This window comes from Coregonus lavaretus (genome assembly GCF_964263955.1).
Source record: "Coregonus lavaretus genome assembly, chromosome: 3".
Taxonomy (NCBI): domain Eukaryota; kingdom Metazoa; phylum Chordata; class Actinopteri; order Salmoniformes; family Salmonidae; genus Coregonus; species Coregonus lavaretus.
In genome coordinates this window covers 58,095,580-58,239,758 of record NC_139990.1, presented here as the reverse complement: position 1 = coordinate 58,239,758, position 144,179 = coordinate 58,095,580, and the positions used below count along the sequence as shown (strand labels likewise).

Here is a 144,179-nt window from a genome sequence, read left to right as displayed (position 1 = left end):
TGACCCTCCCCAGCCGCAGCTATGAAAGCTGTGATCGGAGAGAGGTAGACCGTCCGGGATGAAACGTTTTCCAGATGGTGGGAATGTTCCAGAATGCTCCAACCTTGTGATGAACGAAGCAGAGAGAAGGAGAGGTTGTGTTATGTGGTGGTGGGATAGCAGGACCAGCTCACTGAGGGGGCAGTGGAGCTACAGGGAAAGGTCATGGACAGAATGTCAGCTATGATTAAAATGTTCTCACCAAGCCCCCCTCTCTTCCATTCTATCTCTCTCTCTCTCTCTCTCTCTCTCTCTCTCTCTCTCTCTCTCTCTCTCTCTCTCTCTCTCTCTCTCTCTCTCTCTCTCTCTCTCACACTCTCACGCACAAAAGCACACCCACACCCAAACGCACGCGCACACCACCACCACCACTAACACCAGCCTTACCCCCCTCCCCAAAAAAACACCAGCCTGTCCTCTCTCCTTTAGTCGTGTCTTCAGTTGCCATGTATCTCCCCCACCACTGCGCTCCAACGGTCAATAAATAGCTGTGCTAATGCTGCCATTGTAATTACACAGACGTGGCTGTGGCTGGCATGTCGCTGCGTCACGTGGTTCAGTGATGAGAATAAAACTGGAGATTCCTGGGGCTGATCCCCAGCCTGTGTCCCCAGAGGAGGAAGGTGATCCTGGGGATTAGGGGGGTGTTGGTTCAGGCCGGCCCGACGGAGACAGGCTGGGGCTGTCACCGTGCCAGCGCTCAGAGTCACCCAGAGGTGAGGGCTGCGGCCAGGGGCCGGGAGCTGCCAGAGTTCCAGTACAGAGACAGACAGGATGGTAGGGAAACAGGCTCACCATGCTGAGAGAGAGGGGGGGAAGAGAGAAAGAGAGAGAGAGAGAAGGGAGAGAAAGAGAGAGAGAGGAGACAGAGGGGGGAGAGAGGAGAAGTGAGAGAGAGAAGAAGAGACAGAGAGAGAGAGAGAGAGAGAGAGAGAGAGATGGCTTTGTGCAAGTTACCAGGTGTCACAGAGGTAATGTATTGTGTTGAACCATAATGTGGGCAAACAGTGCAGTACTACATGGATCAGTAACAGTGCAGTACTACATGGATCAGTAACAGTACAGTACTGCATAGATCAGTAACAGTGCAGTACTACATGGATCAGTAACAGTGCAGTACTACATGGATCAGTAACAATGCAGTACTACATGGATCAATAACAATGCAGTACTACATGGATCAGTAACAATGCAGTACTGCATAGATCAGTAACAGTGAGCTAATGGGAACCTAATAGAATACTAAATACTACAATAATGCAGTAATCCAGTATCATAAATCGATAATTGTATTCCTTGTCTCTGAAGAAACGTGACTGATCACTTTATGTCTCTGGTTGAAAGTCAGAGCGTTATACAATAGAGATTGATAAAGCACTGACCAAAAACAGCTTTAAAGTAGCCTACACAACAGACAAGAAACGACTACAAACTCTCACCATACCTCTAAGGCAGACAGAGATGAAGAAGAATAGACATTGATGAGGGAATTAGGACAACTATGAACCGTTCTCATATGACAGTCATCCTGTGATTCCACATGATATTATTCATGAGGTTAAATATGAACAGAGATTCATATCAGATAATATGGGATCTCTCCCAGGTGCAGGTAGAGGCTATTCTGTTTCAGACAGGAACCATTGTCAACCCTGTGGGGGGATGAACAGGCCTTGTCAGCACCTCGCTGACCTGACAATGTGCTGCTTCTGTCCACCTAAATGGTGTGTGTGAGAGAGTGTGTGTGTGTGTGCGTGCATATGTGCGTGTATGTGGACGGAGAGGGGGATGTTACCTCATGCAGAGTCATTTATCTTTCTTTCCTCTGTGCTGTGACCTTGTCCTGACCCCTAGCCGTATCTAGTTCACCTGTCCACAGTCAGAGGGGAGGAGGGAGGGAGGATGGAGGGGTGGATGATGGGATGAAGGGGTGGGGAGCCAACAACCCAGGCTCGCCACCTCTATTTCTACTGCAACTCAAGCCTGAACTATAGGATTGGCCATATACAGAGCTGTCGGTGAGAGAGGGAGTTGTTGACCCTCTGACTCCCTCATGTGGCCAGATCAGTCAGGTATGACTGACCTAGTAATGGCACATTGGCCACAACTGCTGAATTTTCCCATTAAGTCAGTTTGCTTATAGTATATGTTGAAGAGGCCACCAAACCCCATTGTTTACTTGCACTTTGCCTTGGATTGTTGAGAGTGAGTGAGACTAAGAATACAAGCCTGTCAATGTTGAAATGAGGGCCACATTTCTTCAGAGCTTGGAAGGGTGCCTTGGTCTTGAGACAGAGTGTGGGAAGAGAGTTGTGCAGAGTAGGGTTCAGTGTTACTCCACACAGAGTAGGGTTCAGTGTTACTCCACACAGAGTAGGGTTCAGTGTTACTCCACACAGAGTAGGATTCAGTGTTACTCCACACAGAGTAGGGTTCAGTGTTACTCCACATAGAGTAGGGTTCAGTAGTACTTCACACAGAGATTGACTGACCAGACCACAGTATGACATCCATCCAATGATAAACAGCAGACAGTGAAACAGGAGCAGCATGGAGCGCACACTAACAAAAGACCACTGGAGTGGTTTGACTACACACTCATCAAAACAAAGCCAGTGAGATATGTGTGTGTGTGCTCTGTCCTTGTGTGTGTCTCTGAAATGATGGAGATGTCCTGGGTCTACTTGGCCCTGTCCCATCTTCAAAGAGCCCAGGTGAGAGCGGCATTGTGGTTCCTGGGTTCTGGGTTCTCACTTTACCCTTTCAACTCCCACAGGGCGCTGGATGGTGGACATCAAAGGGTGGAGGCTTATAGAGCCTGTCACTACTACTGCTAACCTCCACATACCTGTAGACCTCAGACCGCAGGGCTCAGCATCTATCCACTGCTGCCGTTTTCATTCAACCAGGCTGGAGGCTTTAACTGTATTATCAGACAGAACAATAGCAGCTCTTCCAAAGGACAAGGCTGCTTGCTGACTGACGGATGGAGGTGTTTAGACATCGCTGCTGAGCGATGAGTGTGGATCGGGATGGAACACAACAGTGATGACTGACCGGTGACTATGGACGTTCACATTAATGAGTATTAAACATTTATATATTTTTGACCGACCGGGAATCAAACACAGGTATCCTGCATGTCACATGATTGTGTAAGACAACTTGTGGCAGCTAACGCAAGTCATCAGGTTTCAGGTGTCATGATTAGTCATCACGCAAGCTAAGTTCCTCTGTTACTCTTAGATAAAAATGCTATTTTCAAGTTCCTCCCTTAAAGCGGCATTCAGCAGTTGAAACAATAACAAAGTGATTTCCCTGCCCATGTTACGGTAAAAAGCTGAGGGATGGGGCTAGAGAAATGTAACCACTCTCAAATTCATATACAGAGCTATGGATGCAAGGACTGACCATCCATGAAATCAAAATGATATTTTAAACCATGTCTATAAAGTATTTGTTTACATTTATTTTGTTTACATACATTGGAGTAAAACAAGCTTATAATTTGGGTTCTGATGGGGTACGACAGTTGAACAAAGCTTATGAGGCATTTATAAATTATATTCTTCAAGAATCAATGGGTACATATCATACATTTTTAAGTCCAACGATGGATGTAGCAACTGAAGATTGCCCCTTTGAAGGGGCATTGCCATTGACTATAAATATAAGTTACTATATGGTCATTCTGAGTTCAAAGATGCTATGACGTTCCTATAGTTAATATGTCTCTCAGCATGGGGATTCCTTGCCCTGAGGGGAAAATGTTAATTCATAATTTGTAGTGTTTGATATAGATTAGAATAGTCACGGATATAATATAGAAATGAATGTATGAAAATGAATGTTTTAACCTCCACAATTCCAATAGCGTGAACTTCACTTTTTCTACTACTGATGATTTCAGGTCTACACACCAACAAATCCTACTTAAAATACTGCTGGCATACAGGTTTCATTCTCTTCATTCATTGAGGTGAAAGGTTAAACCTGGCAGGACTTTCATGGAATGGAGTGATGGGTTGGAGGAATTAATAACACATATTAAGTGCCATTTGAAGACACTGAAAAAATGGCAGGCACATGTGGTACATACCGGTACCACAGACTTAGGCCTGCAGAGTTCTCATTGATGGTCACAGTAAGTGTACTGAACACAGGAGGTTGCTGGCGCCTTCATTGGGGAGGACGGGCTAGTGGGAATGGCTGGAGCGGAATTAGTGGAATGGTATCAAATACATCAAACATGGTTTCCATGTGTTTGATGCCGTTCCATTGACTGCGTTCCAGCCATTATTGTGAGCCGTCCTCCCCTCAGCAGCCTCCTGTGGTACTGAAGTATGACGGGCTATTATTTTGTATTTCAGTCACATCTCTGTAAGTTCAACATCAATCTTGCGTTGACATGGGAGTGGATGGTACTTGTCACATTTTCACATGCATCGCAACCTCTACCATATTGGTCAAATTCTAGCTAGGCAGGTAACGTCATGCTTAAGCTGAAGCACTGCAAGCCAGACACTTGGCATTCAACCATAACACCACTCAAAGATCATAGCTCATATGTCAGGGCAAGAATAGAAAAAGCACTAATAACCTGCCAACTCATCATCATCTTAAGGCACATCTAAGAGCCTGTTCCCCAGCTGGAGGAGGATGAAGCAGTGCTGTCAGCCCTGTTAGCAGACCAGGGAGGTGGGCTGGGCTGGCTAGTTCATCCAGGTGCTACTAGGAGTCAGCAGGCTGGATCCCTCCCCACAACGACCCACAGACAACCACTAGGGCTGCTTCCCAAATAGCACCCCATTCCCTTTATAATGCACTAGTTTTGATCAGGTCCCATAGGGCTCTGGTCAAAAGCAGTGCACTATATAATGAATAGGGGGCCATTTGGGATGCATACTCGCTAACTAGCTACAGCATTACAGAATGTGAAACATGAAGTTAGAAGAAGCTACAAAAAAGATTTACAAGATGTATAAAAGCTAGTGATAACTTTATAATTTGTTACAGATTTTTTTTAAATGAAAGAATGACTCCCTTGAATGTTCTGGTCAACGGCCGCTTGGCTCTGTCCATATACTGTAGGTATTTGTTAAAAAGACGGTTAATCGTGGTATTGCATCCTGTGGTTGTGAGGGTACGTGGTGGGTTTTGTGCCTTGCTTTGCATGGGCTAGCTAGTTCGTACTGAGGTCAAACAGGACGAACAACACTGTAAATCTGCAGCATGTAGTGAGGGAAAGGATGAGCTGTATAAAACATAATGAACACTATGTTACAGGAGGAGAACAGAGAGACCTAACCTCTGACCTATGATTAATTCCAGTCTGAACAACAATACCACAGTCCAGATATGGTGAGACAAAACAGGGCATATTAAAAAGCTATGGTTCCAGCTATGGTGGGGGAAAAACAGCATATCAAAAAGCTATGGTTCCAGCTATGGTGGGGGAAAAACAGCATATCAAAAGGCTATGGTTCCAGCTATGGTGGGGGAAAAACAGCATATCAAAAAGCTATGGTTCCAGCTATGGTGGGGGAAAATGGCATATCAAAAAGCTATGGTTCCAGCTATGGTGGGGGAAAAACAGGGCATATTAAAAAGCTATTGTTCCAGCTATGGTGGGGGAAAAACAGGGCATATTAAAAAGCTATTGTTCCAGCTATGGTGGGGGAAAAACAGGGCATATTAAAAAGCTATTGTTCCAGCTATGGTGGGGGAAAAACAGGGCATATTAAAAAGCTATGGTTCCAGCTATGGTGGGGGAAAAACAGGTCATATTAAAAAGCTATGGTTCCAGCTATGGTGGGGGAAAAACAGGGCATTATGAAAAGCTATGGTTCCAGCTATGGTTGGGGAAAAACAGGGCATATTAAAAAGCTATGGTTCCAGCTATGGTGGGGGAAAAACAGGGCATTTTGAAAAGCTAGGGTTCCAGCTATGGTGGGGGAAAAACGGCATATCAAAAAGCTATGGTTCCAGCTATGGTGGGGGAAAAACAGCATATCAAAAAGCTATGGTTCCAGCTATAGTGGGGGAAAAACAGCATATCAAAAAGCTATGGTTCCAGCTATAGTGGGGGAAAAACAGCATATCAAAAAGCTATGGTTCCAGCTATGGTGGGGGGAAAACAGGGCATATTAAAAAGCTATGGTTACAGCTATGGTGGGGGAAAAACAGGGCATATTAAAAAGCTATGGTTACAGCTATGGTGGGGGAAAACAGGGCATATTAAAAAGCTATGGTTCCAGCTATGGTGGGGGAAAAACAGGGCATATTAAAAAGCTATGGTTCCAGCTATGGTTAGGGAAAAACAGAGCATGTTGCAAGGCTATGGTCCCTATTGTCTATCGGTTACTTCTACATGGTTATACATGATTAATAAATCCTTTATTACATAATAGAGATGCATGTTGATGTTAATGTTAGCAGCCTTTCATGGCTCTGACTGGTAATGAGCTTACAGATAAATGATGAAGCCATCCAGTCCAGATTCTTCCCTGAACTCTTTCAGTGATCTGCAACATATCTATAATATCGTCAATGCAAAAAAATGCATAAAGGCATCGATATGAACGGATTCCAAAATGTTTGATTTATCACTGGGATGGAAATTTCTATTAAACTATAAAACTGGGAGCTATTTAATGTCAAGCATTATTGATGTCCCTCTCTGTTGGGACGGGATGAGTTAAAACACCACAAACAACAGCCTACTTACGGTGCTTATAAAATATCCAGTCTGCATCCCAAATGGTAACCTATTCCCTATTTAGTGCACTACTTTTTACCAGGGCCCATAGGACCCATAGAGAATAGGGTGCTGTTTTGGACACAACCCCAACCTGATTGGAGCAATTAAAGCTGTGTAGATCATGTTAATGTGGCATGTGCGGAGGGGCGGGAGGAGTAAACTGCATAGTTGACTGAGCAGATAAACTGAGCGATATCTTTAATGAGAAAGTGATTGTGTGATTCATCATGTGGGTTTACTGAGCCCCGTTATTGTATTCTCGTAAATCACTGACCACCGGGCCAGCGTTTAAAGATGCAATATGTTATAATACCCTCTCCCCTCTGATATTAAATATAATTTTAGATGTGAACCAAAGCCATATTAGATTTAGGGCCGGTTTCCCTGACACAGATTAAGCCTAGTCCTAGACAAAATGTTAGATTTTTAGTCCAAGACTAGGCTTAATCTGTGCCCAGGAAACCATCCTTAGTGATCATTATCATCTGTGTTGAGTGTGTGGTCATCGTAAAGTCATTGTGGTTGGTTGTTCTGTTGGTTGGTCTGCTAGTTGGTTGGTTGTGTGACCAGTAAACACTAATGATCAGCTCTCTTCTCTGTCTTGCCTGTCAGTAGCATCTCGTTGGCAATTAAGGGCGGGGCTTTGTGCTCATTCACAGATTTATCTTGCTGTGTAAAGGTTGGCGTGCCCTGGGGAAACGGAAGTGGATACAATGTTTTTCCAAATCGAATGGTCTCAATTAGGGTTGCAAATCTACCGGTAATTTTCAAAAGTTACCAGAATCTTCAGTATGTTTGGTAATTAGCAGAAAATCTATGGCAATCAATCGTAACTTTGGTAATTTATACTTGAACAACTTTTAAACATTGTATTCATATATAGTATTAATTTATTATATCTGTGTCCATATTGTCCATGAGTTTCTAGTAGATAGACTACATGGTTCAAGAGAAAATATCCTAATTAATGAGAAAAAGCATCTAATCAACAATGGCATTATTTTCAATTATCTCTGCAACTCTTCCAACTATTGACTGTGTTCACAACTGCCACCAGTTTGACACCAAAACAATGACAACAAATACATATTGGTATAGTCAAATAAATAAGTGTGTAAAAAATATATATTTTCATGGTGAAAGCTTCATATTGGATAGAGTGAGAGAGAGTGAGAGAGAGAGAGAGAGAGAGAGAGAGAGAGAGAGAGAGAGAGAGAGAGAGAGAGAGAGAGAGAGAGAGAGAGAGAGAGAGAGAGAGAGAGTGAGAGAGTGAGAGAAAGAGAGAGAAAGAGAGAGCGAGAGCTGGCATATCTCATACAATGCATGCACACACACACACCACCCATCATATCAAATCATCCATGTGGAACATTAGAGAAATAATAAGCACATTGAGATGACATCACTCGTTTGGTTTAGGAGAAGAAAATACTTCTGTTCTGTGGGTGTTAAAATAAGGATGGAAAAGAAAGAAATCTATGCAAACTCACATCCCTCCGCGCAGTAACACAACATACTGTAGAAACACCATCAATACCACTGACCTAGAAAAGGCAGTTTTGGATCTGGGGCGACAGTACTGTACGTCTAGGTCTCAGAAAGGCAGTAACGATGCATTTACATTTCTGAAGGAGCAGTAATACAAGTTTGTCTCTAGCTTACAGAAGTTCATATTTTTCCATTTCATACATGTCCCGGTTTGATATTGTCCATTCGGTTGACCAGCCAGTCCATAACTCTGAGGTTCATATCTTTGACATTGTAATGTTAACAGAGACCGGGAATCTGTTTTCTGTTGAGTGAGGGCTCACTGCATCTTATCTCTCACATATTTTACGAGTTGAAAAATGTTGGATGTGTCTTTTTGAGATGGATAATCATTTACAGTAGATGAATCACTACCCCCTTTTCAGGTTGAATCCTCCTAAAGTTTGACGCAAAGAGGTTTACCTTGGCTTGGTTCAGCAGGTGTCCCTAGTTCGACACTAGGGTTGCAAAGGGAGGGTATATTACTGGAAACCTTGTGCATTTACCAGTAAACTACCAGAATTTTGGTATCTTTCAAGAATTGTATGTAATCTATCACAAGACATCTAGTGGCCCTTTTGGGTAGTTCAGATTATCACAGGTGTCTGTAATCATCTCTGGACCACTGTGTGGCCTTATCACATGTAAAATATATGGAATAATGAAATAAGATGATTAAAAAATATATATATAGAATGACAAAGCTGTAAAATATTATTCTAAATATAAACCATCAACTTAGTGAATGCCATTGGTGTTTAATTTTAATTTTAATTTTTTATTTTACCTTTATTTAACTAGGCAAGTCAGTTAAGAACAAATTCTTATTTACAATGACGGCCTACACCGGCCAAACCCGGTGATGGGTGGTGTGTGTGTGTGCATGCATTGTATGAGATATGCCAGCTCTCGCTCTCTCTTTCTCTCTCTTTCTCTCACTGTCTCTCTCGCGCTCTCTCTCACTCTATCCCTCTCTTACGCTCTCCCTTGCTCTCTCTCTCTCTCTCTCTCTCTCACTCTATCCATCTCTTGCTCTCTTTCTCTTTCTCTTGCTCTCTCTCTCTCTCTCTCTCTCTAACTCTATCCATCTCTTGCTCTCTCTTGCTCTCTCTCTCTCACTCTCCCAATATCTCTATCTCTCTTGCTTTCTCTCTCTTGCTCTCTCTCTCTCTTGCTCTCTCTATATATACACTACCAGTCAAAAGTTTGGACACACCTACTCATTCAAGGGTTTTTCTTTATTTTTACTATTTTTTACATTGTAGAATAATAGTGAAGACATCAAAACTATGAAATAACACTCTTGGCATTCTCTCAACCAGCTTCACCTGGAATGCTTATGTTTCTTGGCCCAAGCAGGTCTCTTCTTCTTATTGGTGTCCTTTAGTAGTGGTTTCTTTGCAGCAATTCGACCATGAAGGCCTGATTCACACAATCCCCTCTGAACAGTTGATGTTGAGATGTGTCTGTGACTTGAACTCTGTGAAGTATTTATTTGGGCTGCAATTTCTGTGGCGGTCCTCATGAGAGCCAGTTTCATCATAGCGTTTAATGGTTTTTGCGACTGCACTTGAAGAAACTTTAAAAGTTCTTGAAATGATCGGTATTGACTGACCTTCATGTCTTAAAGTAATGATGGACTGTCATTTCTCTTTGCTTATTGAAGCTGTTCTTGCCATAATATGGACTTGGTCTTTAACCAAATAGGGCTATCTTCTGTATACCCCCCCTACCTTGTCACAACACAACTGATTGGCTCAAACGCATTAAGAAGGAAATAAATTCCACAAATTAACTTTTAAGAAGGCACACCAGTTAATTGAAATGCATTCCAGGTGACTACCTCACGAAGCTGGTTGAGAGAATGCCAAGAGTGTGCAAAGCTGTCATCAAGGCAATGGGTGGCTATTTGAAGAATCTCAAATATAAAATATATTTTGATTTGTTTAACACTTTTTTGGTTACTACATGATTCCATATGTGTTATTTCATAGTTTTGATGTCTTCACTAATATTCTACAATGTAGAAAATAGTAAAAAGAAAGAAAACCCCTTGAATAAGTGGTGTCCAAACTTTTGACTGGTACTGTATATATATATATATATATATATATATATATATATATATATATATATATATATATATATATATATACCATAATTGCCCACCCCCTCGTTGTTTAACTACTTAACTCTCTTGCATGACTGTGGAAAGAGGCTACAGTATCTAACCGCAGTAGTTTCACTTGATAATTTACCTCTTTTACTATGAGTGAGGTCCCACAGCGGGCAGGGAGAGACCACCTTGTTGCCCTAGACTGTATAAAGGGTACTGTCTGAGCCCCCTGCCGGGTGCTGACACAGTGCCTGCTCTCCCCCCGGAGAGGGAAAGGGCAAAACTCATCCAGTCTAAAACCTTTAGAACAGCAGGGCCTTGGCCTTGCTTATGTGTGTGTGTGTGTGTGTGTGTGTATTTGTCATGTCTATGAGTCAGCTCATAAAGTCCAACAAGGAGAATTTAAAGTGGCAATCAGCAGTTACTACATCAATTTTTTTAGTTATAAATTAATGATACTGTATGTACACATTGATTCTTCAAGAATATAACTTATAAATGGATCATGAGCTTAGTTCAACTGGCGTACCCCATCAGAACCCAAAACATAAGCTTGTTTTACTCCAATTTTTGTAAACAAAGTAAATGTAAACAAACACTGTCATTTTGATATCATGGATGGTCAGTCCTTGCATCCATAGCTCTGTCTTTGAATTTGAGAGTGGTTACATTTACATTTTACCAAAACAGTGGTGGGGAGAACTCTTTGGTATTGTTTTAAAGTGGAACAGACAGCATTTTAGCAACATAAAATCTTATTAAAATCTGTTCATATACACCCCCAGGAAGAATATGACACTTTTTAAAACATGTTCTGACAAGCGAGCACTTAGATATGGTCATTTTCACGTTTTCATAAATTCTTAGAATGTTTGGCAATTACGTATACTAAGGCATTTGTGAAAATTCTATAGCAATATAGAGAGGGAAAGCGGCCCTGCGTTTGGACAATTAATAGACACTGCAGTAAATAAAACTTTATAAAAACATCTGCTTCGTCCAGGACCGGAGTCTACGCAGACCGGTGCACTATAGCCAATTAGAGCTACAGTAGACCTTTATGCAAACAAAGCATTTTCCACACAGGCCTGCCATCATTCACTTTGAACTGGACTGTGTGTTTACAGGCAGTCGCAACAGCGCAACTTTAGATCACTAGAACGCATTCGCCAAAAGGCCAAAAATACACCTGAATCAATTTCTGCAAATACGTCAACATCAACAACTAATGCTAGCCAGAGCAAGATGAGCTAAAATCTAATTAAGTAACATTAGATAAACCCTCTCCAACTTTTTCAGCTAGTTGGCTATCAAAATTGCACTGATAAACAATGGGAGTTGTAGCCATCTGCAGCTTGCCTGCCAATGTTGCGTGCTTGTCCCAACCAAGCACCCACGCTAACTGGCTAAAGTTGGCTAGCTTGCTAGCTACTTCCAGGCACCAATGGGAGAACACTTCACTCTGACCATTTTACTTGCCCTAGCAGAGCTGGTTAGCTGGGCTGTTTACATGTTATCTAGAGCGTTTTTGACTAACTATTAATTTTTTTGCCTATGTTTACTGACACCGGTCATATTCAGCGGGTGTTGTGCGTTCATAAATTCATCCGTTATTCTGCGCTCTGACACACTCATACAGTATGAGAGACTGACTTGTGATCATTGCCCTTGCTAGTTTGATTGTATTGACATTCCCAGCCTTAGTTACATTCGTCCATTTTTGTCCAAAATATTGAGTAATTGAAACGGAAACAGTGCATCCCGAATGGAGGCAGCAAACAATGTACATGGCCAGCTGTGATTTAAAACCTGAGAGCAATATTTTTTGGACTACCAAGAAATGTATTGGTGAATTATATTAATCATGCATTGAACTGCATCCATCTATTCTGCCAACAATGCCTTAGTGTACGTCATAGAATGTTGAGTCATATTTAACCTATTTTTAAAACCTTATGAAGTTGGTTTTGTAGCATAAACTGGGAATTTTATATTTTTGACTGATATTATGATTATCTGTTTGTTTCATATCTGAAAAGTAGTTAAAGCGCTGCCCGTTCCACTTTAACTCATACTTGAGTAAAAGTAAAGATACCTTAATAAAAAATGACTCAAGTAAAAGTGAGTCACCCAGTAAAATATTACTTGAGTAAAAGTCTAAAAGAATTTGGTTTTAATTATACTTAAGTATCAAAAGTAAATGTAATTGCTAAAATATACTTAAGTATCAAAAGTAAAAGTAAAAGTACAAATCATTTAAAATTCATTATATTAAGCGAACCAGATGCTGCCATTTTCTTGTTTTTTTAATTTACGGAAAGCCAGGGGCTATCTCAAACACTCAGACATAATTTACAAACGAAGCATTTGTTAGTGAGTCCGCCAGATTAGAGGCAGTATGGATGACCAGGGATTTTCTCTTGATAAGTGTGTGAATAGGACCCTTTTCCTGTTCTGCTAAGCATTCAAAATGTAACGAGTACTTTTGGGTGTCAGGGAAAATGTATGGAGTAAAAAGTAAATTATTTTCTTTAGGATTGTAAAAGTAAAAGTAAAAGTTGTTAAAAATATAAATAGTAAAGTACAGATACCCCCAAAAACTACTTAAGTAGTACTTTAAAGTATTTTTACCTAAGTACTTTACACCACTGTCTGCTACCGATAGACTTCCAGTCATTGCGTTAACTCTAGTTAGCAATTGCGTTAGCGCTAGTTAGCAACTTCCTTCAAACTGCACGCAGAGACATGAAATGGTATCCACAAGTTCATCTGACTCTGGGAAAGTAGATAAAGGGCCTCATTGCCAAAATCCCGAAGTGTCCCTTTAATACTTCACACATATTCTTCAATAGTTTCTCACTTTTTACTTCGATTACTTTGACATTTAAAAGGAACATTTCCAAACATTTGAATTTATAGTTTTTCTTTTTCCCCCAGCCAATGAGGCAAGCCTAGCCAGGGCTCTGAAGTTTAGACTCAGAGTGGAGCTTGGAGGAGGACGCAGCTATCAAGCGTTACATCAACTCATGCACATACAGAGAAAAGAGGCTGCCAGAGAGAGATGAGAAAATGAGGAGAGGGTGAACTTGCAACTGTAAAATGTATAATGCTCAATAAATAACAGGACCGATTAATTCCGTTCCATTAGTGTCATTTAGCTGGATGGTAAATCAGACAGACTTCAGGGACCCATATGTGTCAGAGCAGTTTTTCTGCTACAAAGGTGTTGAGAAAAAGACCAGGTTCCTTGGCGTACACATCACTGACAAACTGAAATGGTCCACCCACGCAGACAGTGTGGTGAAAAAGGCGCAACAGAGCCTCTTCAACCTCAGGAGGCTGAAGAAATTTGGCTTGGCACCTAAAACCCTCACAAACATTTACAGATGCACAATTGAGAGCATCCTGTCGGGCTGTATCACCGCCTGGTACGGCAACTGCACCGCCCGCTACCGCAGGGCTCTCCAGAGGGTGGTGCGGTCTGCCGAACGCATTACCGGGGGCAAACTACCCGCCCTCCAGGACACCTACAGCACCCGATGTCACAGGAAGGCCAAAAAGGTCATCAAGGACATCAACCACCCGAGCCACTGCCTGTTCACCCCGCTATCATCCAGAAGGCGAGGTCAGTACAGGTGCATCAAAGCTGGGACCGAGAGAATGAAAACAGCTTCTATCTCAAGGCCATCAGACTGTTAAATAGCCATCAGTAGCACATTGGAGGCTGCTGCTGCCTATTGAAATCACTGGCCACTTTAAGAAATGGAACACTAGTCACTTTAATAATGTTTACATATCTTGCATTACTCATCTCATATGTATATACTGTATTCTATAATATTCTACTGTATCTTAGTCCATGCTGCTCTGTCATTGCTTGTACATAATATATATATATTCTTAAATTCCATTCCTTACTTAGATATGTGTGTATTGGGTATATGTTGTGAAATTGTTAGATATTACTTGTTAGATATTACTGCACTGTCGGAGCTAGCAGCACAAGCATTTCGCTACACCCGCAATAACATCTGCTAAACAAGTGTATGTGACAAATACAATTTGAGTTTATGGCTAATATGGTTCAATGGTTGTTTTAATATCCATATTTTATTGTTAATTTAATTAAGGTGGAGCTGGTATACAGAAGGTCAGTGTGGGGCAGCAGTCAGGGTGAAAAATGGGTCATATCTAGATATCTACAGTGGGGGAAAAAAGTATTTAGTCAGCCACCAATTGTGCAAGTTCTCCCACTTAAAAAGATGAGAGAGGCCTGTAATTTTCATCATAGGTACACGTCAACTATGACAGACAAATTGAGATTTTTTTTCTCCAGAAAATCACATTGTAGGATTTTTTATGAATTTATTTGCAAATTATGGTGGAAAATAAGTATTTGGTCACCTACAAACAAGCAAGATTTCTGGCTCTCACAGACCTGTAACTTCTTCATTAAGAGGCTCCTCTGTCCTCCACTCGTTACCTGTATTAATGGCACCTGTTTGAACTTGTTATCAGTATAAAAGACACCTGTCCACAACCTCAAACAGTCACACTCCAAACTCCACTATGGCCAAGACCAAAGAGCTGTCAAAGGACACCAGAAACAAAATTGTAGACCTGCACCAGGCTGGGAAGACTGAATCTGCAATAGGTAAGCAGCTTGGTTTGAAGAAATCAACTGTGGGAGCTATTATTAGGAAATGGAAGACATACAAGACCACTGATAATCTCCCTCGATCTGGGGCTCCACGCAAGATCTCACACCGTGGGGTCAAAATGATCACAAGAACGGTGAGCAAAAATCCCAGAACCACACAGGGGGACCTAGTGAATGACCTGCAGAGAGCTGGGACCAAAGTAACAAAGCCTACCATCAGTAACACACTACGCCGCCAGGGACTCAAATCCTGCAGTGCCAGACGTGTCCCCCTGCTTAAGCCAGTACATGTCCAGGCCCGTCTGAAGTTTGCTAGAGTGCATTTGGATGATCCAGAAGAGGATTGGGAGAATGTCATATGGTCAGATGAAACCAAAATAGAACTTTTTGGTAAAAACTCAACTCGTCATGTTTGGAGGACAAAGAATGCTGAGTTGCATCCAAAGAACACCATACCTACTGTGAAGCATGGGGGTGGAAACATCATGCTTTGGGGCTGTTTTTCTGCAAAGGGACCAGGACGACTGATCCGTGTAATGGAAAGAATGAATGGGGCCATGTATCGTGAGATTTTGAGTGAAAACCTCCTTCCATCAGCAAGGGCATTGAAGATGAAACGTGGCTGGGTCTTTCAGCATGACAATGATCCCAAACACACCGCCCAGGCAACGAAGGAGTGGCTTCGTAAGAAGCATTTCAAGGTCCTGGAGTGGCCTAGCCAGTCTCCAGATCTCAACCCCATAGAAAATCTTTGGAGGGAGTTGAAAGTCCGTGTTGCCCAGCGACAGACCCAAAACATCACTGCTCTAGAGGAGATCTGCATGGAGGAATGGACCAAAATACCAGCAACAGTGTGTGAAAACCTTGTGAAGACTTACAGAAAACGTTTGACCTGTGTCATTGCCAACAAAGGGTATATAACAAAGTATTGAATAGCTTTTGTTATTGACCAAATACTTATTTTCCACCATAATTTGCAAATAAATTCATTAAAAATCCTGGGGGAGTTTCAGCTGTTTCAAACTGATGGGGAGTGGGCTGTTGGGGTGGTGTCATTGGTTTTGATAGGGCCCGAAACAATTAGAAGCATCTAACTGCCTTACTGCATCCAAGCCTTAATTAATTCCTTATAATGTAAAGTTTCCCCACCAACCAGCTCCCCCACCTCAGGGGAACCCTGGCAGCAAATGAAACAGCCTCTCCACCTCCTCATGCTGCTTGGTATGTCTGTTTCTTATTACAGGTTGAACTTTTTTTTGTTGCTACGTTTACTTTTTTCAACTTTCATTACACAAACCGTTCTTTTTTGGAAATACGTTATTTGTGATAAATGAGTGTTGGAAGCACACACTGTATTTCACCACGGGGGGGACGGTGGGGGGGGGGGGGGGGGACTGACCGACAAGGACATTAAATAATTTTCTACACAGCTGCAGTAAAACACACACACACACACACACACACACACTAGCATACCCACACCAGTACACCAGTAGACCAGTACAGTAGACCAGCACAGTACAGTAGACCCACCCCAAGGATGAATCTGCCTTATGAACACCTAGGTGAGGATGACTGCATGGCTGCTGCCTGTGGTCCTGTGTCAGGATGGTAGCTATGCCACCAGCAGAAACACCCACCAGCTGTGGCTGGAGCAGCTCCAAACCCCATGTTTTAACTACCCCCGTCTGAAGGTCGCCTGATGAGGTGCTAAGTGTCTAATAAAGGCAGATCAACACTCCTTAAATCAGGACATTTCTCCTTTAATACCTCCAAATGGGAATGAAGTACTGAAAATCTACCTCCAACTGATGTGAAATGGATCAGGCCTTCTATAACATCATCTGAAGTGTGGATAAAAGGCCCTTTTTCAAAGCACCCTTAACTTTTTAACAAGATCTGTTTTCTTTGAGAAATTCTTGAATAAATATTAGTGTTTCAGATTTGTTTTCCATAGATCGTTCATCTACCCGTTGTAGTTTATGGCCTCGATACTCATTATGCCTACAATATTGCTACTGCACATGAGATCAGTTGAATATGGGCACTATCATAAAAACTGAGCAGCAGTGGTAGCAGTAGAGGTATCCCCACCCTACCAACTATAAATCTATAGCTATGCTCTTCTGAACCTAGCCACCAAGGTTTCAGACAAGGAAGTACGGGTATGACAATGTGAATCTATCATCTATCCTTTTCCTTATCTCCACTTAACTGTATACTTATCTGATCTGATCCTGGATAACCTTTGTCTCTCTTGAGCTCCTGGCACTGGTTCTATAGCTCTGGCTCAAGCCTGTGATCCATGACAAATCGTGTGATGTGTGGAGAGCATGGAGCCGCAGGGGAGCACTTCACACAGCAGAGCTGTAAACACCAGACTGTATGGGGAGGGAGAGAGAGATAAACACACTTGTAGGTTTGGGAAGCCTGGGTGGATAAATATGCTAGGCCTTGGGACTATAAGGTTCTATCTGACATTTTGGTAAAACATGATATATTCACTAAGGCCCCGATTCAGACCCGAGTTAAGCGCGTGTAAATGGAACATAATTCAGTTTTTCTGCATTTTTCTCTCTATGCTTATTCTGACCTTGAACTTAAGCATGAGAATATCGTGCTATTGACCTGCTATTCGTTTTGGGTGGAGCTCGAATAAATTAAGGTGTGGTGGAGGTGTGTCTACAGAAATGCCGTATTATGACCTTGACTTAATTCCCTAATAATTCCACCACCTTTATGCGTGAGGAAACCTAATAAGGTCTAGCAAACCTACCGGTTCCAAGGGGAAAAACATCTAGGCCTATTTTATTTTTCAGATAGAAATAACACCATTCTCCAGGCACTGTAATTTACAAATTGATAAGAGCTAATGATAAGAGCTAGATAAATGTGTAATATGTTTGGATAAGGGAATTGTAGCCTAAATATAAACAACACTTGTTTGAGATATATTTTCCCTTATAATCGCTGGAGACAAATGTGAAACCAGTCACTTTTTTCCACAGTAAAGTTAATGAAATGCTGTGTCATTATGCAGAATTTAAATTGTACGGCCTTTTAACTTGCAAGGATGGGCACTCTAGAAAGTATTAATTATAGGCTACCCGGACATTCTCTATTTCCTATTTCTATCATATTAAGTATTAGCCAATATCAGTATTGACCGTCATTAGGCCTAATAACCACACATATTCAAATAAAATAAAATAAAATAAAAATGTATTTGCCACATGCGCCGAATACAACAGGTGTAGACATTACAGTGAAATGCTTACTTACAAGCCCTTAACCAAAACTGCATAAAAAATAAAAAACATAAAAAGTGTTAAGTAAAAAAAATAAAAGCAAATAACTAAAGAGCAGCAGTAAAATAAAATAACTATATACAGGGGGTACCGGTGCAGAGTCAATGTGCGGGGGCACCGGCTAGTCGAGGTAATTGAGGTAATATGTACATGTGGGTAGAGTTAAAGTGACTATGCATAAATAATAAACAGAGTAGCCCAGCGTAAAAGAGGGGGGTGGGGATGGGGGGGGCAGTGCACATAGTCCGGGTAGCAATGATTAGCTGTTCAGGAGTCTTATGGCTTGGGGGTAGAAGCTGTTGAGAAGCCTTTTGGACCTAGACTTGGCGCTCCGGTACCGCTTGCCGTGCGGTAGCAGAGAGAACAGTCTATGACTAGGGTGGCTGGAGTCTTTGACAATTTTGAGGGCCTTCCTCTGACACCGCCTGGTATAGAGGTCCTGGATGGCAGGAAGCTTGGACCCAGTGATGTACTGGGCCGTACACACTACCCTCTGTAGTGCCCTACGGTCGGAGGCCGAGCAGTTGCCATACCAGCTGGTGATGCAACCAGTCAGGATGCTCTCGATGGTGCAGCTGTATAACTTTTTGAGGATCTGAGGACCCAAGCCAAATCTTTTCAGTGTCCTGAGGGGGAATAGGCTTTGTCATGCCCTCTTCACGACTGTCTTGGTGTGTTTGGTCCATGATAGTTCGTTGGTGATGTGCACACCAAGGAACTTGAAGCTCTCAACCTGTTCCACTACAGCCCCGTCGATGAGAATGGGGGTGTGCTCAGTCCTCTTTTTTTTCCTGTAGTCCACATATCATCTCCTTTGTCTTGATCACGTTGAGGGAGATGTTGTTATCCTGGCACCACACAGCCAGGTCTCGGACCTCCTCCCTATAGGCTGTCTCATCGTTGTCGGTGATCAGGCCTACCACTGTTGTGTCGTCAGCAAACTGATGGTGTTAGAGTCGTGCCTGGCCATGCAGTCATGAGTGAACAGGGAGTACAGGAGGGGACTGAGCACGCACCCCTGAGGGGCCCCCATGTTGAGGATCAGCGTGGCAGATGTGTTGTTACCTACCCTTACCACCTGGGGGCGGCCCGTCAGGAAGTCCAGAATCCAGTTGCAGAGGGAGGTGTTTAGTCCCAGGATCCTTAGCTTAGTGATGAGCTTTGAGGGCACTATGGTGTTGAACACTGAGCTGTAGTCAATGAACAGCATTCTCACGTAGGTGTTCCTCTTGTCCAGGTGGGAAAGGGCAGTGTGGAGTGCAATAGAGATTGCATCATCTGTGGATCTGTTGGGGCGGTATGCAAATTGGAGTGGGTCTAGGGTTTCTAGGATAATGGTGTTGATGTGAGCCATGACCAGCCTTTCAAAGAACTTCATGGCTACAGACGTGTGCTACGGGTCGGTAGTCATTTAGGCAGGTTATTTTAGTGTCCTTGGGCACAGGGACTATAGTGGTCTGCTTGAAATGGTATTACAGACTCAGTCAGGGACATGTTGAAAATGTCAGTGAAGACACTTGCCAGTTGGTCAGCACATGCTCGGAGTACACGTCCTGGTAATCCGTCTGGCCCTGCGGCCTTGTGAATGTGGACCTGCTTAAAATTCTTACTCACATTAGTTACGGAGAGCGTGATCACATAGTCATCCAGAACAGCTGGTGCTCTCATGCATGCTTCAGTGTTGCTTGCCTCGAAGCGAGCATAGAAGTGATTTAGCTCATCTGGTAGGCTTGTGTCACTGGGCAGCTCGCGGCTGTGCTTCCTTTTGGAGTCTGTAATAGTTTGCAGGCCCTGCCACATCCGACGAGCATCGGAGCCAGTGTAGTACGATTCAATCGGAGTCCTGTATTGACGCTTTGCCTGTTTGATGGTTCGTCGGTGGGCATAGCGGGATTTCTTATAAGCGTCCGGGTTAGTCCCTCTACTTGAAAGCGGCAGCTCTACCCTTTAGCTCAGTGCGGATGTTGCCTATAATCCATGGCTTCTGGTTGGGGTATGTACGTACGGTCACTGTGGGGACGACATCATCGATGCACTTATTGATGAAGCCAGTGACTGATGTGGTGTACTCCTCAATGCTATCTGAAGAATCCCGGAACATATTCCAGTCTGTGCTAGCAAAACAGTCCTGTAGCTTAGCATCTGCATCATCTGACCACTTTTTTATTAACCGAGTCATTGGTGCTTCCTTCTTAAGTTTTTGCTTATAAGCAGGAATCAGGAGGATAGAGTTATGGTCAGATTTGCCAAATGGAGGGCGAGGGAGAGCTTTGTACGCGTCTCTGTGTGTGGAGTAAAGGTGGTCTAGAGTTTTTTTTCCTCTGGTTGCATATTTAACATGCTGGTAGAAATGAGGTAGAACGGATTTAAGTTTCCCTGCATTAAAGTCCCCGGCCACTAGGAGCGCTGCCTCTGGATGAGCGTTTTCCTGTTTACTTATGGCCTTATACAGCTCATTGAGTGCAATCTTAATGCCAGCATCGGTTTGTGGTGGTAGATAGACAGCTACAAAAAATATAGATGAAAAGCCTCTTGGTAAATAGTGTGGTCTACAGCTTATCATGAGATACTCTACCTCAGGCGAGCAAAACCTAGAGACTTCCTTAGTATTAGATTTTGTGCACCAGCTGTTGTTTACAAATATACACAGACCGCCACCCCTTGTCTTACCGGATTCAGCCGTTCTATCCTGCCGATGTAGCGTATATCCCGTCAGCTGTATGTTGTCCATGTCATCGTTCAGCCATGACTCGGTGAAACATAAGATATTACCGTTTTTAATGTCGCGTTGGTAGGATAACCATAATCTTAGGTCGTCCAATTTGTTCTCAAATGATTGAACATTGGCTAATAGGATTGATGGAAGAGGCAGTTTACTCTTTCGCCGTCGGATCCTTACAAGGCACCCGACCTACGTCCACGATATCTCCGTCTCTTTCTCATGCGAATGATGGGGATTTGGGCCTTGTCGGGTGTCTGTAGGATATCCTTCGCGTCCGACTCATTGAAGAAAAAGTATTCGTCCAATACGAGGTGAGTAATCGCTGTCCTGATATCCAGAAGCTCTTTTTGGTCATAAGAGACAGTGGCAGAAACATTATGTACAGAATAAATTACAAATAACGCGAAGAAACACACATAATAGTACAATTGGTTAGAGGGCTGTAAAACGGCAGCCATCTTCTCTGGCGCCACTTCTGCCAATTTACTGTTAGTTCCCTTCAGTTGGTATAGCCTACATTATCTTTCCATTTAATTACATCGTTTTGTTTACTTTCATTTGCTTCCTCTGTAAACGCCATCACGGCTTGTTGCTGAGGATCATTAGTAACAGCTGATCATATTTAAAAAATACATTAACATTAAATCGTTATGGAGCGGAGCGCACACCAAGCCATAACAGTTTGAACCTGACACATGGCGCAATACTTGGCTGTATCATCACACAGTTTCATAGTTAGTGCAGGCAATAGACAAGGGTATAGCCTACTATTGTACACTATTTTACCTATTATAATTCTATGTACACTAATCTTCCAACATTACCATGGGTTAATTAACTGAATGTCGCAATTTTCTGAATGCATCAAACCACCGTTTTCTTTCTTTCATACGTAAATGCTCTCGTAAATTTGGAATCGCCTTTGAACTTGGTTCTATCTGCAATCCAATCACACAATACTGGGTTGTCAATCAAAAATAATTGTATGTAAGGTTATATACTTATTCAGTCATGAAAGAGGAAGACATCAGAAAGCAGTTCTGAGATCTTGAAAAATACTAATTATCTCAGAACTATACATTTTGCAGTTAGAACCTTATAATCCCAAATCCTTGATTATTCATATCATAGGTTCTGGTCCACTTTTTCAATTACTTAGGTTTTCTTCACCACTTTTTCAGAAGAATGGCCATAACGTAAGCTCTTTATGGTAAAAACAAATAAATACAGGTGCCTTAGAGCATGTTTTAGGCCCTCAGGAGAGGCATTGTTCTATTTCAATAAGGAAACCTCCACGGAAGGAGGTATTTCACAAACATTACAAACTTCCCACATTTTATTGATTAATAGCAAGTATTTTACTGACTTTGGGTGTCAGAGACCAGAAATATATATCAGTTTACTCATCCAGAGCTAAGCTTTAGCAATGTTGCTAGTTATCCATAGGATATACAGTGCATTCGGAAAGTATTCAGACCCCTTGACCTTTTCCACATTTTGTTACATTACAGCCTTATTCTAAAATGGATGAAATCATTTTTTTTCCTCATCAATCTACACACAATATCCCATCATGTAAAAAAGCAAAAACAGGTGTTTAAAAATGTTTGCACCTCAATCAATCAATCAATTTTATTTTATATAGCCCTTCTTACATCAGCTAATATCTCGAAGTGCTGTACAGAAACCCAGCCTAAAACCCCAAACAGCTAGTAATGCAAGTGTAGAAGCACGGTGGCTAGGAAAAACTCCCTAGAAAGGCGAAAACCTAGGAAGAAACCTAGAGAGGAACCAGGCTATGAGGGGTGGCCAGTCCTCTTCTGGCTGTGCCGGGTGAAGATTATAACAGAACCATGCCAAGATGTTCAAAAATGTTCATAAGTGACAAGCATGGTCAAATAATAATCAGGAATAAATCTCAGTTGGCTTTTCATAGCCGATCATTAAGAGTTGAAAACAGCAGGTCTGGGACAGGTAGGGGTTCCATAACCGCAGGCAGAACAGTTGAAACTTGGAATAGCAGCAAGGCCAGGCGGACTGGGGACAGCAAGGAGTCACCACGGCCGGTAGTCCCGACGTATGGTCCTAGGGCTCAGGTCTCTCAGTTGGCTTTTCATAGCCGATCATTAAGAGTTGAAAACAGCAGGTCTGGGACAGGTAGGGGTTTCGTAACCGCAGGCAGAACAGTTGAAACTGGAATAGCAGCAAGGCCAGGCGGACTGGGGACAGCAAGGTGTCATCATGCCCGGTAGTCCCGACGTATGGTCCTAGGGCTCAGGTTCTCAGAGAGAAAGAGAGAACGAGAGAATTAGAGAGAGCATACTTAAATTCACACAGGACACTGGATAAGACAGGAGAAGTACTCCAGGTATAACCAACTAACCCCAGCCCCCCGACACATAAACTACTGCAGCATAAATACTGGAGGCTGAGACAGGAGCGGTCCGGAGACACTGTGGCCCCATCCGAAGAAACCCCCGGACAGGGCCAAACAGGAAGGATATAACCCCACCCACTCTGCCAAAGCACAGCCCCCGCACCACTAGAGGGATATCCTCAACCACCAACTTACAATCCTGAGACAAGGCTGAGTATAGCCCACAGAGGTCTCCACCACAGCACAAACCAAGGGGGGGCGCCAACCCAGACAGGAAGATCACGTCAGTAACTCAACCCACTCAAGTGACGCACCCCTCCCAGGGACGGCATGAAAGAGCACCAGCAAGCCAGTGACTCAGCCCCTGCAACAGGGTTAGAGGCAGAGAACCCCAGTGGAGAGGGGAACCGGCCTGGCAGAGACAGCAAGGGCTGTTCGTTGCTCCAGAGCCTTTCCGTTCACCTTCACACTCCTGGGCCAGACTACACTCAATCATATGACCTACTGAAGAGATAAGTCTTCAGTAAAGACTTAAAGGTTGAGACCGAGTCTGCGTCTCTCACATGGGTAGGCAGACTGTTCCATAAAAATGGAGATCTATAGGAGAAAGCCCTGCCTCCCGCTGTTTGCTTAGAAATTCTAGGGACAATTAGGAGGCCTGCGTCTTGTGACCGTAGCGTACGTATTGGTATGTACGGCAGGACCAACTCGGAAAGATAGGTAGGAGCAAGCCCATGTAACGCTTTATAGGTTAACAGTAAAACCTTGAAGTCAGCCCTTGCCTTAACAGGAAGCCAGTGTAGGGAAGCTAGCACTGGAGTAATATGATCAAATTTCTTGGTTCTAGTCAGGATTCTAGCAGCCGTATTTAGCACTAAGTGAAGTTTATTTAGTGCTTTATCCGGGTAGCCGGAAAATAGAGCATTGCAGTAGTCTAACCTAGAAGTAACAAATGCATGGATTAATTTTTCTGCATCATTTTTGGACAGAAAATTTCTGATTTTTGCAATGTTACGTAGATGGAAAAAAGCTGTCCTTGAAACAGTCTTGATATGTTCGTCAAAAGAGAGATCAGGGTCAAGAGTAACGCCGAGGTCCTTCACAGTTTTATTTGAGACGACTTTACAACCATCAAGATGAATTGTCAGATTTAACAGAAGATCTCTTTGTTTCTTGGGACCTAGAACAAGCATCTCTGTTTTGTCCGAGTTTAAAAGTAAAAAGTTTTCAGCCATCCACTTCCTTATGTCTGAAACACAGGCTTCTAGCGAGGGCAATTTTGGGGCTTCACCATGTTTCATTGAAATGTACAGCTGTGTGTCATCCGCATAGCAGTGAAAGTTAACATTATGTTTTCGAATAACATCCCCAAGAGGTAAAATATATAGTGAAAACAATAGTGGTCCTAAAACGGAACCTTGAGGAACACCGAAATGTACAGTTGATTTGTCGGAGGACAGACCATTCACAGAGACAAACTGATCTTTCCGACAGGTAAGATCTAAACCAGGCCAGAACTTGTCCGTGTAGACCAATTTGGGTTTCCAGTCTCTCCAAAAGAATGTGGTGATCGATGGTGTCAAAGGCAGCACTAAGGTCTAGTAGCACGAGGACAGATGCAGAGCCTCGGTCTGACGCCATTAAAAGGTCATTTACCACCTTCACAAGTGCAGTCTCAGTGCTATGATGGGGTCTAAAACCAGACTGAAGCATTTCGTATACATTGTTTGTCTTCAGAAAGGCAGTGAGTTGCTGCGCAACAGCTTTTTCTAAAATTTTTGAGAGGAATGGAAGATTCGATATAGGCCGATAGTTTTTTATATTTTCCGGGTCAAGGTTTGGCTTTTTCAAGAGAGGCTTTATCACTGCCACTTTTAGTGAGTTTGGTACACATCTGGTGGATAGAGAGCTGTTTATTATGTTCAACATAGGAGGGCCAAGCACAGGAAGCAGCTCCTTCAGCAGTTTAGTAGGAATAGGATCCAGTATGCAGCTTGAAGGTTTAGAGGCCATGATTATTTTCATCATTGTGTCAAGAGATATAGTACTAAAACACTTAAGTGTCTCTCCCGATCCCAGGCCCTCGCAGAGCTGTGCAGATCCAGGACAGCTAAGCCCTGGAGGAATACGCAGATTCAAAGAGGAGTCCGTAATTTGCTTTCTAATGGTCATGATCTTTTCCTCAAAGAAGTTCATGAATTTATTACTGCTGAAGTGAAAGCCATCCTCTCTTGGGGAATGCTGCTTTTTAGTTAGCTTTGCAACAGTATCAAAAATAAATTTTGGATTATTCTTATTTTCCTCGATTAAGTTGGAAAAGTAGGATGATCGAGCAGCAGTGAGGGCTCTTCGGTACTGCACGGTACTGTCTTTCCAAGCTAGTCGGAAGACTTCCAGTTTGGTGTGGCGCCATTTCCGTTCCAATTTCCTGGAAGCTTGCTTCAAAGCTCGGGTATTTTCTGTATACCAGGGAGCTAGTTTCTTATGACAAATGTTTTTCGTTTTTAGGGGTGCAACTGCATCTAGGGTATTGCGCAAGGTTAAATTGAGTTCCTCAGTTAAGTGGTTAACTGATTTTTGTCCTCTGACGTCCTTGGGTAGGCAGACGGAGTCTGGAAGGGCATCAAGGAATTTTTGTGTTGTCTGAGAATTTATAGCACGACTTTTGATGCTCCTTGGTTGGGGTCTGAGCAGATTATTTGTTGCGATTGCAAACGTAATAAAATGGTGGTCCGATAGTCCAGGATTTTGTGGAAAAACATTAAGATCTACAACATTTATTCCATGGGACAAAACTAGGTCCAGAGTATGACTGTGGCAGTGAGTAGGTCCAGAGATATGTTGGACAAAACCCACTGAGTCGATGATGGCTCCGAAATACTTTTGGAGTGGGTCTGTGGACTTCTCCATGTGAATATTAAAATCACCAAAAATTAGAATATGATCTGCTATGACTACAAGGTCTGATAGGAATTCAGGAAACTCAGAGAGGAACGCTGTATATGGCCCAGGAGGCCTGTAAACAGTAGCTATAAAAAGTGATTGAGTAGGCTGCATAGATTTCATGACTAGAAGCTCAAAAGATGAAAACGCCATTTTTTTTTTTGTAAATTGAAATTTGCTATCGTAAATGTTAGCAACACCTCCGCCTTTGCGGGATGCACGAGGAATATGGTCACTAGTGTAACCAGGAGGTGAGGCCTCATTTAACACAGCAAATTCATCAGGCTTAAGCCATGTTTCAGTCAGGCCAATCACATCAAGATTATGATCAGTGATTAGTTCATTGACTATGACTGCCTTTGAAGTGAGGGATCTAACATTAAGTAACCCTATTTTGAGATGTGAGGTATCACGATCTCTTTCAATAATGGCAGGAATGGAGGAGGTCTTTATCCTAATAAGATTGCTAGGGTGAACACCGCCATGTTTAGTTTTGCCCAACCTAGGTCGAGGCACAGACACAGTCTCAATGGGTATGGCTGAGCTGACTACACTGACTATGCTATTGGCAGACTCCACTAAGCTGGCAGGTTGGCTAACAGCCTGCTGCCTGGCCTGCACCCTATTTCACTGTGGGGCTAGAGGAGTTAGAGCCCTATCTATGTTGGTAGATAAGAGGAGAGCACCCCTCCAGCTAGGATGGAGTCCGTCACTCCTCAGCAGGTCAGGCTTGGTCCTGTTTGTGGGTGAGTCCCAGAAAGAGGGCCAATTATCCACAAATGTTATCTTTTGGGAGGGGCAGAAAACAGTTTTCAACCAGCGATTGAGTGCTGAGACTCTGCTGTAGAGCTCGTCACTTCCCCTAACTGGGAGGGGGCCAGAGACAATTACTCGATGCCGACACATCTTTCTAGCTGATTTACACGCTGAAGCTATGTTGCACTTGGTGACCTCTGACTGTTTCATCCTAACATCGTTGGTGCCGACGTGGATAACAATATCTCTATACTCTCTACACTCGCCAGTTTTAGCTTTAGCCAGCACCATCTTTAGATTAGCCTTAACGTCGGTAGCCCTGCCCCCTGGTAAACAGTGTATGATCGCTGGGTGATTCGTTTTAAGTCTAATACTGCGGGTAATGGAGTCGCCAATGACTAGGGTTTTCAATTTGTCAGAGCTAATGGTGGGAGCCTTCGGCGTCTCAGACCCCGTAACGGGAGGAGTAGAGACAAGAGAAGACTCAGACTCAGACTCCGACTCGCTACATAATGGGGAAAACCGGTTGAAGGTTTCTGTCGGCTGAATGAGCGACACCGGTTGAGCATTCCAACAGTATTTCCCTCCAGAAGCCATGAGAAAGTTGTCCGGCTGCGGGGACTGTGCGGGGGGATTTATACTAACGTTACTGTCTGTACTTACTGGTGGCACAGACGCTGTTTCTTCCTTTCCTACACTGAAATTACCCTTGCCTAACGATTGCGTCTGAAGCTGGGCTTGTAGCACAGCTATTCTCGCCGTAAGGCGATCGTTCTCCTGTATATTATGAGTACAGCGACTGCAATTAGAAGACATCATGTTAATGTTACTACTTAGCTTCGGCTGTTGAAGATGTTGACGAACCATGTCCAGATAAAGCGTCCGGAGTGAAAAAGTTGAATAAGGGAAAAAAGTTGCGATGGAAAATAAAGTAAAGTTGGCAGCTAAAACGCACAGGAAAATGACTCTTCTGTCTCGGGATAAAACGTCCGGGGTGAAAAAGTTTAACGAAAAAAGATGAGTGAGGACAAAACTAAAAAGTTGGTAAATTTGTTGAACACAGAGATTGATTAAACGTTTATTAAAAGTAAAACGTGAATAGTTTGGCAGGTAGCCAAGTAGCAACAAACAGCACAGCAGCACGGAGACAATGCTTTACTCAGTACTTTGTTGAAGCACCTTTGGCAGTGATTACAGCCTCGAGTCTTCTTGGATATGACGCTACAAGCTTGGCACACCTGTATTTGGGGAGTTTCTCCCATTCTTCTCTGCAGATCCTCTCAAGCTCTGTCAGGTTGGATGGGGAGCTATGCTGCACAGCTATTTTCAGGTCTCTCCAGAGATGTTTGATCAGGTTCAAGTCCGGACTCTGGCTGGGCCACTCAAGGACATTCAGAGACTTGTCCCGAAGCCACTCCTGCGTTGTCTTGGCTGTATGCTTAGGGTCGTTGTCCTGCTGGAAGGTGAACCTTCACCCCATTCTGAGGTCCTGAGCGCTCTGAAGCAGGTTTTCATCAAGGATATCTCTGTACTTTGCTCCGTTCATCTTTCCCTCTATCCTGACTAGTCTCCCAGTCCCTGCCACTGAAAAACATCCCCACAGCATGATGCTACCACCATCATGCTTCACCGTAGAAATGGTGCCAGGTTTCCTTCAGATGTGACGTTTGGCATTCAGGCCAAAGAGTTCAATCTAGGTTTCATCAGACCAGAGAATCTTGTTTCTCATGGTCTGAGAGTCCTTTAGGTGCCTTTTGGCAAACTCCAAGCGGGCTGTCATGAGCCTTTCACTGAGGAGTGGCTTCCGTCTGGCCACTCTACCATAAAGGCCTGATTGGTGGAGTGCTGCAGAGATGGTTGTCATTCTGGAAGGTTCTCCCATCTCCACAGAGGAACTCTGGAGCTCTGTCAGAGTGACCATCGGGTTCTTGGTCACCTCCCTGACCAAGGCCCTTCTCCCCCGATTGCTCAGTTTGGCCGGGCGGCCAGCTCTAGGAAAAGTCTTGGTGGTTCCAAACTTCTTCCATTTAAGAATGATGGAGGCCAATGTGTTCTAGGGGACCTTCAATGCTGCAGGCATTTTTTGGCACCTTCCCCAGATCTGTGCCTCGACACAATCCTGTCTCGGAGCTCTACGGACAATTCCTTCGACCTCATGGCTTGGTTTTTGCTCTGACATGCACTGTCAACTATGGGACCTTATATAGACAGGTGTGTGCCTTTCCAAATCCTGTCCAATCAATTGAATTTACCACAGGTGGACGCCAATCAAGTTGTAGAAACATCTCAAGGATAATCAATGGAAACAGGGTGCACCTGAGCTCAATTTTGAGTCTCATAGCAAAGGGTCTGAATACTTATGTAAATAAGGTTTTTCAGTTTTTTAGTTTTAATACATTTGCAAACATTTCTAAAAAGCAGTTTTTGCTTTGTCATTATGGGATATTGTGTGTAGATTGATGAGCATATATATATTTTTAATCAATTTTAGAATAAGGCTGTAAAGTAACAAAATGTGGGAAAAGTCAAGGGGTCTGAATACTTTATGAATGCACTGTAGTGTATTTGTCATTTTAGGGAACTATCGCTTTAACAAATGTGTGATGAACATGAATTAATATATTTGATGATGTGATTAGAAAGAAGGAAGGGTATTCTCTTTATTTCATTATTAAATAATTGTAACATTCTGTGCTATATGACCTTATGGCTGAACCCAGATTGGCATTTCTATCTGCGATTGTACCCCCCTAAAAAACTGGTTTACAAATGTCTTAGGATTTTGATACTCTGCACTTTAGGTACCTTTAAGGTGTGGACCTTATTGGGTTATGAAAGAATAATTCACTACAAAACAGTTCTGAGATCACAACCGGGAATGTGAAAACTTTGATGCTCAATATCTCAGAACTATGCTTTGTGCAGACAGAACCTTATAGTCCCAAGGTCTCGTATTGTAACTCGGGAGTGTCGAATATGTGTCTGAGGGCCACATTTGGGGTTTGAAGTCTCAGACAGGGCTACGTCTTCATGAGAGCGTGTTTCCAAATCACCTCCACCACACTATGTACTGTATTGTAGGTTTGGTTTTTGGAAGCTTGGGTTCACGTGGTCTCAGGTTTAAATGAAATAACTAATTCAAGGTAGGCCAGTACTACTGAAGTCTGCAGAGTAGTTACGTTGTAGTTACTGTAAATGTTTATTCTGATCCAACACCTTTTTATGTGATTTCTCCTGAATGGACGATCCAACCAACAGAAAATCCCAGAGAACAAAGGTACCACATGTTATAGATATTTTTCAAATAAAACCTTGGTTGAACTACAGTGGGGTTTGCTGTATCACTGTCGGTGCTGATTCATTATATTACCTTCAGAGGTGAAACTAAATAATTATCAAGAGAGAAAAGAGAAGCAGATTTCAGTGTGGGCAAGAAAAAAGTAGCAAGCACAGGTTTTGGAAAACCCCACTTTGACACATAACCGCAAAGATATGTTAACCTCTCTCAACAGTGGCGGCTCCTGAAAAAATTCTCAGGGGGGGCAATTTTTCTGATGATTTAGGTGACCTACACACATTTTAAAAAAGATATGTCCAGCAACAACATGAAGACAGGGGCAGCATATAAGTCAATACCAGAAGCATTTATTGACTGATCTCAAAAGTGTTGGCTTACCAGGGTTGGTGGAGCCCTCAGTTTCATCTTTGCCTCGCAAAGCTAACTCAAACACTCCGCAAAACTTCACACACTGGATTAGCCGGCTGAGGATGTGGCGGTTCTTGCTAATGTCGTAGTAAATATATTTGTTATAGTGAATATGGAATATGATATGTTGAGTAAAATGTTGTGCTAAGATCTATTTAGGTCAGGAGCTGGTTATAAGTTCTGTTCCTATCCAATAACAATGGACAAAAGGGTCCTATCTTGTCAGCCTTGTCAGCAGGTGGCCAAGGACAACACCCACGCCATAGGCCTCTCAGTTCTTCCAACTCACGAGTTCTTGGTCTGAGGACACACACACACACACACACAAACACACACACACACACATCATCACTGTTAAACACACACACACACACACACACACACACACACACACACATCATCACTGTTAAACACACACACACACACACACACACAAAAATCCCCTCTCTTAGGCTGAACATTTGAAGACAGAGAACCCGACTCAGAGCCAATGCAACAGTGACAGTAGCCTGGAGGGGACCTCGCCCAACTCATCAGGACCAATCAGAAGATCAGAACTACTAGATTCAACCTACTTCATTTATTGCATAAAATGTCTGCACACAATGTTTCGGGGCTCTCTTCAGATAATAATAATAATAATAATAATAATAATAATATGCCATTTAGCAGACGCTTTTATCCAAAGCGACTTACAGTCATGCGTGCATAGATTTTTGTGTATGGGTGGTCCCGGGGATCGAACCCACTACCTTGGCGTTACAAGCGCCGTGCTCTACCAGCTGAGCTACAGAAAGTGGATACTCATGGATGCGCATCGCAATTGTAAAATGTCAACACAATTGGAGACACCACGTCATTTTTGGAGACATGTTATTGACAGTAAACTATTGTAGATGCGACTGCTAACTAAATAAAACATTTTAGCTGGCTAGCTAATCATCTTAGCTAAATGTGGGGCAAACAATTCAGTTATTTACCGTTAATTTGAGGGATTGGGGTGAAAGAAATCGAGTTACATAGTGATACTTTACGATATACTGTATTGACAATATCGCAATATTTTAGCGCTAGTTGGCTGTACCTGCACCAAAACACCATTATTGTTCCTTCATAGCTTGTTCTCAATCTTTTCACATTGGGAGCCAATTTGTTTTCAGCACTTTTATTTCCATGACTGATCAAAACTCGTTCTCATGGCTTTCTGATCCCTCTGCAACAGACATATGGTGCGCAATAAAATCACAGTATCGAATCGCAATACGTATAGAATCATGAGACTCGCAATGCATATATCTTATCGTGAGGTTCCTGGCAATTCCCAGCCCAAGTTCATTTGCCACAACAAATCTCTTCGCTAGCAAACGCGATGTCTTCTCCAAAACGGCAATGTGTCTCCAGCAATGTTTACTTTTTTGACGTTCTTCTATGGCATCTCCACTTTCCAAGCATATATGACCACATGTAATATTTTGGTAAGTGATGCAAATAGTGAACTATGTAGGGCCAGGATGTAAAATATATGTAGCTGCAGCAATTTCTCTTATCTGATATGGTAAGTAATGGGGCTTAATGTATAGCTCCCTAAGAGTTTGACGAACGGGTCCGTGCACGCGATTCCAGATATCTTTACCTCTGAATAAACTGCCTTTATTATACCATATCCACCCTGTCCAAAGTCTCTACTTGGTCTCAGTTCTCCAGTAAACTTGTGATTATCAACACTAACCTCATCGTTGTGGCGGCGGACAGCTAGCCTGTATCCCTCATCCAGTTGAGTGGCAATGTTCTTTTTTCGTTAGTACCAATTTTTGGAAAATCCTCGGGTGTAGGACTTTCCGCCTTTAGTAGAAACCTGTTGAATTATTAAATTTGGTCTGGGAGGTCCTAATTGTTTCGTTGCCAATTTATCTTGATTTGTTCGCAGACAAAAAGGAACTTCTTTCAAAGACACAATCGAGTTGCACTGAAGGCTAGCCATTTTTACAGTAGTAGTGAATTGATTGAGGCTGCTACCCGGTCTTTTCTTAGTTACGTTCATGGTTACGTTACGTATGACGAAAGCGCGTAAGTGCAAGCCCTCAGACACCCATAGAGATTGTATTGAAAGCTCTGAAATTTGAAAAAAAATGATTTTACATGGGAGTCTATGACAGACTTCGGGGCGATTTTCAACCTGACTGAAATCGCCCCAAAAGGGGGAGTGGCCATTTGAAGCACGACTTTAGCCTGATTGGACATTTAGTGGCAGATCAGACCAGACACGTCTAGATTACAACACTGATAACTACTGTTGCCGTGATATAATTGATTAGAAAAAAAATCCCTTCCTTTTCCCGTTTGGCAGTGCGTCGCCCATATCGCCCTATTGAACACACCGCCCCTGTCTCTCAATCTCATAAAACACAAACACACAAACACATGCACGCACGCACAAACACACACATACATACACAAACTGATGTACACATGCACGCAAGCACAAAAACACACGGCAACAAAATATTTGCCTCAAACAATCCACACACATCCACAAATGTAACCCAATCAACCCCCATACACATAACCAATATTCACACAGCCCACATGCAGATGAAAGCTGTCTTTAAGCATGTGCGTTTGTACCAGGAGCGTAGCTACTGTACACATCTAGTGTACAACCCATTCCCAACCACTCAGACCCAGACCTGACAACCTCCAGCAGCACTGCAGGCTAGGCCTCGCTGCTTCTTTGTGGTTTGTTTATAATTTTATAGCAAAAAGGGGTAGCATGGCAACATTGTTTAATAACAGTAAAACTGAAAAGAGCAAAAAATAAACAGAATTTCTGGCAGTTGCTTGAAATCAGTTATAAAAATAAACTTGTTAACCTGCCCATAACACTTGATTTTACACAAGCCATTTACAGTCCCTGAAGTAGCTACTTTTCCTTCTGTTTCTAGAGAGGAAAATACAGTGCTGTGGTTTTCCCTAAGCCCCATCCAAATATGTTTATTACAGAGAAAGAGACAGATGGAATTACAGATAAAGTAAATGAATAGATGGAGAGAGGGAGAGGGGCTGGAAGAGAGAAAGATTCCCTCCTTTTCCAAAGGCTGTCTGATAGACTAGCTACATTGCCACATCTCACCTTTTCTCCACAGAGAAGCTCCTGTGGTTCAGAACCACTCATATTCCACACATTCAGCAATCTAACTCACAACAACTTCAGTTACAAGCTACAGTACAGTAAACCTTAGAGCACATAGCAGTAACTTTGATTTATTTTCTGGCTCATACAGCTACATGATGTTTGATACTGAAAGCACATGGTACTTTATCATCATGCTCACAATCACCATCATGACCAGGCAATGTGCATACAGTGGGGGAAAAAAGTATTTAGTCAGCCACCAATTGTGCAAGTTCTCCCACTTAAAAAGATGAGAGAGGGCTGTAATTCTCATCATAGGTACACGTCAACTTGTGACACTCTGGCTCTGGGACTTTTGTATTTGAGCCAGGGTGTATTTTGTTTTGTTGGGTTTTGGTTTGGTTATGTTGGGCATTTGGGTTATTTCTAGGTTTGCATTTCTGGTGGTTGTATTTCTAGGTTGGTCGATGACTCCCAATCGGAGGTAACGAGTGTCAGCTGTCGGCTCGTTATCTCTGATTGGGAGCCATATTTATTCTGTATGTTTTCCTGTGGGTATTGTGGGTTTTTGTTCCTTGTTAGTCATTGTTACGTTGGACTTCACGATTCGTCTTTTGTTTTGGTACTTTATGTGAATAAAGTCAAGCATGTTCGCTCAACGCGCTGCGTATTGGTCCGCTTCCTCAGACGATCGTGACAGAAAAACCCACCGTAACAGGACCAAGCAGCGTGTCAAGCGGCAACAGGATTCATGGACGCCTATCAAGGATTCATGGACTTGGGAGGAGATTCTGGATGGAAAGGGTCCTTGGGCACAACCGGGAGAGTATCGCCGCCCTCGTGAAGAGCTGGAGGAAGCTAAAGCCGAGAGGAGGCGGTATGAGGAGGCAGCACGGAGTCAAGGCTGGAAGCCCGTGGGTACTACCCAAAAATTTCTTGGGGGGGGGCTAAAAGGGAGTGTGGCGAAGTCAGGTAGGAGACCTGCGCCTACTCCCTGGACTTACCGTGGAGAGCGAGAGTACGGGCAGACACCGTGTTACGCAGTAGAGCGCATGGTGTCTCCTGTACGCAGGCATAGCCCGGTTCGACACATTCCAGCTCCACGTATCGGCCGGGCTAGATTGAGCATTGAGCCGGATGTCATGAGGCCGGCCCAACGCATCAGGCCACCAGTGCGTCTTCTCGGTCCGGCGTACATGGCACCAGCCTTACGCATGGTGTTCCCGGTTCGCCCTCATAGGCCGGTGCGGGTTATTCCACCTCCCCGTACTGGTCGGGCGACGGGGAGCACCAACCCGGGTAAGGTTGGGCAGGCTCAGTGCTCAAGGGGGCCAGTAAGCCTGCACGGTCCGGTATTTCCGGCGCCACCTCCCCGCTCCAGCCCAGTACCACCAGTGCCTACACCACGCACTAGGCTTCCTGTAAGTCTGCAGAGCCCTGTGTCTCCTCCACGCACTAGCTGTATGGTGCGTGTCTCCAGCCTTTTCCCACCAGTGCCTACACCACGCACCAAGTCTCCTGTGTGTCCCCCGAGTCCTGTGCGTCCTGTTGCTGCTCTCCGCACTAGGCGTTATGAGAGTCCCCAGGGTCCAGCATGCCCTGTTCCGGCTCTCCGCACTAGCCCTTATGTGCGTCCCCAGGGTCCAGCATACCCTGTTGCTTCTCCCCGCACTAGCCCTGAGATGCGTGTCCTCAGCCCGGTACCTCCAGTTCCGGCACCACGCACCAGGCCTACGGTGCGCCTCAGACGGCCAGAGTCTGCCGTCTGCCCAACGGGGCCTGAACTGCCCGTCTGCCCAAAGGCGCTTAAGCCGCCCGTCTGCCATGAGCCGGAGCCGTCCGCCAGACCGGAGCCGCTAGAGCCTTCCTCCAGACAGGATCAGCCAGAGCCTTCCGCCAGACAGGATCAGCCAGAGCCTTCCTCCAGACAGGATCGGTCAGAGCCTTCCGCCAGCCATGAGCAGCCAGATCCGTCAGCCGGCCATGAGCAGCCAGATCCGTCAGCCAGCCATGAGCAGCCAGATCCGTCGGCCAGCCATGAGCAGCCAGATCCGTCGGCCAGCCATGAGCAGCCAGATCCGTCAGCCAGCCATGAGCAGCCAGATCCGTCGGCCAGCCATGAGCAGCCAGATCCGTCGGCCAGCCATGAGCAGCCAGATCCGTCAGCCAGCCATGGGCAGCCAGATCCGTCAGCCAGCCATGAGCAGCCAGATCCTTCAGCCAGCCATGAGCCGTCCAGCCAGGATCCGCCAGAGCCGTCCAGCCAGGACCCGCCAGAGCCAGCCAGCCAGGATCCGCCAGTGAGTCCGGTGCTGTCCCTTAGCCCGGTGCTGCCCCTTATCCTGGTGCTGCCCCTTAGTCCGGTGCTGCCCCTTAGTCCGGTGCTGCCCGTTAGTCCGGTGCCGCCCCTTAATCCAGTGGGGTTTAGTTGGGGGGTGGTCATGTGGAGGAGGCTACGGAGGCGGATAGTGACTAAGGTGGGGTGGGGACCACGACCAGGGCCAGAACCGCCACCGTGGACAGACGCCCACCCAGACCCTCCCCTAGACTGTATGCTGGTGCGCCCGGAGTGCGCACCTTTAGGGGGGGGTACTGTGACACTCTGGCTCTGGGACTTTTGTATTTGAGCCAGGGTGTATTTTGTTTTGTTGGGTTTTGGTTTGGTTATGTTGGGCATTTGGGTTATTTCTAGGTTTGCATTTCTGGTGGTTGTATTTCTAGGTTGGTCGATGACTCCCAATCGGAGGTAACGAGTGTCAGCTGTCGGCTCGTTATCTCTGATTGGGAGCCATATTTATTCTGTATGTTTTCCTGTGGGTATTGTGGGTTTTTGTTCCTTGTTAGTCATTGTTACGTTGGACTTCACGATTCGTCTTTTGTTTTGGTACTTTATGTGAATAAAGTCAAGCATGTTCGCTCAACGCGCTGCGTATTGGTCCGCTTCCTCAGACGATCGTGACACAACTATGACAGACAAATTGAGATTTTTTTTCTCCAGAAAATCACATTGTAGGATTTTTTATGAATTTATTTATAAATTATGGTGGAAAATAAGTATTTGGTCACCTACAAACAAGCAAGATTTCTGGCTCTCACAGACCTGTAACTTCTTCTTTAAGAGGCTCCTCTGTCCTCCACTCGTTACCTGTATTAATGGCACCTGTTTGAACTTGTTATCCGTATAAAAGACACCTGTCCACAACCTCAAACAGTCACACTCCAAACTCCACTATGGCTAAGACCAAAGAGCTGTCAAAGGACACCAGAAACAAAATTGTAGACCTGCACCAGGCTGGGAAGACTGAATCTGCAATAGGTAAGCAGCTTGGTTTTAAGAAATCAACTGTGGGAGCAATTATTAGGAAATGGAAGACATACAAGACCACTGATAATCTCCCTCGATCTAGGGCCCCACGCAAGATCTCAGCCCGTGGGGTCAAAATGATCACAAGAACGGTGAGCAAAAATTCCAGAACCACACGGGGGGACCTAGTGAATGACCTGCAGAGAGCTGGGACCAAAGTAACAAAGCCTACCATCAGTAACACACTACGCCGCCAGGGACTCAAATCCTGCAGTGGGAGAACTTGGTGGTACAATTGGTGGCTGACTAAATACTTTTTTTCCCCACTGTATATACAGTGCAGTACAGTACATAGCCCCTCACCAGTTCAATGGAGGTTTGATCTAACATACACCATGGATTACAACAGTAAATGACAACTGTCTTTGCTGGGTTCATTGGGCATGAGCTGAGCTCCATCCAGTTGTTGGCAGCCTGTGTTACAGTTGAACCAGCCTGGGCTAAGGCTGTACCTGAGTCGGGGATCAGGCATAGCATGCAGGTGAGCGGGCTGAGGGAGGGGGGCATCCAGCAGGCTCACCTGTACACCAGCAGACAGGTGTGCCTGCAGCCAAGGCCAGCTCTACCTGTACCTATAGCTCCTCAACACCCATCAGCCGACACAGATTCCTCTATCCACCCCAATAGGGGTGACTGTCTCCAAGGGCCCAGGCAGGCAGAGAAAACAACATTTCAGCACCATGCGTATTTCCTGGCCCCTGCTAACGTAGACCCCCATGGATAACACATTCCAGTGATCAAGGCAGCCGTGAGAGCACCCCCCCCCCTCCCCCCTCCACACACACACCCCCACACCCCAATCACAACCTCCCCACGCGCACTCAGGCGCATCGCCGAAATTCAAACCCAACGACCCTCACAGGCAACACTCCAGTTCCTGGAGAGACTAGAGGCAGAACATCTCATCCTGAAAGATGTAATTTGTCCTCAGAGTGAGATGAGTGTGAGGGCTGCAAGCACCGTGTAGACAGGGATGGAGGTACATATGGTACAGACAGGAGTTGAAGTTAGGAGCAAGTCCAGTACTGTTACCTGAACTGTAATAGATTCTATTGATTCTATCGAATTAATTGATTCCACTTTATTCTAATAGATTCTATTGATTCTATTCTATTCTAATAGATTATATTGACTATTGTTTCAAGCAGAGAGGATCCTTCCACTGTGGGCCTCATTTTCACAAAACAAAGAGAGGCCTTAGGGTTGACGACTATAATACTCCCAATATCTGTTATGAAATTTCAAAACCCTTTGATCGATTCAGAATTGCAACTGTTGCATACCAAACTCACATGCCAGCTATTTGAACAAACATATGATATGAAGCATAAGGACTGATGAGGCTTAATGATTTGAAGAAAATATCTACTTATTCCACACACAAGAAACCCTGACTGAAATAAGACCCTGGCTATAGTATACATTCCAATTTGCTTTGTTAAAAAGCATTAGCACTTCTCCTCTTGAGTCCCCTGACGGACTGGAAAAGGAAATGTGTTGTGGATGGTGTAACCGCCACCCTGGTTGCCCACTTGGCACCTCAGAGTCATTATACAAGGGCTGGGTCATTATGAACCCGGCCGGAGGTTCGTCTTGTTAACGAACCCAGAGCTGAGAAGCATGGACCAAACTGAAAGTTTACCCACTTTTTCCTCTCTCTGAATCCCTCTCTCTCTTCATTGCTCTCTCTCCCATCTCTTTCTCTCTCAATATCTCTCACTTTCTCTCTTAATCTCTCTCTCCATTTCTCTCCTAATCTCTCTTTCCACATCACTCTGTCCCTTCTCTCCCCCATTCTTATCTCTCTCCATTTCTCTCCTTATCTCGCTCTTTCTACATCACTCCCTTCCATCTCTCCCCCTATCCTTATCTCTCTCTTTCTACATCACTCCCTTCCATCTCTCCCCCTATCCTTATCTCACTCTTTCTACATCACTCCCTTCCATCTCTCCCCCTATCCTTATCTCTCTCTTTCTACATCACTCCCTTCCTTCTCTCCCCACTATCCTTATCTCTCTCTTTCTACATCACTCTCTCCCCATTTTCTCTTTCTCTCTCCAACCCCATCCCTAGCTGAGCTCACCCTCCACTTCACTCTGGTTCTGCTCTCAGTTGCTCTGTTCATGACAATTTCTTTGTAGAAACCTGTCAAATAAAGTGACTACCCAATTAACACATTGCATGCAAATTACCAGACAGGAATGAATGCAGTCTTTAATAGGGTGAGCATAGGGGCCATTGAATGATCTTTCCACTGTCTCATCTTCCATATGCAGGGGCTACAGTTGTATAATGGCAGTGATTAGCTTTTTAATAGTTGTGTAATTACATATTGTTGAGGTTGAACCAGGTTAACAAACTGATTTTTCCCTATAGTAGACCCTATTTCCTTATGGGCCCTGTTTACAGCATACTATAACGGATATAGGGTGCCAGTTGGGATGCACCCTAGGCCTTGATAAGAATAAAAGGCACTGAGGGAAGGGGGGTGTGGGGCATGAGTTTGGTGACAGGGCGGTCAGTGCCCTCTTCTACTTCCAGGTCACTGACCCGCTCCACGTCCAGGCGTGTATATTTAACAGCATGGCGTGTGTTCAACTGACTTTTCTCAGAAGCAACTCATCTAGGCTATCCACGATACAACAGGATATGTGGGTTAGTGTATCCTTTACTCAAGGCTGTCACCTAGTGGTTTCTTTTTTAAAAGAATAGACAGTTCTCATTTACTCATTTACTAGTAGGTTAGACAGATAGTTTGAGAGCTGTAGCCTGTCCTTGATGTTGAGGCAGTAGCCTCCAGTGGTTTTAGTTTCACACAGCTGTATAAAGACAAGCCATGGTCTCCTGCAGTGATTTATGGCTCCACAAATCTTTTTTTTGTGGCTCCACAGCTGACTGCCAGAGGAGGGTAGAGGAAGGGGGGGCCAGGTCGAGGTGGGGTGGAGGGGGCATTGGGGTGACCTGGGGGCAGAAGGTAGAGGTGTGTGTGCTGCTAACTCCTCTGGCTTGGGACAGGTGCACTACACCTGCACCACATATGCTCAATCAAACCCATTCCAACATGCGCAATGAAAATACATTCACTGGCCAAAAATATAGTGTCATTGTATGTGTGTTTGTGAGTGTTCGATGCCTTGTGTTACAGCCAACCCAACACCTCTCTCTCTCCCCCAACACATGTCATCAGTCAACAACAAACAGATGTGGGACAATCTATCTGACCAGGCTAGAGACATCACCATGATGAATGTCTTCTTCTCCCTGGACCTGGACCCTAAATCTCTGGGGGGGGGGGGGGGGGGGGGGGGGGGTGATGACACTCCTCCTCCTACTTCTCTACCTCCTCCTACTTCTCTCGCCTGCTGGCTAATGATGCTAATCACGGTCTGGTTACCTAGCCTGACTCAGCAGTTTGGAGGGCACTTTCACACGCTGGAGAAAGTAATCAGGAGTAAGCAGTGTTCTGGAACAGCGGGCCTGGTAGGGCGGCTAGCTCCCATCCCCTCCCCAGGCTAGCAGTCAGATCTCCAGGAACTAGGGATGCAGAGGAGATGCCATGACTGATTTGATGGCATGGAAGCTAGACATTCTGGTCTCACAGGGTAGCAGCTTATGTGACTTTTAATGGTAGTACCTTTGACCTTTAAGTGTTGTCTGCCACTCCAACAATATCTCCATAAGGTTAGATAGACAATCCCTCAGTATCCTGCAAATTATCACATTTTAAAGGACTCAGTGGCAGACAGTACAGATATTGAATCACCACAACCAACACAATCATCTATTAACAAAAACAATGTGCACAACAATTATATGACTGTATGCAAGAAGAGTGAAGACACAAAATTCCCTTCTGGTCTAAATCCACTGTAGGGTCGTTCCATGTCATTTCAGCAAGACATGACACGCACAATAGTTTCTGTAGTTAGAAACACAAGTTAAGCATTCCAGAAACATTATTTTGTTGAAATATAATTTGATCTCTGAGAAATTAAGCTAATTGATTGCACCCAAATTGGCAATTTTTATTTATAGGATTCATATAATATTCAATAATTACAAGTATTATGGAGCTGCAGGTCAGAGTATTGCATTTTGGTTTTCTTAACCTGTTAGCAGTCTATGGATCAGGTATGACAGAAACTTTGTTTTTGTTTACCTGGCCACTGTTTCAAATGCAATCTTATTAGCATTTGTGGCACAAATTCAATGCAAGTCAATGGTACCTATATTAGCATCTTCGTGCTCTTTAAAACATAATCACCTAATAGCAGAAACAGCACCATCTAGTGGTCAAAACCTGGCAATATCAGGATGTAGAATGGAACATAAACCCAACAATGTCAATTACTAATCTCTCTGAACAGGGGAAAAAAAATCACCAAATTCCCTGAAAATGGGGATCTTTAATATATACAAATACAAAAATACATTACATAGGATGAAGAAACAATACTCCGTGTTGCAGCGCCAAACTACTTGTCAAACAAAGAGAACTGATAGTACAGTTGAAGTCGGAAGTTTACATACACTTAGGTTGGAGTCATTAAAACTAGTTTTTCAACCACTCCACAAGTTTCTTGTTAACAAACTATAGTTTTGGCAAGTCGGTTAGGACATCTACTTTGTGCATGACACAAGTAATTTTTCCAACAATTGTTTACAGACAGATTATTTCACTTATAATTCACTGTATCACAATTCCAGTGGGTCAGATGTTTACATACATTAAGTTGACTGTGCCTTTAAACAGCTTGGAAAATTCCTGAAAATTATGTCATGGCTTTAGAAGCTTCTGATAGGCTAATTGACATCATTTGAGTCAATTGGAGGTGTACCTGTGGATGTATTTCAAGGCCTACCTTCAAACGCAGTGCCTCTTTGCTTGACATCATGGGAAAATCTAAATAAATCAGCCAAGACCTCAGAAAAAAATGGTAGACCTCCACAAGTCTGGTTCATCCTTGGGAGCAATTTCCAAATGCCTTGAGGTACCACATTCATCTGTACAAACAATAGTTCCAAGTATAAACACCATGGGACCACGCAGCCGTCATACAACTCAGGAAGGAGACGCGTTCTGTCTCCTAGAGATGTACGTACTTTGGTGCTAAAAGTGCAAATGAATCCCAGAACAACAGCAAAGTACCTTGTGAAGATGCTGGAGGAAACAGGTACAAAAGTATATCCACAGTAAAACGAGTCCTATATCGACATAACCTGAAAGGCCGCTCAGCAAGGAAGAAGCCACTGCTCCAAAACTGCCATAAAAAAGCCAGACTACGGTTTGCAACTGCACATGGGGACAAAGATCGTACTTTTTGGAGAAATGTCCTCTGGTCTGATGAAACAAAAATAGAACTGTTTGGCCATAATGTCCATCGTTATGTTTGGAGGAAAAAGGGGGTTGCTTGGAACACCATCCCTACCGTGAAGCAAGGGGGTAGCAGCCTCATGCTGTGGGGGTACTTTGCTGCAGGAGGTACTGGTGCACTTCACAAAATAGATGGCATCATGAGGAAGGAAAATTATGTGGATATATTGAAGCAACATCTCAAGACATCAGTCAGGAAGTTAAAGCTTGGTCGCAAATGGTCTTCCAAATGGACAATGACCCCAAGCATACTTCCAAAGTTGTGGCAAAATGGCTTAAGGACAACAAAGTCAAGGTATTGGAGTGGCCATCACAAAGCCCTGACCTCAATCCTATAGAAAATGTGTGGGCAGAACTGAAAAAGCATGTGCGAGCAAGGAGGCCTACAAACCTGACTCAGTTAAACCAGCTCTGTCAGGAGGAATGGGCCAAAATTCACCCAACTTATTGTGGGAACAATTTAAAGGCAATGCTACCAAATACTAATTGAGTGTATGTAAACTTCTGACCCACTGGGAATGTGATGAAAGAAATAAAAGCTGAAATAAATCATTCTCTCTACTATTATTCTAACATATCACAATCTTAAAATAAAGTGGTGATCCTAACTGACCTAAGACAGGGAATTTGTACTAGGATTAAATGTTAGGAATTGTGAAAAACTGAGCTTAAATGTATTTGGTTAAGGTGTATGTAAACTTCCGACTTCAACTGTATATACAGTGGGGAGAACAAGTATTTGATACACTGCCGATTTTGCAGGTTTTCCTACTTACAAAGCATGTAGAGGTCTGTAATTTTTACCATAGGTACACTTCAACTGTGAGAGACGGAATCTAAAACAACAATCCAGAAAATCACATTGTATGATTTTTAAGTAATTAATTTGCATTTTATTGCATGACATAAGTATTTGATACATCAGAAAAGCAGAACTTAATATTTGGTACAGAAACCTTTGTTTGCAATTATAGAGATCATACGTTTCCTGTAGGTCTTGACCAGGTTTGCACACACTGCAGCAGGGATTTTGGCCCACTCCTCCATACAGACCTACTCCAGATCCTTCAGGTTTCGGGGCTGTCGCTGGGCAATACGGACTTTCAGCTCCCTCCAAAGATTTTCTATTGGGTTCAGGTCTGGAGACTGGCTAGGCCACTCCAGGTCCTTGAGATGCTTCTTACGGAGCCACTCCGTAGTTGCCCTGGCTGTGTGTTTCGGGTCGTTGTCATGCTAGAAAACCCAGCCACGACCCATCTTCAATGCTCTTACTGAGGGTAGGAGGTTGTTGGCCAAGATCTCGCGATACATGGCCCCATCCATCCTCCCCTCAATACGGTGCAGTCGTCCTGTCCCCTTTGCAGAAAAGCATCCCCAAAGAATGATGTTTCCACCTCCATGCTTCACGGTTGGGATGGTGTTCTTGGGGTTGTACTCATCCTTCTTCTTCCTCCAAACACGGCGAGGGGAGTTTAGACGAAAAAGCTCTATTTTTGTCTCATCAGACCACATGACCTTCTCCCATTCCTCCTCTGGATCATCCAGATGGTCATTGGCAAACTTCAGACGGGCCTGGACATGCGCTGGCTTGAGCAGGGGGACCTTGCGTGCGCTGCAGGATTTTAATCCATGACGGCATAGTGTGTTACTAATGGTTTTCTTTGAGACTGTGGTCCCAGCTCTCTTCAGGTCATTGACCAGGTCCTGCATTTTATTGCATGACATAAGTATTTGATCACCTACCAACCAGTAAGAATTCCGGCTCTCACAGACCTGTTAGTTTTTGTTTAAGAAGCCCTCCTGTTCTCCACTCATTACCTGTATTAACTGCACCTGTTTGAACTCGTTACCTGTATAAAAGACACCTGTCCACACACTCAATCAAACAGACTCCAACCTCTCCACAATGGCCAAGACCAGAGAGCTGTGTAAGGACATCAGTGATAAAATTGTAGACCTGCACAAGGCTGGGATGGGCGGATGGGCTACAGGACAATAGGCAAGCAGCTTGGTGAGAAGGCAACAACTGTTGGCGCAATTATTAGAAAATGGAAGAAGTTCAAGATGACGGTCAATCACCCTCGGTCTGGGGCTCCATGCAAGATCTCACCTCGTGGGGCATCAATGATCATGAGGAAGGTGAGGGATCAGCCCAGAACTACACGCCAGGACCTGGTGTCGTGTTTGGAGGAAGAAGAAGGATGAGTACAACCCCAAGAACACCATCCCAACCGTGAAGCATGGAGGTGGAAACATCATTCTTTGGGGATGCTTTTCTGCAAAGGGGACAGGACGACTGCACCGTATTGAGGGGAGGATGGATGGGGCCATGTATCGCGAGATCTTGGCCAACAACCTCCTACCCTCAGTAAGAGCATTGAAGATGGGTCGTGACTGGGTCTTCCAGCATGACAACGACCCGAAACACACAGCCAGGGCAACTAAGGAGTGGCTCCGTAAGAAGCATCTCAAGGACCTGGAGTGGCCTAGCCAGTCTCCAGACCTGAACCCAATAGAAAATCTTTGGAGGGAGCTGAAAGTCCGTATTGCCCAGCGACAGCCCCGAAACCTGAAGGATCTGGAGAAGGTCTGTATGGAGGAGTGGGCCAAAATCCCTGCTGCAGTGTGTGCAAACCTGGTCAAGACCTACAGGAAACGTATGATCTCTATAATTGCAAACAAAGGTTTCTGTACCAAATATTAAGTTCTGCTTTTCTGATGTATCAAATACTTATGTCATGCAATAAAATGCAAATTAATTACTTAAAAATCATACAATGTGATTTTCTGGATTGTTGTTTTAGATTCCGTCTCTCACAGTTGAAGTGTACCTATGATAAAAATTACAGACCTCTACATGCTTTGTAAGTAGGAAAACCTGCAAAATCGGCAGTGTATCAAATACTTGTTCTCCCCACTGTACCCGTTGTTGGGGTGGGATGGCGTGGGTTGTGGGGGGTCCGTGGGTGGCATTTGACCATTTCTTTGGATTCCTCATGTCTAACTCATTGTTAGAAAAAAGTCTGGTCCAAATCGGATGTTAGGTACTATATTTATTGAAAATTATATGAACCATACAAATAAAAATGGCCAATTTGGGTGCAATCAGTTAGCTTAATTTCAAATTATATTTCAACAAAATAATGTTGAAGGAACGATAATCTTATCCATTTCTAACAACAGAAACGATTCTGATATGGTGTGTGTTGAAATCCTATTTTCTGTGCTTTTTGAGGTGGAACAACCCTGTATCTACTTGTGTCTGGACAGCATTAGAGAGAGAGAGTGAGAGTGAGAGCGAGAGTGTGTGTGTACACTACACGTCTGAAGGAAGAAGGAACCCCCTCCTAATTATAGTCTCCAGCCACACACTGGAAGTTTCTGAGTAAACTTTTTCTCACTACATGGTGGCAACACTCCATGGAGAGACCAGTAAAAATAACAAGCCAGAAGAGCTCTTCTGTTTCTTCATAGGAATTGTTTGTTTACACGTGATGAAGGGGTGAGGAGGAGGTTGGTGGGATAGAGGGAAGATGGAAGGTCTGTGTGTCGTGTGGTAGGGTAGAGTTTCCCCTGATGGGCCAAGGCATGTTGGGAAATCTAAATGATATGCACCACAAACGATGCAAACAACGATCGTGTGATCATGTTTTTGCCCTTTTTCCTCTGGGGAAATTGGGGGGAATTATACATTTTATGGGCACAGCTGAACCCCGCTGATAAACAGGTTGAGGAGTAAAGTATATAAATGGTCTCTAAGCAGGCTTTGGAGATAAAAAATGACCCAGCCACATGTAAACACAGAAAGCTGCTGACTAACTGCAGTGGGGTAGAAAGGTGGGGGCGCCCTGTTATTTGGTCTGGGCCTGGGCTGACTGAGAGTGCCTCACTCATCTAAACATGTCCTCTTTTGTCTGGGTATACCAACCAACCATCCCACCAACCAGGGCTGTATTTTTTGCCACCATCTCTATCACATAAACAAGTGCTCATCACCTTCCTCCTTCCATCCAAAATAGCCCTGCTGTGAAATGGAGACGTGTTGCTGTTATTGTTTTTGCTCTTTACTAGTTTAAAGGGCTGTTCGTGGGCACCCTATTTAAACAACACACCTCATTTAAAAACACAGGGAAGGAGTTCACTGACTGATTATTACATACTTTCATTTCCGAGTATAAAGAAACACTTCAATCTGAGGAGTTTTCCTAAGTCTTCAAGTGTCTCATTAAAACTTCAACTGACTTCAATACAGTCTCATTGGGTTCATAGCTCTAGTAAATGTGTATTTTACTGGGTTGACAGGCATCATACTCATAACCAATGAAATGTCTCGTTCCCTGGAGTGAACTTCCTGTTGCACTTCCGCTGTGTAAACACTAAAATGTAATGATGTATCAGGTGAATGTTTTACAACTGGGCCTTTTATATGGATTCTACCACCATTAGAGGTACTCGGGCACATAGCATGACAACAGTGCTATAGTACAAATCAACACATCATTGAAAAACATAAAATAAACAAGCATGACCCTCTGTCACCTTGGAAACAGATTAACAACAGGTTTCCTACTGGACTAGAGGTTGGTCAGTGGACTGATGCTGCCCTCAAAATGCCACTCTCAGGGCTCCAGATTAATGTTATTTCAGCCCAACACACTGACAGGCCCTGTCCAGAAACAACCCCTAGTCCCTAGACACTTGGCCTCCACCTTACCACCAGCACTGAGAGAGCACAGCCTCTCAGGTCATGGGTTTATTCATCTCTCTCAGTTCAAAGGTCACAGTTCACCAACAGACAGGGTAATAGTATTATATCTTTATTACAGGAAGGTGCCAACCAAGCCCCTGCACAAAATAAGATCCCTGATTGATTTATGGTATAGTAATAACAGGGTTCATACCCAGGAGGTTGGTGGCACCTTAATTGGGGAGGATGGGCTCATGGTAATGGCTGGAGCGGAATAGGTGGAATGGTATCAAAAACATCAAACACATGGTTTACATGTGTTTGATGCCGTTCCATTTGCGCCGTTCAGGTCACTATTATGAGCTGTCCTCCCCTCAGCAGCCTCCTGTGGTTCATACTCATTTTGACAGGAATTTCATGACTTTTCCATGACTTTTAACCAAACTTGTCTCGAACGGTGTCTCTATGTACATATTGTATAAAAAAGTAAGCGTAATGTGGTATTGACACTGGGAGGCTGCTCTCTGATCCCATTTACCATCTCCTGTAGTTGTGCAAGGCACTTAACCCCCACAAAGTAAAATACCTGTTAGGCAACTGCATAAAACACATGTGGTCAACCCTCAGTCTGGAGTGTGCAGGCATTTGATCAAGCCCTGTTCAAACACATCAGAGCCAGTTTATCAAGATCCGGTTGAGCAGCTAATTTCTAAAACGTGGTTTGTTAGAGGGGGACTGGAATAAAAGCCTTTTGAAATAATTCACTAATTTAATATATCAAAGAGCAAATGGCTATGATAGGCTACAAATATTTTTATTCAGCTGATGCAAGTCCACAAATTTTCTTCAGGAAAGTACCTTTTCTAGTTTAGTCATATTTATATTACTACCTTAGAAGTGTTTACTTTGTAGGCTGACTAGCAGGGGCCGACATTTGCCCGAAATGCCAGATGGGCTGGTCCATTTTTAGCTTACTGGGCCTGCCTAACTTTTGTTTTTTTCTCCAAAAAATTGTCATTATCTGACTAATAATGGGGGCCTCAAGGGGGAAAAAAATGGGCCAGTGTGGGGGCCTCATGGAAAAAAATTGCCCGATGTGTTACCAATGCAAGGGACGATTTCTGGTCCCAGTCTGCCCCTGCTGACTAGCATCTATTGAGTTGCAATGTCCCATACACTGAATGCCCAAATCAACTGGAAGTATCTACAAAACAAGTTTTGAAGCCACATAATCCAAAAGAAAGGCTACATCTAATATATTTTTCTAAAATTACTGTTCGCGATTCACAAATAATAATTTGGATTTACATTTGGTTGCATTGAACATGCAGGTGATACGCGCAAATACAGACGCGCTAAAGTGTCATTACGATCCTGGCTGATATTTATTTTTTATTGATAAAATATCTAAAAACTGTGCCTAAATAAATTACATTAACAGAAATTATGAAATACATTTCCATGACTTTTCAAAAACTTTTCCAGGCCTGGAAAACACCATTTAAAAATTCCATGACTTTTCATTACCATGTTTTGATGGTTGCTTAACCCTTTGAAAGAGGTCAATCAGATTTGACAAATTAGCCTGGTGGAACCAGCCTGATCGCTGAGGCTAGGTAAAATTAACCTAATCTAAAGCTATTCCTCCCTTTTTCAGCTGTGACGGAGTCTAGATTTCTGACAGAAACTACAGACAGTTAGGTTGCTTCTCACTCTATCCATATTGGCGAAGGTAGACTGGTATGACACAGGCTGCGTCCCAAATGGCATCCTATTTCCTATATAGACGCCCATAGGGCTCTGGTCAAAAGTAGAGCACTATACAGTATAGGACGTACCCACAGTCCTCAAAAGCACGCCCCCCCCACCCCACCACCACCCCCTCCACTAAAGTTATTTCCTTCAGTCACACAAACATCACTTCACACAACACCCCTGAGGTTTGGACCATGCAGGGTGGCCAAGATGATGGCATCACTTCTCAGAGCTAGATAAACAACACCTTCACCAAAAGAACACAGTTGAGCAGGTCCCAGATTCTGCCAGTGATGGCAAAACAACAAACGAACCATGGCTAGCACTTCAGAAACTGTTATTCTGAGTGTCTTCACAATAAGGAACCGTTAGTTTCTTATAATGTCTGGATATAAAAGCTTGAGAAATGACTTGTGTGAAACAAGTTCGTCCCTTGTCTCATCTGGAATCTTGCAGGGATACTGCCAAACGTATCTAAATGCACTCTGGTACATGGATACAGCTGCCAGTTTTCTCTGGACACTTAGGGCCCTCTTGGATAAAATCTGATAATGTGGTTGCTGGGATAAGACTAAAAATAACACAGAAAGATGTAGAACATTGAGAGCCCTTCGATCTCCTGCATCCAATAAATAAATAAAACATCTTTGAATATGGTGTTTATTCGTTCACAATTCACACTCATTACACAAAGGGCAATAAACATCAAACAATAAAAAAAACATATTTGAATAGAAAATGAGACATTTAAAACAAGGAGCCCTATGTCCCCATGGAGTCCATTGTAAACCATAGGCAGGTATCGGCCCAATCCCAAATGTACCCCTAGAACCTTCACCTAATGCACTTGTGCAGATCTGTGAGGATTTGATTTGCATATGCAATATGGTGAAACTTCCACCTAGCCTATCAAACAAGGTGGAGTTACTACCATATTGATTGCACCTGTCAAATCCTCTCCACAATTGCATACTGGCTTAGGGGTCCATTTGGGATTGGGCCTTCCTGTGATCCTTACATCACTCCCCACCGTTGGCGGCCATCTTGTTGGTCTCCTCCTTTCCTGTCAATGTCCTCTTGCTGATGCCGCTGAAGTACTTTTCCCTGAAGGCGTTGTGGCCTTGGTACGGGCTAAAGTGAGGGTCTGACAGGTGGGCCAGCGCATCGGTCTCCTACAGAGAGAGAAAAGACAATTCAGCTCCATATACCAACGACAGAAAGTTTTCTTAGCACAATTATACCTCTTAAATTTGCGAGAAAATAGTGTGAGGGTTTGCCTTCACAAAGTGGAACCAATTCACCTGCAACATCGGTTAAGTAAACGTAATAAAAATGCCTTTGAACACAGGCGAAGGAAGAAAGAAACCAGATGATATCAGACCTCTGCCAGGTATCCCATTAAACTAACCAAACAACCACAGGATAAAATTATCACCTTGTATACCTCCTTGCCATCACAAGCTCAGTGTAACAATAATAAACGTTAACAGAGTGTTAAGTTCATCATATTTTCCTGGGTTGGGGCTTTGGCCAGCTAGTTAGGCAGTGTTTGGCAGGCCAGCAGGCAAGAAAGTGTCGGGGCGGACGGACAGTTGGATGGAGCGGGAGGGATGGAGAGAGGGATGAGGAGTAACGAGGTGTCGGGATGCAGAGAGCTAGAAGGGATGACTCCACCGCCGGCCTGCCATTCGTCAACACCACCTCTCTCTGTCGGCCCTGGTTACCGCTGCCAGGCAACCTGTCCTGGACCTAGAGATGGTTTCCTTCAGTCTCCACCACATCCAAGAGCTTTAGAGCATCCCCAGATATGAAGCTCCTAATACTTCCTTAGGTACCATAGAGCAGGGCTATTCAATAACCACAGAGGGTCAAAGTTTTCCAGGTTATCTTTTCTACCTGGTAGGCATTGATAGGCCGAGAGCTCACACACCTGTCTCAAGTCTGAACATTTCCCAACACTACCATACACCAAACCATTCAACACAGAATAGGAAAGCACATCAACTAACTTAATAACTTCAAAGTGCTCTGTGGTATGAGTTAAAAATAACCATCACGTTTGAATGGAAGCAGTTAAATTCACACAAACTGACACAGCAAACTCTCACACACACCCAACGCTGCTGTCCCATGTCATAGACATTGAACACTTCCCATTTCACACTGAGTATTTAAAATACTGTATTCCTGACATAGCTCATTCTAATAATTATACTACTGTACTTTGTATTTAGTTACTCTGTTTATACACACAGCATATTTATTAAAATCCTGGATTATTGACATAGCTCACTAATATATCTACTGTTGTACATATCATTCTTAGTACATCTTGTGTAAATTGTTCCGGTGTATATACATATAGATTACATTTGGATCACTGTTACAGTGCTATTTGGGTTGCTCTGGCAGGCTATTCCAGAGGCTGGGGGCATAGTCTTGGTCCTAAGCTTTGGGACAGTTAAAAGGCCAGCGCCAGAGGACCTGAGGGACCTACTGGGTACATAACTAAAAAGCATGTCTGACATGAATTGGGGTGCACAATCATGAATTGATTTAAGAACCAATAGAATAATCTTAGTATTTATTCTAAAACTCACAGGCAGCCAGTACAGAGAATTTAAAACCGGTGTAATGTGTGCTCTTCGTCTGGTCAGAGGAGCATTACAGTAGTCAAACCTGCTTGTAATAAAAGCATGGATGAGTCTCTCTGTATCAGCCTGAGAGAGAAACAGCATGTACATTTTAATTATTTGTGTACTTGTTTGACATTGTACTGAATTGTTAGGCGCTAGTAACATAAGCATTTCGATGCACCCGCTATAACATCTGCTAAACTGTGTATGCGACCAATAAACATTGATTTGATCTCAATATTAATGGTAGCTTACATTCTCTAGCTTTCTAGCTACTCCGAATCCTTACCTCTGATTGCATAAATAGCCATTTCAGTTTTAGACTGAAATTTGAGCCAAGATCAAATCACAACATATGGAGGACGGGGAGATCTTGATTTGATTCTTACCACTTCAGCCTCTGAAGCAGAAGCCTTTGAAAAGACTGGGTTGAGCAGCACTGCTGGATACAGCCTGCCAGGAGGAGACTATGGAAATGTGATAAACAGTGGGGTCCGAAATTGACACCCTTGATAAAAAATAATGACTGTATAAAATAAATAATTCAAATACTCTACAAACTTGTTAGATGCATTTGCAGTTAGTTTTGGTTTTTTCAGATTATTTTGTGCACAATAGAAATGAATAGTAAATAATATATTGTGTCTTTTTAGAGTCACTTATTGTAAATAAGAATAGAATATGTTTCTAAACACTTCTACAACAATGTGGATGCTACCATGATTACGGATAATCCTGAATGAATTGTGAATAATGATGAGTGAGAAAGTTAGAGGGTCAAAGACCATACCCCCAAGACATGCTAACCTCTCACCATTACTAATATAATGGGAGGTTAGCATGTATTTGGGGTATGATCTTTGATCCTCTAACTTGTTAAACAAAATCTATTTCTCTCAGCAATTGCATGCACTAGTATAAAATAATATAATTTCCTTTATTTAATTTTTTTGCATACAATATAGCTCAGTATTTGAATAATTTATTTTATACAGTCATTATTGCTCATCTTTATCAAGGGTGTTAATAATTTCAGACCCCACTGTATACAGCACCTTCAGAAAGTATTCATACCCCTTGACTTATTCCACATTTTGTTGTGTTACAGCCGGATTTATTTTTCTGACCCATCATACACACAATACCCCATAATGACAAAGTGAAAACATGTTTTTAGAAAATGTTGCTAATTTATTGAAAATGAAATACAGAAATATCTCATTTACATAATCATTCACACCCCTGAGTCAATACTTTGTAGAAGCACCTTTGGCGGCGATTGCAGCTTTGAGTCGTCTTGGGTATGTCTGCATCAGCTTTACACATTTGGATTTGGGGATTTTCTTTGTTGAAGATTTTCTCAAGCTCTGTTAAGTTAGATGTGTCTTTCCACAGATTTTCAATGGGATTCAAGTCTGGGATTTGGCTGGGCCACTCAAGGACTTGTTCTGAAGCATTGCTTTAGCTGTATGCTTGGGGTCACTGTCCTGTTGGAACGTACATCTTCGCCCCAGTTTAAGGTCGTTTGCACATTTGCACGTTTTCATCAAGGATTTGCCTGTATTTGGCACCATTCATTGTTCCCTCTATCCTTACCTGTCTCACAGTCCCTGCCGCTGAAAAGCATCCCCATAGCATGGTAGGGGTGGTGTTAGACGGGTGATGAGCTGTGCCTGGTTTTCTCCAGACATAGCGCTTTGCATTCAGGCCAAAGAGTTCAATTCTTGTCTCATCAGACCACTGAATCTTTTGCCTTATGCGCTCAGTATTTCACGTGCCTTTTTGCAAACTCCAGGCGTGCGGTCATGTGCCATTTTCTCAGAAGTGGCTTCCATCTGGCCACTCTCCCATAAAGACCAGCTTGTTAAAGTGCTGTAGAGACTGTTGTCCTTCTGGCATGTTCTGCCATCTTAGCCAAGGAACTCTGTAGTTCGGTCAGAGTAGTCATTGGGTTCTTGGTCACCTCCCTGACCAAGGTATTTCTTGCCCGGTTGCTCAGTTTGGTCAGACGGCCAGCTCTAGGCAGAGTCTGGGTAGTTCCATATTTTTTCAATTTCCCAATGATGGAGACCACTGTGCTCTTGGAAACTTTCAACACTCTAGAAATAGTTTTATACCCTTCCCCAGGTATATGCCTCATCTCGGAGATCTACGGACAGTTCCTTGGACTATATGGTATAGTTTCTGCTCTAACATGCACCGTCAACTGTGGGACCTTATATAAACAGGTGTGTTTCTTTCTAAATCATGTCCAAACAATTTAATTGGCCACAGGTTGTAGTGACATTTCAAGGATGATCAAAGGAAATTGGATGCACCTGAGCTCAATTTGGAGTGTCATTGCAAACAGGTGTGAATACTTATGTAAATTAGATATTTATGTAGATGGTTGAGAAGAAAAATCTATTTAATCCATTTTGAATTCAGGCTGTAATAAGTCAAGTGGTATGAATACTTTCTGAAGGAACTGTTTATCTATATATAGTAGCATGCTATGAGATATATGTTCCAGGTTTGGGGCACTGGGAGTCAGAGACAGATGCCAGTGTGTGTGTGTGTGTGTGTGGGTGTACACGCAGTGATTGGCGCAGGGCTTGCCTTTATGGGAACAATTTGGGGTTTGGAAGTGAAGAGGTTGTCAAATCCAAAGATGGGTTATTTTCCATAAAATGTGTGATTAAGTCATTTAAGTGCAGTATATAAAACAAGCCAATCATAGCCAGATGCTGAGGTTTACTGCAGACCTCGAGGGAAGCACCATCGACATCCCCTTTAACTGTAACTGTGTCATATTGCGCGTGTGTACGTTTAAAGAACACACACAGACAACACTCATAGTACACATATGTGCATGCTCGTACATACAAACACGGCACAAACATATTCAGTGGCACACACGGGTACTTTACTCTGTACATACATGTATGTAATTAATAGTAAGCACACCAGAGCAACAATTATATGGTGTTGCAATCATATTCACAAAGGGATCCATCTACCTTTTCAAAATTGGTGACATTCCACTCAAATGCATACACATGCTCATAACAGCACAGACACACAGACCAGATGCACACACACAGACCAGATGCACACACACAGACCAGATTCACACACACAGACCAGATGCACACACACAGGGTAGACAAGTACAAAAGGAAAAGCATACACACACACACAGATGGAAGGACAGACAGACACCCACCTCTGGTTCCTTGATCTTCTCCATGGTGATGAGACGTCTGGAGGTGTGGCTGGAAAGGGTCTGTTCACAGTTACTGACCAGTCTGAGACAGGGGTTCAGGGGCACCATCTCGTCACAGTACCTACAAACACACACATACACGAGTCACGACACACAAACACACTACTGGTGAATCATCATGGTTGAGGACATTTTCAAACAGCTAGTCTTGTACTGTACAGCATGAACCAATAAGTCTAAAGGGTTGATGGGTCCAAATCATCCTCCAAACCACAATATCTGCATCTCATCATACACTCACCTGCAGAGTAGACCAGGCTTAGCCTCCATGTAATCCCCTCAAAACTACACTACATCCAGGCCAGGTCAGCTCTCTCTCTGTTAAACAACCCAGATCAGCTCTCTCCTTCCCTCTCACTCACTCACTCTATCCTCTTTCCCGCTCTCAACTCTAAGCGTGCTCTCTCTCAGCTCCAGGCCTTTACTGACCATGTCATGATCTGACTGAAGTGGATAAAAGCCACTGTGAAAAAGGTGAACTAGATTAAAGATATCGGGAAAATGTAGTCTTGTCAGGAGAGCTCTGTGTGTGTGTGTGTGTGTGTGCGCGCGTGCACATGTCGGCCAAGCATCTCAGCTAAAGCTGTCCAGGGCAAGGTACTGTATTTATTAGGATCCCCATTAGCTAGAACAAAGGCTGTAGCTACTCTTCCTGGGGTCACATGACATTAATATACACAACACATGACATTAATAGAGCGTTACAGCTGAAGGACAGAACGACATCAAATGACATAATACATAACATTAATCGACAGGTACAGAACTACATCAATTAAGAATACACACTTTCATATTCTTATGCCTTAGCAATCCATACAACATGTACTCATATGGCTACACTGCAGTCATCCATTTTGTTACGGTTGCTTACTGTTACAACTGCAGGTCCTGATCGTAATCTCTCAGAACCAGTTGTTCTGTAAACACTAGCGAGAATCTCACAACATTAGAAACCATCCGTGTCCTTGGTTCTCCCGTTTGACGTCAATACTATTCATAATAATAATGTGATTAATACATGCTACTGAACGCAAGTGCCTAGTGTGTGTGTGTGTGTGTGTGTGTGTGCACTGTGATCAAAGCGAGGCGTTCATTCTAGCCCCAATCACTTCTGATTACTGGGTAGCTGGACCTGCCACATGGGCCGTTTCATTTAAAGACGGGTAGGGGTGGGGCTGGGCCTTTCACGTTCAATACAGCTTTTCCCATCTTCTCAGACAAATATAGAGTTGAAACCTCTGTGCAGATGTTACATAGGCAGGCAGATTGGGGGTCAGGTTAGACACCATTTAAGCCCTATAAACTGAGGTGCAGTAGATTAGCCCACCTACCTTTATTGCATGGTATACTGTAGGCCAGATAGACATTGTCATGGTCAAGGCATATTGATTCAATTGTTGTCAAGATGGGGAGAGGCCTGTCTGTGATAAGGAGATGCTCAGCATTCTTAACACCACAACTGACCAAACAAGTCCTACAGGCTCTAGTTTTATCCTATCTTGACTACTGCCCGGTAATGTGGTCAGGTGCTAAAGATAAAAGACATTGTATAGCTACAGCTGCCCTGCAATGTTCCAAGAGAGCTAATGTCAACAAAATGTATGTTGACTTTTCCTGGCTCAATGTAGAGGAGACCCTGCAAACTACAATGAGTCCTTAGGACATTCTCGGGAATGTCTGGAGGTTGTGTCATGGTCCCCTGGACATCCTTAGGATGCCCCGTTTGCTGGGGAGATTGGGAAAAAAATTAGAAGTGATCCAGACAAACTGTCTATTCAATCAACTAACATACAGCTCTGACAGACATTCATATTCCACAAGGCATACAACTAAAGGTCTCTTCATAGTCCCTTAAGCCAAAATGAATTCAAGGCAACGCACAGTAATAAACTGTATGTAGCCATGATAGCATGGAACTCCCTGACATTTCAAATCACTCAAGCAAGCAGCAAAAGTAGCTTAAAAAACAAACAAATAAAACAGCACAATGCCTCTGACCTAAATAGCTTGTAGCATCTCCCTCCAGAGCACATCTGGTGTTTTGGTTCAAGTTAAAGATAAGATGTGCCCTTGGCATTAGGATATCAGGGCCTGCTCAGAGAAAGCAACTGTAAGCAAAGCCTCAGTAGAGTAAGGACGTACTGCTCCATATGATATGATAGTCTGGTTAGGTTACTGATGTTAGTCAGTAGAGCAAAGTTTTATTGAAGTGTATTCTTATTTTGTTTGTGACTAGTGGATGCTGCTGGGTGTGAGTGTGGTGCAGGGAATGGAAATGGAAATGCAAAACAAATGTATGAGAACCGGAGGAAACTCCATATCAAGGGGACTTTATTAATTTTATGAATAAGTACAAAGGCCATGCACTATACCTTAGCTAACCCTTTATGGGTGGTAGACTGTAACACATTACACTATATCTTAGTTAACCGTTTATGGGTGGTAGACTGTAACACATTACACTATACCTTAGTTAACCCTTTATGGGTGGTAGACTGTAGCACATTACACTATACCTTAGTTAACCCATTATGGGCGGTAGACTGTAACACATTACACTATACCTTAGTTAACACTTCATGGGCGGTAGACTGTAGCACATTACACTATACCTTAGTTAACACTTCATGGGCGGTAGAATGTAACACATTACACTATACCTTAGTTAACACTTCATGGGCGGTAGAATGTAACACAGCAAATGTTTGGTTTAGTTCATTTATATGCACTAGACAGAGGGAAGGACGTAAGTGAAGCCCATCTGATGATAATGATGACTCTGTTCAATTTATTGGATGGAGTGGAGTGATGGATCTCTAAAAAGTCCACTAGGCCTCGCTTTGGTCACAGAGCTAACACACACACACACACACACACACTACAGGCCTGTATTCTCCAGGCACTTGCGTTCAGTAGCATGTATTAATCACATTATTATTATGAATAGTATTGACGTCAAACAGGAGAACCAAGGACACGGGTGGTTCCTAATGTTGTGAGATTCTCGCCAGTGTTTACAGAATAGCTGGTTCTGAGAGATTACGATCAGGACCTGCAATTCTAACAGTAAGCAACTAAATGGATGACTGCAGTGTAGCCGTTATTATGAGTACAGGTAGATTACGAGAGTGTTTGTTTGCATATGTAGCACTTTCTCCTACAAGCACCACACTGACGTTGGGCCAGATTTTCACCCTACTGTTCGTCTCCTGGGTTGCCATGGCCACTGTGAAATACAAGCCTCTAATGTGTTGTGGTGTGTGTGTGCGTGCACTTCGGTCAGCACCATGACCAAAGTCGGCGTTAATTCTACCTGCCAATCACCTCTTATTACTGAGTAGCTGGACCTGCCACATTGGCCGTTTCATTTGAAGACGGGTGGGGCTGGGCCTTTCACTTTCAATACAGCTCTTTCCATCCTCTCAGACAAATATAGAGTTGAAACCTCTGTGCAGATGTTACATAAGCAACACAGGAGGCTGCTGAGGGTTGGACGGCTCATAATAATGCCCGGAACGGAGCAAATGGAATGGCATCAAATACATGGAAACCATGTGTTTGATGTATTTGATACGATTCAAATAATTCTGCTCCAGCCATTACCACAAGCCCGTCCTCCCCAATTAAGGTGCCACCAACCTCATGTGATACGCAGGCAGACTGGGGGTAAGGTCATTTAAGCCCAAAAGGCTGAGGCGCAGTAGACCAGCCCATGTCTTCCACCTTTATTTCCTGGTCAGGGCTCAACGCTGACCTTTAATTACAAGGAGCACATGTGCGCCTAAGTTGAAAAATGTAGGAGCACACAAAGAAATTTAGGAGCACAATGAAATATTTTTTGACGTAACAAGTCGTTTTCTTTGTAGTAATGGTGCAAGCATGACGGTCATGATTCTGCGCTCAGTGTCTTCTCCATGGCACTCAGGGGCTGCCGCACAGTGAAGTAATGATTGCTACAATTATCATCTGGGTGACGTTTTTCTAGGTGCTCTGGGGCTCCTAATAAAAAAATACAGGTCGCACAGCAAAATATTTAGGCGCATATGCGAGTAAAATGGTCGCACTGTAGAGTCCTGATGGTATACTGTAGGTCAGATAAACACCAGCATTAAGCACAAGGACCTGTCTCTCAGTCAGGCAGCAGCATGAGTGTTGTAGACTAAAGGAAGTCGATGATCCCTTAAACCCACCATGGGGGTTCAAACCACATCAGCTTCCGGTTAGCTTTGCACTCTGCTTCATTAGTGCTGTCTGGCTGATGACTTTAGGCCATAGAAATGATAGAAACCAAAAGGCCGTTTTAGCATGGGCAGCGCCATTGAGGGCTTCCACCATGCTTCCTCCATTTTAAAGTAGTCAACTCGGTGGGGATTCCTATGGGTTGTAGCCTCAATGGTGCTGCCCATTCTGTCACAGATGCTATAATAGCACAGATATAAAGATGAGTCCTCTATCTATCTCTATGCTTTAGCCTCAGAGATAATGGGTCTGTTTCCTGCCAAGGCACTGCAGCAGAGAGGAAATGGCAACCGACCACACACTAGTTCAAACATAAACAACCGACCACACACTAGTTCAAACATAAACAACCGACCACACACTAGTTCAAACATAAACAACCGACCACACACTAGTTCAAACATAAACAACCGACCACACACTAGTTCAAACATAAACAACCGACCACACACTAGTTCAAACATAAACAACCGACCACACACTAGTTCAAACATAAACAACCGACCACACACTAGTTCAAAAATAAACACAGCATCACGGGCGGGAGGAAGAAAGAAAGACAGAGAGAGAGAGAGACTAATGAGCTTGAGAAGCCACATAGTTAATTGAAACACTGAAAGGCAGCTGAGGCATGGTGCAAGGTGGTGCTCGTCATGACGACGGCGGAAATGTTTTAATTGGCTTGGGGGACCTCATCGCCCAGGCCTGTGACCAGTGTTAGGGGACCCGGTATCGGCCAACGTCTGTTCCGACCCCAGCCCAAAACAGCACAACAAATCGTTTTTTCCTACAGCAGCTGCACTGCAACCCCCCTTTGTGACACCAGTGTTTACAAACAAGCATGTTGCTACACAGTCCTGTCCCCTTGGACCATTTAGTCACCCTGTTCTATCTCACAGGTCCACCGCAGTAACAGTGTATATATATACACACACACATACATACACACTACCAGTCAAAAGTTTGGACACACCTACTAATTCAAGGGTTTTTCTTTATTTTTTTACATTGTAGAATAATAGTGAAGTAGAAAAGTATCAATTTTTTTATTTTATTTTTTTATTTTATTTATTTCACCTTTATTTAACCAGGTAAGCCAGTTGAGAACAAGTTCTCATTTACAACTGCGACCTGGCCAAGATAAAGCAAAGCAGTGCGATAAAAACAACACAGAGTTACATATGGGGTAAAAAAACATAAAGTCAAAAATACAACAGAAAATATATATACAGTGGTGCAAATGTAGCAAGTTATGGAGGTAAAGCAATAAATAGGCTATAGTGCAAAATAATTACAATAGTATTAACACTGGAATGCTAGATGTGCAAGAGATTATGTGCAAATAGAGATACTGGGGTGCAAAAGAGCAAAATAAATAACAATATAGGGATGAGGTAGTTGGGTGGGCTAATTTCAGATGGGCTGTGTACAGGTGCAGTGATCGGTAAGGTGCTCTGACAACTGATGCTTAAAGTTAGTGAGGGAGATAAGAGTCTCCAGCTTCAGAGATTTTTGCAATTCGTTCCAGTCATTGGCAGCAGAGAACTGGAAGGAATGGCGGCCAAAGGAGGTGTTGGCTTTGGGAATGACCAGTGAGATATACCTGCTGGAGCGCAGACTACGGGTGGGTGCTGCTATGGTGACCAATGAGCTAAGATAAGGCGGGGATTTGCCTAGCAGTGATTTATAGATGGCCTGGAGCCAGTGGGTTTGACGACGAACATGTAGTGAGGACCAGCCAACAAGAGCGTACAGGTCACAGTGGTGGGTAGTGTATGGGGCTTTGGAGACAAAACGGATGGCACTGTGATAGACTACATCCAGTTTGCTGAGTAGAGTGTTGGAGGCTATTTTGTAAATGACATCGCCGAAGTCAAGGATCGGTAGGATAGTCCGTTTTACGAGGGCATGTTTGGCAGCATGAGTGAAGGAGGCTTTGTTGCGAAATAGGAAGCCGATTCTAGATTTAACTTTGGATTGGAGATTCTTAATGTGAGTCTGGAAGGAGAGTTTACAGTCTAACCAGACACCTAGGTATTTGTAGTTGTCCACATACTCTAGGTCAGACCCGTCGAGAGTGGTGATTCTAGTCGGGTGGGCGGGTGCCAGCAGCGTTCGATTGAAAAGCATGCATTTAGTTTTACTAGTGTTTAAGAGCAGTTGGAGGCTACTGAAGGAGTGTTGTATGGCATTGAAGCTCGTTTGGAGGTTTGTTAACACAGTGTCCAATGAAGGGCCAGATGTATACAAAATGGTGTCGTCTGCGTAGAGGTGGATCTGAGAGTCACCAGCAGCAAGAGCGACATCATTGATATACACGGAGAAAAGTGTCGGCCCAATAACTGAACCCTGTGGCACCCCCATAGAGACTGCCATAGGTCCAGACAACAGGCCCTCCGATTTGACACACTGAACTCTATCTGAGAAGTAGTTGGTGAACCAGGCGAGGCAGTCATTTGAGAAACCAAGGCTATTTAGTCTGCCAATAAGAATGCGGTGGTTGACAGAGTCGAAAGCCTTGGCCAGGTCGATGAAGACGGCTGCACAGTACTGTCTATTATCAATCGCGGTTATAATATCGTTTAGGACCTTGAGTGTGGCTGAAGTGCACCCATGACCAGCTCGGAAACCGGATTGCATAGCGGAGAAGGTACGGTGGTATTCGAAATGGTCGGTGATCAGTTTGTTAACTTGGCTTTCAAATACTTTCGAAAGGCAGGGCAGGATGGATATAGGTCTGTAGCAGTTTGGATCTAGAGTGTCACCCCCTTTGAAGAGGGGGATGACCGCGGCAGCTTTCCAATCTCTGGGGATCTCAGACGTTATGAAAGAGAGGTTGAACAGACTAGTAATACGGGTTGCGACAATTTCGGCTGCTAGTTTTAGAAAGAAAGGGTCCAGATAACGCATATGGAATCATGTAGTAACCAAAAAAAGTGTTAAACAAATCAAAATATATTTTTTATTTGAGATTCTTCAAATAGCCACCCTTTGCCTTGATGACAGGTTTGCACACTCTTGGCATTCTCTCAACCAGCTTCACCTTGAATGCTTTTCCAACAGTCTTGAAGGAGTTCCCACATATGCTGAGCACTTATTGGCTGCTTTTCCTTCACTCTGCGGTCCGACTCATCCCAAACCATCTCAATTGGGTTGAGGTCGGGGGATTGTGGAGGCCAGGTAATCTGATGCAGCACTCCATCACTTTCCTTCTTGGTAAAATAGACCTTATACACCCTGGAGGTGTGTTGGGTCATTGTCCTGTTGAAAAACAAATGATAGTCCCACTAAGCCCAAACCAGATGGGATGGCGTATCGCTGCAGAATGCTGTGGTAGCCATGCTGGTTAAGTGTGCCTTGAATTCTAAATAAAATCACAGACAGTGTCACCAGCAAAGCACCCCCACACCATAACACCACCTCCTCCATGCTTTATGGTGGGAAATACATATGCGGAGATAATCCGTTCACACACTCCATGTCTCACAAAGACATGGCGGTTGGAACCAAAATTCTCAAATTTGGACTCCAGACCAAAGGACAAATTTCCACCTGTCTAATGTCCATTGCTCGTGTTTCTTGGCCCAAGCAAGTATTTTCTTCTTATTGGTGTCCTTTAGTAGTGGTTTCTTTGCAGCAACTTGACCATGAAGGCCTGATTCACACTGTATCCTCTGAACAGTTGATGTTGAGATGTGTCTGTTACTTGAACCCTGTGAACCATTTATTTGGGCTGCAATTTCTGAGGCTGGTAACTCTAATGAACTTATCTTCTGCAGCAGAGATAACTCTGGGTCTTCCATTCCTGTGGCGGTCCTCATGAGAGCCAGTTTCATCATAGCGCTTGATGGTTTTTGTGACTGCACTTGAAGAAACTTTAAAAGTTCTTGAAATGTTCCGTATTGACTGACCTTCATGTCTTAAAGTAATGATGGACTGTCGTTTCTCTTTGCTTATTTGAGCTGTTCTTGCCATAATATGGACTTGGTCTTTTACCAAATAGGGCTATCTTCTGTATACCCCCCTTACCTTGTCACAACACAACTGATTGGCTCAAACACATTAAGAAGGAAAGAAATAAGAACACCTGTTAATTGAAATGCTTTCCAGGTGACTACCTCATGAAGCTGGTTGAGAGAATGCCAAGAGTGTGCACAGCTGTCATCAAGGCAAAGGGTGGCTATTTGAAGAATCTCTGGTTACTACATGATTCCATATGTGTTATTTCATAGTTTTCACTATTATTCTACAATGTAAAAAATAGAAACAATTAAGAATAACCATTGAATAAGTAGGTGTGTCCAAACTTTTGACTGGTAGTATATATACAGTGAGGGAAATAAGTATTTGACCCTCTCTAAATCAGAAAGATTTCTGGCTCCAAGGGAGTGCTCCTAATCTCAGCTTGTTACCTGTATAAAAGACACCTGGCCACAGAAGCAATCAATCAATCAGATTCCAAACTCTCCACCATGGCCAAGACCAAACAGCTCTACAAGGATGTCAGGAACAAGATTGTAGACCTACACAAGGCTGGAATGGGCTACAAGACCATCGCCAAGCAGCTTGGTGAGAAGGTGACAACAGTTGGTGCGATTATTCGCAAATGGAAGAAACACAAAATAACTGTCAATCTCCCTCGGCCTGGGGCTCCATGCAAGATCTCACCTCGTGGAGTTGCAATGATCATGAGAACGGTGAGGAATCAGCACAGAACTACACGGGAGGATTTTGTCAATGATCTCAAGGCAGCTGGGACCATAGTCACCAAGAAAACAATTGGTAACACACTACGCCGTGAAGGACTGAAATCCTGCAGCGCCCGCAAGGTCCCCCTGCTCAAGAAAGCACATAAACATGCCCGTCTGAAGTTTGCCAATGAACATCTGAATGAAAGTGTTGTGGTCAGATGAGACCAAAATCGAGCTATTTGGCATCAACTCAACTCGCCGTGTTTGGAGGAGGAGGAATGCTGCCTATGACCCCAAGAACACCATCCCCACCGTCAAACATGGAGGTGGAAACATTATGCTTTGGGGGTGTTTTTCTGCTAAGGGGACAGGACAACTTCCCCGCATCAAAGGGACGATGGACGGGGCAATGTATCGTCAAATCTTGGGTGAGAACCTCCTTCCCACAGCTAGGGCATTGAAAATGGGTCGTGGATGGGTATTCCAGCATGACAATGACCCAATACACATGGCCAAGGCAACAAAGGAGTGGCTCAAGAAGAAGCACATTAAGGTCCTGGAGTGGCCTAGCCAGTCTCCAGACCTTAATCCCATAGAAAATCTGTGGAGGGAGCTGAAGGTTCGAGTTGCCAAACCTCAGCCTCGAAACCTTAATGACTTGGAGAAGATCTGCAAAGAGGAGTGGAACAAAATCCCTCCTGAGATGTGTGCAAACCTGGTGGCCAACTACAAGAAACGTCTGACCTCTGTGATTTTCAACAAGGGTTTTGCCACCAAGTCCAAAGTCATGTTTTGCAGAGGGGTCAAATACTTATTTCCCTCATTAAAATGCAAATCAATTTATAACATTTCTGACATGCGTTTTTCAGGATTTTTTTGTTGTTATTCTGTCTCTCACTGTTCAAATAAACCTACCATTAGAATTATAGACTGATCATGTCTTTGTCAGTGGGCAAACGTACAAAATCAGCAGGGGATAAAATACTTTTTTCCCTCACTCAGCAAAAAAAAAGAAACGTCCCTTTTTCAGGACCGTGTCTTTCAAAGATAATTTGTGTAAATCTAAATAACTTTAAAACACTGTTTCCCATGCTTGTTCAATGAACCATAAACAATTAATGAACATGCACCTGTGGAATGGTCGTTAAGACACTAACAGTTTACAGACGGTAGGCAATTAAGGTCACAGTTATGAAAACTTAGGACACTAAAGAGGCAATTCTAATGACTCAGAAAAACACCAAAAGAAAGATGCCCAGGGTCCCTGCTCATTTGCGTGAACGTGCCTTAGGCATGCTGCAAGGAGGCATGAGGACTGCATATGTGGCCAGGGCAATCATTTGCAATGTCCGTACTGTGAGACACCTAAGACAGCGCAACAGGGAGACAGGACGGACAGCTGATCGTCCTCGCAGTGGCAGACCACGTGTAACAACACCTGCACAGGATCGGTACATCTGAACATCACACCTGTGGGACAAGTACAGGATTGCAACAACTGCCAGAGTTACACCAGGAATGCACAATCCCTCCATCAGTGCTCAAACTGTCCGCAATTGGCTGAGAGAGGCTGGACTGAGGGCTTGTAGGCCTGTTGTAAGGCAGGTCCTCACCAGACATCACCGGCAACAACGTCGCCTATGGGCACAAACCCACCGTCGCTGGACCAGACAGGACTGGCAAAAAGTGCTCTTCACTGACGAGTCGCGGTTTTGTCTCACCAGGTGTGATGGTCGGATTCGCGTTTATGGTCGAAGGAATGAGCGTTACACCGAGGCCTGTACTCTGGAGCGGGATCTATTTGGAGGTGGACGGTCCGTCATGGTCTGGGGCGGTGTGTCACAGCATCATCGGACTGAGCTTGTTGTCATTGCAGGCAATCTCAAAGCTGTGCATTACAGGAAATACATCCTCCTCCCTCATGTGGAACCCTTCCTGCAGGCTCATCCTCCAGCATGACAATGCCACCAGCCATACTGCTCGTTCTGTGCATGATTTCCTGCAAGACAGGAATGTCAGTGTTCTGCCATGGCCAGCGAAGAGCCCGGATCTCAATCTCATTGAGCACGTCTGGGACCTGTTGGATCGGAGGGTGAGGGCTAGGGCCATTCCCCCCAGAAATGTCCGGGAACTTGCAGGTGCCTTGGTGGAAGAGTGGGGTAACATCTCACATCAAGAACTGGCAAATCTGGTGCAGTCCATGAGGAGGAGATGCACTGCAGTACTTAATGCAGCTGGTGGCCACACCAGATACTGACTGTTACTTTTGATTTTGACCCCACCTTTGTTCAGGGACACATTATTCAAATCTGTTAGTCACATGTCTGTGGAACTTGTTCAGTTTATGTCTCAGTTGTTGAATCTTGTTATGTTCATACAAATATTTACATGTTAAGTTTGCTGAAAATAAACGCAGTTGACAGTGAGATTATGTTTCTTTTTTTGCTGAGATAGATATATATACACATATATATATATACATATACACATACTACCGTTGAAAAGTTTGGGGTCACTTAGAAATGTCTTTGTTTTCGAAAAGAAAAGCCATTTTTTCCCATTAAAATAACATCAAATTGATCAGAAATACAGTGTAGACATTGTTAATGTTGTAAATGGCAATTGTAGCTGGAAATGGCTGATTTTTAATGGAATATCTACATAGGCGTACAGAGGCCCATTATCAGCAACCATCAGTCCTGTGTTCCAATGGCACGTTGTGTTTGCTAATCCAAGTTTATCATTTTAAAAGGCTAATTGATCATTAGAAAACCCTTTTGCAATTATGTTAGCACAGCTGAAAACTGTTGTGCTGATTAAAGAAGCAATAAAACTGGCCTTCTTGAGACTAGTTGAGTATCTGGAGCATCAGCAATTGTGGGTTCAATTACAGGCTCAAAATGGACAGAAACAAATAACTTTCTTCTGAAACTCATCAGTCTATTCTTGTTCTGAGAAATGAAGGCTATTCCATGCGAGAAATTGCCAAGAAACTGAAGATCTTGTACAACGCTGTGTACTACTCCCTGCACAGAACAGCGCAAACTGGCTCTAAACAGAATAGAAAGAGGAGTGGGAGGCCCCGGTGCACAACTGAGCAAGAGGACAAATACATTAGAGTGTCTAGTTTGAGAAACAGACGCCTCACAGGTCCTCAACTGGCAGCTTCATTAAATAGTACACGCAAAACACCAGTCTCAACGCCAACAGTGAAGAGGCGCCTCCGGGATGCTGACCTAGGCAGAGTTGCAAAGAAAAAGTCCAGTGTCTGTGTTCTTTTGCCCATCTTAATCTTTTCTTTTTATTGCCCAGTTTGAGATATGGCTTTTTCTTTGCAACTCTGCCTAGGTCAGCATCCCGGAGTCGCCTCTTCACTGTAGACGTTGAGACTGGTGTTTTGCGGGTACTATTTAATGAAGCTGCCATTTGAGGACCTGTGAGGCGTGTATATCTCAGGACAGACTTAGGCCACCTAAATCTAATCAGCTTAGACATCTACTGTTAATGTTTCAACAGTGTTACTAACCAAATTTGTGCAACAACATTCTCTCAGCCGAATTCCCACCTCTACCAATAACCCACATGCCTTGTCTTATTAGCATCCCCTAATTATCTTGTTCATAACCTCTCTAGTTACAAAGTGGTAGTGTGGCAGACTGCATACTTTCCCTTTTCTCTCCATCTATTTTCTTTCTCTAAGACACCCATTCTTTGCTCAGTGAATGTGGAGATGAGTGGAAGGGTCAGAGTTCAGGCCCAACACAGAGGTATTTTTGTTCTGACCCAGTCCTTACATTCTGGAGGTCATGACTCCTGACTGACACTGTCAGGACCCCAGCCCAACCCGGCCTGGGTGCACACGGCCTTTCTCCCTCTCTCCCTCCCGTCACCATAGCCGGGTGACAGAAACCCAATAGCCACCAGACAGCCTCCTGATCAGGACCTGGAGACAGGCTGTGTTTGGTCGGTGTCAGCCAATCAGCATGTCTGGCCTCATGGGTTTATTTTGGCACTCTGCCCTGAATGAGACAGGGTCAGGAACTGCTAGGTAGTTATACACCCGGAGTGAGGAGCAGAGCAGAGCACAGGCACACAGTCAGTCAGACAGAGGCACACAGTTGCACACAGACACAAACACACACACTCTCTCTCTCCCTCTCTCTTAACCACCAGCGCTAAGGGCTGTAGCCCTCTCTCCCTTTCCCTGTCTCAGCCAGTCAGTGTGGGGAACTCCAGTGTGTGTGTCACAGACCGTCAGTGGGAACTGCTGGAGGTGAGCGGGAGGTGTGTAATAGAAACATCACAGGGCTGTGGTGCGTGGTCTGGTCTCATCTTCCTGATGCTCAGACCCTGCCCTGTAATCAGTGGCCTGGAGTCCCAGGGGGCCTGTATCCTGTCTGTGGTCCACACAGTAAGCCAGCTGTATGGAACAATATACACAATATACCTCAGGACACCTGCACACTGACCAGAACACCACTAACCCCAGGCCTGAAGACTTTATGGGAAAGAGAATGGGATTTATTGATGGGAATAAACACCTGGTCCTGACGGAGAATATGATGCTTATGAGGGGAAGAAGTACAGGGAGAAAAGCCCTAATCTAAACTAGAATGCTTCGTTAAGCAGATCTAGTACAGTATCAACACTTCATCAGGGTGTAGGCTAAATCACCAGTGTCACTGTTGCCCTCTAGTGGTCTAAAAGGGGAAAGGGGAAAAAGAACAGGGTCTATCAGCAGGAAAAACAGCTGACTAGTGAGGTTGACCCTGTGTGCAATAAGGTCTTAACAAACATGTCTTCGACATCACAATAGTTGATGACAGTGCTATTTGGTTTACACATAGAGAAGAGGGAGACTGTGTTGACAATACATCTGTGAGCTCAAACCCATGTAAACACCATGACGATACAGTACATTCAACACCAACAGATGTGAATATATGACCAATTCAGACTATAGAGCTTTAACAAGAAGTGCTGTTTCCAGGGACCACAGATGGATATTAACCATGTACCTGTATGTAGATAACTCTGGTGCAATACTGGTGTTGTTGTGAACGGTCCCTGACAAATAAACAAACACATCAATACTCACTCTGGCCTGTAGATTGGTAGCCAGTACACTAGCCGCCCCCCGATGACCAGGTGGTGAGCTGAGAAGTTTAACAGGTCAGTGAAGATGTCACTCAGGTGGTAGGCCATGGAAACGGGGACATGGCTGTCTCCAACGCTGGATGAAAGATAAAGAGTCTGTTACTGCTGTGAAGATGCCTTTATAAACTGATTTAACATCATCTGAGAGGACTTTATATATCTAGTGTATCTAGTGCTTGCTTGCAAGTTTTACAGGAGGTATTTTTCAAAACTGAGAAAATATACAAAGCACTACGCATGATATACAACACTGAGACTCAAGAGGAATACGAAGACGTACTAGTCTTCAGACGGCTTTGCGCTGTTTACACTGTCCTTCTGAGAGCCTGTTCTCCTGGTTGACTCCCGAATCCCATAGGGCGCTGAGAATTAAACAAACACACACAAAAATGAAAGATAAGAGATTTGAACAGATTTAAATCTGAACAAATCCCAAAGAATGTGGACATGCGTGCATGACTGTCCAGGAGAAATGACTGGATGGAGGACCAAACACAGAGCTCTAGGATAAGAATGTACGGTCAGTGATGATGACGTCAAAGAGCACTCCGTCCCTCCAGATAGGCTTGGAGGCGTCAGACACCAGGACGTCCACATACAGCTTCTCTGAGCCATACTGACGCAGGTTGGCTCTGATGTTCTCATCTGGACCCCTCCACTTCTGGTTCTTACGACTCGCTTTGCCTGAAAAACAAACCAAAATACTATTATATAGCAATGCACTGGGTTGTAATTAGGGCCGGGACGATATCAGTATCGCGATACTCGTTAGTATCGTGGCAAGGAAACAAAACACAAAGCGGATTTAACTTAATTAGGAAAACAGCCCAAATGTTGGAAACCGACACATTATGTTGTCATCCAGAGTCACATGTATTTATTTTCCAAGCTATAGCACACAATATTTTACACACAGCAGGTGTAAAAGGACCAAAGAGTTTGATCTACTTCGTGTTTTATTTTTTGGCATGGAAAAAATATATTGAGATACTGGTATCATCCCGGTCCTAGTTGTAATCATGTCACGTATCAAGTGTTAGGCCTACCGGACAATGCAATTGGATTTGAGCATGAAAGTGAGCACAGAAAAAAACAACAGTATTTTAAATTATGATAGAAAGAGCATAATCAACATAATGTTCATCATATAAATGGATTGATAGAAAGAGCATAATCAACATAATGTTCATCATATAAATGGATTGACTCACTTGCCAACGCACAAGATATTTAACTGGGTTCCAAAATAAGATAAAATAAACAAGGCCATTTCTAGAGTCTTACCTATCCCATGGATGGTGTTGTAATCAATATCTGTTCCACAGACATATGCACCAAAATGAGAGCATGCAACCAGGAGGCTACCTGAGAGAGAGAGAAAATATCCAATAAGCAAAGACTAGCCTTGGGTTCAGCTAAGACGCAGTGTATTTCTGCAAGTGTCAGTTCAAAGACCAAAAGCAACTTTTCTCTTACCAGTCCCAACGAAGGGGTCGTAGACCAGGTCGTGAGCTTTGACCCTGGCGTGGTTCGCCATGATAAAAGACAACCCAGCATCCATACTGGTGTTACCTATGAAGTGCCTGTTTTTCACACTGTGAGAGCGAATCAACTCACGCTGGCCATCTGCAATCTAAGGAACATACAGTTGATAAGACAAGATCAAATATAGGACTAGCTTTATCATTCTCAACCTAGTACCTGGCTTATACACAGGGGACTTGGGAAGACTTAAGGACATAGGCCTCATGATAAGTTTCACAAGAGGGAATACTTCGGGCAGATCAAAATGTGATTGGGAACCAAAGAAGGTTAACAACCACTGCGGAAAATAACATTAATGAGTTATAGTAATTACTCATTTGTATAATGACTTGGAAACGAAGGAGCACACAACACACTGACTCACCCATCTCCCAAAGTAGATGTAGAGAGGCTCGTCTGGGATGTTGTTAGGGTCAGTTCCATAGTCCTCCAACAGACAGAAGATGTGTTTAGGGTTCTTCAGATTGACCCTTCCCTCAAAGGAGAGATATTCCATTGCCTTGGGGAGGAAGACCACAGGGTAACTTGTCCAGGTGTCATGGTGCATACTGCATAGCAGTGCCTGCCTTTAACACAATAGTGCAGTACAAAAGGTAGAGTAAGTCGACTTTGCTGGGTTCAATCTTAAGTACAAATTACTGGGACCAAGTCAAGTGTATCATACTCACATCTATCTTCTTAATTCTATCTTCAAACTCTAGAGTCTTGTTGAAAGTGTAGACATTGATTTTGTATGTTGAGTCCTTCTGTAGGAAGGGTGACTGTTGGGAGGGGTAAAGTTACACACATTAGTTACTCCACATGATTAGTTTACCCTCTATTTAGATGTAATGTAATTTTTCACAAACCATGTTCTCTGTTGGGTATTTCAAGAGCGAGGTCCTCAGTTCACTGTGAGTTCTGCCATGACCCCACAGTTCAAATGCAGACCTAGGTGATAAACAAATAACCACAAAAAGGTCATTACAATTTACTGTGCTGCAGTACCCCTCTAGCACTTTTCATTGCAACTCCACTGTTGATCTGTCTCACTTACTTTGCACAAACAGTTCTGGCCATGATGCTGTTGACATCTTCCTCTGACAAGCCATTCAGGCGCCAGAATGGAGACTGGGGAAAATAATTACAGATTTTAGGTTGAGTAGCCTATGCATGGACACCTGATAATGGCCAAATCCTGCCTTCATTGGTATGGCTATCAGGCTAATAATAAAAATAGACACTAACTTATTTTACCTTTTCTTTGAAGTTTTCACCTGTATCAAACGGTTTGCCCCTGAGGGACAGCAGCGCCCTAACCTCCTGTAATGTTACGACGGACAATAAATAAAATCAGAACATTTCTATAGAATTCAAACGTGACAGCTTGCAGCTAGTACTAGCCTAGCAAGCTAATGTAATGGGAGAAATGACATAATGAGACACCCAGATCTTTAGAGATGGAGAGAAATAACACAACATTTACAGTTTGACAGAGAGGTACGACATTGGTATAATGTCTATGCATACCGGTAGTCTGAAGTCAACATTGTCGTGGGCCAGATGTATCAAATATTGTAGGCATGTTCTGCTACAGTGGATCGCCATGTTCGAGTTCCCACCCAAAATACATCCGGCTAGAAACCGCGTCCCCGCGAATAGTGGTTCCTGTCTGTTTCAAAATAAATACCAGTTTACCAGCAATGATTGTGCATTAAATGCATTTATTTTGGCAACCCAAAATTAAAATGTGTTTGTTTTAGTTTTGTCATTAACGTCCAAATAATTATGTGCTTATTATTCTGTATAGCTGCTACATAACTGCTTCATAAATGCGGGTGCATGATTTTACTGAAGCGAGAGCTAATGATCCACCAACCAAACATATCCCAAAGGTAAGCTGCTTTACTTCAGAACATCGCTCACTGACAGTGCACTTGACAACTCCTCAACGATTGGATCAACATTTAGCTAGTTGCATCATCACCACATTGTCATTGGCTACTTTGAATGCCCATCAGTGTTTTTCACTGCGGGTAGAAAAAGTATCTGATTCAGCACTGTTCTAATGTAAAGTTCCATAGCATGGAACAATGTTGCTAACAGACAAATGTTCATCAGGCTATATCAGTGTTCGTGACAAGAAGTGTAAGGTACCTAAAATCAAATATCAGGACCAATGTCAGCTATTCATAACGGGTCGACACAGACAGAAGAACATCTCGGAATAAGCTATACATCGACTTTGACATTGTAGCAGTGACACTTGTCACCTTATGGTATGTATGACACTTTCAGTTTACAGATGTGTGCTCACTTTGCATTCCTATATTTCTTGTACTGTGAAATTAATCTGTGTGCAAGATTAATTAAATGTTTTTCATTTATAAATCAATTTGGAACAGAGCCATCATAAAATATGAGGGGGCACAAAGTATGTGAAGATGGCAGGGTCCCCTTCCTGAAGTTGGCGAATTTTGCATTTTTCAAACACCTGAAGGAGCTTTTCCTGGAATCTAGAGCCATAATCATTATGCTTAATTCTATGTAAAAAATATGTTTATTTTTCTGCATATCTAAGGATACCTCTTGAGCTCTCTGTATCCTCCTGACTGGTGGTTATTATTTTTTAAATGAACTAAATATGCTTCTCTGCATCTCTGCTAAAATCTAGGTAAAAGATTCAAAGGAATGTGAGTCTTATTCAGTACATTTAGTAATTGCTAGCTTTTCTAAAGTCTACCAACCTTGCCAGCAGGCATGCCAGCGAAGATAGTTAGACAAGCTAGCTACTCTTAACTTGATTGATAGCCTGAAATGGCTTCTTGGTAGATAGTTATGAGGTTGGGTGATTGGGAATCTATCTGGACTAGCTAAAGCCAACTTCATAACAATGCTAGGTGGCTAGTAGTTTTACAGATAAAAAACAAAAGATTTAACAAAAAAAGTAAATAATATACAGTACCAGTCAAAAGTTTGGACACACCTACTCATTACAGGGTTTTTCTTTATTTTTACTATTTTCTACATTGTAGAATAATAGTGAAGACATCAAAACTATGAAATAACACATGGAATCATGTAGTAACCAAAAAAGTGTTAAACAAATCAAAATATATTTTATATTTGAGATTCTTCAAAGTAAGCCACCCTTGGCCTTGATGACAGCTTTGCACACTCTTGGCATTCTCTCAACCAGCTTCACCTGGAATGCTTTTCCAACAGTCTTGAAGGAGTTCCCACATATGCTGAGCACTTGTTGGCTGCTTTTCCTTCACTCTGCGGTCCAACTCATCCCAAACCATATCAATTGGGTTGAGGTCGGGTGATTGTGGAGGCCAGGTCATCTGATGCAGCACTAAATCACTCTCCTTGGTCAAATAGCCTTTACACAGCCTGGAGGTGTGTTTTAGGTCATAACAAATGATAGTCCCACTAAGTGCAAACCAGATGGGATGGCGTATCGCTGCAGAATGCTGTGGTAGCCATGCTGGTTAAGTGTGCCTTGAATTCTAAATAAATCACTGACAGTGTCACCAGCAAAGCACCCCCACACCATCACACCTCCTCCTCCATGCTTCAAGGTGGGAACCACACAAGCGGAGATCATCCGTTCACCTACTCTGCATCTCACAAAGACACGGCGGTTGGAACCAAAAATCTCCAATTTGGACTCATCAGACCAAAGGACAGATTTCCACCAGTCTAATGTCCATTGCTCATGTTTCTTGGCCCAAGCAAGTCTCTTCTTCTTATTGGTGTCCTTTAGTATTGATTTCTTTGCAGCAATTCGACCATGAAAGCCTGAACAGTTGATGTTGAGATGTGTCTGTTACTTGAACTCTGTGAAGCATTTATTTGGGCTGCAATCTGAGGTGCAGTTAACTCTAATGAACTTATCCTCTGCAGCAGAGCCAACTCTGGGTCTTCCTTTCCTGTGGCGGTCCTCATGAGAGCCAGTTTCATCATTGCGCTTCATGGTTTTTGCGACTGTACTTGAAGAAATTTTTGAAGTTCTTGAAATTTTCCGTATTGACTGACCTTCATGTCTTAAAGTAATGATGGACTGTCGTTTCTCTTTATTTATTTGAGCTGTTCTTGCCATAATATGGACTTGGTCTTTTACCAAATAGGGCTATCTTCTGTATACCCCCCTACCTTGTCACAACACAACTGATTGGCTCAAACGCATTAAGAAGGAAAGAAATTCCACAAATTAACTTTTTACAAGGCACACCTGTTAATTTAAATGCATTCCAGGTGACTAACTCATGAAGCTGGTTGAGAGAATGCCAAGAGTGTGCAAAGCTGTCATCAAGGCAAAGGGTGGCTACTATTTTGATTTGTTTAACACTTTTTTGGTTACTACATGATTCCATATGTGTTATTTCATAGTTTTGATATCTTCACTATTATTCTACAATGTAAAATTTAAAAAAAATAAAAACTCTTGAATGAGTAGGTGTGTCCAAACTTTTGACTGGTACTGTATATCTTTATAATTTTTACAGGACAAATCTGAGGGGGCACGTGCCCCTGTGCCCCCAATGGGCATGACACCTCTGATCTGGAAGAACTCTCACCTTCATCAGAGCATTAGTAGGATGATGGCGTGTTATTATAACTTTATTGTAATTAATATAGTTTATCATAACTTTATTCAGGGTTTAATTAAGGATTTAAATAGGCTATTTCTGAGGATTAAGTTGTGTGTTTATAAATTAGAAATAAGGCTACTATTACACAGACATGTAATTGTGCTCTCAACAGTTGTTCATTTAAACTTTTATTACACTCACAGAAAATGAACTATGCCTAAAAGTGGACGGATCACTTAATACGTACAAGAAACCTGAGACACCACCATGGAGAACAACGATGCACCTGTCGAGTTTAACGATGACAGGACAGTGTGTGTGGCGTCAGTGAAAGGGTTAAAGGAGAACTGGCAGAGATGGTCCAACGAGCATCAGGAGTACCAGAAACACAACCCCTTCAGTAACGACCGGGGGGCAATGATGAGTGTGACTGCCCAGCAGCAGGGTCTCCAGCGGGACCAGGACGGCTACGGGAGGCCCCTGGAGGGCTCCTTGACAGAGCAGAGGGGCCGGGACGCCCACGTCCACATCAGCCGAGAGGTGGAGGAGCTCTGCCAGGCGATCAGGGACATCGGGGAGAGCCGTGGCGGTGGGGACGATGGCGGCGGGGAGAGACCTGTGGTGACGGTGGAGTTTGGGAAACTGTTTGAGCACTATGTGAACATCTCCAACAAGGTGGTGGGGATCCTGCTGAGGGCCAGAAAACAAGGCCTGATCAGCTTTGAAGGGGAGATGCTGTGGCAGGGGCAGGATGACAGGGTCCTCATCACACTGCTACAGTGACCAGGATGAGATGACAGGGTTGTCATTATGCTGCTTCCAGGATGATGCAGCAGACTGACCAGACAGTAACCAAGGCCCTGTCCAGAAACATCCCCTAGCCCTCTAGTCCCTAGGCACTTGTGTAGTTCTGAAAGGATTTGATAGGTCTAAGCAATATGGTGAAAATTACATTAGATAGCAAGGTGCAGCTACAACACCTATCCAATTATTTTATATTTACACCTGCACCTAGTAGGGGTAGTTGTTTCAGGACAGGGCCCAAGAGAACCAACATGTGGCAGCAGTGACACGCAATATGGTGCTGTAGGATTAACCTGATCCTATTGGCCTGAATGGACTTTGCGTTGCATTCCCAGTTACACCACACCGCTACACTGTAATTTACATAGCGTTTACAATGTTCCTTAGCAACCTTTGGAATTAGACACAGAGGAAAGGTGTACTTTTTAGGGCACAAATACAACACACTGACACAGTAGGGTTGTTAGAAATGCTGGAAGTAGACTATGAAACCGCATACACAGTTGAGAATGTAACACAATTGTATATACATTCTGGAGAAATAGCACGTCACTTTTTGGTCCACTGGCATTTGTGTAATTTACACTGTACTAAATGCACATTGTTCAATCTAACAAGAGCTGTTTGAGGAATGCTTTTGCAGCTACTTGCACTCATATCACAATATGATGAAATGTACTGTAACACTTTACTCATTTGATTTATTTTTTTGTCACCAACTAATATACTGTATTCCACACACGTGTTCATGTTTACAAAGCAAAGCAATGATGTCTTTCAATAAAGTCTTCCAACAGATCACCAAAAATGACTTGAGTCATGATCAATTCCATTAGTATGATGGGTAACACTTTATTTAAAGCCTGCATAACATATACATTTTATAAGGCATTATAAAGGGTCATAAATGGTTATATCAAGTCTTAAAGACATATAACAGCATACTTTACATTAAGTGTTACTGAATGATGTTTCCCATTAATGACAGAGCAGGAAGGAAATTTGATACCCTAGTGGAGGCAGCAATGCATAATTTATTTAACCTAACCATGTACAACCATTATATACATACATGTTGAGATTATTTTACAGCGATACGTCAACCAATAAATACAAACACATGAAGCTCTCCATTTCATGCCGCAGCATACACTCAACATACATTACTTCATTGAGTGTTCCATCGGGCTGCAGTGCATAACAAAAAATTTAGAATCACTCTTCAACATTCATAATCAAATAACACAGTTAATGTAGTGTATTGTGTTAAAAGAATGTGTGACTCAAGAAACAATTGTTTATGGATGACTGAGCTCCTACTATTATGTATCTTGGTGAATTAGTAATGTAGGTAATATTCAGTGCATATATTAAACCTCCACACTCCAGGGTACACTTACATTGGACTCTTTGTATAGACTGACCGTATATGATTATTTATTACCATTCATGCAAAACAGTTGCTTTTCTGACCACTTGACTGGGGCCTAAAAAAGCTCATACTTCTCATTACGTGTGTCTGCTTTCAGTTATTATACCTCATAATACGGGATCCTGTTGACAGTGACTGCATTGCGAATGGCACCCTATTCCCTATATATTGCACTACTTTTGAGCCCTATGGGAAAAGGGTGCCCTTTGGGATGCAAGCCAGTGGCACAATGCACATGCATTAGTCATCTTTATCAAAGGTATCCTGCAATGAGACTTACAGTATGTTTCCCAGTCCCAATACATCCCATTCACTTACCACTCTCAGGTCTCCTGGTTATGATCACTTAGGAATGCCTTTACGTTACTAATCGTTCTTTACATTAATAATGTAGCCTATACACAAACATGTATATTTGTATCACTTTTGATATCTTTCTTTACCAAGGGAAAAATGACTCCAAAATCATTCCAGTCATTACCATTTTATTTTCTGTACAACAAAAAAGAAAAGCGTAACTATTGGCCATTTTCACAAAAGTATTTAAAATAACAAGGAAGGAAAAAATATTTAGCTTAATTTCTGATTAGGCTGTTCAGCTTGATACTATAATTAAAAACCTCAGTTGAGTTGATTTGTACCATCATCACTAGTCTCACTGTAACCTGCTAGGGAGTTCAGTACACTCACACAGAGAACCACAGAGGGAGACCAGACCAGTCCTGACCTGCTCACTTCACTACCAGTAAGGTAACCCAGTCTCTCACTGGACCAGCCTAGACTGCAACCCAACACTCAGTTGGTCTCTCCCTTAGAGTTCAGCTGCTGAATCAACTGGTCTGCCTGCAGGAGACAAACACACATAGTACAGGAATAAATAAACGACAATTCATGGCTTCTTCATGGCTTTATGATGTCTGAATTGTCAGTCCATTGTCACGCTCATGTAGTGTATCTATAGGTAGAAAAACAAAGGCTCTTGCATGAGGTGAGAGCCTGCTAACCAACCTGTTGGGAATAGACTGATATGGGTGAGTGTCCCTGACATACTGTAAAGATGGCCATCCTTTAACCTGGGAAGACCCATATACACCGAAGGCAGACCCAGGTAAAAACAGGTTTCCTTGTCCGGTGTATTTGGGGCTTTAGTCACCTTCAGTCGTCTCATCCCAACAGATTTCCCCAGCCCAGTAGTCTCCACAGGGAGTTAATTGTCCATGAAAGCTGGCAGTGATAATGCAGAGAGATCAGTGTTGGCTGACTGACTCTTAACAGATGACAACACAACAGCCAGAGTAACAGAGAAAATAGCTGTTAGAAGAGTGAGGAACAATGGAGCTGTTCATCAGCTGCCAGACTAGAGTGTCTAACTCCATGTTTAAAAATAGAGCCCTCTTTCCCAAACAAATCAAATCAAATCAAATCAAATTTTATTGGTCACATGCGCCGAATACAACAGGTGCAGACATTGCAGTGAAATGCTTACTTACAGCCCTTAACCAACAGTGCATTTATTTTAAACAAAAAAAAGTAAGAATAAAAACAACAACAAAAAAAGTGTTGAGAAAAAAGAGCAGAAGTAAAATAAAGTGACAGTAGGGAGGCTATATATACAGGGGGGTACCGTTGCAGAGTCAATGTGCGGGGGCACCGGCTAGTTGAGGTAGTTGAGGTAATATGTACATGTGGGTAGAGTTAAAGTGACTATGCATAAATACTTAACAGAGTAGCAGCAGCGTAAAAAGGATGGGGGTGGGGGGGCAGTGCAAATAGTCCGGGTAGCCATGATTAGCTGTTCAGGAGTCTTATGGCTTGGGGGTAGAAGCTGTTGAGAAGTCTTTTGGACCTAGACTTGGCACTCCGGTACCGCTTGCCGTGCGGTAGCAGAGAGAACAGTCTATGACTAGGGTGGCTGGAGTCTTTGACAATTTTGAGGGCCTTCCTCTGACACCGCCTGGTATAGAGGTCCTGGATGGCAGGAAGCTTTGCCCCAGTGATGTACTGGGCCGTACGCACTACCCTCTGTAGTGCCTTGCGGTCAGAGGCCAAGCAGCTGCCATACCAGGCGGTGATGCAACCAGTCAGGATGCTCTCGATGGTGCAGCTGTAGAATTTTTTGAGGATCTGAGGACCCATGCCAAGTCTCCTGAGGGGGAATAGGCTTTGTCGTGCCCTCTTCACGACTGTCTTGGTGTGTTTGGACCATGATAGTTCATTGGTGATGTGGACACCAAGGAACTTGAAGCTCTCAACCTGTTCCACTACAGCCCCGTCGATGAGAATGGGGGCGTGCTCAGTCCTCTTTTTTTTCCTGTAGTCCACAATCATCTCCTTTGTCTTGGTCACGTTGAGGGAGAAGTTGTTGTCCTGGCACCACACGGCCAGATCTCTGACCTCCTCCCTATAGGCTGTCTCATCGTTGTCGGTGATCAGGCCTACCACTGTTGTGTCGTCGGCAAACTTAATGATGGTGTTGGAGTCGTGCCTGGCCATGCAGTCATGGGTGAACAGAGAGTACAGGAGGGGACTGAGCAACACCAGTTGATGTGTTGGTGTCCAGGTGCTGTCAAGGAAGCAAGGCAAGGAAAATGACTTTTCTTTCCCGACTTTGGTACTGTAAGGACACAGAACTTTATAGGTGGATAATATAACCACAGAACAGACACAATGTGGGGTAAATAGTGAAACATTTATCATACAAATTCTGTCAGTTAGCTACTGTACTACAATGGCCATTTGAAAGGGGCTAACCGTGACAAACCAATAGGAGTTGGGTCTGTAGAAGAGGCGGGACATGAAGCCCATCTGACTGGCGGGTGCCAACACATGGAGGTGCAGGTGAGAGACAGAACAGAATGAGGGCCAGTGGAAGCCAAACCTGTAGACAGAAGCAGACAATAATGTTTTGTTTTCTTGTCTCTGCATGATCTGCTGTGACAACAGCAGCATGTTTAAAATGCTAAAATCTACAGAATGCTGAATGTGATTTGCCGTTGTATGTCATTTCATTGAGCCAAACCCATCAACTATGCATGCATAGCAAATACGGTCTCAGTTGAAATAAATTTGGCCTATACAATTGGAGCCACTTGTTAAAAGGGCCGGGACGATACCAGTATTGTGACACTCGTTAGTATCGTGGCAAAGAAATAAAAATACAAAGTAGATTTAACTTATTTAGGAAAACAGCCCTAATGTTGTAAACAGACATCATTATGTTGTCATCTAGTCACATGTGTTCATTCTTCAAGCTATATCACACAATATTTTACATACAGCAGGTTTTTAAAGGACCAAAGAGTTTGGTCTGCTTTGTATTTCGTTTTTTGCCATGGAAAACATATCTTGTGTCAGGAGTGCTGTATGTGGAATGTGGTGCAGGAATCAGGCGCAGGACACAGAAGCTTAGTCCAACAGACTTTAGTAAAACAAAACAAGAAACAAGCCTCAACGAGCCCGGAGACGAGCGATTACGCAACACGCGTAAACTAACACAGAGCAAACTAATGCGCACACACGTGCGACAAACTCTCCTAAACAAAGGAGCAAAAACACACACAGTCAACAGACGACAGATGGAGCAATCACACACAACACATGACTAACAAAACGAGAACTTATAGGACACATAATAAACACTAAACGATAACAGTTGTACACAATCAGACAAAACCAAACGAACATCGAAAACATACAACGGTGGTAGCTAGTACTCCGGGGACGACAACCGCCGAAGTCTGCCCGAGCAAGGAGGAGGAGCAGCCTCGGCCGAAACCGTGACAGTACCCCCCCCTTGACGCGCGGCTCCAGCCGTGCGCCGACCCCGGCCTCGGGGACGACCAGGAGGACGCGGAGCAGGGAGCGTAGGGTGACTACGGTGGAACTCTGTCAGGAGAGACGGGTCTAGGATGTCCCTCCTCGGCACCCAGCACCGCTCCTCCGGGCCGTACCCCTCCCACTCCACAAGATATTGGAGACCCCCCATCCGACGTCTCGAATCTAAGATGGACCGAACTGTGTATGCCGGAGCCCCCTCGATGTCCAGTGGGGGCGGAGGAGTCTCTCTGATCTCATTGTCCTGGAGTGGACCAGCTACCACCGGCCTGAGAAGAGACACATGGAACGAGGGGTTAATATTCTTATACTCAATAGGCAGTAGTAACCTGTAACACACCTCGTTCAATCTCCTCAGGACTTTAAAAGGCCCTAAAAACCGCCGACCCAGCTTCCGGCAGGGCAGGCGGAGGGGTAGGTTTCTGGTCGAGAGCCAGACTCGATCTCCAGGTGCATACACCGGCCCCTCACTGCGGTGGAGATCGGCGCTCGCCTTTTGTCGACAGATGGCCCGCTGCAGATGGACGTGTGCAGCGTTCCACGTCTCCTCCGAGCGCCTTACCCACTCATCCACCGCAGGGGCCTCGATCTGGCTCTGATGCCACGGTGCCAGAACCGGCTGGTAACCTAACACATTGGAAAGGGGTTAGTTTGGTGGAGGAGTGGCGGAGAGAGTTCTGGGCCATCTCTGCCCAGGGAATATACCTCGCCCACTCCTCCGGCCGGCCCTGGCAATACGACCTCAGAAACCTACCCACATCCTGGTTCACACGTTCTACCTGCCCATTGCTCTCCGGGTGGTACCCCGAGGTAAGGCTCACCGAGACCCCCAAGCGCTCCATGAACGCTCTCCAGACTCGGGAGGTGAACTGGGGACCTCGATCAGACACTATATCCTCGGGTACCCCGTAATGCCGGAAGACGTGGGTGAATAGTGCCTCAGCGGTCTGTAAGGCAGTAGGAAGACCCGGCATTGGGAGTAGACGACAGGCTTTAGAGATCCACAACGACCAGTATAGTGGTATTCCCCTGAGAGGGGGGAAGGTCTGAAACAAAATCCACCGAGAGGTGAGACCAGGGTCGTTGTGGAACGGGCAGGGGTTGTAACTTACCCCTGGGCAGATGTCGGGGCGCCTTACACTGGGCGCACACCGAACAGGAGGAGACATAGACCCTCACATCCCTGGCTAACGTTGGCCACCAGTACTTAGCGCTAAGGCAGTGCACTGTCCGGCCAATACCTGGATGTCCAGAGGAGGGTGACGTGTGAGCCCAATAAATAAGTCGATCCCGAACCTCGAGCGGAACGTACGTCCGACCCACCGGACACTGTGGAGGGCTAGGGTCGGTACGCAACGCCCGCTCAATTTCAGCATCGACCTCCCACACTACCGGTGCCACTAGACAAGACTCCGACAGTATGGGAGTGGGTTCAACGGACCTCTCCTCTGTGTCATACCGCCGGGACAGGGCGTCTGCCTTACCGTTCTGGGACCCAGGGATGTACGTGATCTTAAATACAAACCGGGTTAGAAACATGTTCCACCGAGCCTGGCGAGGGTTCAGTCTCCTAGCTGCCCGAATGTACTCCAGGTTACGGTGGGCAGTCAAAATGAGGAAAGGGTGTTGAGCCCCCTCAAGCCAATGCCTCCACACCTTTAGGGCTTGAACCACGGCTAACAGCTCCCTGTCACCTACGTCATAATTACGCTCCGCCGGGCTGAGCTTTTTGGAGTAAAAAGCACAGGGGCGGAGTTTAGGTGGCGTGCCGGACCGTTGAGATAGCACGGCCCCTATACCGGCCTCAGACGCGTCCACCTCTACCTGAAATGGTAAGGCAGGATCCGGATGCGCAAGCACCGGAGCCGAAGTAAACAGGGCCTTCAGTCTCCCAAAAGCCCTGTCCGCTTCCACTGACCACTGCATGCGCACCGGGCCCCCCTTCAGAAGAGACGTTATGGGAGCTGCCACCTGTCCAAAACCCCGGATAAACCTCCGGTAGTAATTCGCAAAACCCAAGAACTGCTGCACCTCTTTAACGGTGGTTGGGATTTGCCAATTACGTACGGCTGACACCCGGTCAACCTCCATCTTCACCCCTGACGCGGACAACTGATAACCCAGAAAGGAGACCAACTCCTGGAAAAACAGACATTTCTCTGCCTTGACATACAGGTCGTGCTCCAACAGCCTACCCAACACTCGACGCACCAGGGCTACATGCTCGGCTCGGGTAGACGAGTACACCAGGATGTCATCTATGTACACGACCACACCCTGTCCCTGCATGTCCCGGAAGATCTCATCCACGAAGGATTGGAAGACTGAAGGAGCATTCATCAACCCGTATGGCATGACGAGATACTCGTAATGACCCGAGGTGGTACTAAATGCCGTCTTCCATTCATCGCCCTCCCTAATGCGCACCAAGTTATATGCGCTCCTGAGATCCAGTTTTGTGAAGAAACGGGCTCCGTGCAAAGACTCTGTCATAGTCGCAATCAGAGGGAGTGGATAACTGTACTTCACAGTGATCTGATTGAGACTACGGTAATCAATGCACGGGCGCAACCCTCCATCCTTTTTCTTCACAAAAAAGAAGCTTGAGGACACAGGAGAAGTGGAGGGCCGTATGTATCCTTGTCTCAGAGATTCGGCAATGTAAGTCTCCATAGCCCTCTTCTCCTCTTGGGACAGAGGATACACATGGCTCCGTGGAAGCGCTGCTCCTGCCTGGAGGTCTATCGCACAGTCCCCCTGTCTATGAGGAGGCAAACGCGTCGCCCTCGATTTACTGAACACAAGTGCCAAATCCTCATACTCAGTGGGAATGCGCAGTGAGGACACCTGGTTTGGACTCTCCACCGAGGTCGCCCCCACGGAAACACCCAAACATCGCCCCTCACACTGGGCAGACCACTCCTTAAGAGCCCTCTGTTGCCACGAAATAGACGGATTATGGGTACTCAACCAGGGAATTCCCAGCACCACCGGATACGCAGGAGAGTCGATCAGATATAGCTGGATAGTTTCCTCATGACCCCCCTGCGTACACATCCTAAGTGGCGCTGTGACCTCCCTGATCAACCCCGATCCCAACGGACGGCTATCTAGGGCATGAACGGGAAATGGGACGTCAACAGGAAGAAGGGGAATCCCTAATTCTAAACAAAACATTCGATCAACAAAATTCCCAGCTGCGCCTGAATCTACTAGCGCCTTATGATGGGAATGAGGTGCTGCCTGTGGAAATCGCACAGATATACAGAAGTGCACAACAGAGAGCTCTGGGTAAGTGGAACGCCTACTCACCTGGAAGGACTCCCCAGTGCGTGGCCTGCCGTCTTCTCCCCTAGGAGACCCTCCCCAGCACCTAGCCGCGGTGTGTCCTCCACGGCCACAGTTGGTGCAGGGGACGGCCCCCCTCGTGCTCCTTCCCCTCCTCTCTCTAGCGCCAGCACCCCCGAGCTCCATAGGGCTCGGCTCGGAGGTGCTGGAGGGTGGAATGGACGAACCCCACTCGGAACGTCCGCGGGTGGCCAGCAGGGTGTCCAGCCGGATGGACATGTCCACCAACTGGTCGAACGTGAGGCTGGTATCCCTGCAGGCCAGCTCTCGACGGACGTCCTCCCGTAGACTACAACGGTAGTGATCGATGAGGGCCCGCTCATTCCACCCTGCATCCGCCGCTAGAGTCCGGAATTCTAAAGCGAACTCCTGGGCGTTCCTCTTCCCCTGCCGGAAGTAGAATAGACGCTTCCCCGCCGCCTTCCCCTCAGGTGGATCATCGAACACGGCCTTGAAGCGGCGGGAGAACTCCGCGTATGTGATCGTGGCGGCGTCTATCCTCCTCCATTCGGCGTTGGCCCACTCCAACGCCTTGCCGGTGAGACAGGAGATGAGGGCGGAAACGCTCTCGTGTCCCAAGGGCGCCGGGTGTACGGTGGCCAGGTAGAGTTCCACCTGCAGGAGGAACCCCTGACACCCGGCAGCGGTGCCATCATACGCCCTCGGGAGCGAGAGCCGAATCCCACTGGGTTCCGGAGCTTGGATGGGCGGACTGGCCGATGGTGATGGCAAGGTAGGTGGAGGTGTGGGTGTCCCTCTGTTATCCCATCGGTGCAGAGTGTCGATAACTTCCTGAAGGGCGGTCCCGATGCGAAGGATCTGGTCGTTCTGTTCGCGGACGCGCTCCTCCAGTGACTCGGGTGCTGCTGCTGCGCCTGCTGATTCCATCGTTGGTGTGTGATTCTGTCAGGAGTGCTGTATGTGGAATGTGGTGCAGGAATCAGGCGCAGGACACAGAAGCTTAGTCCAACAGACTTTAGTAAAACAAAACAAGAAACAAGCCTCAACGAGCCCGGAGACGAGCGATTACGCAACACGCGTAAACTAACACAGAGCAAACTAACGCGCACACACGTGCGACAAACTCTCCTAAACAAAGGAGCAAAAACACGCACAGTCAACAGACGACAGATGGAGCAATCACACACAACACATGACTAACAAAACGAGAACTTATAGGACACATAATAAACACTAAACGATAACAGGTGTACACAATCAGACAAAACCAAACGAACATCGAAAACATACAACAGTGGTAGCTAGTACTCCGGGGACGACGACCGCCGAAGTCTGCCCGAGCAAGGAGGAGGAGCAGCCTCGGCCGAAACCGTGACATCTTGATACTGGTATTGTCACAGCCCTAATAATATCTGAAGATTGAGAAACGCTCCTTCATTTGAATCATGTGACATTGGCTGGAGTGAATGTTGGTCATCATACCTGACATCGCTGAGGTCTAAGACATTGTTCTTCTTGAGGATCTCCATCCCTGTCTCCACCATCTTTTTTACTGATCACAGACACAGCAGAATAATCAGTCCACACACACACACACACACACACTACTTAAAACTGGACTTTAAAATTGCATACCTAATGACACGTGCTCTTTACTGAGTGATTTACAGTTTCCAACATGTCTCGTGGGCACAACCAGGTAGTGATGGGGAGCTCCGGGCTTGATGTCCCTGAAGCACGAGATCTCCTCGTCCTGTCAAGCAACCCAAAGACATGGGGTGGTCACTAGCTGGTTTAACTAGGACGTCCGTCACAATCAGCATTGTTTTCAGTTTGGAAGCTAACCTGCCTAAAAACGGTATTTGGGGGATCAATAATGTATATTGTTTCCAAATAGCTATGGAAATATGATCATGGAACAAAGGGGATAATGGATTAGCTCAAATGAGATGTCATTATCTGTCAGTGGTCATCATCGTCGCTGTTTTCTGACAACGTAGCCTAGCTAGCTAGTTTGTTTAGTGTCAATAATTCACTCATACTTACAACATGAAGAAGCTCCGTGCCCGTCTCATTGTTGACAACCTTGCAGAATATGCATTTCTTGTCGTATCCTTCGCCTCGACCTAGGTTTGTTTTAGAAATATAAACATTTGTAGGTTCTGACCCCTCGTTGGTTGCCATATTTATTGGTCGTTACAACAGCTACAGAGTCATAAACCCCGCCTATTTCTACAATTTATTTTCATAAAATGTGATTTAAAACCTAACCTTAACCACACTGCTAATGCTAACCTTATGCCTAGCCAATTTTGACTTTGTGGCTGTGGGAACTAGTGGAAACCATATTGTCGGTGAGACTGGGACCTGTCATCATCGAAGGAATACAAGTGGATCAAGCGGTTATCGTCATCGAGTCGAAGGGAAAAGCAAACAATTACCGAACTTGGCAGTACGCACTAATTACCACCTGATAGCGGCAATGAAACACCTCCCTCACTGAATCAGTCTAGATAAAAAAGTCATTTAGCAGATAGGCTTTTTTATTTTCTGCCACTTCTTCAACATTTATAAGTCAATGCAACGGTTATATTGCATTTTTGTATTTGCCCAAATTATTTGAAGATGGGATTTTTTAAGCCATTTTCGTGAAATTTGAATGATCCCTATCAATGTGCTGCAGCAGCTGCCAGACCTAGGAAAAGAACGATACAGATTCACTTATTTATTTTTCTTTCTGACTCATGGCTGCAACTTTGAACTGGTCATAGTCTTTAGCTTAGTTTATCTAACTCCTCTTTACTATTTACAGTAAAGATGTGCTCAACTTAGGTATTTTGTATTTTATTTGGATCAGCATTAGCTGTTGCAAAAGCACATTATGCTGCCTTATATGTAGGCCTAGCTTTTGAGATTGCAGTTGTCATTTTCATTAAACAAACATCCTTTCTTTGACAGTACAACAAGATGTAAATAAATGCTGTGACATTTTATAATTTATTTCAAAGCCAATACTTGTACAATTACTTATGTGTGATTACTGAGGTGGCCTTAGGCTACCTATTGCTAGCTTCATTTCAACATTCAGAAAGGACTGGGTAATCTAGCATGATATTTCAAACTACTGGGTTAATCTAAAACATGTAATATGTCCTTTTGTTATCGTAAATCTTGCTTTTATATTGTTTTTAATTAGATTAATATTAGTTTTACTATTTCAGGCAATGATGCTTATTGAGTTTATAACAATCAGTCACATAATCACACAGTTTTAAATAACTTTTTTGTCACCTGGAAATACAGGATTTTAATAAGGAACCATTAACAGTGCCAGCACTGTACAGCACACATACAGAAAAACATACATCATTGCAGACTCAACAGAACAAAGCAAACAAAACACAATACTTCCCTGGATAACATTTCTTTCAATATATCTATATATAATGTTATAGCAAATATAAAAAAACATCAAGGGAATGTGAAAAAGACGGCAAATTAAAACAATTGGTCTATCTTATATCCAACTTTCATATTCTCTTTTAGAAATGTAAGAGAACATTTAACATAGGATTTAAACCCATACCTTTAGTACAAACCATTAGAGGCCACAGGTGAATGGACTTGCAGGTATTTCTAAAGGTTTTATTTCCACAGGTGCCTTTAGCAGCTCTAAGAGACAGTACTCTGCCTGAGTAGTTGTGTGTGGACCTGAATGTTGTGTGTGTGAGGAATCCCTAGTGGGCATCTGATGTTATACCCTTGTAACACAGACAAATAAATAAATACAAAATAGTAGTTTAAATTAGTTGGGTAGTTCAGTAGTGTGTTCATCTTAGCCTCTATAAAGTTTAAAGCTTATGATGGAATTGTAATGAGAATAGGATCTTACTCTAAAATGGGCTTTGGTTTGTAAATGCTGTCCATAACAAAGGATTGATGGAGGGTTTAAAGCTTAGATGTTTAGAACCAGTTGTAATGCTGGTATTGGACAGAGCTTGTTCAGTAGCAGTTATTGAGCAGCAAACAGTAGGACCCTGTAAAACAGCCTGTCTATCTCTCACCATACAGTCCTCAGTTAACCAGGCAAAACACAGATAAAACCTGAGTTAATGCTGGTATAATAGGTTACGCACTGGTAAAACCAGCCTAAAAGTCACTAGACCAGGTTATACATAGGTCAAACCCAGGGGAGATAGACTGCTCCCTCTCATTCAAGGCCAACCACAGTACTGCCTTGATTGCAGCACACAGGATCCCCATTATTTTTAATTATTTGTTTATTTAACTTTTCTTTAACTAGGCAAGTCAGTTAAGAACAAATTCTTATTTACAATGATGGCCTACCCCGGCCAAACCCGGACGTCGCTGGGCCAATTGTGTGCCACCCCCAATCACAGCCAGATTGTGATACAGCCTGGAATCAAACCAGGGTCTGTAGTGACGCCTCTAGCACTGAGATGCAGTGCCTTAGACCGCTGCGCCACTCGGGAGCCCAAATTATATTGAATGGGAAGATGGCAATCTTCATGGTCAATCTTCGTGTAAATAAAAAAAAAAAAAAAAAAAAAAAATTGTACTAATAATTGCTTATATTACACCATATGTATGTGCTTGAACCGATTATTTTAAACTCGCACACAGAATAAGTTATTACATTTACATTTTAGTCATTTAGTAGACGCTCTTATCCAGAGCGACTTACAGTTAGTGAGTGCATACATTTTTCATACTGGCCCCCCGTGGGAATTGAACCCACAACCCTGGCATTGCAAGCACTATGCTCTACCAACTGAGCTACAGGACATTACCCCATTCTGCCTTTAAAGTGAAATACTCAATGAGAGGGGGCAGTACTGAGCTAGCCTGCAACGTCACTTTCTGGAGTAGCTCAAACTAAGCACGTTATGCCTACGTAATTCTCCCACGTGAGACGCCATCATAACGGACTTCCTTGGCTTCAAATGCACTATTGAGTTTTCACATAGGAATTACATTTTACATTTGAGTCATTTAGCAGACGCTCTTATCCAGAGCAACTTACAGTTAGTGAGTGCATATATTTTTCATACTGGCCCCCCGTGGGAATCGAACCCACAACCCTGGCGTTGCAAGCGCCATGCTCTACCAACTGAGCTACAGGAGGCTACAATGACTGGTGTCACATGATTGATGGCTTTGTCCATTCATATACAATCACTGGATAAACCAAGCTTACTGTACTAGGCTTACTGTACTCTAACCGCTTGAACACAGGCTAAACCTCACGGAACACAAGTAAAGCCATGTTGTAAACCATAGATAGATAGACATGGCTCTGGCTTTTTTCTCTCTCTCTTTTCCGCTTCTGAGTCTCTCAGTGTCTCGCTCTGTTCACTGGACTGTCCAGACCTCCAGGTCCTGCACTGTGAAGTCTTGCTGGGTAGACAGGGGCTGGTTGTTGAAGGTGTGACAGGCGTAGCTGGCACCGTGGTACAGATCAGCATCCAGCCACAGGCCAAAACGCCCCCTAGAGGTCAACAAGAGAAACATATATCAGACCAGAGCCAAAGGATGTGGTTTAGCCTATCTGATCTGTAGACATCAATGAGTTTGTGGAAGCTAACTAGATGTACTTTTAGATGATAATGGGTTAGGTATTTCTAATAAAGGAAATTCTGAACACTTACCCTCCTCCACCAATCTGTAGAGAGTCCATATGGCCCCTGATGAAGTACGAGTTCTCACCACTCCACCTGTATGCCTGTGTGAAGAGAGAGGTGTCAGATTAAAGCCACCCATCACAACCGTCAGGTGAATGATACTGTGAAGTGGATCACAGCCTCTTAACTACAAAGACAGGGGCTGTCTCTGAAATGACACCCTATTGCCTATAGTACAAACGTAAGCTCTGGTCAAACGTAGAAGTGGACTATATAGTGCATAGGATGCCATTTTGGACAAAGCCGTGCACACAACAGTATGCAGTGTTACCTTGAATTCAGGGTCGAAGCTGTAGACAAAAGTCTCTCCTGTTCCATAGCAACAGTCACTCACTCTGAAGGGATGGGAGGAGAAGGCACCAAACACCTGAGAGAGAGGAAAACAAACCTATTAGCATTTTACTGGGATGTAATAACAATGTAATAGCAGTACATGGATGTAATAGTATGTTAGATGTCAGTCATGTAGAACAGTGTGTTGTTGAGATGTCTACCTTTTTTTCCATGTCTTTGATGACCAGAAGCACAGGACTGTCGATTTGGGCCATTTGCCTGTACAGAGTCTTCAGGCTGGTGCCATGAATGGCTGTGCTGTAGACCAGATTCCATGGATACCCCTGTGTCCTTGCTGGCATGTGATTGGCTAGCTGTGGGTTTCAGAAACAGAGGATGATATGGAGGATGAGGAAAGGTCCCATTTAAACTCACATGTCAAAGCTGTGTATTGCTGAGATGAGTATGTGCACTTTAATTGCCCGGAACAAAAAAAAATTCCCATATTTAGCTTTGTACATATCAAACAAACCAAAGCACTAAGTTCCTCCCATGAGCTGGCAGTGTAGCTTATATAGTGCTGTGAGATGATTGCTTTACTTTTACTTTACATGTACTACACTTCATTAGGTTTATTTGACAGGTACAAAGCACCTTCATCAACATTTATGTAAATGTGCCAGAATTGACTGTATTAGCCACAGTGTTTTATTGTAGTGTAGTTTAACAGTAACTCACACTCTCAATGTGGTGGTCATTGAGGAGCTGGCTGTGGTTTCTGAGAACAGGAAGCAAGTCCTCAGGTTCCTCGTCCTCAGAGCGGTTACTCTCCACTGAGCTGCACACACTCCGTCGACGCTTCACTGAATCCTTCACTGTGATGATCTGCAAGGAAATAACCACAAACTCTGTTAAGTGGAAAGTTCACCCAAATTACAAAATGACATACTGGTTATGTCCCCGATATTATACATTTTCGCTTTCATGTTCAAATTATCTTAAAGTAACTTTATTAAGGTACACAATCAATTTCAGACACTTTGGGATGATTTGGACATGAAACCACATCTCTGTTAAAACACACTATTTTTCTCTCTGCTGTGAGTTTCTTAACCACACTGATATTGTAAAACATAAGGCTGAGTGCTTAACTGACTCAAACACAAACACACATAAAACATGAAATTACACCCACAATCAGTACTAGTGAGGGAGGGTGGGTGATAAAAGACTAAATACAATAATTTCTTCAACCCTTCTATCACCAAGAAATTAAAATTTTTGCAGACCACCCTAAAACTACTCTTCACAGATTTAGGTCATACTAAAGGTGTGTTTCTAAAAATACGAACAAAAACGGCATACATACTAGTACATTATCTCACGCTAAACATGACAATTTACAAAAATCAGAGTATAGTTAGCAACCCACCTGTACATATGGCTCCATACCTTTGTTTACAAAGTAAAGCACCTTTATGTTCTCCTGCATTGATCTCATGTTTACTAATATTCCTCTTAGTCTAACACAACTCATGTATACTAATAATGTAACACAATAGCCTCAGTATATGATACTGTATGTACCACAGGCACAGGCAAGAGTGTGAACTGATAACCTGTATCCACCCATCAAATGCTCTCTCTTACTTCATTCAACTTCCATACCCCTAAATCTCATTGGCTGATAGCAGCCCTGCTTGTGGAAACCTTAGTTTTGTGTTTCAGATTCCTTTCTCAAAAAGCAGGATGGCAGTTGCAGCAAACTGAATTACGGGAAGTATGCCCATATATGGGGTTTTCGCCAGGTTTGAGCTAACTGTCAAAATACGTCATGGTTTTACTCATGGCAGTGAGCCAACAATTCTGTAGCCTGGGTACTAGTCTGTGTTTGCTAACCTTCCACTCCTTGTACTCCGTGCCATATGCCAAACATGTTTAGCATATGAGAAGAAGTGGCAAAGAGTAAAATGTTAGGAGAAGAAGACTGGTACCAAAATGGCTAACAAAATGGCTAATAAATCTGTGCCTTGCAGCAACAATAGTTCATAGATATTTCATCACAACGAACCTAACCTGGATAATTAAATGTCAAATAAAAATAGTTTCAAACTTGCTTAAATCTATTATTTAATACTTGTATAGTTTGTCTAATCCATTATTTATAATGAGAAACTGCTCTCATTGCATTAGAGATAGAGGTGGTTGAATGCAATGCCACATCTTTAGATCCTTGAGTCAGAACTCACCTCCCAGTTTCTGGCGGCAGGGGCAGCAGGGTCGTGGAATAACTTGTCAATCACAGCTAGCTTGTCGTTCTCCACTACCAGGTAGCGGGGATTCTTGCAGTGTCTAATGTTGTTGTCCTTGGTGTAGAGGTGGTCAACCCTGAGGAGGCAATCACATACAAAATACATAAATATATTGTTTATGTACTTCATATTATGTAATATATGTTTCACCAAACACCCACACACTCCTCTTCAATATGATTGAAACACAATCTAATCTAACAACCACAAGCCAGAAATCTTTAAACAAGCCTAAAGTGAACCAATTTCTGCATGGAAAAACAAGTATTTTAGCTTCTTCCCAGAAATAACTCTTACAGGAAAAAGCTAATTAAGGGTCCAACTATATGATTACAGCCCATTGGAATGCCACTATCATATCATACGTAGCCTCTACTTGTGGCTCACCACCCACATGCATTTTGTTGCATGAGCAATAACAAGACTTGAAGCCTCATGCAGAAGAGGCTGGAGCTGAAGATGACACAGACCTAGCTATTCCCACGATCAAGAAAATCCCCAAAAGCTGCAATATCAAAATCCCTCCTATTGCCCTTGTTAAATTACATTTTTAACCTGGCAAAGAAAGGGCAAGATTTGTCTTTACAAAACCCTTATTTCTCCAAATCAAGCGTCCAGGTTTGGTATCCATAGTAAATATTGTGACTTACTCTTCGACGCTGTAAGCGACTCCCATGGTGAATAGTAGCTGGGGTAGAAAGGAGGTGCTGGAGGTGGAAAAGGAGGTAAAGAAGTCGGGATGACGTGGTAAAGATGAGAGCGGATGGTCTGGAGGCTCAGTGCTTTAACAGCATGTCCACGCCGTCTCAGCCATCAGGCCTCTTATACTCCAGCGTTCCCTTAGATAAGCCCCTTTCACCATAAAACCCTCCCTTAAGGTCCTTCAAGGCCACCTGGCATGGAGGATTTCACAATGGCGTCAGATAGCCTCTGTGACACATTAACTTGACTTGCTATGCCTCTCTGGGCTGGATCTGGGTCAGTAAATGACCGTGTCAATTCCCTGTCACAGAGACGCTAATTTCCAAACAGATAAAGGTCTGGCTGACGGACACTGTCTATCTCTGTCTCTTTTCCTGATACTTTTGTTTTATTGCAATCAGCACTCTATTGTGTGAAACACAGCCAGTCCCAATTGACTCCCTACCACTTCACTTTGGCCCTAACCCTTCAAGGTGTGCAGATCTGTAAGGTGGAAGCAATATGGTGGAAGCGCCACCACTACATTGCTTATACCTATCCAGACCCTGTACAGAGTCTTCAGATCTCCAAGAGTTAGTGTCAAGAGGAAGGGATAAGGAGCAAATTGGAAACTCTGTCTAAAAGTAAGCCAGGGGTCACAGTGGAGGCCAAGAGGTTACACAACAGTTGCCAACCATAGGATGGAAGAAATCCATATCAGACTGCGTGGGGGCTGATTATACAGACACACATGGAGGGTCGATGGTCGATGGTGTTGCACATTTACATGACTATGTGAAATTTATTTTATTTCGTGAAATATTGACAATTCTTCCATGAGTGAAAAACATGAATCATGCCCAATAGACAGCAGTGAGTTAAATATCTACTGTAATCTACTGGTACCTACTGTATATTAAAAAGAAAATGCAGACTGAGCTATCAATCTGGTATAGTGTGTGCCCTTTCCAGGATAACTGCTTAATAGTTACTGTTTGTACTGTACCTGTTTGACAACTTTCACTTGGCAGTGAAGCCTCTAGTACTTGCTTCAACTCTCCTCCAATTCATGCAAATCCGCTCTCTGCCTCAGCATGTTCAAGACGAGCCATGGAAAAATCCCACATGGACCTGGGCATGCTAAATGCATCCTTATTGCATTTAACTACTAAATGCAACTAATTGAATGGCCGTTTTGGGATCGTGTACAAAATGCAAATCAGGCAATAAGTATTTAAGCGAAAATGTGTATATTTAAATGGGAGATGGGGAAGAAGGTCATGGTATGTCTTTAGTTTGGTTTGTTGTGGTAGACTGCTGTAGACCCTGTGGTAGGCCCTCTATCAAAAACAATAGAGTAGAAGGATGAGGAATTATCATCCAGAATACAAACAGAGCTTGACACTTTATCAGACCATTATCACCGAGACTTTGACTGGACTTAGGGACATTACATGTAAGAACCATTGAAACTTTGTATAGCGCAACCCCAATCAATGAAACCCATTGATTAACAAAAACGTACTGTTTCACACAGAGGTTATCATTCCAACTCTTATTGTGTGTTTTCATGTCAATAGTGGTGCGTGTCTGAGTGATAATAGGCAGTAGAAAACATTTGTCTATCACTCCTAACTTGTGTCAGTCAGTCTTACCTGCTGTAAATTGTGTAGGTGACGAATAACTGTTGATTTGGGATGGGAGAGCTACAGTAGGGTTCACACACAGGTCACAGACTCTACAGAGGTGTCAGAGAACTAATATGGTTACTAGGCTACCATGTGAAAACAAAACTGTGAGGAGAATATTGACCGTTCAAAAGGTTTTGAAAGAGAAAACAGCATTCATTGGTAAAGGGCAAAGCTGCAGGTGTCAGCCCTCTTTAAAGATGGACACCTGATGTCCACCTGTTCACTGACAGATGTTAACAAAGAGGAACTGCCTTACTGTAAAACAAAACTGTACTACTGTATCCTCTGATAGGGAGTTGTCTATTCATCCTATATATGCATGCAAATACCCATTTTATGAGGATTGAATTAAATGCAGAAGTACTATCCACCTAAAAGCATGCTGCCATTCAACTGTCAAATATTGACAGTGTGTCACGCCCTGACATATGGGACTCTGGTATGTTGAGTCAGGGTGTGGTGTTCTATGTTGTGTTTTCTATGTTTTCATTCTAGGATTGTATGTCTATGTTTGGCCGGGTGTGATTCAAAATCAGAGACAGCTGTCGCTCGTTGTCTCTGATTGGGGATCATACTTAGGCAGCCTATTGGCACTCGTTAGTTGTGGGATCTTGTTCTGTGAGTAGGCTTGTTTTGTGTTTAGCCTTAGGAATTCACGTTTCGTTTGTTTGTTGTTTTGTAGTGTGTTTATTCGGTAAATAAACATGGATGCATTTCACGCTGTGCCTTGGTCTGACCCGTCCTTAAACGAATGTGACAGAAGATCCCACCAAACACGGACCAAGCAGTGAACACCCTGGACACAGGTGGGTGTCTATCTCAGTTCTGCCATTTCAGTCTGTCACAAGCCACCCATTAAGGAAAGGGGATATCTAGTTAGTTGCACAACTGAATGCATTCAACCGAAATGTGTCTTCCGCGTTTCACCCAACCCCTCTGAATCAGAGAGGTGCGGGGAACTGCCTTAATTGATGTCATCGGTGCCCGGGGAGCAGTTGTTGGTGGGGTTAACTGCCTTGCTCAAGGACAGAACGGCAGATTTTTCCATCTTGCCGGCTCTGAGATTTGAACAAGCAACCTTCCGGTTACTGTCCCAACACTCTAACCACTAGGCTCCTTCACCAGCAAGAGGTTCCCAGTTTGAGCGTATGCAAAAAGTTGAACATTTGGGCCAAGTGATAAAGTTTGTACTTTTTCTTCAGTAGGCCTAAATATAGCTTAGCTTGTACATGCTGTAGTTTCATGTATCTCTTTCTCAGTTTGCTGCAGCAGTGGAACATTTTTCATTACCAAGACAACTCTGGGCCCGTTATAGAGAGGAGTCACCCTCACCTGTCCTGCTATAAGGCACAAGAGAAGAACTTGTTGAGTTCTATTACACCAGCCTTCGCTTTGGCTCCCCCTCCTGTCCAGCTCAGGCGTATGGCGTCACCGGCCTTCTAGCTGCTGCCGAACCTGCTGCTGGCAAACGCCCTTCACTCATCAACCCCGGACTTGTCTCGTCATCATTACACACACCTGCTTCCAATCCCCACTCTATCACTGTATATATACTCCCTCTGTCATTTGTCTTTGTCGGTCATTGTAAATGTTGCTTGTTTTCCTGAGAGGAATCTCTCCTACTATTTCCTGAGTACTTTATATTTTGCACTGTGGGTTTCGTACCGCTTAAGCTATGGTGCTTTAATTAATTCAGTAGTTATAAACCTGCGACTGCCTCCTGCCTACGCCTCTCTACAATTGTGACAAGTTGAACCAGTTAATTTTGGGTGACGTAGAACTGCACGGCTAGTGTCCTAGGCCCCACAGAGCAGCAGTAAAACGACAACAATAGCAGCCACCTAATCCTGACCTGGTTACCTTAAACTCACCCAGATGACAATACACTACATATCTCAAATATTCATTTCCAGATTGGTTCCAATGAGGGATCCAACCACTTTCAGCAGTTCTTGAATAAGAGAGTTGACACAAAAGGACCATGACGTAGCGTAGATTCAGATGGCTGTGCAGATAAACTTGGTAATACTGTATTACTTTAGCTTGGCTGGTTGAACCAGACTTGATAAGTAAAGAAGTAAAATAATGGTGAGGGCAGTGTTCAGTCTGGTTTAACCAGGTAAGCACAGATGTATTATCTTAATTTGATCCAAATTTTCCTGCACCTAAGGAAATTCAAATGTGCCTCTTGATTTACATACATTTACGAAAAAACTGCAGTTTTCTTTCTCTTTCGCTCTCTCAAATGCTAAAGCACCAGACAGAATAAATGTCCTACTACTGTAGGTCCTACTGCTGCGACATTCAAATATACAGAAATGTATCTGAAATGCGGCCATACACATCAATAACCGTTGTTTTATATAGCTTAATAACACAATATTTATATTGTTCTCCACTACGCCATACAAGTGTAAATGAAATGCAGCCATCGGCTACACCTAAACTATAGCCTACTGTAGCCTATCCAAAACTAATTTCCCGTTAGAAAATATCACTTTTTTTTAAATAATCAAATCCTCCTGCTGCAGGATTATTTTATTCCTGTGACGAAACTAGTCAAATTAAGATCTGACACCTGTATTTCTTCCCTTCATACACTAAACCACAGCAAACTGTTCGCATGGAAAAGCAAGTCTGCTACAGTCAGCATCAAATCAACAATGCAGAGTTAAAGATAAAGATTATATATATATATATATATATATATATATATATATATACACTGCTCAAAAAAATAAAGGGAACACTTTAACAACACAATGTAACTCCAAGTCAATCACACTTCTGAGAAATTAAACTGTCCACTTATGAATCAACACTGATTGACAATAAATTTCACATGCTGTTATGCAAATGATAGACAACAGGTGGAAATTATAGGCAATTAGCAAGACACCCCCAATAAAGGACTGGTTTTGCAGGTGGTGACCACAGACCACTTCTCAGTTCCTATGCTTCCTGGCTGATGTTTTGGTCACTTTTGAATGCTGGCGGTGCTTTCACTCTAGTGGTAACATGAGACGGAGTCTACAACCCACACAAGTGGCTCAGGTAGTGCAGCTCATCCAGGATGGCACATCAATGCGAGCTGTGGCAAGAAGGTTTGCTGTGTCTGCCAGCGTAGTGTCCAGAGCATGGAGGCGCTACCAGGAGACAGGCCAGTACATCAGGAGACGTGGAGGAGGCCGTAGGAGGGCAACAACCCAGCAGCAGGACTGCTACCTCCGCCTTTGTGCAAGGAGGAGCAGGAGGAGCACTATCAGAGCCCTGCAAAATGACCTCCAGCAGGCCACAAATGTGCATGTGTCTGCTCAAACGGTCAGAAACAGACTCCATGAGTGTGGTATGAGGGCCCGACGTCCACAGGTGGGGGTTGTGCTTACAGCCCAACACCGTGCAGGACGTTTGGCATTTGCCAGAGAACACCAAGATTGGCAAATTCGCCACTGGCGCCCTGTGCTCTTCACAGATGAAAGCAGGTTCACACTGAGCACGTGACAGACGTGACAGAGTCTGGAGACGCCGTGGAGAACGTTCTGCTGCCTGCAACATCCTCCAGCATGACCGGTTTGGCGGTGGGTCAGTCATGGTGTAGGGTGGCATTTCTTTGGGGGGCCGCACAGCCCTCCATGTGCTCGCCAGAGGTAGCCTGACTGCCATTAGGTACCGAGATGAGATCCTCAGACCCCTTGTGAGACCATATGCTGGTGCGGTTGGCCCTGGGTTCCTCCTAATGCAAGACAATGCTAGACCTCATGTGGCTGGAGTGTGTCAGCAGTTCCTGCAAGAGGAAGGCATTGATGCTATGGACTGGCCCACCCGTTCCCCAGACCTGAATCCAATTGAGCACATCTGGGACATCATGTCTCGCTCCATCCATCAATGCCACGTTGCACCACAGACTGTCCAGGAGTTGGCGGATGCTTTAGTCCAGGTCTGGGAGGAGATCCCTCAGGAGACCATCCGCCACCTCATCAGGAGCATGCCCAGGCGTTGTAGGGAGGTCATACAGGCACGTGGAGGCCACACACACTACTGAGCCTCATTTTGACTTGTTTTAAGGACATTACATCAAAGTTGGATCAGCCTGTAGTGTGGTTTTCCACTTTAATTTTGAGGGAGACTCCAAATCCAGACCTCCATGGGTTGATACATTTGATTTCATTGATAATTTTTGTGTGATTTTGTTGTCAGCACATTCAACTATGTAAAGAAAAAAGTATTTAATAAGATTATTTCATTCATTCAGATCTAGGATGTGTTATTTTAGTGTTCCCTTAATTTTTTTGAGCAGTGTATATATATATATATACACACACACTACCGGTCAAAAGTTTTAGAACACCTACTTTATTTTTCCTATTTTCTACATTGTAGAATAATAATGAAGACATCAAAACTATGAAATAACACATATGGAATCATGTAGTAACCAAAAAAGTGTTCAAAACAAATCAAAATATATTTGAGATTTGAGATTCTTCAAATAGCCACCCTTTGCCTTGATGACAGCGTTGCACACACTTGGCATTCTCTCAATCAGCTTCACCTGGAATGTTTCTCCAACAGTCTTGAAGGAGTTCCCACATATGCTGAGCACTTGTTGTCTGCTTTTCCTTCACTCTGCGGTCCGACAATGCAAATAGTTTAGGTAGCCATTTGCTTAGCTGTTCAGGAGTCTTATGGCTTGGGGGTAGAATCTGTTAAGAAGCCTTTAGGACCTTGACTTGGCGCTCTGGTACAGCTTGCCGTGCGGTAGCAGAGAGAACAGGCTATGACTAGGATGTATGGAGTCCATGACAATTTATAGGGCCTTCCTCTGACACCACCTGGTATAGAGGTCCTGGATGGCAGGAAGCTTGGCCACAGTGATGTACTGGGCCATACGCACTACCCTCTGTAGTGGCTTGCGGGCGGAGGCCGAGCAGTTGCCATACCAGGCAGTGATGCAACCAGTCAGGATGCTTTCGATGGTGCAGCTGTAGAAGTTTTTGAGGATCTGAGGACCCATGCAGTCATTTAGGCAGGTTTTCTTAGTGTTCTTGGGCACAGGGACTATGGTGGTCTGCTTGAAACATGTTGGTATTACGGACTCAGTCAGGGACAGGTTGAAAATGTCAGTGTAGACACTTGCCAGTTGGTCAGCGCATGCTCGGGGTACACATCCTGGTAATCCGTCTGGCCCTGCTGCCTTGTGAATGTTGACCTCTTTAAAGGTCTTACTCACATCGGCTACAGAGAGCATGATCACACAGTAGTCCGGAACAGCTGATGATCTCATGCATGCTTCACTGTTGCTTGCCTCGAAGCGAGCATAGAAGTAATTTAGCTTGTCTGGTAGGCTCGTGCTACTGGGCAGCTCGCGTCTGTGCTTCCCTTTGCAGTCTGTAATAGTTTGCAGGCCCTGCCACATCCGACGAGCGTCGGAGCCGGTGTAGTACGATTCAATCTTAGTCCTGTATTGACGCTTTGCCTGTTTGATGGTTCGTCAGAGGGCATAGCCAGATTTCTTATAAGCGTCTGGGTTAGAGTCCCTCTACTTGAAAGCGGTAGCTCTACCCTTTAGCTCAGTGCGGATGTTGCCTATAATCCATGGCTTCTGGTTGGGGTATGTACATACGGTCACTGTGGGGACGACGTCATCAATGCACTTATTGATGAAGCCAGTGACTGATGTGGTGTACTCCTCAATGCCATCGGAGGAATCCCGGAACACATTCCAGTCTGTGCTAGCAAAACAGTCCTGTAGCTTAGCATCTGCGTCATCTGACCACTTCTTTATTGACCGAGTCACTGATGCTTCCTGCTTTTTGCTTGTAAGCAGGAATCAGGAGGAAATAATTATGGTCAGATTTGCCAAATAGAGGGCGAGGGAGAGCTTTGTACGCATCTCTGTGTGTGGAGTAAAGGTGGTCTAGAGTTTTTTTCCTCTAGTTGCACATTTAACATGCTGGTAGAAATTAGGTAAAACTGATTTAAGTTTCCCTGCAATAAAGTCCCTGGCCACTAGGAGCGCCGCCTCTAGATGAGCGTTTTCCTGTTTGCTTATGGCCTTATACAGCTCATTGAGTGAGGTCTTAGTGTTAGCATCGGTTTGTGGTGGTAAAAAGACAGCTACGAAAAAGATAGATGAAAACTGTCTTGGTAAATAGTGTGGTCTACAGCTTATCATGAGATACTCTACCTCAGGAGAGTAAAACATTGAGACTTCCTTAATATTAGATTTTGTGCACCAGCTGTTGTTTACAAATTTGTCTTACTGGAGGCAGCTGTTCTATCTTGCCGATGCAGCGTAAACCCCGGCAGCTGTATGTTATTCAGGTCGTCGTTCAGCCACGACTCGGTGAAACATTATTACAGTTTTTAATGTCCCGTTGGTAGGATATTCGTGATCGTAGCTCGTCTATTTTGTTATCCAATGATTGTACGTTGGCTAATAGGACTGCTGGTAGAGGCAGATTACCCACTCGCCGCCGGATCCTTACAAGGCACCCCAACCTACGTCCCCGACTTTAACCTGTCTTCTCCCCTTCATCTACACTGATTGAAGTGGATTTAACAAGTGACATCAACAAGGGATCATAACGTTCACCTGGATTCACCTGGTCAGTCTATGTTATGGAAAGAGCAGGTGTTCTTTGATGTTTTATACACTCAGTGTATAGGTAGGGGTAAAGTGACTAGTTAACAGATAGATAATAGACAGTAGCAGCAGCATATGTGGTGAGCGTGAAAGTGTTGAATGAGTGTGTTTGTGGAGGCAGTATGCATTTGTGAGTGTGTTGTGTGTGGGCGTATGTAGTGTGTGTGTGTGTGTGTGTGTGTTGGGGTGTCAGTGTAAATATGTGTGAGTGTGTGGGTAGAGTCCAGTGTGTGTGCATAGCATCCGAGCATTATGGAACACACCAGATTAATAAATGTGTTTTTGACCAAACCAAATCTCAAAGCTTGCTGAACCGGTTTGGTCTGGAAAAAGGATGTCTAAGTAGCTTGTATTCATTTTATTGTCTTATTCTTGTTTTTGTTCTATACTCTTTGCTGTACAGTGTCTGTGGGTTTTTCAAAAGGCGCATTAAATTCCATGTATTATTATTATTATTATTATTGTACTGTGGCGAGTACAGTTTGTAAATTTTTGGGAAGAGGCCTGGGTAGAATGGGGACAACACATTCTCCTCATGCTATTAGTGTTTTTCATATGGTCATTATCTGAAATAGAATTTAATAGATGAGAGGGGCAGTGAGAACAAGGAAAGAATCCAACTTCACTACAGACATTGTTCAATAGATTATTACATCGATTTTATTGAAACAAAGTCAGCAACTCTCGGTAAACTTGCTGACATGACAATTGCTTGTGTACTGTATACTGTATAACTAGCTGCAATTCATCAATTGGGAGGAGGGGAAGAGCGAGATAAAGGGGAGAGAGATGTGGTATTGATTATTTTATTTATTTTTTATTTATTATTATTTTTAGTCATTTAGCAGACGCTCTTATCCAGAGCGATTTACAGGAGCAATTAGGGTTAAGGGCACATCGACAGATTTTTCACCTAGTCGGCTCTGGGCGGCAGGTAGCTTAGTGGGTAAGAGCGTTGTGCCAGTAACCGAAAGGTCGCTGGTTCTAATCCCAGAGCCGACTAGGTGAAAAATCTGCCGTTTTCATATTTTTTGGTACTACCAACTGAGCCACACGGGACCACGTAATGTCTTAGCATCAGCATGAGATCACCATCACCTATCAAAACTATCACATTTTATATCAGCACATCTGCAGACCTTTTTATAATAATAATAATAATATGCCATTTAGCAGACGCTTTTATCCAAAGCGACTTACAGTCATGCGTGCATACATTTTTGTGTATGGGTGGTCCCGGGGATCGAACCCACTACCTTGGCGTTACAAGCGCCGTGCTCTACCATGTCTTTATGGGTTGTTCTGCCATAAAGACACTGTTTTATTTTGTTTCAGCGTCCCGCAGTATAGAGTGCAGCATTGATACATGAAGAGGCAAGACAGCATCGTGCTTTAGGAATTAAGGGAAAAAGAGGAGGGGACCCCTTCTCTGCAGGGGACATGCTGAGAGGGAACATCTCAGCAAGAGGGTTTTACATGTATTCATATAAAAACAATCATAAAATTCAGTTAAAATTCAGGGCACACACATTAATATCAGTGTCCTCATACACAGAGTGGTCTTTTGACTGGGTTAAGAACCTTAACTTCCATTTTTCCACAGAAATTTCAAAGTAAAGGGTCAACGTGTGTGTGAAGAGCCTTGTAACATTGTCATAAAGTAAAACAAAGATTTGGAGTTAGAGGGTCAAGCAGCTTGTGACATTCCCACCAATGCAGTCAGTGTCCCACTGCCGTTCAGTTCAACACGTTGCCCTTAAAGTTTGCACCGCTCTGTGGTTGGCATGAATCTAAACCACAGCCAACCCACGGTCAGTGACTTTCTGTCACTTGTATGTCAGTCACATTAAAGCTTGGACCTTAATTGAAACAATAAAAACGCGGTCACCCCTCCTTTGTTTTGGTAAAAATGTGAGGGATGGGCCTGGAGAAATGTAAGCACTCTCAAATTCATAGACAGAACTATGGATGCAGGGACTGACTATCCATTATATCAAAATTATAGTTTTAACCATGTTTTGAGGCTATATAGTGTTTGTTTAAATTTATACTGTTTACGAACACTGGAGTAAAACAAGCGTATTTTTTAGTTCTGATGGGGTATGACCGTTGAACTAAGCTCATGAGGCATTTATAAGATACAGTGAGGGAAAAAAGTATTTGATCCCCTGCTGATTTTGTACGTTTGCCCACTGACAAAGAAATGATCAGTCTATCATTTTAATGGTAGGTTTATTTGAAAAGTGAGAGACAGAATAACAACAAAAAAATCCAGAAAAACGCATGTCAAAAATGTTATAAATTGATTTGCATTTTAATGAGGGAAATAAGTATTTGACCCCCTCTCAATCAGAAAGATTTCTGGCTCCCAGGTGTCTTTTATACAGGTAACGAGCTGAGATTAGGAGCACACTCTTAAAGGGAGTGCTCCTAATCTCAGCTTGTTACCTGTATAAAAGACACCTATCCACAGAAGCAATCAATCAATCAGATTCCAAACTCTCCACCATGACCAAGACCAAAGAGCTCTCCAAGGATGTCAGGGACAAGATTGTAGACCTACATAAGGCTGAAATGGGCTACAAGACCATCGCCAACAGCTTGGTGAGAAGGTGACAACAGTTGGTGCGATTATTCGCAAATGGAAGAAACACAAAAGACTGTCAATCTCCCTCGGCCTGGGGCTCCATGCAAGATCTCACCTCGTGGAGTTGCAATGATCATGAGAACGGTGAGGAATCAGCCTAGAACTACACGGGAGGATCTTGTCAATGATCTCAAGGCAGCTGGGACCATAGTCACCAAGAAAACAATTGGTAACACACTACACCGTGAAGGACTAAAATCCTGCAGCGCCCGCAAGGTCCCCCTGCTCAAGAAAGCACATATACAGGGCCGTCTGAAGTTTGCCAATGAACATCTGAATGATTCAGAGGAGAACTGGGTGAAAGTGTTGTGGTCAGATGAGACCAAAATGGGGCTCTTTGACATTACATTTACATTTACATTTTAGTCATTTAGCAGATGCTCTTATCCAGAGCGACTTACATTATCTTTTTTTTTTTTTTCATACTGGCCCCCCGTGGGAATTGAACCCACAACCCTGGCGTTGCAAACGCCATGCTCTACATCCCTGCCGGCCATTCCCTTCCCTACCCTGGACGACGCTGGGCCAATTGACATCAACTCAACTCGCCGTGTTTGGAGGAGGAGGAATGCTGCCTATGACCCCAAGAACACCATCCCTACCGTCAAACATGGAGGTGGAAACATTATGATTTGGGGGTGTTTTTCTGCTAAGGGGACAGGACAACTTCACCGCATCAAAGGGACGATGGACGGGGCCATGTACCGTCAAATCTTGGGTGAGAACCTCCTTCCCTCAGCCAGGGCATTGAAAATGGGTCGTGGATGGGTATTCCAGCATGACAATGACCCAAAACACACGGCCAAGCAACAAAGGAGTGGCTCAAGAAGAAGCACATTAAGGTCCTGGAGTGGCCTAGCCAGTCTCCAGACCTTAATCCCATAGAACATCTGTGGAGGGAGCTGAAGGTTAAAGTTGCCAAATGTCAGCCTCGAAACCTTAATGACTTGGAGAAGATCTGCAAAGAGGAGTGGGACAAAATTTCTCCTGAGATGTGTGCAAACCTGGTGGCCAACTACAAGAAACGTCTGACCTCTGTGATTGCCAACAAGGGTTTTGCCACCAAGTACCCTCATTAAAATGCAAATCAATTTATAACATTTTTGACATGGGTTTTTCTGGATTTTTTTGTTGTTATTCTGTCTCTCACTGTTCAAATAAACCTACCATTAAAATGATAGACTGATCATGTCTTTGTCAGTGGGCAAACGTACAAAATCAGCAGGGGATCAAATACTTTTTTCCCTCACTGTATATTATTCAGGAATCAATGAATATATATCATTAATTTATAAGTCCCAAGATGTAGGTAGCAAATAAGGATTCTAGCATTATAACTAAAACATGCAATACAACCAAATTAAAATGCATGAAAAATATTTATTTATGTTGTAAAATTGCATGAGATTACTATGGACGCTGTTTCCGCCATTATACAAAATAATTGTCAGGTAGGGTAGACAGCTCTGTCCACCAATTTAAGTCCAGGGAGAGAGAGTAGTGAGACTCAGACACCCCAACTCAATCCATTGCAAAGAAATGGGAACCGCAAGGCAGGTTCACTCAGAATGTCATACATCAACAGGCTTCCAATGGAAACTAACCAGCAACAACATCTTCACTTATCAAACAGAATCTTGACATGTTTTTCTATTTGCTTCACTTTTACCCGTCATTCTAAGAAAGGTGTGGAGACACCTATAGGATTGTGGTACTGTAACCAAGCTGTATCTAACTTGACCTCAGTGGCTGCTCAGTAGGTGGATTTTCTGTCGCAGTGGAATGAGTCAGGGGACTTTCATGTGGAAACTCATCACCCACATTAATCTTCCAGCAAGACAATAACCGCAAGCACTAATCAAAATCCACAAAGAAATTGTTAATTGCCCAGAAATAGAATGTAATAGATGAGAGGGGCAGTGAGAACAAGGAAGGAATCCAACTTCACTACAGACACTGTTCAAATAGATTATTAAATCGATTTCGAACAAAGTCAGCAACTCTCGGGTAAACTTGCTGACATGACAATTGCTTGTGTACTGTATACTGTATAACTAGCTCTCTCTCTTCCCCTCCTCCCTCTGTTAAAGTTCTGTCTATATCTAGCAATAATATTATGTCACTGCAAGATCTAACTTTAGTGTCTTTCTATGACTCAATGGTGCATTGTCTGGTGTAATGCAGAATAAAATTGGGTTTTATGCTTGATGGTAGTGATATTACTTAAAACCTTCAGTCAAGTGAGTTAATGAATGACATTGAGATGTCAGAGAGGCTTCTTCCACTGACCTACATACTGTAAGGTTGCATGTAGCAGAGAGTCTCTCTGTGGTAAAATGCTACTCTACACTTCTCAAAATCACAGTATGTAGGTCAACATGGCTCACACAGTGGTAATGGGCTAAGAAATTAAGTAGGCAGATGCATGCGTCATTTTCCCATTTAGAACTACCCATACAGTATTTTGAAATGTGAGAGCAACCACAGTTTACTTTCCACCAACAATATGTTTACCAATGTTTAAGGTAATGTTTGGGGGTCCATTTAATTGTATATCTATACGAATTGTGGAAACAACTCACAGCCAGGCGCAGGTGGGAGGATTAATGAGTTCATGAGAATTAGTCTAATTTAAGTTACAAGATAGAAAAGAGACTAAAAATTAATCTTCCAGCAAGACAATAACCCCAAGCACTAATCAAAATCCACAAATAAATTGTTAATTGTCCAGAAAATCAACATTTTGCAATGGCCAGTTCAGTCTCCGGACTTGAACCCCATTGAAAACCTGTGGTTTGAATTGTAAAGGGCAGTCCATAAGCGCAGACGAAGGATATCAAGGATCTGGAAAGATTATGTATGGAGGAATTGTGTTCTCAAATCTCATAAAACATTTTAGAAAAGGGCTAAGTGTCATCATCCTCTCAAGGGAGGGTGCTGGAGTATTGAAAACAAGGGATCCATCCATTTTGACCCCTATCTTTTTTAGATTTGTATCTATTACTTGTTTTATTACTTATTTCTAGAAATTGTATTAGTATAAAAGCATACAATATAGCTCAGTATTTGTATTTGTTTTATACAGTATTTTTTGCTCATCTTTATCAAGGGATCAAATCATACTGGACCCCACTGTATATGAATTGTTGAAACATATAGATTACTGTTGTTATTACCTAACATGACTGTAATCATAGCTGATCAAATTAGTGATAAAGAATAAGTAGTAATAAAGAGCTTTACTTTGTTGGAGGGAGGGTTAAGGGGATTATAAATCTATTTATAACCTAGATTACAAAAATAACTTTTAGGGGACACATTTCAGTAGCAAAGGAGCTGAGAGCGCAGGAGAAGATAACTGAAATAATAGGTTCAGCTGAGGGCCGTGCACAGACCTTTGATGGGGATACTTCTTTGCTAGAACCTCTCCTGGGGTGGGTAGGAAGCTAAATCAGCTGATCATCGCTAATGTATGCTAGATGAATCAGCTAGGTAGCTAAACTATGCTGTCAACTAGGGCAAGACAACGTAGTGCTGTGGGAATTAAGAAACTTTGTACAACGCAACCCCGATTTGAATCAATGAAACCCATTGATTTAAAAAACTGTCTAACACTGGTTCATGCAGAGGTTATCATTCCAACTCTTTTTGTGTGTTTTCATGTCAATAGTGGTGCGTGTCTGAGTGATAGGCAGTAGAAAACATTTGTCTATCACCCCTAACCTGTCAGTCTTACCCTCTGTAAACTGTGTACGTGAACCTCACCATCATTTGGGATGCTGCAGAACCGCACGGCTATGCTACGTGACAAAGGTCGTGTCCCCCTGATCAGGCGAGGCGACACAACAACCAATAGATCCGGAGAGAGATCAAACAATGGAAACGCCACGGACGACACGCACGCATCCGCACTACTGAGACACTAGAACGAATAAGCCAGACCTGGCAAGAATAAAGCCGTGACCTCGGCGATTTCCATTCTAGATAGAAGTCCCGCAATGAAGATGGTAAAAAAAATTATACAAATGGTCGAAATTCGTAACATTTTTATAGGAAATGTTAGCAGACTTAAAAATAAAATAATGAATAGCCTTAATAGCACAAATAATATTAAAGCATTGACAATATTGTTAACAGCATTAAGAGTAATGATTACTAGATAGTTATTATGGTAACAACAGTTTAACAAATAACAGAACATTATTTATAATGCTACTATTAATAATAGTAGTAATAACAATAATAATAATATCATTATAATAGTCAACTTTTATTATTTTTTAAATCCCATTGTTATTTGGCCCATTCTTATTTAAATGCTAATGCCAGAGAAGCCGGTGTTTGGAGGATATGTTGGCACTGGTGTCGATCGTCTTTGGCCGGCAAACCGCGCCAATATATCCTCCAAACACCGGCTTCGTGGGCATTACAACTTTTATACAATGGTTTAACAACATATTCAAATAATGATTTACATATTTCCATTGTAAACTTTATTTTGATTAATTTATTCATACTATTTCATCCTTCCACAAGATATAGTCCTGACACAAATCTAGGGTTTCTACCCAAGCCGCCCAGTCTTTCGTTCTATGCCAAAGAGTGACCCAGTCGTTCAGTCTTTTTGTTCTGTATCTATGGACACGACCCAGTCTTTCGTTCTAAATGCTCCGTTGTCATACTGGCTGACAACGTTCTTATCCCTTGCTTGCTAGCTAGCCAACTACGGCTAATTTACACTCACGTCAAAAAGTGCAGATAGAATAACAGCAAAGTAGCAGCATTTGCGTTTGTTTAAGCTGTTTTCAAGTGACATTTATTTGGATACATCCATAACAATGAGCTAATGATGCACGAGTTCGCCTGGCATAGAAAATGTGCTCTCTCGTAAGGACACTGTTGTTCAGAGGAGCTAGCCAACAACACAACTAACACAATCACTTAAAACAGAAGCTGGAAAGACAGTAAACTAGCTGCACTTCGTTTAGTTTGACCTGTTTTCTATTGATAGTTATTTGTATACAGTACCAGTCAAAAGTTTGGACACACCTACTAATTCCAGGGTTTTTCTTTATTTTTACTATTTTCTACATTGTAGAATAATAGTGAAGACATCAAAACTATGAAATACCACATATGGAATCATGTACTAACCCAAAAAGTGTTAAACAAATCAAAATATATTTTATATTTGAGATTCTTCAAAGTAGCCACCCTTTGCCTTGATGACAGCTTTGCACACTCTTGGCATTCTCTCAACCAGCTTCACCTGGAATGCTTTTCCAACATTCTTGAAGGAGTTCCCACATATGCTGAGCACTTGTTGGCTGCTTTTCCTTCACTCTGCGGTCCAACTCAGAGAATGCTAAGAGTGTGCAAAGCTGTCATCAAGGCAAAGGGTGGCTACTTTGAAGAATCTCAAATATAAAATATATTTTGATTTGTTTAACACTTTTTTGGTTACTACATGATTCCATATGTGTTATTTCATAGTTTTGATGTCTTCACTATTATTCTACAATGTAGAAAATAGTACAAAAATAGAAAAACCCTGTAGTGAGTAGGTGTGTCCAATCTTTTGACTGGTACTGTATATAATATATATGCCGATACCTAAGGTATTTTAATGGAAATGGTATCATATATGTTAGAGATACTATTATTCCTGTTATGAAATTGTTTCTTTGTGAATAGTTTTATGATATTGTGATGCTATTTTATGTAAATATGTTATACTAGCGTCCATATTCTAGCATTTATTTGATAATTATATGTTAGCTACAGTACTGTTGCTAGCAGTTTTTATGGAGTCAGTGTCTTGTCTACATTGAGAATTGAGAACTTTTACCAGTAACTATGACTTTCTAACTGAGATCCTTTGCTGCTCTGCACAGATTTTTTTATTTTATTACTTGATTTTGAGACCAGAGTGCTGATTCAACGATCTCAAAGAATGGCGAGCTATCTAAACAACCCATTTGACTGACTGGCAAGTGCAGGCTGCGCTGCTTGTATTGCTTCTTCAAACCTTCTCATTGAGGATGCGCCTCGTCATTGGATAATTCATTGGATACAGATAAGAAAAGCGCTCCAACTTGCACACCCACACTACCCGAGTAGGCCTACAAAATGAACACACACACTGATACTTTTCTATTTGTGACCGACACCATTTTTTATTGTGTTTTTGTGTGTTGATTAATTTATGTGTTGATGAATTTGTGTCTATTTGAATTAAAACGTCATTTTAATCCAAACCTTGTGCCCTGCGTCAAATTCTCCAAATTCGACTGTTCCTAAAACAGGTGTGTTGTTAAGTGTTACACATATAACATTCATCAGATGATTATTCTATCACAGTGCTGAATCCAACATCAAAAAATAGATTTGGTTAATCTGTTAATGTTCCACTACTGCAGCAGCACTGTTTAACCTCTTAAGGATCGGACCCTTTTTTTCAATTTTCGCCTAAAATGACATACCCAAATCTAACTGCCTGTAGCTCAGAACCTGAAGCAAGGATATGCATGTTCTTGATACCATTTGAAAGGAAACACTTTGAAGTTTGTGGAAATATGAAATTAATGTAGGAGAATATAACACATTAGATCTGGTAAAAGATAATATAAACCAAAAACATGCGTTTTCTATTCTTTTTCTTTTTCCATCATCTTTGAAATGCAAGAGAAAGGCCACAATATAATATTGCAGTTTAGGCGCAATTTAGATTTTGGCCGCTAGATGGCAGCAGTGTGTGTGCACCCTTAGGATGACAAATCAGAGCAAGATTACTGAATGTTAGTACATTATTTACCTTCAGAGGTGAATGTATCAAACCAGTTGCCGTGATACGTTTTTTGTTGTTGTGCACTCTCCTCAAACAATAGCATGGTATTTTTTTCACTGTACTAGCTACTGTAAATTGGACAGTGCAGTTAGATTAACAATAATTTAAGCTTTCTGCCCATATAAGACATGTCTATGTCCTGGAAAGTTTACTGTTACTTACAACAGTCATGCTAATCACATTAGCACATGTTAGCTCAACCGTCCCGTATACGGGACACCGATCCCGTAGAGGTTAACAAATAGATTAGCTGACTCAGATCACTAGCGGCTGCCAAAAATAATTAAAGGGACATGACAAAGAAGTATACCGCATTGAGATACAACATAATATTAGAGTGGTCTATGTCTTACAGGAGCAGGACAAAACACCCTCTTTTTGACTGACGAATGATATAAGGGCATGTACTACTTCCAGCTTATACATACTATAAACATTTTACGGACACAATCTATTTGACAATAGTTATACATTCTTTGTTTTTAGTCCTTCCTCTACCCTCAACCTCTCCCATCTATTTCTGATGTCCATCCAGTTTGATTTCTATTTGCCATATATTTTTGACTGTGCTGTTTCACAAAAGTTCTGAACCTATATACATTTCACAGACACAGTATATTTACATTTGGTATCTTGTTGTTATTAGTCCCACCCTTCAGCTCCATTCAACCCCTCCCATCTGTCTCTTAACACCATCCATATTGGATTTCTATTTGCAATATATTTTGCTTCACAAAAGTTCTGAACCTTTCTATTCTCATAGTTTCTACAGATTGTAAACGAAAGATAAAGTATTATTACATTATTGATCGATTGGCTATGAATTTTCAAATCACCCAGTATTGCTATCTGCAGCGTTAGCTCCAGGTAAATGTTGCAATTCTTCAGCCATTCCTGGACCTGTGACCAAAAGTGTTACCGAATTTTGCTAGGACTGTCTGGGAGTGGTCTGAGTGGGGAGGGGAAAACTGAAAACTAGCTGTTATTGGCAGAGAGGTTTGGTCTATTAACCAATTTACCATATGGTGATGTACCATGGAAAGCCGAAATTCCTGCTCATGTAAACCAGCTAGATCGTATTTTCAACTAGCAACTATCAGGAAATAAAAAAAATTCCCACACTTTTACAGTGTTAGTTTCTTCAGCTGTTGTGCAACAAGATACAAAACACAGGAAAAACATAATTTTCACTGCACTGGGTCTTTAAAGGAGATAAACATATCGCATAATCCAGATGCATGTCTGATGATTGTTTCAAAAAGTTTAGTAATGGTGATTTGCCACATTACTGTCGCCCTGCCAATAGAAGTTGGTTAAGATTATCTTCTGGCTTCAATCTGCACAATGACTAGGCTAATTGAAAGCGACTGACCCACAATGCAGGACTGATCCTGTTCCATGTTACACTGTCTTATAACAGAACTTAATGACATAGGAGTGACATTTAAGTTAAATAACGTAAGCAGTGAAAGGAACTTCGATAAATATGTACAACAATTAAATGATAATCAACTCATCAAATACACAATTTAATCCATATGAACAGAATAGGTGTTTATGGGTCCAACATGGCCAAAACCATCCTTAGATAGATCTGTACTGTCATTATTGAAACCTCCATTACATCCTTGCTCTCTTTAGGAGACCCACTTTGAGTAACTAGAGCTTGCCACCTTGTGGTGACAGCCTACCCACAGGTCCTGAAAAGTATAGGAACATTGTTGCCTACAGCCAGTGAGAAAGGTTTCCTGCTACAAAATCAAATAGTCCCCATTTGATTTGCTACTTGGTAGTCTGCCCCTGGAAGCACAGTAGGTCTTAGCTGGAATGGTTTCGACTTCAGGTTCAGTAGTAAGTACAACCTTCTCCTTCAAGTCGAAATGATGCTATGCCAATATGTTTGCAACACAGTGACAAATGAGGGATAGGAAAAAATACCATGCTATTGTTTGAGGAGAGTGCACAGCAACTGTAGCGGGTGATTTTGGACGGAGTCAGGCGCAGGAAGGTAAATCACAGAATATATGGTTTATTCTGCAATACGGCGGTACGCAGCAATGCGTAAAACACTCCAGTGCGGTAAATATGGCGCACTGTAGAAAACAAGGCACACGAGTGAATATCCTGGCGATACAAAATACAATATAGCTCCACCGAGCTATAGTGACCTCCACAATAAACAATCACACACAAAGACATTGGGGGCAGAGGGAATACTTATACCGATACTGATGAGGGGATATGAACCAGGTGTGTGTAATAAACAAGACAAAACAAATGGAATGATGAGATGAGGAGCGGCAGTGGCTAGAAGGCCGGTGACGACGAATGCCAAAGCCTGCCCAAACAAGGAGAGGAGGCAGCTTCGGAGGAAGTCGTGACAACAACAAAAAACGTATCACTGCAAATAATGTACCTACATTCAGTAATCTTGCTCAGATTTTTTTTTTGAATATATCTTTAGTTTTTTGGGGGGGTAGATCAGCTTTAATATTGCAGATAGATTGTACATTTCATAAATGTAATTGTCTGCATCACTTTCAATCCCCCATATGTTTTTACACTCGCAAATATACATACATACATACATACATACATACATACACATACATATACACATACAGTGGCTTGCGAAAGTATTCACCCCCCCCTTGGCATTTTTCCTATTTTGTTGCCTTACAACCTGGAATTAAAATAGATTTTTGGGAGGTTTGTATCATTTGATTTACACAACATGCCTACCACTTTGAAGGTAAAAAATATTATTTATTGTGAAACAAACAAGAAATAAGACAAAAAAACAGAAAACTTGAGCGTGCATAACTATTCATCAATACTTTGTAGAGCCACCTTTTGCAGCAATTTAAGCTGCAAGTCTCTTGGGGTATGTCTCTATAAGCTTGGCACATCTAGCCACTGAGATTTTTGCCCATTCTTCAAGGCAAAACTGCTCCAGCTCCTTCAAGTTGGATGGGTTCCACTGGTGTACAGCAATCTTTAAGTCATACCACAGATTCTCAATTGGATTGAGGTCTGGGCTTTGACTAGGCCATTCCAAGACATTTAAATGTTTCCCCTTAAACTACTAGAGTTTTGCTTTAGCAGTATGCTTAGGGTCATTGTCCTGCTGGAAGGTGAACCTCCGTTCCAGTCTCAAATCTCTGGAAGACTGAAACAGGTTTCCCTCAAGACTTTCCCTGTATTTAGCGCCATCCATCATTCCTTCAATTCTGACCAATTTCCCAGTCCCTGCCGATGAAAAACATCCCAACAGCATGATGCTGCCACCACCATGCTTCACTGTGGGGATGGTGTTCTCGGGGTCATGAAAGGTGTTGGGTTTGCGCCATACATTGCGTTTTTCTTGATTGCCAAAAAGCTAATTTTTGTCTCATCTGACCAGAGTACCTTCTTCCATATGTTTGGGGAGTCTCCCACATGCCTTTTGGTGAACACCAAACGTGATTGCTTATTTTCTTCTTTAAGCAATTACTTTTTTCTGGCCACTCTTCCGTAAAGCACAGCTCTGTGGAGTGTACGGCTTACAGTGGTCCTATGGACAGATACTCCAATCTCCGATGTGGAGCTTTGCAGCTCCTTCAGGGTTATCTTTGGTCTCTTTGTTGCCACTCTGATGAATGCCCTCCTTGCCTGGTCCGTGAGTTTTGGTGGGCGGCCCTCTCTTGGCATGTTTGTTGTGGTGCCATATTCTTTCCATTTTTTAATAATGGATTTAATGGTGCTCCGTGGGATGTTCAAAGTTTCAGATATTTCTTTATAACCCAACCCTGATCGGTACTTCTCCACAACTTTGTCCCTGGCCTGTTTGGAGAGCTCCTTGGTCTTCATGGTGCTGCTTGCTTGGTGGTGCCCCTTGCTTAGTGGTGTTGCAGACTCTGGGGCCTTTCAGAACAGGTGTATATATACTGAGATCATGTGACAGATAATGTGACACTTAGATTGCACACAGGTGGACTTTATTTAACTAAATATGTGACTTCTGAAGGTAATTGGTTGCACCAGATCTTATTTAGGGGCTTCATAGCAAAGGGGGTGAATACATATGCACGCACCACTTTTCCGTTATTTATTTTTCAGAATTTTTTGAAACAAGTTATTTTTTTCATTTCACTTCACCAAGTTGGACTATTTTGTGTATGTCCATTACATGGAATCCCCAAAAAAATCCATTTAAATTACAGGTTGTAATGCAACAAAATAGGAAAAATGCCAAGAGGGATGAATACTTTTGCAAGGCACTGTACATACATATACGTATCCGTTAAAAATATATATTTCCCTTCATTACTTTCCAACCCCACCACCCCTTCCCTAATTGGAGTAAACTAGTGAACAACAACGCTTAGGCCTCTACTTCCAGCTTATACATACTATATACATTTTATGGACACAGTCAATTTTAAAATAATTGTATTTTGTTTGTTTTTACTCCTGAACATCCTCTACCCTCAACCTCTCCGATCATTTTCATGATGTCCATCTGGTTTGCTTCTACAGTGTGGAAAAAAAGTATTTAGTCAGCCACCAATTGTGCAAGTTCTCCCACTTAAAAAGATGAGAGAGGCCTGTAATTTTCATCATAGGTACACATCAACTATGACAGACAAAATGAGGAAAAAAAATCCAGAAAATCACATTGTAGGATTTTTTATGAATTTATTTGCAAATTATGGTGGAAAATAAGTATTTGGTCACCTACAAACAAGCAAGATTTCTGGCTCTCACAGACCTGTAACTTCTTCTTTAAGAGGCTCCTCTGTCCTTCACTCGTTACCTGTATTAATGGCACCTGTTTGAACTTGTTATCAGTATAAAAGACACCTGTCCACAACCTCAAACAGTCACACTCCAAACTCCACTATGGCCAAGACCAAAGAGCTGTCAAAGGACACCAGAAACAAAATTGTAGACCTGCACCAGGCTGGGAAGACTGAATCTGCAATAGGTAAGCAGCTTGGTTTGAAGAAATCAACTGTGGGAGCAATTATTAGGAAATGGAAGACATACAAGACCACTGATAATCTCCCTCGATCTGGGGCTCCACGCAAGATCTCACCCTGTGGGGTCAAAATGATCACAAGAACGGTGAGCAAAAATCCTAGAACCACACGGGGGGACCTAGTGAATGACCTGCAGAGAGCTGGGACCAAAGTAACAAAGCCTACCATCAGTAACACACTACGCCGCCAGGGACTCAGATCCTGCAGTGCCAGACGTGTCCCCCTGCTTAAGCCAGTACATGTCCAGGCCCGTCTGAAGTTTGCTAGAGTGCATTTGGATGATCCAGAAGAGGATTGGGAGAATGTCATATGGTCAGATGAAACCAAAATATAACTTTTTGGTAAAAACTCAACTCGTCGTGTTTGGAGGACAAAGAATGCTGAGTTGCATCCAAAGAACACCATACCTACTGTGAAGCATGGGGGTGGAAACATCATGCTTTGGGGCTGTTTTTCTGCAAAGGGACCAGGACAACTGATCCGTGTAAAGGAAAGAATGAATGGGGCCATGTATCGTGAGATTTTGAGTGAAAACCTCCTTCCATCAGCAAGGGCATTGAAGATGAAACGTGACTGGGTCTTTCAGCATGACAATGATCCCAAACACACCGCCCGGGCAACGAAGGAGTGGCTTCGTAAGAAGCATTTCAAGGTCCTGGACTGGCCTAGCCAGTCTCCAGATCTCAACCCCATAGAAAATCTTTGGAGGGAGTTGAAAGTCCGTGTTGCCCAGCGACAGCCCCAAAACATCACTGCTCTAGAGGAGATCTGCATGGAGGAATGGGCCAAAATACCAGCAACAGTGTGTGAAAACCTTGTGAAGACTTACAGAAAACGTTTGACCTGTGTCATTGCCAACAAAGGGTATATAACAAAGTATTGAGAAACTTTTGTTATTGACCAAATACTTATTTTCCACCATAATTTGCAAATAAATTCATAAAAAATCCTACAATGTGATTTTCTGGATTTTTTTTCTCTCATTTTGTCTGTCATAGTTGACGTGTACCTATGATGAAAATTACAGGCCTCTCTCATCATTTTAAGTGGGAGAACTTGCACAATTGGTGGCTGACTAAATACTTTTTTCCCCCACTGTATATGCCATGTCTTTCTAACTGTGCTCTTTCACAAAAGCTCTCAACCTATAACCTATATACTTATAATGGACACAGTATGCTTTACATTAGTTATCTTGTTGTTATTAGTTGTTTTTAGTCCCATCCTTCCGCTCCACTCAACATCTCCCATCTATCTCTTAACACCATCCATATTGGATTTCTATTTGCCATATATATTTCAATTTTACTGTGATGTTTCATTAAAAGTTCTGAACCCTTCTATTCTCATTTTTTCTACAGATTGTGAATTGAAAATAAACATTTTTGCTAACAGTATTATTATATTATTGATCGATTGACAATGACTTTTCAGATCACCCAGTAGTGCTATCTGCAGGGTTAGCTCCTGGTAAATATTGCAATCCTTCAGCCATTCCTGGACCTGTGACCAAAAACAAGCTACAAATGGACAGTACCAAAACAAATGATCTAATGATTCTGTCACTTCGCAGCAAAATCTGCAAAGTTGGGAAGATTGTATCCCCCATATAAATAGCATTATATTGGCAGCAAGAATTCCGTATAATAATTTAAATTGAAAAATTCTAAGTTTTGAATCCGGCGTCGTTTTGCGTATCAGTTTATAAACACCATTCCATGGAATCGGTATGTCAAAAATCTCTTCCCAACTATTTTGCAATCTAAATGGGATGGCTGTCAATGCTTTGGTCCTTAAATGAACTGGTATACTTTTTTATTCATCACAATTTTGTTTAACCAATTATGTTCTTTAATGCAGGGCTGACGGACAAGTTCCTTACTTTTTCCCCCTTCCACTCTCCTCTTCCATTTTTGCGGTAAGGCTGCAATTATTTGGTTGTAATTTTGGGTAGGGAAGACATTTCCATATGTTTTTGTTAGCTGCGTGTGCGACATAACTCCACCATTCCTACCAATGATATCATTTACGAAGATTATACCTTTTTTAAACATTTTTTCAAAATATAATGGTTTTTTATCAATTTGTATATTTGAGATTAACCACAATATTTGTTGCATTATTTGTTCTGTCATTTCTGGAGGATTAAATTGAAATTGCAACCAACTTTCTATGCCTTGTTTTAGAAATAGTGATATTTGGGAGATTATTTCCTTTTCAAATAACTGAAAGTGAGAGGTTGTAATCTGAATAAAGGGAAAAAGGCCATTTTATTTTTATTTTATTTATTTAACCAGGTAAGCCAGTTGAGAACAAGTTCTCATTTACAACTGCGACCTGGCCAAGATAAAGCATAGTAGTGCGATAAAAACAACAACACAGAGTTACATATGGGGTAAAAAAAACATAAAGTCAAAAAAATACAACAGAAAATATATATACAGTGTGTGCAAATGTAGCAAGTTATGGAGGTAAGGCAATAAATAGGCTATAGTGCAAAATAATTACAATTAGTATTAACACTGGAATGCTAGATGTGCAAGAGATTATGTGCAAATAGAGATACTGGGGTGCAGAAGAGCAAAATAAATAACAATATAGGGATGAGGTAGTTGGGTGGGCTAATTTCAGATGGGCTGTGTACAGGTGCAGTGATCGGTAAGGTGCTCTGACAACTGATGCTTAAAGTTAGTGAGGGAGATAAGAGTCTCCAGCTTCAGAGATTTTTGCAATTCGTTCCAGTCATTGGCAGCAGAGAACTGGAAGGAATGGCGGCCAAAGGAGGTGTTGGCTTTGGGAATGACCAGTGAGATATACCTGCTGGAGCGCAGACTACGGGTGGGTGCTGCTATGGTGACCAATGAGCTAAGATAAGGCGGGGATTTGCCTAGTAGTGATTTATAGATGGCCTGGAGCCAGTGGGTTTGACGACGAACATGTAGTGAGGACCAGCCAACAAGAGCGTACAGGTCACAGTGGTGGGTAGTGTATGGGGCTTTGGAGACAAAACGGATGGCACTGTGATAGACTACATCCAATTTGCTGAGTAGAGTGTTGGAGGCTATTTTGTAAATGACATCGCCGAAGTCAAGGATCGGTAGGATAGTCAGTTTTACGAGGGCATGTTTGGCAGCATGAGTGAAGGAGGCTTTGTTTGCGAAATAGGAAGCCGATTCTAGATTTAACTTTGGATTGGAGATTCTTAATGTGAGTCTGGAAGGAGAGTTTACAGTCTAACCAGACACCTAGGTATTTGTAGTTGTCCACATAATCTAGGTCAGACCCGTCGAGAGTGGTGATTCTAGTCGGGTGGGCGGGTGCCAGCAGCGTTCGATTGAAGAGCATACAATTAGTTTTACTAGTGTTTAAGAGCAGTTGGAGGCTACTGAAGGAGTGTTGTATGGCATTGAAGCTCGTTTGGAGGTTTGTTAACACAGTGTCCAATGAAGGGCCAGATGTATACAAAATGGTGTCGTCTGCGTAGAGGTGGATCTGAGAGTCACCAGCAGCAAGAGCGACATCATTGATATACACGGAGAAAAGAGTCGGCCCAAGAATTGAACCCTGTGGCACCCCCATAGAGACTGCCATAGGTCCAGACAACAGGCCCTCCGATTTGACACACTGAACTCTATCTGAGAAGTAGTTGGTGAACCAGGCGAGGCAGTCATTTGAGAAACCAAGGCTATTTAGTCTGCCAATAAGAATGCGGTGGTTGACAGAGTCGAAAGCCTTGGCCAGGTCGATGAAGACGGCTGCACAGTACTGTCTATTATCGATCGCGGTTATAATATCGTTTAGGACCTTGAGCGTGGCTGAAGTGCACCCATGACCAGCTCGGAAACCGGATTGCATAGCGGAGAAGGTACGGTGGGAATCGAAATGGTCGGTGATCTGTTTGTTAACTTGGCTTTCAAATACTTTCGAAAGGCAGGGCAGGATGAATATAGGTCTGTAACAGTTTGGATCTAGAGTGTCACCCCCTTTGAAGAGGGGGATGACCGCGGCAGCTTTCCAATCTCTGGGGACCTCAGACGTTACGAAAGAGAGGTTGAACAGACTAGTAATAGGGGTTGCGACAATTTCGGCGGCTAGTTTTAGAAAGAAAGGGTCCAGATTGTCTAGCCCAGCTGATTTGTAGGGGTCCAGATTTTGCAGCTCTTTCAGAACATCAGCTGTCTGAATTTGTGTGAAGGAGAAGCGGGGGGGGCATGGGCAAGTTGCAGCGGAGGGTGCAGAGTTGGTGGCCGGGGTAGTGGTAGCCAGGTGGAAAGCATGGCCAGCCGTAGCAAAATGCTTGTTGAAATTCTCGATTATTGTAGATTTATCGGTGGTGATAGTGTTTCCTAGCCTCAGTGCAGTGGGCAGCTGGGAGGAAGTGCTCTTATTCTCCATGGACTTTACAGTGTCCCAAAACCTTTTGGAGTTAGTGCTACAGGATGCAAATTTCTGTTTGAAAAAGTTAGCCTTTGCTTTCCTGACTGCTTGTGTATATTGGTTCCTAACTTCCCTGAAAAGTTGCATATCGCGGGGGCTATTTGATGCTAATGCAGTACGCCACAGGATGTTTTTGTGCTGGTCAAGGGCAGTCAAGTCTGAGGAGAACCAGGGGCTATATCTGTTCTTAGTTCTGTATTTTTTGAATGGGGCATGTTTATTTAAGATTGAGAGGAAATTACTTTTAAAGAACAACCAGGCATCCTCTACTGACGGAATGAGATCTATATCCATCCAGGATACCTGGGCCAGGTCAATTAGGAAGGCCTGCTCGCTAAAGTGTTTTAGGGAGCGTTTGACAGTGATGAGGGGTGGTCGTTTGACCGCGGACCCGTTACGGACGCAGGCAATAAGGCAGTGATCGCTGAGATCCTGGTTGAAGACAGTGGAGGTGTATTTAGAGGGTAAGTTAGTCAGGATGATATCTATGAGGGTACCCATGGTTACGGATTTAGGGTTGTACCTGGTAGGTTCGTTGATAATTTGTGTGAGATTGAGGGCATCTAGTTTGGATTGTAGGATGGCCGGGGTATTAAGCATATCCCATTTTAGGTCACCAAGCAGTACGAACTCTGAGGATAAATGGGAGGCAATCAATTCACATATGGTGTCCAGGGCACAGCTGGGGGCTGAGGGGGGTCTGTAGCAAGCAGCAACAGTGAGAGACTTATTTCTGGAAAGTTGGATTTTTAGAAGTAGAAGCTCAAACTGTTTGGGCACAGACCTGGATAGTATGATAGAGCTCTGCAGGCTATCTCTACAGTAGATTGCAACTCCACCCCCTTTGGCAGTTCTATCTAGACGGAAAATGTTATAGTTGGGGATGGAAATTTCAGAATTTTTGGTGGCCTTCCTAAGCCAGGATTCAGACACTGCTAGAACATCAGGGTTGGCGGAGAGTGCTAACGCAGTGAATAACTCAAACTTGGGAAGTAGACTTCTGATATTTACATGCAGGAAACCAAGGCTTTTGCGATTACAGAAGTCAGCAAATGATAGCGCCTGGGGAGTAGGAGTGATACTGAGGGCTGCAGGGCCTGGGTTAGCCTCTACATCACCGGAGGAACAGAGGAGGACTAGAATAAGGATATGGCTAAAGGCTTTAAGAACTGGTCTTCTAGTGCGTTGGGTACATAGAATAAAGGGGGCAGATTTCCGGGCGTTGTAGAAAAGATTCAGGGCATTATGTACAGACAACGATATGGAAGGATATGAGTAAAGTGGAGGTAAACCTAAGCGTTGGGTAACAATGAAAGAGATAGCATCACTGGAGGCACCAATTGAGTCAGTCTCCGCGTGTATGGGGGGTGGGACAAAGGAGCTATCTAAGGCAGGTTTAGCTGGGCTGGGGGATCTACAGTGAAATAGTACAATTAGAAATAACCGAAACAACAATAAGCTAACCATATTGAGATGGGAGAGAGGCATAAAGCAATCACGGTGTAATTTGAGAGAGCTAAGACAACAGCTGGTAATGACGACACAGTTTGGGCTGAGGCTAAACATAAACAGGATGCGGTACCGTAAAAAGGAACAGTCCAGCAGGCATCAGCTGTATAGCTGAGTTATCATAAGGTCCGGTGAACAGCAACAGGATAGTTCGGGGGCTGCTAAAGCACTAGCGAGCTAGCGGGCCGGGGCTAGCAGATGGAATCTTCGTGGTCGACGTGGTAACCGGAAGCCTGTTGTAATCACATCAGACGATTTCGTCGGCAGACCAGTCGTGTAGGATCGGCGGGGCTCCGTGTCAACACTAGGTGGTCCCGTCCGGTTGACGTAGAGGTAGATAGCCGGGAGATGGGCCTAGCTCAGGATGATTAGCCAGACCACAACGTCCATTTTGTTGCAGCTAGCTGGTAGCGATGAATCCGGAGTTAAAGGTCCAGTGATTCAGTGATTCCGGCAGAAAAACTGATATGTTCTGGGTCGATAACGCGCTGTGCAGACAGTGCAGACTGGCCGAATAATAGTCCAGACTAGAGCTGGCTGGTGGGTGGTGCAGGCCACGGACAATGGTGAAAAACCGCTAACGGTAGCTGATAGCAAGTAGCTAGTTAGCTGGCTACTCCCGTACGGTAGACCTAGAGGTAGATATGAGCCTGGCTCTAGGCTAGCTCGAGGCTAACTGGTGCTTGCATCGGGGGCAGTGGTGATTAGCCAGACAGCAACATCCATTCGGTTGCGGCTAGCTAGTTGCGATCCGGTGATTAATGTCCAGTGATTAAATTATTCCCGCAGAAAATCCAATGTTCTGGGTGAAATACCGCTAACTGTGGCTAATAGCAAGTAGCTTGTTAGCTGGCTAGCTAGTTTCAACTGGAGATTCTAGATAAAAGGTAAGTCAATAATAGAATCCGTTCCACATTGAGTGAGGCGGGTTGCAGGAAAGTATATTTTGTAGAAGGATGAAAAGTCTGATAGGGAAATATGTACGAAAAATACAAAAAAAAACAGGGTATTTACAGGCTATTTACAGACACACGACAAAAACAGGACTGCACTACTACGCCATCTTGAACATGGGGTGAGACAATCTTACTAATTTGCTAGAAAACCAGTTCGGATATAAGTATAACTTTTGTATGACTGAAGCTTTTAGTGATAGGTCTAATGCTTTAATATTTAATAATTTCTGTCCTCCGAATTCATATTAATTATATAAATAGGCCCATTTAATTTAGTCTGGCTTGCCGTTTCAAATAAAATTGAATCTTTTTTTCTCATATAATTTAAAAAACTGTTCACTAGGCGTAGGCAAGACCATAAGCAAATAAGTAAATTGGGATAATACTAAAGAGTTAATCAGGGTGATTTTTCCACAAATAGACAGGTATTTACCTTTCCACGGTAGCAAGATCGTATCTATTTTTGCTACATGAATCATCAGCGTACAATGACACCTTTGTTTTTAAGCCCTGGATATCTAATCCCCTGATATTATTGTTGGATCTGATTTTAATAGCTAACATCTCGATGGCCACAATAAATAGATATGCCGATAGTGGACAACCTTGTTTTACTCCTCTTGACAGTTTAAAACTTTCGGAGAAATAGCCATTATTTACTATTTTACACGTAGGGTTACTATACATGATTTTAACCCATTTTATAAGAGATTCTCCAAAATTGAAATGCTCCAGTCGTACTTTATCAAATGCTTTTTCAAAGTCTGCTATGAATAGCAGGCCTGGTTTCCCAGATTTTTCATAGTGTTCAATTGTTTCCAGTACTTGCCTTATATTATCTCCAATGTATCGTCCATGTAAAAAATATTTCTGATTAGAATGAATAATGTCCGACAATACCTTTTTTAATGGACTGGATCTTTATATTTCCCACTTGTATCCTGTTTCAGTAATCATAAAATCAGACCTTCTTCTTGAGTGTCTGATAATCTACCATTTACATAAGAGTGGTTAAAACATGCTTATAATGGTCCTCATAGTATATCAAAAAAAGGTTTGGTATACCTCAACTGGTATGCCATCCAACCCTGGAGTTTTTCCGGACTTAAAGTATTTAATTGCATCCAGAAGTTCCTCCTTTGTAATTTCACCTTCACATGAGTCTTTCTGTATGGCTGTTAATTTTACATTATCAATAGAAAAAATCCCTACAATTAGCTTCAGTTAGAGGAGATGGAGGCGACTGAAACAAAAACATATGCTTAAAGTACTTTGCTTCCTTCTTCAAAATATAATTTGGTGAATCATGGGTTACTCCGTCATTTGTAACCAGTTTCAGTAAATTCTTTTTGGTAGCATTTCTATGTTGAAAATTAAAAAATAATTTGGTGCATTTTTCCCCATATTCCATCCAGTTTCCTTTATTTTTATAATATATTACACTTGATCTTTCTTGAATAATTTTCCCCATTTCTTTTTTTTTTTCCTCTAATTTATTCTGAGCCTCTATGTTACAGTTTTTATTGCTATCTATCTGTTCTGTTAGACCTTCTATTTCCTTTGTTAGTATGGACTCTTTTGACCTAAATTGCTTTTGTTTTCAAGATGAGTACTGAATTGCATGGCCTCTAAAGGCACATTTAAAAGTGTCCCATACAATAAGGGGATTTGCTGTACCTATGTTATGTTGGAAAAATCTGTTATAAATTCCTCTGTCCTAGTTAAAAGCAAGTTATCATCCAATAGGCTTTGATTACATTTCCAATATCCTTGCCCACGTGGAAATTCAGTAAGAGTAATGTATATGCCAATTATATGATGGTCCGACATTTTGTCCTGTATCAACTCTTTTTAAACTTTTGGTGCCAACGAAAATGACATAAGAAAGAAGTCAAGACGACTAGCTTGATTGAGTATTCGCCATGTATATCTCACTAGGTCAGGATATTTAAGCCTCCATATATCTACTAGTTCTAAGGTATCCTTGACATTCATGATTTCCTTAAGAGCATGAGGGTGATCGTTTGTAGAGTGATTTCCTTTACGGTCCATTGAGCTATTTAAAACACTATTATAATCTCCCACCATAATAATAGTGTCTTGTATTGCTTGCAGGGTTGATAATGTGTTATATATATTTTCAAAGAAGTGTGGATCATCATTATTTGGTCCATAAAGGTTAATGAGCCATATCTGTTTATGGTCCAATAACATTTAAAATCATCCATCTACCTTGCGGATCTGTTTGGACAATTTGCACATTCGGATCGAAATTACTGTTAGATAATATCATCACCCCTTTTGAGTTTCTTTGCCCATGGGAGAAGTATATTTTGCCCCCCCCCAGTCCTTTTTCCACACAACTTCATCTAGAATTGTTGAATGAGTTTCCTGTAAACAATAGATATTGTATTCCTTCTCTTTGAGCCATGTAAATATTGTTCTTATTTTGTTATTATCTGCTAAGCCATTACAATTATAACTGGCTATACTTATTTCACCACTTACCATAATGAGATACAAATTTCAAATAAATGTATCGTAATATATGTTTGTAAATTTACCAATAAAAAAATACCATAGTGATTGAGTGTCCATATAAACTCAGCAAAAAAAGAAACGTCCTCTCACTGTAAACTGAGTTTATTTTCAGCAAACTTAACATGTGTAAATATCTGTATGAAAATAACAAGATTCAACAACTGAGACATAAACTGAACAAGTTCCACAGACATGTGACAAACAGAAATTGAATAATGTGTCCCTGAACAAAGGGGGGGTCAAAATCAAAAGTAACAGTCAGTATCTGGTGTGGCCACCAGCTGCATTAAGTACTGCAGTGCATCTCCTCCTCATGGACTGCACCAGATTTGCCAGTTCTTGCTGTAGATGTTACCCCACTCTTCCACCAAGGAGGCACCTGCAAGTTCCCAGACATTTCTGGGGGGAATGGCTCTAGCCCTCACCCTCCGATCCAACAGGTCCCAGACGTGCTCAATGGGATTGATTGAGATCCGGGCTTTTCGCTGGCCATGGCAGAACACTGACATTCCTGTCTTGCAGGAAATCACACACAGAACGAGCAGTATGGCTGGTGGCATTGTCATGCTGGAGGGTCATGTCAGGATGAGCCTGCAGGAAGGATACCACATGAGGGAGGAGGATGTATTCCCTGTAATGCACAGCATTGAGATTGCCTGCACTGACAACAAGCTCAGTCCGATGATGCTGTGACACACCGCTCCAGACCATGACGGACCCTCCACCTCCAAATCGATCCCGCTTCAGAGTACAGGCCTCGGTGTAACGCTCATTCCTTCGACGATAAACGCGAATCGACCATCACCCCTGGTGAGACAAAACCGCGACTCGTCAGTGAAGAGCACTTTTTGCCAGTCCTATCTGGTCCAGCGACGGTGGGTTTGTGCCCATAGGCGACGTTGTTGCCGGTGATGTCTGGTGAGGACCTGCCTTACAACAGGCCTACAAGCCCTCAGTCCAGCCTGTCTCAGCCTATTGCGGACAGTCTGAGCACTGATGGAGGGATTGTGCGTTCCTGGTGTAACTCGGGCAGTTGTTGTTGCCATCCTGTACCTGTCCCACAGGTGTGATGTTCGGATGTACCGATCCTCTGCAGGTGTTGTTACACGAGGTTTGCCACTGCGAGGATGATCAGCTGTCCGTCCTGTCTCCCTGTAGCGCTGTCTTAGGTGTCTCACAGTACGGACATTGCAATTTATTGCCCTGGCCACATCTGCAGTCGGCATGCCTCATTGCAGCATGCCTAAGGCACGTTCACGCAGAGGAGCAGGGACCCTGGGCATCTTTCTTTTTGTGTTTTTCAGAGTCAGTAGAAAGGCCTCTTTAGTGTCCAAAGTTTTCATAACTGTGACCTTAATTGCCTACCGTCTTTAAGCTGTTAGTGTCTTAACGACCATTCCACAGCTGCATGTTAATTAATTGTTTATGGTTCATTTCATTTAACAAGCATGGGAAACAGTGTTTAAACCCTTTACAATGAAGATCTGTGAAGTTATTTTGATTTTTTATGAATTATCTTTGAAAGACAGGGTCCTGAAAAAGGGACGTTTCTTTTGTTTGCTGAGTTTAGCTGTACCATGATATTTGCAATGCTACTAAGTAACCTTCCAATTGTTCTCCACTATTCCCCCCGCTAAAGCCCCTCCCGATCCCAAGTTGGGTTGTCATCCCATTGATCGGCATACCACCCCCGTCCCCCCGGATCCCTTGGCCCCCCGAGAGGCCAGGACCCATCCTTCGAAAACAGCACACAGTGCCACCCACAAAACAGAAGCAGGTTAACCGCCAAAAGCATTTCCAATGCTCTCACCTTAATATATATATAGCTATTAAAAATATATATCTATTCAAATATCTTACATATCTTAATTTCCATCATTATCAATTAATATGCGTAATAATGTCGGCAGTTCATGCAAAGGATTGTTACCTATAATCCAATTGCCATTGTATTACATTATATTTTTGTCAAGCAATTATTATTTTAGCAAACAATTATTGGGGTTCATCCTATATTCTCCCTAACATCCTTACCCCCTTGCAACAGATGTGAGATACACACACACACACACACACACACACACACACTCGCACATACTCTAACACACTCAACCCCTTTCCTCCACAATCAACCATAAGCTCAGATGCTCAACGGTTGTTTCATCCCAGAGCCCAACTCAAGAAAGGACCTGATTTACGAATGCATATACAGTTACAGCTGTTTGAGAAAGCATGCAAGATTGAGCAAAAATGGACAAACATTTGAGATTTGATTAACCTATGTCAAGTCCTAGGTGATGGAGATCAGAGACACAAACACTCTGGTCCCCCGTTGTAACTATTTTTCCCAAGCATCGAGGACCACAATAATATGCCCTCTCTCTGATTGTCCGAGTGTGACCCCCTCCCCATGGGTTACTGCAGCCAGTGTTGCCAGCACTGCCACTACCTGGGTGAGGTACCCCACCGGCTAGGTACAAGGTCGTCAAGGTTCCCATTAGCAGCTTTGAGAATTTCCTTGTATATTATGCTCTCCCATCAGGGGGCTCTGGCTTTGTAGGACCAACCCTGCCAGGCAGGCTCAGAATCTTGAGGGGGCGGTGCTGCTCTAGTAGGTCTCTGACCGCATTTATCTTTCTGTTTTGGCTGCATAGAGGCAACTTACAGCAGGGCCATAAAACAGATGGGGACTTCTCTTTGGTGTATGGGTCGCTCAGGTGGTGTCTAGGATATAGGGTTGGGGACCGTTCCATCATGATAGGACAATAAAAAAATAGATTAGATGTAAATGTATATCCCTCATCTGCACAAAATTGAAAGCTCTCTTTCACAACCCCTGCTCACAGACACACGTTGGTTCTGGGATATGCAACCATTTCCTTTCACTTTCCACTTAATGCCACACTTTTCCAAACATGCACACCATACCTTCCATCACAATACATCCGCACATACCCACATACTGTGCCTTCTATGTCTTCTGTTTGCTATGTTTTTATCTTCACTATGTTGATTGAGTACTTGTGTTCTAATTAGCTATATTTGAAGATGTATTATTTCGCTTGTTATCCTTTCTTGCTCTGATTTGTCATCCTGAGGGTCCCAGAGATAAAATGTAGCATAGTTTTGTTTGATAAAATCAATTTTTACATTCAAATGTAGGAACTGGGTTCTACAGTTTGAACCCTTGCTGTCACTGGCTCCACACCCACCCCGCCCGGCCATCTAGATGTGTGAAAGTTAGTGTATAAGCTAATGATCCATCATGTATGACATTCCTAGGAGTGTGTAAACTTACATTTTGTATTACCATATCATTTTTATATGTTCTCTATAGTTATGTACTTGAAAATGTATCAATTGACCAATTTGGCACATTTGGGCAGACTTGATACAAAATAGTCCAGTATTGCAATGCTTCACTGGATCAATCTGAAACACACACTGCTGACATATAGTGGCCAAAATCTAAATTGTGCCTGAACTGCAATATTATATTGTGGCCTTTCTCTTGCATTTCAAAGGTGATACAAAAAAAAAAGGAAAACACATGTTTTTTTGTTTGTATTATCTTTTACCAAATCTAATGTGTTACATTCTCCTACATTATTTTCAAATTTCCACCAACTTCAAAGTGTTTCCTTTCAAATGGTATCAAGAATATGTATATCCTTGCTTCAGGTCCTGAGTTACAGGCAGTTAGATTTGGGTATGTCATTTTAAGCGAAAATTGAGAAAAAGGGTCAGATCCTTAAAAGGTTATTAATACTGCTAGTTTTTTATTAAGTGTCCTTTTTCGTCAGCATGTTAGGCTAGCTAATGCTAAAGCAGCCCATTGGATTGTATGAAATGTGATGAATAGCATTGGGGTGAGTAGCTGCTGGAAGTGTTGTGGAATCCAATGGGCTGCTTTAGCATTAGCTTGGGGAAATGTAAGATCACCATTGAAAAGGAAAAGGCACAACGCTCACTCACCATTAAAAACGTGTTATTTTATTTAAGCAACTATTAAAAGATTGATGTTTCAGCCTTCAACAATGGCCTTCATCAGAACGTTGTTATGGATTTGTCTCATATCTGTTGATACTGTGATTGACGCCAGGCTGCAGGTCCTAGTACAAGGATGAGGACACACTGATTATTCACTGTTGTATTGTGCAGTATTGATGACATTCTGTGGACACTGTGTGATTCCGTAGCAGCTGACAAAGTCACTGTCTTTTGGTTTGACGTGATATGTGACATGTGGTTGTCTCACCTAGCAATCTTAAGATGAATGGACTAACTCTAAGCTGCTCTGGATAAGAGCATCTGCTAAATGACTAAAATGTCAAATGTAAATATTTTACACACAGATCCCATATTACTGTATTTATTTTATTTTTTATCATTAAATATTGATGTCACAAATGTATCATTTGTACAGTTCTTTATTACAAATGTAATTATTTGTCACATTTGATTGTATAAAACCTAGCAGGACAACTTATTTATCTGACAGTGAGGTGGATATATAATGTTTTGTACACGTTTTTTCCACGAACCTGCACATCATAATCTTCTCTCTTTTGTGGCACCAATGTGAGGGTTTATGGCAGGGGAAACTGTGTTGCAGTAGTCTAGTGTGTCTAGTGTGTGGTACGGGAATAATGACAAGCGAACTTGGGGAGCTTTGTGTTCCCATTGCCCTAAAAAAGGAAACCGGACCGCTGAATTCAAGCAAACGGAAACTCAGGCCACCTCTCGAGATGGTCTCAGTTCGGTTTGCTTCGGGGGCTCTTTTGAGAGGTCTGAGTTCCTTTGGAGTGTTCACACTGCACAAAAAATTCTGAGAACCGCACTGAGTTCACAAAAAATGGCTGAAAGGGACTTAGTGTGAAACCGCCCTAACATCACCATTGAAAAGGAAAATGTGCAACGCTTGCTCACCATTAAAAACATGTTATTTTATATAAGCAACTATTAAAAGCTTGACTATTCAGCCTTCATCAATTACCTTCATCAGAACATTGTTATGGATTTATCTCATATCTGTTGATAGTGATTGATGTCAGACTGGAGGTACAAGAACCGAGGACACACTCATTATTCACTGTTGTATTGTATTGATGACATTCTGTGGACACTGTGATTCTGTAGCAGCTGACAAAGTCACTGCCTTTTGTTTTGATGTCCTACAAGTCTTCAGGCTGGTGTTTACAGAACATTTGGTGCTGTCTGATTAGGAGATAAAGGTCCTGTAGCCAAGTGGCCAGTTAGACATCTTCTCTGCTTCTGTGCTGGGTGGTGTCTCCCTATTGCAACTTGTAGTAAACCGGATAGATTTTTGATTGACTTTATCAACGACTGCTCAACTTTTTGTTCACCTGGTGTCACGCACGTTGACTGATGACTCGTGGAACCAAGGGGCAGCGTGATAAGCGTAAATTTTTATTCGTACTTAACACACGAACAAAACAACAAAACGAACGATACGTGAAGTCCTGAGGTTACAACAACACAAACCTTTACGGAACAAGATCCCACAAACAAACTGGTGCCAACAGGCTGCCTAAGTTTGTCCCCAATCAGAGACAACGAGCTACAGCTGCCTCTGATTGGGAACCACCCTGGCCAACATAGAACTAAACGATCTAGAACAAAAAACATAGAAAACTAAACATAGAAAATCCACACCCTGGCTCAACATTTAAGAGTTCCCAGAGCCAGGGCGTGACACCTGGAAATGCCTATTGCATTAGCCTAGCATGCTGACAAAAAAGGGACGTTTATTTATAAACTATAAGTATTTTAATATTTTTGATTTCGCAACTGGGATGAATAGGATTACAGCGACATCTTCCATCCCCGGAATAAGGTACGCTTTCAAGCCATATCCTTCATTTGTCACAACGGTGCCAACAAGTTGGAATAGCATTGTTTCGTCTTGAAGGAGAAAATTGAACTTACCACTGAACCTCAAGTAGGATCCATTCTGGCTAGGTAGGCCTACGTATTTCGTTGACCTTGAATCAGAGATAATGAAACTATCGAAAAGGGGAAAGAGAGAGAGAACTAAGAGACACAAAGAACAATACAGAGCAAAGTAGGCCAAATCAAACCGTTTTCTGGTTAACAATGCAAACTTTTAAAGAAAAGTAAACCCTTATTTTCCAACCTTTTAGGATACATACATGTCTTGTATGTCAATTTTAAAGGGTCCTTGATCTTGCTATTTTTAATTAATCAGATTTTCAGCTCTGTAAATAAAGTAGTGATGGGGTGCATGCTTTATTGCCTAGCATTTAATCTCAAAGGAATGGGCTTAATCTGTTTCCCTAGAAACACTCTACATCACAAACACACACACACACACACACACACACACACACACACACACACACACACACAAACAAACAAACAAACAAACAAACAAACAAACAAACAAACAAACAAACAAACAAACAAACAAACAAACAAACAAACAAACAAACAAACAAACAAACAAACAAACAAACAAACAAACAAACAAACAAACAAACAAACACACATACACACACACAAGACTGCTAAAAGAGTATACCTTGTGTTGGTGTTGTCACAAGTGTACTGTTGTTATGCATATTCATTTAAAGACACACTTCAGGGTCCTTTTCACCTCATTTATCACCTGATTTACTTAACAAAAGGCACATCTCAATAGGGGGTCCAGGTATGACATGACATGGCACAAGTGGGCGGATTGACCTTTCCTCTTTTGTCGTCTATTGCTCTTCTATTGTTCCCACAAGCAAGGGGGGATGCCGATGATATCAGAGTAAACGCATCAGACAAACTCCTTGAATGGCCAACTCTTTAAGTTTCCAGTTGTCCCAAAAAAAACAATTTTACTCAAAACAAATTGTTTTACCCTTGTGTACATGACTGTATTTATACATGGAGTATTGTTTTTCAACAGGAGAAGGTAAAAAATAGCTGGATTGCATCTTTAACTTATTTTAAACTGTCTGGCTGCGTTTACACAGGCAGCCCAATTCAAATATTTAGCAAACGTTTTTGGAAGCATCCAGCTGCAGATTTTGTGGGCTGAAGCTACCTGGTCTGTGAATATCAAAGTGCATGGCTAACATTAGCTAGGTGTCAGTGTTAGTATCATAGTGGTTGAAATTGGGAGTGTGAGCTGATTGTTCAGGATTATTTTAGTTTTGTCATACAATGTCAATACCATACTTGTACTTTTTGGGCGAAAAGCTTTAGCTGTCACCTTGATAAATTGGCTACACTAGCTAGCTAGCTAGAAGCTAGCTCTCTGGCACCATTCAACATGCGTTCTCAGCTCGCATGTCTCACAGCATATGTGTCCTGAGAAGGTATATGCTGGAGCCAGACCCTATTTAATTATTTGGCATACTGATACCTATCTGATCTTTTCCCTAATGTTTAAACAGCAAAAAACAACAACATTGAATCTGATCTTTTGAGTTCAGATTTGATCTACTCTAGATGCTCATATTTTTTGCTCTGAAGTGTTGTTGTTTTTTGCACATGACCTGCCATTACTTAGACAACTACTCCCAAATTTAAAGTAACAGTGACAGGAAATCAAATCAAATCAAATGTTATTGGCCACATGCGCTGAATACAACAGGTGTAGACATTACAGTGAAATGCTTACTTACAGCCCTTAACCAACAATGCATTTATTTTTTAATAAAAAAAGTAAAATAAAACAACAACAAAAAAGTGTTGAGAAAAAAGAGCAGAAGTAAAATAAAATAACAGTAGGGAGGCTATATATACAGGGGGGTACAGGTGCAGAGTCAATGTGCGGGGGCACCGGCTAGTTGAGGTAGTTGAGATAATATGTACATGTGGGTAGAGTTAAAGTGACTTGCATAAATAATTAACAGAGTAGCAGCAGCGTAAAACGATGGGGTGGGGTTGGGGGGGTGGGGGGTGGGGGGGCAGTGCAAATAGTTCGGGTAGACATGATTAGCTGTTCAGGAGTCTTATGGCTTGGGGGTAGAAGCTGTTGAGAAGTCTTTTGGACCTAGACTTGGCACTCCGGTACCACTTGCCGTGCGGTAGCAGAGAGAACAGTCTATGACTAGGGTGGCTGGAGTCTTTGACAATTTTGAGGGCCTTCCTTTGACACCGCCTGGTGTAGAGGTCCTGGATGGCAGGAAGCTTGGCCCCAGTGATGTACTGGGCCGTACGCAATACCCTCTGTAGTGCTTTGCGGTCGGAGGCCGAGCAGTTGCCATACCAGGTGGTGATGCAACCAGTCAGGATGCTCTCGATGGTGCAGCTGTAGATTTTTTGAGGATCTGAGGACCCATGCCAAATCTTTTCAGTCTCCTGCGGGGGAATAGGCTTTGTCGTGCCCTCTTCACGACTGTCTTGGTGTGTTTGGACCATGATAGTTCGTTGGTGATGTGGACACCAAGGAACTTGAAGCTCTCAACCTGTTCCACTACAGCCCCGTCGATGAGAATGGGGGCGTGCTCAGTCCTCTTTTTTTCCTGTAGTCCACAATCATCTCCTTTGTCTTGGTCACATTGAGGGAGAGGTTGTTATCCTGGCACCACACGGCCAGGTCTCTGACCTCCTCCCTATAGGCTGTCTCATCGTTGTCTGTGATCAGGCCTACCACTGTTGTGTCATCCGCAAACTTGATGATGGTGTTGGAATCGTGCCTGGCCATGCAGTCATGGGTGAACAGGGAGTACAGGAGGGGACTGAGCACGCACCCCTGAGGGGCCCCCATGTTGAGGATCAGTGTGGCAGATGTGTTGTTACCTACCCTTACCACCTGGGGGCGGCCCGTCAGGAAGTCCATGATCCAGTTGCAGAGGGAGGTGTTTAGTCCCAGGATCCTTAGCTTAGTGATGAGCTTTGAGGGCACTATGGTGTTGAATGCTGAGCTGTAGTCAATGAATAGCATTCTCACGTAGGTGTTCCTCTTGTCCAGGTGGGAAAGGGCAGTGTGGAGTGCAATAGAGATTGCATAATCTGTGGATCTGTTGGGGTGGTATGCAAATTGGAGTGGGTCTAGGGTTTCTGGGATAATGGTGTTGATGTGAGCCATGACCAGCCTTTCAAAGCACTTCATGGCTACAGACATCAGTGCTACAGGTCGGTAGTCATTTAGGAAGGTTATCTTAGTGTCCTTGGGCACGGGGACTATGGTCGTCTGCTTGAAACATGTTGGGATTACAGACTCAGTCAGGGACATGTTGAAAATGTCAGTGAAGACACTTGCCAGTTGGTCAGCACATGCTCGGAGTACACGTCCTGGTAATCCGTCTGGCGCTGCGGCCTTGTGAATGTTGACCTGCTTAAAAGTGTTACTCACATTGGCTACGGAGAGCGTGATCACATAGTCATCCGGAACAGCTGATGCTCTCATGCATGCTTCAGTGTTGCTTGCCTCGACGCGAGCATAGAAGTGGTTTAGCTAGTCTGGAAGTCTTGTGTCACTGGGAAGCGCGCGGCTGTGCTTCCCTTTGTAGTTTGTAATAGTTTTCAAGCCCTGCCACATCCGACAAGCGTCAGAGTCGGTGTAGTACAATTCAATCTTAGTCCTGTACTAACTCTGTTTGATGGTTCGTCGGAGGGCATAGCGGGATTTCTTATAAGCGTCCGGGTTAGAGTCCCGCTCCTTGAAAGCGGCAGCTCTACCCTTTAGCTCAGTGCGGATGTTGCCTGTAATCCATGGCTTCTGGTTGGGGTATGTACGTACGGTCACTGTGGGGACGAAGTCATCGATGCACTTATTGATGAAGCCAGTGACTGATGTGGTGTACTCCTCAATGCTATCTGAAGAATCCCGGAACATGTTCCAGTCTGTGCTAGCAAAACAGTCCTGTAGCTTAGCATCTGCGTCATCTAACCACTTTTTTATTAACCGAGTCACTGTTGCTTCCTGCTTTAGTTTTTGCTTAGAAGCAGGAATCAGGAGGATAGAGTTATGGTCAGATTTGCCAAATGGAGGGCGAGGGAGAGCTTTGTATGCGTCTCTGTGTGTGGAGTAAAGGTGGTCTAGAATTTTTTTTCCTCTGGTTGCACATTTAACATGCTGGTAGAAATTAGGTAGAACTGATTTAAGTTTCCCTGCATTAAAGTCCCCGGCCACTAGGAGCGCTGCCTCTGGATGAGCGTTTTCCTGTTCACTTATGGCCTTATACAGCTCATTCAGTGCAATCTTAATGCCAGCATTGGTTTGTGGTGGTAAATAGACAGCTATGAAAAATATAGATGAAAACTCTCTTGGTAAAGAGTGTGGTCTACAGCTTATCATAAGATACTCTTTCTCAGGCGAGCAAAACCTCAAGACTTCTGTGGTTACTAAAAGAAACACTTTTGCTGGTCCATGCTTGTGATAAGGAATCCGCCGACACTGTACTCTGTTTTCAAAGGTTTATTATAACAAAGAGTTTACAGCATCGAATTTTGACAGACTCCTGCAGATGTCTGGAAAACAGCCCGAGCCAATCTGATTAGCTATTCTCCCTATTCTATTGTTCAGACATGGTTTTATATCCTTTGTGACGTATTATGGTGTGATTCTAAAAAAACAATCCCTGGCCATTACATATCCTCTTTTCCAGGAATTTAGTAATGCTTTCCAGATGTTTTCCAGCACAGTAGAGTACACCATTTTGCCACATCAGCAAAATCTTAGGGCCACGTTTCCTACTTTATCTAGACTGTTTAAGATACTACATATTCCCCCCTTCGAGACTAATTAAGTCTCGAAAACAAAAAGAATAGGATTATGACAAATAACAATTCTTGCTCTTGAGTAACTTTAACAATAAACCAAAATTAATGGAGATTAAACACATGTTTATATAGACACATTTTTGTATGTAGTGTAAATACATTATTATGGAGTGTAAATAAATTGTTATGGAGTGTAAATGAATTGTCATGGAGTGTAAGAGCGAAAAACCTGTCTGGCAGCTTTCATTCCAAATATCCATCAGTCAGTCAAGACAGGAAAATTCTCTCACGGCCCCTCTGCCCTAGGCGACCACCTAAGTACTCCAGATCAATTCACACATCTTCATGAATACATTTTAAGCTATGATGCAATTGAATACATATGAAAACCCCAGCAAACAAAATACAATCAAAATGTCCACATTCAGGCTGGTCGACCCATCGGACCCTCCTGTGGATTCTCTCTGTCCTTGCCTAGACCCCATATCCCTAAACTTCAACGAAATAAACAAAAACATCTGAGGTCCCCACATGTACCCAACACAGAAAACATAATTGTTCAAAAATTAATACAGAAAGAATATAACACTGGAATGTAGTCCACTACACTTCATCTCCTCCACAGTGTCGTCTTTCAATGCGACGTTGATGATGGAATCGGAACATTTCCACTCCTTCCTTGTTCCACTTCCTCCAGTCCATTCATATTGTCCATGTTTGAGTATTTGAGTCCCTCTACATATTCCCCCATATGCTTCTGGAAGAAAAGAAAATACCAAACAGTATCTTTTGCAAAACAACACATGCAAATTAAAATATCAATATCAGCAATAATATAAGAATGTATATTTAAGATTATATATCAAATGAATCACATTCCATTTCCCCCCTTTGATTCATCACAATAATATAATCGTCCCACAATCAGATATTCCAAATTTCCTAGAGTTATTTCAACCCTAGTTTTCATAACATTTTAGTCTGACTTTTTCCAATTTTATTTTTCTCAATTTTTTTTTTTTTTCAAAAACCCATTTCACTGATTTATTCACAAAACTCCTTCCCATTTTCTGAGGATATTACATTGGGAAATTCCCACCTGCTTATGACTTCTTTACACAACAACTTTGCAACCGACTGAGCATCTTTTAGCTTAGTTGAACATCTTATGAACCTCTTGGTATATGAGTGTAACCAAGAATAACAGTCACACATTATTTTTCAAACAGATTGTGCATCTGCCTATGACATAGTCAATCTATTCAAGAAAATATGGTTCCCAAAAACTCTACTCCTTTGTGATTTTTATCCTAATCTCCCATTTACAACATAAGCTAACCCATAGCTTACTAAATCATCATGGTTTCTCCAAAACAATAATTGATTGCTACTCTAACGATTTTTCTATCGTCTTCAAAACACTTGCTTTTGAAAGTCCTTCAATTTCTGGTTCAATCCCTTGGATTGCTTCATCTTTCAATGGATACTGATTCTTCCAAGGAGGTCTGCCTCCTCAATTTTCATCTCAATTGAGCTGATTTCACAAATCCAATATCAGTCCTACTTTGATATCTCAAACATTCTTGAACTTTTTGCAACATCTCTTCTTCCATAGATTCTCAATTCATCTTCACACTTCAAATATATTCATTTGTCTTCCGTACCGCTTATGACTCTCCTTGTCCTTGAGGCAAAATCATCATTTTCAGAAATCGTGATCTTCACTCCTCCAAATCCTTCTCCTAATTTAGTTGATTTGACATAGTGAGATGTGTAACCTCTTCAGGCTGAACACAGATAAAAGCCTTTCTGCTATCCATCATCACTTCCCATAGTCCATTGTTTATTTTCACTTCAATTGTTGGATCTTTTTCTCTTCTTCTCTAATCGGTGCTATCAGTTGAAACTCCTCCTTTTCGGATCTTCTGGGCACCTCTAGAATTCTTGCTCCTTTCCCCTAAAGGTTCACCTGTCCTCCAGATGATCTTCACTTGCTCCTGTATCTTCCTCTGAAATTATTTCTTTCCAGAAACTATCTATGGATATGAAACAATTTATACCACTTGTTGTGGCTGGTATAATTGCATTTGACCTTGTTCAGTTGAAGCTGCAGCAGTAATTGTTGATTTGGTTTACACTGATTCTGCATAACCAAAGCTTCTCTTCTCCTTCTTCTCCTCCAGTTGTATTTGATTGAGTTTTCTGAGAGTTTCTTGGTCCTGTTCTTTCTGGTTGTGTTCCTTTTTCCGGTACAGATCCACTTGATGGGCTATATGATCTGTATAGACGCCTTTTGTCATGCTTCCAAGTCCAACCACTTCTGCCAGTTTGCTCCTTACCGGTAAGGGCAGTCCCATCTGTAGTTTAGCTCTCAAGATTGACTGCTCAATTTGACTCACATCTGGATCATTTCCGGTAATATTTCTCCATACTTGATGAACTCTTGACACGTAGGCTCTCGGATTTTCTTGTTGTCCTAGTGGGTCAATCAGAATGTTGTCAGGATGCACATTTGTTGGAAACGTATCCTTCAGTGCTCTCCACAGCCGATTCCTGCTTGCAGCCAACAATTCAGGATCATTCACAGCAGTTCCCACGTATCTATGAAGTCCAGCTCTCAGAAAGATTTCTTCCATGCCTGGAATCCCAAGGAGATTAGCCAAAAGTCTCTTAATGTCTCCTATGGCAGACTGTGTTCCCACCGTAATTTCTTCCAACTTTGAAATCCAAGGATATGCTCCATCTTGAAGAGTAGGCAGCTTCTCAAGTATATCTGACATATCGGTGTTCTGCAAAGGCTTATATTCTAGGTTTTGTCCTCGAATGATCACCGGCATAATTTTCTTACTAGTGCCATCTTTCCTTGGCCTCAATGTATATCTCTTTTCAGATTCTTGGGATTCTTTTCTCAGCAGCTTCTTGAGTCGGTCTTCCAGTTCTTTTACTTCTTCTAAATCATTGGCCTTATACAGGTATGATACGCATCGGTCTATATCACTTTCTATTTCTTCTGTGTTAGTCATTGGAGGATAAAATCCTCTTGAACATGAAGCACCTTTAGTCTCCAAATCTTCATCGCTGTCTCCATCTTCATTTTCACCAGGGCTTGAATCGCTTGTATTCTTCTTCTTCCAACTTCCATCACCCCTTCTTTCCGCTCTGGCCAACCTCTGTCTGATGACAGGGTCATATCCACCCATGATCTCTTCTGAATCACTCTGATCATCATCATCATCATTATCATCATCATCATCAAGTTCCATCCTCCTTGATCTCACTCTACCCTTAGTCTCCAGACGTCTCGTTGTCTTCCTGCCTTTGGAGTTTGGATTCATCTTTATGGTCGTTTCTGCTTGTCCCCTCTCTATTATTCGTTCATCCTCATCTCTGATGCAATAATCACCTTCCTGAATGATCACTGGAAGCTGAGGATAAACGTCCTTAAACTTGGCTTCTTTCTCATAAGGTGGGGGTGTTTTTGCTGAATCCATATATGAGAAAGGTGTATTGACTTCTGCAATCAGTTTTTCTGTCACCTTCACCTCTTTTGCCATTTTCTCTGCACCTCTGTCTCTCTTATCTTTTGTGTCTTTTATCAGTTTTTGTCCTTCATTTTCAAAAAGCTTAAGAACACCCAGCTCTCTTTGTCTTTTTTCTTGACGAAGTTTTCCTTTCTTCCCCTTCTTTTGATCTGTCTTATACGTGGATACAAGCACTTGCATTATCTTGATGACATCTGGATTAAGCGTGCCTTCCAATGGCCATGGTTGTTCAATGTCAGGCCAACGTTTATTCCATTTTTCAGATAATTTTGCTATACCATTAACTAGTGGATTACTATTCTGTACTACATGAAGAGGAGTAATTGCTTTTGTAGTTTTGATGTCCTTTTTTCCCATTGTAATGCACTTGTTATGTGTTACCCTCTAGTTTTCCCCTTTTTTTTTTTTTTTTTTTTTTTTTTTTTTTTTTTGATTAAAAAATAATTAATCAATTAATCCAATCAATCAATTAACCAATTCAAATCAATACATCAATCAACCAATTCAATCAATCAATCAATCAATCAATAAATTCAATCAATCAATGAAATCAAATCAATCAGTCAATCAATTACTAATGAAATCAATCAATCAATTAATCCAACCAATGAACTAACTAAATCAAATCAAATGAATCAATCAAATAATCAATCAACAAATCAAATCAATAAATCAATCAACTAACTTAATCAAATCAATGAATCAATTAACTAATCCAATCAAGTCAATCAATCAATCACTAATCAAATCAATAAATCAACTAATCAATCAATCAATCAACTAATCAATCAAATCAATCAACGAATTACAAATCAATCAATCAATCCGATCCATCAACAAATTTAGCCAATCAATCAATCTGATCAATTAAAGAAGCAATCAATAAATTAACCAAATCAATCAATCAATCAATTAATCAAATCAATCAATGAATCAACCATTAATCAAATCAATCATTGAATTACTAATCAATCAAATCAATCAATTACTAATTATTCTGTGAATTTTATTTTACCAAATTATTGATTAGTGGCAATCTTACCACATCCGATGAGGAAGAGTAAAGGAAAGTAGTCAACTCCAGAGCAATTCAAAAATAAAATACCTGTACCAGCAACACTACCCAATTGCTTAATAAGCAATTAATTACCTTAATTTTACAGAATAATTTCAATGCTGGAATTCCAACACAACTCTAATCAAAACAAGTCATTGACAAAAACTGTAATGTGCAATTATCAATTACATAAATTCATCAGTCTGTTGCCAAGCTCTTGCGAAATGGTCACAACATGAAATATTCTATGTAAACACAATGTATCAATTATATCCTGTGAGGGAAAGTAGATTTGTGAATAATAACAGCACTGGCCTTAATTTGGACTGGGTTGCCGTCTCTGATGTCAGTTGATGTCAGCCCCTCCTCTCTCTCTCTCTCTCTCTGTCTCCTCCTTCTCGTCTCTCGTATGACAGAAGGACAAAAGGACAAAGAAGAGTTTAGTTTATACTTTTTCCACATTCACGCTAAGAAATAAGCAAACAGCTTAACTCAGGAATATTATAAATAGCTCAATAACATTTTATTTTATTCATTTATTTTAGTATTATTATTTTTAATCCGTCAATATATCTCTCATTCACCAACTCAACCGATTATCAACCAAACAGTTTTACAGTCAAGCAATAGTTAATTCAAAAGAAGATTTCACTTGTGTGCAAAATTCCCCCTCCCGTTTTCTTTTTTGGCTGCACTGAAGTGGACTCTCCCAATCAGTTCAGTGCAGGGGAGTGGCTAAAGTCATAAATCCTACGCGTGCGCAGTTCAGTCACCAATGTGATTTCAGAGTGTAAGGACCGGACCGAGCAGACTGTTGCTCCGTTCTCTCCTCCCATGGACAATAACACTTAAGACTTTAACAGAGCTCACAAACTGAACACATAGAACATACAAGACATACAATAAGACTTAAGACATTAACAGAGCTCACAAACTGAACACATAGAACATACAAGACATATCCAACTTCGAAGTTTGTTATCACTTATCTGCAGATTTATAGTAATGACGTTATCAAATATAAAACATCTCTATACACTCTTAGAAAGTCCTCCCTGTAGGCTCATGATTCGTTAGTAAACGTTCTCTTTTTATAGAGACTCATAAGATCTTTAAACTTATAGTCCTTCCAGGGGGCTCATAGTTTATATAGTTTAAGAATTACAAACGTTCTCACAAACAGAGACTCATAAGATATTTAACCTTAACTGTGTTGTAGGGGTTTTAACTTTTTACTCTAGGGGCTTAACATTTGAAAACATAAATACCTAAGACATTTATTTACAAGAGACTAAAAAAAAAAACTCTGGTCAAAGCCTTAGTCGACACACATCTGGAACTCATCAAGCACGCAGCCACACTCACTCTTGTTTCACACACACACGCTGACAGAGAAATGCGCTTTTCCTCCTTTCAGACACACACACAGAGAGAAATTGGATCCATCCATCGCCGTTCCTATTTCATTATATTCCATTTGCTAAATTTCTGCTACCTTCAGATTTTAGACATTCAAAAGAGAGGATTACTTCAGACAGATGTTTCGTCAAACAAATTCAGAGCGGTAAACTTACAATTGAATATATTGTCTTAAACCAGCAGTTCCGAGAACTGACTTGAGAGTCAATCTAATAACTATCAAGATTTATGGCCCATCTCTAATGATCGCCTCGTTTGAGGGCTTCCTTAAATTAACGGCGCCCTAAAAGTATACTCATTTACTTATTCCTGGCCTTATTTCTTCATAATGTTCCTGAACACTCTCTCACACACTTTTTCCCAAGCCAAAATATGTGTGCCCAGTGTCAATAATGTCTATAGACTCTCCCCCCTTTCTGCGTTGTTCTCAACGCAAACTAATTTAGAAAATTTAGAACGGAATTCTTATCACACAGCAAAAAGAACCAGCAAAATGCACGCATAAGTAATTTTAACGGTACATCTTGAACGCACACACTCTGGACTCACAAAACGACCAGCGCCCAATGATTTAGTGATAAAAACTTACCCTTAGTTGCCGGCTTCCTGAGAGGTAGTCGTTTTGTAGCCCAGGAATGGAATGCAAAGAAAAGACATAACACGTCCCAAAGAAAACAACCTCGTCGCCATTAAATGTGGTTACTAAAAGAAACACTTTTGCTGGTCCATGCTTGTGATAAGGAATCCGCCGACACTGTACTCTGTTTTCAAAGGTTTATTATAACAAAGAGTTTACAGCATCGAATTTTGACAGACTCCTGCAGATGTCTGGAAAACAGCCCGAGCCAATCTGATTAGCTATTCTCCCTATTCTATTGTTCAGACATGGTTTTATATCCTTTGTGACGTATTATGGTGTGATTCTAAAAAAACAATCCCTGGCCATTACATATCCTCTTTTCCAGGAATTTAGTAATGCTTTCCAGATGTTTTCCAGCACAGTAGAGTACACCATTTTGCCACATCAGCAAAATCTTAGGGCCACGTTTCCTACTTTATCTAGACTGTTTAAGATACTACACTTCCTTGAGCATTGCATCTGTGTGCTACTTCAGAGGCTACATCAGTGTGAATGTGCAAATATGATATGGGTCACATATGCTGTGTTTACACAGGCAGCCCAATTCTGATATTTTTTTCTGAAAAAGATCTGACATGAAAATATCTGATGTAATTGGCCAAAAGACCAATTACTAGGCAAAAAATCAGAATTGGGCTGCCTGTGTAAACGCAGCCATATAAAACTGAGTGTAGACAGTCAGAAAAAAAGATTGGATATGGAAAAAAAATCTGAATTGGGTTCTCAGGGTGGCTGTGTAAACACAGTGTCTAAACACAGTGTCTGTGACATCTGTAGAGTTGTGTGAATCCCAGTGGGATAGGCTACAGTGAAACATCTATAAAGTTGGCTTTGG

The 144,179-nt window shown here is 42.9% G+C and overlaps 4 protein-coding genes across 5 annotated transcripts; 1 reads left to right on the top strand and 3 right to left on the bottom strand.

The window, feature by feature from the left end:
- Window positions 1–49,876: 49,876 nt before the first annotated feature.
- Window positions 49,877–72,397, bottom strand: LOC311117182 (tRNA (guanine(10)-N(2))-methyltransferase homolog). The gene is made up of 13 exons (XM_084157494.1): window positions 72,273–72,397; window positions 72,000–72,065; window positions 71,800–71,873; window positions 71,612–71,693; window positions 71,432–71,524; window positions 71,128–71,262; window positions 70,695–70,851; window positions 70,503–70,583; window positions 69,738–69,902; window positions 69,499–69,580; window positions 69,160–69,294; window positions 55,069–55,189; window positions 49,877–50,399 (listed from the first exon to the last, which is right to left on the bottom strand). The coding sequence occupies exons 1-13, from the start codon at window positions 72,348–72,350 to the stop codon at window positions 50,247–50,249; spliced, it is 1,422 nt and encodes a 473-aa protein (XP_084013620.1). The 5' UTR covers window positions 72,351–72,397; the 3' UTR covers window positions 49,877–50,246.
- A 3,210-nt stretch (window positions 72,398–75,607) lies between these two features.
- LOC311108198 (actin-binding Rho-activating protein-like) lies at window positions 75,608–76,123 on the top strand (the record flags this gene model as incomplete). The annotated part of the gene is made up of 1 exon (XM_084150819.1): window positions 75,608–76,123. The coding sequence occupies one exon, from the start codon at window positions 75,608–75,610 to the stop codon at window positions 76,121–76,123; it is 516 nt and encodes a 171-aa protein (XP_084006945.1).
- A 2,248-nt stretch (window positions 76,124–78,371) lies between these two features.
- LOC311108189 (adenosine 5'-monophosphoramidase HINT3-like) lies at window positions 78,372–87,097 on the bottom strand (the record flags this gene model as incomplete). The annotated part of the gene is made up of 5 exons (XM_084150808.1): window positions 86,766–87,097; window positions 86,355–86,472; window positions 86,202–86,271; window positions 80,328–80,454; window positions 78,372–78,419 (listed from the first exon to the last, which is right to left on the bottom strand). Exons 1-5 carry the CDS (start codon window positions 86,901–86,903, stop codon window positions 78,372–78,374), a joined length of 501 nt encoding a protein of 166 aa, XP_084006934.1. The 5' UTR covers window positions 86,904–87,097.
- A 776-nt stretch (window positions 87,098–87,873) lies between these two features.
- On the bottom strand, window positions 87,874–93,795 carry LOC311115240 (nuclear receptor coactivator 7-like). Of its 2 annotated transcripts, XM_084157284.1 has the most exons (7): window positions 93,657–93,795; window positions 92,944–93,082; window positions 91,433–91,579; window positions 90,916–91,068; window positions 90,693–90,788; window positions 90,389–90,462; window positions 87,875–90,228 (listed from the first exon to the last, which is right to left on the bottom strand). In XM_084157284.1, exons 1-7 carry the CDS (start codon window positions 93,680–93,682, stop codon window positions 90,093–90,095), a joined length of 771 nt encoding a protein of 256 aa, XP_084013410.1. In that variant the 5' UTR covers window positions 93,683–93,795; the 3' UTR covers window positions 87,875–90,092. The 2 variants fall into 2 exon arrangements, with proteins under 2 accessions (XP_084013411.1, XP_084013410.1); XM_084157285.1 differs by lacking the exons at window positions 92,944–93,082; window positions 93,657–93,795 and adding an exon at window positions 92,127–92,425 and having other exon boundaries at window positions 87,874–90,228.
- Between the last annotated feature and the right edge of the window lie 50,384 nt (window positions 93,796–144,179).

What these genes read in the sequence shown, in the direction of transcription:
- LOC311117182 (XM_084157494.1), bottom strand. Translation starts at nt 72,350, where the DNA reads ATGGCGATCCACTGTAGCAGAACATGCCTACAATATTTGATACATCTG. An exon ending in GCAAAGCCGTCTGAAGACTA is followed by an intron (nt 69,295 to 69,498) that starts GTACGTCTTCGT and finishes TCTTTCATCCAG; the next exon opens with CGTTGGAGACAGCCATGTCC. An exon ending in AGAAGATCAAGGAACCAGAG is followed by an intron (nt 50,400 to 55,068) that starts GTGGGTGTCTGT and finishes CTCTCTCTGTAG; the next exon opens with GAGACCGATGCGCTGGCCCA.
- LOC311115240 (XM_084157284.1), bottom strand. Translation starts at nt 93,682, where the DNA reads ATGGGAGTCGCTTACAGCGTCGAAGA. An exon ending in TCAAAGACATGGAAAAAAAG is followed by an intron (nt 90,789 to 90,915) that starts GTAGACATCTCA and finishes CCTCTCTCTCAG; the next exon opens with GTGTTTGGTGCCTTCTCCTC. An exon ending in GCTTCGACCCTGAATTCAAG is followed by an intron (nt 90,463 to 90,692) that starts GTAACACTGCAT and finishes CTCTTCACACAG; the next exon opens with GCATACAGGTGGAGTGGTGA.